Below are 127,976 nucleotides of genomic sequence, written 5' to 3'. Positions count from 1 at the left end.
GTTGCATATGGTCTCTTTAATGTATGGCCGCACCCCTAGGTTACCTGTTGACTTAATGTTTGAAAGTGTGCTGCTGGACGGGGATGCAGTGGACATTGACACCTATGTTTCATCCTTGGGGAGGGACCTACGGGAGGCCATGGCCGTAGCCCAGTCTAACACTGAGAAGCAGCAACGCAGGCAGTCTGAGCTTTATACAACCCCTGGCATAAATTATCCAGTTGTTTAATTTTTTAGAAAAAAGCCAGATCACAGACATGACACAAAACTAAGTTCATTTCAAATGGCAACTTTCTGGCTATAGGAAACATTAAAGGAAATCAAGAAAAAAAAATAATTAATCAGTAACAGTTGCTTGTTTTAGACCAACCAGAGGGGGAAAAAATATGGAATCACTCAATTTCAAGGAAAAAATTATGGAATCATGAAAAACAAATTGTCAAAAGAACACTTCAACGCACCACTAGTACTTTGTTGCACCACCTCTGGCTTTTGTAACAGCTTACAGTCTCTGAGGCATGGACTTAATGAGTGACAAACAGTACTCTTCATCAATCTGGCTCCAACTTTCTCTGATACCAGTTGCCAGATCAGTTTTGCAGGTTGGAGCCTTGGGATGCACCATTTTCTTCAAATTCTACTACAGATTTGATGAACTGGATTCCATAATTTATGCCAGGGGTTGTAATAGGAGAGCTAAAGGGCAACCGGTCACTGTGGGTGACAGGGTACTGCTTGCCAACAAAGGAGAATGGGGAAAGAAGAAACTGGCAGATAGGTGGGAGGGGACAATTTACACTGTTTTGTCTGTGAATACCACCACACACACCTTTAAAATTAGGAGTCCAGCAGGCAATGTGAAAACTGTACACAGAAACCTGATCATGCCAGTGAATTTCTTGCCGCTCCCTGAAGCTGATGAGGATGATGACCATCTGTCATGTTCTGGTGGCAGTCTTAGTGAGGCTGGCAACTCACAGTCCAGTGGGGATAACACCACTGTTGACAGGACGGTTAGGTGGGTTGCTGGTCTATCAGGTAGCTCTGACACACACCGTAGTGACATAGGAGATTTTGGGTCAGTGACGGTAGAGGGAGGGGATGAAATAGTCCCAGACTCGGCTGGGGTAGGATCAGTGGGTACCTCTGTATCTTCAGCCGGTGAGAGCCCTCTGTGCACTGTGTCGGACAATGGTGTTGATTCTCTGTCGGTTGACCCCCACCCAACTGTTGATTCTCTGTTGGTTGACCCCCACCCAACTATTCATTCTTCTGTCCACACTGGTGTAACTGAGTCATGTGTCTCACCTCCTTGTCATAAAGGTGGCCGGCGCACAAGGCGTGGCATGCTAATTAAACCTGTGAATAGGCTCATACAGATTATGTCGGCGCAGTGGGTGCGGAGTCTTTTCTAGAGGAGCTCACTAGAGATTATTCACATGTTTCCACTTGGACGATGTATATATTGTGTATTTTTGAGTTTTCTTTTATAAAGAGTGTATTTTTGTTTTTGTTTTTAAGTCTCTCCCCTCCAAACGGAATTATTGCAGTCTATTGCATTGGACTGTGCTGCGGGTTAGAGTGTATCCTTTGCTAATGGGGTGTATATGGCACCTTTTTCTATGGTTGGGTTACCCTCCTAGTCCGTTACTGGACAACTGTCATTGCTGATGGACCGGTGATCCTAATAACGGGATGCACTACCTGCAATTTTTTTTCAATGAGTGCTGTTTTCTTTTTATTTCTATATTGTATTGATCCGGGGTGATGTGAACTTTTCTGATTTGTTTTTATTGGTTTTTGGTGACAATTCAGTGAAGTCAGTGGTGGTGAGTGTAGCAGAGTTGCTTCTCTGAATTTCCCCACTTTTCCCTGCATATTCTGCGCAGATTTGCAGTTTCCCACGCCTCTGGGGTACAGCAGGTAGCAGGGGGGTGTGGCATGGGTGTGGCTTGGGTGTGGCAGAAGTAGATTCCCGCCCTGGAGACCCCTTTAAGGTTCCATGTAGCCCCCTCCTCTGCCTCTATAGAGCTCCCCAGTCCCGCCCCTCCTCCGAGAGAGGTGCTTGTCCGGAAGTAAAATTCTCATTCATTTCTCCCATTGACTTCTGGAAAAATTCGGATATAAAGAGTTTTAGACCATGCCTTAGGCTAACCAGCTACGATGTGACTCATAAGCATATAACTTATAATTTCGAGTGAAAAAATGAACAGAAAATGTAAAAAAAGCGAAAGGTACAAGACTGTGTACATATCTTAAATTCCGAGATAGAGAACTCAAATCCCAGGATGCTTTGCAAACGTACACACATTTCCAACATTTGCAGCCTAAAGATAGTTTAACATGGTTCCATATTAATCTGAGAAAAGAAGATGATTACTTCCTACCGTTTCCATTGAGTAAATTCAACCTTCAAGATGAGAAAACCGTTATTTTTCGGAAGACCACACATCGGTCCTGATCAGCCCTGCAGCCATTTTAAGTTTTGAAATTCCAGCGAGACGAAGCTGGACGATAGGCGCGGGAAAAGCTGAGTACAGTTTGTTTGGCATTGCCATGGCAACGGCGATCTCTACCAATCAAAGGCTCTGCTTTCACCAGTTTTACACGTTAGGGTGTCGGGTAGTGTAGTACTCTCTCGTTAAATCGTGAATAAAGCATTGTTTTCTCAAAACAAGGTTGATGCCCCCATTAACTTTTGACATCTATATGAGCAGGTATAATCGCTTAGTCACATCGTAGCTGGTTTTAAGTCTACCATGGACGGTTACGATGTTATGGCTTATTCTCCAATTGTCAATGGAGAAATTGTATTGGATTTTTACTTCCGGACTAGGCTGTGGGCGGGACTGGGGAGCTCTATTGCAACTGTCCTGAGGCAGAGGTATGTTTCTTATTGAAGTGTGCTTTGTCTTTTGTTTTATGATTGTTTCTCATGCAGTGTGATAACTATCATTGTGCACTATACATGAGACATGAGATGTCATGTGTTTAAACTTTTAATGCATTCCGACCGTGCACACTTTGCAATGTTTTACATTTTTCCTTTCGCTGCAGCCGGTTAGCGGTCTGCAGGTGTAGTAGGCTGGTTAGCGTGCTATTACACATGTGGTGTAATGCATGGTTTACCTGATTTGTTTGGCAGGAGCTGTGATGCGCCTGGCTCGCTCCATGCCTTGATTATTTTCTTGTTTTTCCCGATCTCAGCAATAAAGCAACAAAAGTTATATCCGGTTGTGGCATCCATCAATAAATACACAACGCAGAGTGATCGAGGGAGGGGAGAGACGACATCTGTTACACCTACACCTGTACATATATGGCAAGAGGTTCGACCTCGTAACAGATCATAAGGCCCTGGAGGTGATCTATAGTCCCAGATCAAAGCCAGGCGCCCGGATTGAGTGTTGGGTGCGCCGCCTCCAACCTTATGACTTTCAAGTAACACACATAGCTGGAAAGTACAACATTGCTGATCCTCTGTCTCGTCTCCTGGGGGGCACTGCTAGGAAGACGATACACAAACACGGAGCAGAGGAATAGGTCCGATTCCTGGCGGTGCAGGCGACGCCCAGGGCGCTGACTACGAGGGAGGTAGAGAGAGCCTCCGCAGAGGATGAAGAACTGTCTGAGGTGAGAAAAGCGATACAGACGGGCCGATTTGAAAAGTGTTTAGCTTATGCCCGTATCGCAAATGAACTGTGTACCATTGGGCTAGTGTTAAGAGGGACACGGATTGTCCTACCCCATACCCTACAGAACAGAGCTTTAGCCTTAGCTCATAAAGGACACTTAGGCATTGTAGGGACAAAAAAACATTTGAGGGGAAAGGTGTGGTGGCCGGGAATGTACGGGGCGACAGAAAAATATGTTAAGTCATGTCACGGGTGCCAACTATTGGCGTGGCCCGATGTACCAGAGCCATTGCGACCCACAGCTCTCCCTGATGGACCGTGGCAGGACATTGCCACAGACTTGTTAGGTCCACTACCAACAGGACATTCTATCCTGGTAGTTGTAGACTATTACAAGTTATTATGAGTACGAGATCATGCGATCCACCACGACAGACAAAGTGATAGACTGTTTAGAGAACATCTTCAGCCGGCTGTGGGCCACAGTTCTTGTCATCACAGTTCCAGGACGTCTGTCAAGAGAACGGCATACAACACGTGAAGACAACACCTACGTAGATCGGCACAAGCGAATGGAGAAGTTGAGAGGCAAAACGCGTCGATCATGAAACGGATTCTCATCGCACAGGCGGAGGGACTGGACTGGCAGAAGGAGCTGCGGAAATACGTCACCATCTACAGATCCATTGACCCCTCCACCACGGGCAGGAGCCCCGCCGAGCTCTTGTTCAATCGAAAGCTCAGAGGAAAGCTGCCAGACATCAGTACACCGAGGAGTGACCTCGAGGCCCGGGACACTGATGCTGAGCGCAAAGGCAAATCCAAAGTGTACGCTGACGAGCGGCGCGTAGCCAAAGAGTCCCCAGTGCAGGTGGGAGATGAGGTGCTCTTGAAACAAGACAAGACAGACAAGTTCACAACAACATTTAACCAGACACCTCACACGGTGGTCAGTAAGAACGGTAACAATGTGGTAGTCAAGTCACCCGCAGGAGCCCTGTACTCCAGAAACACCACACATGTCAAAGTGTACACACCAGCTGAGCAGATGGAACACAGACAGTGAATGACACAGAAAACAGACACGTTGATCATGCTGTGAGGTCCACACCAGAGACGCTCACCCAGGGGTCATCTCCATGTCGACCTCTTACAGTACAGGCAGAGCGACCTCGCAGAGAAGTGAAAATGCCCCAGAGATTCACAAGCTTTGTTATGAAATGAATGAAATTAATAGGAATGCATATGTTCATGTGTATGTTCTAAAAACATGCATGCACAGTGTTAGGAGGCATAAATGTTTTATTTGAAAACAATGTTTTATTCTGACAGAGAATGTTTTGATGATGATTTGATTCATTAAGGTTATTGTTCAAGTAGCCTAACTGATGGTTAAAGGAGCATTTCACCCATTTACATTAAGCTTTTTATTGTTAGAAACCCAGTCATATTTTCGAATGGTCGTGCATCATTCCCTCATTTTCCCCTGAGATGGGAGAAAAAAGCCGAAAATGTGTTTTAGGGCCATGTGGATGAAATCCAACAACTCCCAGAATTCCCTGCCTTTCACTGCCTTACCAGCACCCACCAGGAAGTAGACAAGACTACACAGAAGGACTCATTAATGTAACATTTTGGCATTAATAACGATTCTAAAATTAAAACGATCATTGTTTTATGTTGTACTCAATCTTGTGGCCATATCAATGTTGCTGGTCGTCAAAAGGAATTAGCGAAAAAATCGCGAAAAAAAACAAAACGTTAATTAACATATTTCCATGTCAAATGTCCCGAAAATTGACAGCATATGCTAGAATACCCGATCTTTAACAAGTATTAGTATCGCTAATACTATTTGTGCAATAACTTGTGAATCACATTAGGATAACTGACCTTGTGAGAGCTAGTTCATTCTAGCTTGAGCTAGCCCAGGCAAAGGCTAATCAACAGCCAATGATCTTAATCGACGTACAGGCTTGCTGCAGGCCTTGATGGAGGCCTTGATGTTCTGTGCTGTATTACAGCTCGTACAGGTCATCTCGTGCATCAAATTCACATACCAGATCTTCAGAATTCCCATTTGCCATATCAGTTTCAATATCAGCATTTAATGAATTAGTATTTAATATTAAATCGTAGTTACTTATCAGCTTTCTCCGGGACCGGGAGCCTAGCTTCCAAAAAAGATGGCGGCTATATATTTAGTTTCTGCAAGTGAAGTCCCACCGCTAGCGCCCCCTCTTGGAAAAATTAGGAAAGTGTTTGTAGTTTCATCTACTCGACAAAGATATAGGACTTCCTGCTTTCAATGATGTAAAATGACGATTTTTACATCATTGAAAGCAGAAAGTCCAACATTGAAAACCGTATTTCTCCCGTCTCAAGGCAAACTGAGGGAATGTTGCACGGCCATTCAAAAACATGACAGGTTTTCTAAAGATACAAAGCTTAATGCTAATCGGTGAAGTGTCCCTTTAATGTAAAGGGTATATTGGAGTTTTAATTCAAGTAAGGGGGGAATGTCATATACTGATGACGTCAGTAGCCCACGTTGTAATGTAGGTTCTGAACGGAGACACCATGAAGTAAAGTTGAGTGAAACTTACCTCTCAGTGTGTGTGTGATTTAATTCGTTTACTAATGCATAACATGCAGTTAAAAGTGAACCTTACCAACTATGCACAGTAGGCTATCCCATTAGCTGCACGCCATCAGGCTATCTACAATTTTCTATATTAAGTAAAGTTAGTCAACATGTTATCTTTAATTAACTTTTAACTTAATGCAGAGCTCTATTCATGCACACACATTTTGTTTGAGCAGGAGAGGTTAGCATGCAGGCGCGCAACTAGGATACTTGTTTTCTTTTACTCGGCTATCGTTATCAGCACAATGGCCCTCATTTATCAACCGAGCGTAGAAACCAGCGTATATCTGAGCGCAGAAACCATCTTACGACGAGGCTCACGTGTGATTCATCAAACTTTCGTATAACTCCAATTCTAGCGTAAGAATAAATGTGTGTTGATGGCGGCTGGAAACAAGCGTAATTTAAATATCACGCCCCTATGCTCGTTTTAATGGCCTCGCCCCTAGAATTTACGACATGAAGGTGCATTAAGGCCCGATCACATTACAGGCAGCATGCGCTATGAAACCCATTCATTTCAATGGGTTGAGAGCGCAAAAACGGGTCTGCCGCTGTGCTCAGCCAAGCGCAGCGCCGGCGGCATTTTGCCGCTTTGCCGCTGTTGCGCAAAGCGGTAACCATAGAAATAGGAGCAGTAACAGCAGCAAAAATCGTAGAACGTTATCTCAACCAAGAGCAACCTAGCGGTGAGCGCAGCGCATGCCGTCTATAATGTGATCGGGCCTATACGTCCAAAAGAGATCATTAGTGATCTCGAGCCACAATGACGTCCAGCTGAACCTTGTTAATTTTGACAGCTAGAAGCTGTCATCAAGGAAGGCGGGAAACTAGACCGATTTATGTTATTATGATTATGTCAAAATTGAACGTGTTAGGAAAAAACCTCTGGCGCCTAAAGTGTTAAAATACATTGTCACATTTTTTGTGCATAATCCTCATAGAACATTATTTAACATTTTATGTTATGAGCCTAGGATAATAGGACATTTTTGCGTAACTAATCCACATAAATAAATACAAATAAATTAATAAATAGCTATACTTTGGGTCAGTTATGGCATCACTGTGGGTCAGTTATGGCGTCTTTTTGGCAAAGTTTTGAGGATTTTGCCCACTCTTTGGGATACTTCTGGCTACATTTTGGTATTCCACAATAGGTTTTGGCAGGGTTTTGGCATGCTTTTGTTTTTCTTTTGGCACGCCTAACTTGGGCCAAATTTGGGCCGTACATCATTCCAAAGCTTTGCCAAAATGGCATGCCAGTTTTGGCCCAAATTTGGGCCATAATGATTTTGCTATCTGCTTTGAAAGTAATTACCATGACCATTACAGCATATTTAAAGGAACACTTCACCGTTTTTTCATATTAAACTATGTTATTCCCTTAACTAAGACGAGTTGATAGGCCTACATACCTCTCACGTTTCAATGCGTGCATTCACTGGCTCTGTTGCGCGGCGCTACGGTGATAGCACTTAGCTAGCCCAATGCATTCATTAGGATCCAAACAGAGATGAAGTTAGAAGCAACCAAACACTTCCATGTTTTCCCTATTAAAATACAGTTACACGAGTAGTCACACGACGAAGTATGGTGAGACAAAATAAAAAGTGGTGCATTTCAAAGCAGGCAAGAGGGATAACTATTTTGTGTGGCGCAGTAAAATCCTCACTCTTGCACTTTCGATTTCACTTTGGAGTGAGGATATTACTGCGCTGAGTCTAAGTGCTCCCAATGTTATTCCGCCACATACTCGTTTTAGGTAAGGGAATAGCATAGTTTACTATGAAAAAAAACGGTGAAGTGTTGCTTAGGCCTATAGCTGTTGGACAGATTATTAACAACAAAAACATAAAAGAAATGATTTTGGACACAAAAAATAATTTATCAGATTAAAGGGCCGTTCACACCAAGAACGATAACGATAACGATAACTATAAATAAATATCGCTCTCGTTAATATGAATGACAACGTTCACACATAAACTATAACGATAACGACATGAAGAACGATATCGTTGCTGATCACTTTCAGAGCGATTTTGAGAACGATAAAAAGCTAACAGCCAATCAGAACCCAAAATATTCTAGCCATCACATTCATTAACACAAGGAGAGACTTTTCTTATCGTTGGCCAGTGTGGACGCTTTTATCGTTATGGTTATAGTTATCGTTATCGTTATCGTTCTTGGTGTGAACGGGCCTTAAGAACCCTTCATCATTACTCAGCCATCAAAGACAACAATTTAAGTGAAAAATAAAGTGTAAGCTCAACTCTAAATGGTAAACTCTCGTGGGACACATAAAATGATTTGGCAGGCCGCACTCAGAGTTTGACATGTGCTCTAGGCCAGCTACATTTGACTTTGACTTGAAATGGGCATTGCATCTTTCTTATGATGCATATAGGCTACTTAATCATTATTGTAGTAGGCTAAAAACAAACTTAGGCCTACTACCTTTCAAGACATATCAGCAAATGTGCTTCTAGAAAGACTTAGCAGTGCTTAGCAGTGGGATGACATAAAAAGGGGGCACAAGAAACATTTAGATTTCTTAAATACAAATTTATCAAAGTACCTTTAGCCCGATTATTCACATTTGCCCCCTTCTTCTAATTTATGTTGATTTTGCATAATTGTGACACAATCCCATCTGTCAGAGACAGTGCGGAAGCCGGAAGTGAGGGTGAAATGACGAGAAAAAGTGGGAGTGAGCGATATTGTGAAGCCAAACACTTCTGAACGGTAAGCGTTTTACGGCGATTTCAGAGCAATTGTGTTGAATTTTAACTTCACTGTGCCTTTTACCATGCGCCCTCAGTATCCACTATAGGGTAACAGATTAAAGGATTAACTATGCGAGCAAATACTCCCTTAAGCTCCGACTAAGAAGGTCATGTCATGCCACAAGCTAACGTTAGTTTGAGCAAACCAACGTAACGTTATCCGTTTATTCAGAAGCTAAGTTAACGCTTCATTTAAAAAAAATCATACATATACCACCTTTACTAAATTGTTAAAGATGGAGTGGGCAAGTCAGTTATGCGTGAGTAAATACTACCGATACTGTTATACACTTGTGTTTTGAAATGGATCTGGTATTGAGGCTTCTCTGGTAATGTCGGCTAACGATATCATTAGCAAGCTAATGTGTGCTAGTAAACTTTACCGTTAATGTCATTTGACTCTCTTAGATGGCAATTTAAGATTTACATTGTTAAGATACTTCTACCCGTCAGATAACATCGTTCAGTAAACTGAGTAAAGGTTATATTTCACGCACATCAAGTATGTGATTATCACTATTTGGCTAACGTTACTTACCCGAGGTTACCTTATGGAAACTTCTCTTTGACCGTGTACCATTGAATGTTCATTTAGCCAGCTAACTTTATGATAAATCAACATTTACTATACGTTTTAATTATCTTGAGTTAACGTTAGCGATTGATGTCATTTGTTCGTTATTAGTTTGAGGTTCATTGTCAATTCCTGTAGCTACGAGCCTCAAGAAACATTCACGTTAACATCTAACGTTAGTTTACGTCCCAGATACGTCGATTTGTGGAATCCGGAAAGAATAAAAGGATCTCGTTAAGTTGGTGATTAACATGTTTTCCCTGAGGCATTGTATCAAAACGCTAGCTAAGTGTCATTTCTTGTGGGTTTGTTAAACAAAACTAAAAACAGTTATCTGGTAGCTAAATTGCTTGTTAGCCTCCTGTGTGTAACGTTAGGCTCCGCAAACCCACTATCGAGCCAGGCCGAGTAGCAGTATAGGTTATTCGAGTTCACAGGTGATAATGAACAGGTACCCAGGGGGCAAAGGGGGTTTACCAGACATGGGCTGCTGTAAAAGGTTGTCATACAAAAATGAAATCTATGATGTCTGAGGATCACAACCTGGGTGGCCAACCCGGGCAACAAGCTGCTGGAAACTTACAACAATGCTACCTCAATTCTGCTTTAAGCCTTTAAAATATGGCAAAACTAATGTGTTGCTGCTCCTGACTAGCATCACAAGATACAGTAGATTGTGTAGGATACCAATGGTTATTAAACATGTAAATTAATTCACTGTCCCTCAACTGCTCCATGCTCGAAGAGTCTAAATGTCACATCCATTCTAGAACTGCTTTTCTTTCATCATCATCATCATCTTGACAGCAGAAGCTGTATCTGAGTAAGCCACACTATACCTATTCAAGCAGGCTATGATAAGACCATGCTATGGTATACTATGACCATGTTCTGTAGCCATGAAGTCCGTTGGACAGCAGTCACAAAATGTAGAGGAAACACAGAACCCTCTTTGGCTTGTGTTTTGTCAGGAAATCTGATTCTTCAGTTAACAGTGCTGCAGTATTGTCACATAACAGGAAATAGAAACTGCTGTGGTATGCACAGCAAAATGGGAAGAGTTGTCAGTGTGTGTGGAATGGTTCTGATTAAGTTGGGCAAGAACATCCCTTTGAAAACATTTTGTCACTGGTACTTTTCCTTAGATGGATAGACGATAGATAGATTTACAGTATGTACAGTATTAATCCCCAGGGCATAATGCTACAGCAAAAATTCCTATAAATCCCATAAAAACACATAACTTGCACAAAAGACTTAAGCAGGCAGAGAATACCTCAAATAGACAAACTACTAGACCTGTCTTAAACTCTCTAAATGTGCGATACAAGTGTACAATTTCCATTGATCAGAAGATAATTCCTCCTGTGCCTTTTGGGATTCGTTGCAGTGGACAGAAAAGACTTCCTGTTGCTGTCATTATTGCTGAGTTGGAGTAGCCTCTAACTGAAAATGTCTGACCAGTAGGCTGAACTCAGGCTGTTCTTTTGAAAAACCTGACAGTCTTACTTGCCTATATTTCACAGAGCCATGTAAGGAAATATCTAAATATTCCTCTCTTTTGCAGGAGAACAGACACATTGGATCCAAGATGACCGACTCAAAGTACTTCACTACTACCAAAAAAGGTCTTGTTTTCTCTTATTTTATATTGACAGTGCACAGTAATTTGGTACTAATAGGCCTAGTTTTAATGGAACATTCACAAGGTCAGAACTGAGAGGAATTGATATTGTTTCAGTGTTTTCCCTACAATATATTCAGCAGCGGTGCAGCTTTCAGCGCTACTGCACATGATCAGTAGCCGTCAACAGCTAATGTCAGCGTTGAAATTGTTTTCTGAAAGTCGTGACTAAGTTACGTGAATCAAAGTGCACTGGCGTATGCTATAGCCCCAAATCACAAATGAAGAGGTTTGTTTTCAACCAAAGTACCTTTCTTGGCACGGTTAACTGGTCCTCTAGTTTGTTTTTTGCTTCTTCACCGGTGTGCAGAGTTGGTCGGGTAGTGCAAGTATATGACCCCACATATTGCACAGTGTAATTGCAGCCTTTGCGGTTAGAAAATCGTGTTTGATCATATCGCGATATCATCGCAAATGCAATTGCTTGTTCATCCCTAATGGTTTGTCTGTGTGTCTATATTTCCATAGGTGAAATTTTTGAGCTGAAAGCGGAGCTTAATAGTGATAAGAAGGAAAAGAAGAAGGAGGCAGTGAAAAAGGTGATCGCCTCTATGACTGTGGGAAAAGATGTCAGGTAAAGTGATAATTTTTCTGTGCATTTGCATACATTGTCTTAATGGTTGGTCATATAATTTCAAGACGATGGCAAATGGACAAATCTTTTCAGTCCAAAAGCAATGACCAAAAGCAATATTCTATCAAGTGTCTGGCAAAAACTGGCAGTAATATTTGAAATATATTGTTTACTTTTGACTATAATGTAGGGATTCATTCCCATAGATTACCTGTTGTTAATCTTCATAACACATCTAAGGATGATTCTTCATATGTACGGTAGTATTGATATGTATGACAATAACTCAAACATTTTATATGTAATAAAAACGGTCTTAATTCCTCTCAACAGTGCCCTCTTTCCTGATGTAGTGAACTGCATGCAAACTGACAATCTTGAACTGAAGAAATTAGTTTACTTGTACCTGATGAACTATGCCAAGAGTCAGCCGGACATGGCCATCATGGCTGTCAACACGTTTGTGAAGGTATTACACAGATCTTTAGAGGACTGTTTTATGGTCATTTTCATGTTATTAGCAGAATTTGTTGTTTAGATGGTTTTTGTTTATTATTATTATTGCTTTCTGCCATTGCATTTTTCAGTGCTCTATGTGGTTGACCAACCTTTTGTGAATTTGTCCCTATATCCCTTTGATTTGCCCAGTTTGGTACCAATCCAAGACATTTTTTAAATGATTATTTGAACGATTGAATATTCTCACACACTGCACTAATGGGATTAAAAATCCATCCAGCATCGCCCTAGTAATTATATTTTTCTATGAGAAGGTCAGTTTTATGAGAAGCATTTTATTTCTTTACGAATCCTTTATTGGCAGATTTCCTTTTCCTCTGACTGGCAATACTTATCACTCAGTCTTATGATTGTACATCTGGGAAGGACTGCTTATGTATTTTTCCAACATTTTAGCTTTTAAATCATCCAGGTTCAGAGTGCAAATGTTTTAATTGTGTTCTACATTTTTATTGTGACGAGCATGACTGGCCACTGTAATATTCTGGGTTCTATTTCCCATTTGGAGTTTAACTTCTAGCAATTTGGATCGTGACTCTGTGCTCCTCCTAGGGTTTTTAGATCAACAGAGAATGCTTTCTTGAACTAATTCTGTTCATTATCTTTTAAACATTGGTGCTATCCAGCAAACCAACCTGCATTTCCACCAGTTTTAAATGGAACCAATGCATCATCAACAATTAGTGTTGCATGAATAGAAGTTTATTAGGTTTGATGTAGATTTTGTGTTTCATCACTTTGCCCATGAAATCACATTATAATACACTCAGGTCTATAGGTAATGATATTTTTATCTCCTGTGGTTAACACTAGAAGCGCCAAGCGCCGGTCATTTGACCGCTGACGCGTATTCCTAGAAGCGCCGTCTGGGTTTGACCTAGATATACCTAGAACTGCCGGGCTGCGGTCATTTGACCGCAGCGATTACAAAAAAAAAAAAATCTTTTCACTCGATTAAATTCCAGGACCCTACGTTCACGACTTTTCCTAAATACGCGTGTTTTGTCACCCAGACTTTTTACATGATCGAAAGCACACCGGTACAAGCTAGTTTAGAGCTATTTTGCGCTCATTATGTGACAACACTATGTTGTCTCGCGTTCGGCCATGTTTGTCCAGGCTGCTATTCTCTTTTCTCACAGCAGATGTCGCAAGGGTTTCCTGACAGTCGGGCATGAGAATAATATTTTACCATAAAACATAGTTTATATATGTGCAATATGTATTATATGTGATTTATTTTAATAACTATTTTTCATTTACATGGCATAGTCTATGGAGGCGATTTACAGTGGTAAAATGCGAGTTTGTTTTGAAAACGTTGCGACGTTCTATTAGGCAGGCCTACATGTGTAAAACATATTTTCAGCTGAAATTCGTCCATCGTAGCCTATTTATGTACGTAGGGCGCGTATGCCTACGTACATTCATAGTTGTATATCTTATCTTCTATTTGTATGGAGTGAGATAGCTGTCAATATATTCGTGTCATAGATTTGATGCACGTTCGTATTTGTCTGTAGTCGTGCATAAAATAAATATTTGTGAGTTCTCAAATGAGTCCAGTCGTGCATAAAATATATTGTGTGTATTTTATCCATCAGAATACGGATGGGAAAAAAATACGAATTCAAAAATTACAAGTAGGCTACGAAATCAAACTTTACAGGTAGGCTTTCATTTCTGAGTAGCCTACGACTTCGCACAAGTGACTGAACTGTCAAAATCGCCACACAACCACTCTCATTGTCGTTGGTGGATGTAAAGAGCAACACCAGCACGGCCCTCTATTCCAGATTTTGCTGAGAGCATGACTGAGACATTACTTGTTTGCTAGAGTGATTGAGTTACGTTACAGTGCAATGAAAACGGCAAGTGGCGCAGCGTTAACTTCCCTGACTGCGACGCTGGAGACCCGTGTTCACATCCTGGCAGAAACGTAATATTATAGTTCATTAACTGAATTCACTCACCGTCTTTGAACGTCGACGAACAATTATTTTTTGTTAATGTTTTTTAATAACAAGCTCTCTGAAATTTGTTTACCATTAACGAAAAATAATTTCGCCAGCCAATAATTTTCTAAGCCAAATTGAGCCGCCATCTGACAAACTTTGGCTAAGCCAGTTAGACTTTTTGCATCTAAAAATAATTATATCAGAGACACACGCGAAAAATAAACGCGAGCCTATAAACGATTCCCACTGGATACACTATCAGTATTGTGCTCGTTGCTACGATAGGCTACACAGGACTCAGTTGCATGTTCTGTAGACATGAAGTGGCAACTAAAGCCATCATCAGCCATGAAAACTTCAGCCAGCCGTTATTCTCAAAGCAAATGGCTTCGGGGTCTATAGGCTACATAACACACTGTCCATTGCAAACATAGCCCATTTGAAACCGATCATTCCCCCTCCCCCATACACGTCTAACCAGTTCACTGAGGGGGTGGGGGTCGTTTTGCTACGTGTGGACATGGTCTAGGCTACAGACATCACTGTGCCATTGACAAATGCCTCCCCACCCCCACTGCATGGCTGTAGGCTGGCTGTTTGTTGTTTACATGCAACTCGTGGAAGAATGCGCAATCATGTTTCATCGCGCATTTTAGAATGTTCGAATTCGCCAGCGTGCGTGTAGGCCTAGTTGTGTGAAAAGAAAAGAATAGAATATACTTTATTGATGCCTTGCTCAAAAGTACTTCTACCATAGCCTACCCAGGTCGGGGATCGAACCAGCAACTCTTTGATGTAAGGGCTGAAGCTTTAACCAGTGGGCTACGGTTTTGTCCCTCTGTAAAGTTAATGTGTGTTAATGGGCCTATAGCTGTTTTTCAGCAGACATCGAAACATAGCCTACACATTCGCAAAACGGAGAATATCTTTTTCACTCATCATTTTTAACTAGCCTAGGCTACTTCTCGCGCATATGCCTGCTCAGCATTTCTGCTCTCTCTATCTCCCTCCCTCCGAGGTAGCTAGACCCTAGATGCTTCTCCCTAAATGAATGAACATTGTCTTATAAAGTAGCCGCGGTAGCCTGTAAAATGCGGCATGAAATCCTGGCTACTGTGTAATTGAAACTAGGTTAGGCTCTTTGTTCGGTCTGGTCATTTTCGGCGGCGCGAACATAGCTACCTATTAAATGAATAGAAGTGTATTTGGGGAGTGAATTAGAACTAGCCACCCATTCATTTTAGAGCTTAGATTATCTGCCCAAACCCGAACTGCGGGTTACGGATCTCGAGATCCAACAACACCGGTGTTGGGTCGACATTTTTCATCCTTCCCCTCCTGTCGGGTCAGGCTCCTAATTACAGAACGCGTAGGCTATGCCTCCGTTTTAAAATAGCCAAGATTTCTAAGTAGGCTAGCATACAAAATGTAAAAACGAAATATAAAAAATGAAATACTATGAAAAAGTTGAAAGTCAAGTTTGCTCAAGGTTTGTTCAAGAACTCCTCCAGAGTTTTTTCCTCAAACAACACAAATCAACACAAATAAATGAACAGATAACTCAAACGTGCTGTAGGCCTATGTCATAATGAAACAACCACAGACAACACAGTCTGACAAATGTATTCAAACGATTTGATTCGTGCACGAAGCGCCATCTAGCTGTCATTATGTGTAAGTAACAGCCTCCCAGTCTAAGGACTCAGCGGTCTTTTGACCGCCTCGCCGCGCTTTAAGTAGTTCACAACAGCACGGCGCTTCTAGTAGGTCGTCAAAGCGGTCAAATGACCGGGGCGCAGCGCTTCTAGGTATAAGTGGGTCAGAGGGGCGCTGCGCTTCTAGTGTTAAATAATGAAGTTTGTGTGTGTCTGTGTGTGTGTATGTTAAGTTTGATTAGTTTTTAGTTCTTAATAGATCATACAAATATTCTTTTCTTTTAGATATATATATATATATATATTAAAAATAAAAAGAATAGTATTCAATCAGTCTGTCAGTTTGATTGCTCTTTTCTTCCCCTTCATCAGGACTGTGAAGATCCCAATCCCCTGATTCGTGCTTTGGCTGTACGCACCATGGGATGTATTCGTGTTGATAAGATCACAGAGTACTTGTGTGAGCCTTTAAGGAAGTGCTTGAAAGATGAGGACCCATATGTGAGGAAGACTGCTGCTGTCTGTGTTGCTAAACTTCATGACATTAATGCCCAGCTGGTGGAAGACCAAGGGTTTTTGGACACTCTGAAGGACCTCATCTCTGACTCCAATCCCATGGTAACTACATTTGTATCAATTGTTGAAATTTGTAAAGAAACATTTCACTCTTGACACTTTTACCTGTATGAAGGCCACAGGCCGTCTCTCCATCTCTTGTTAGCCTACGGTGCATTGTTTTCCTTTCTGCTGAGTTATAACTAAAGTATGTCTATATATCTAATCTTTGTTTCCGATCAAAGCCTCATTGTGCTTAAATGTTTAAATTCTTTATTGTGGTTGTCGTCATCGTCTTGGGGCATCAGCGGCACCTGCCTGGGTTTCAAGCTGCGCACATCCCTCAACCAATTCAACCAATGACAGGGATGCATTTTGATAGACAGACAAGCACACAATTGGGGGAAAATATCATGCATTTTGAATGTCCAATAGTACACATTTTAGTCCCGTCTCGTCAACGAAAACGAAACCTACATTTCGTCTAGTTTTTATTATCAAAGGTCTATTTTTAGCTTGTCAAAGTTTCGTCTTAGTAGGGCTGGGCGATAATTCAATCTCAAATTTTTTTTTTAACGATTTCGATAATATGCTTGGGACATATAATTCGATATGAATTTTTAATAATCAACGTTCGGAAAGCTGCACCGAGCGACAGTGTTTGAGGCGGACCCTTTTCAATGCTGGGCTTCTAAACACACGCAGGTGAAAGTTAACAGTAAAGTTGCACCAGAGCCCGTATACGGAGAGCCTTGCCACTCGTTATTAAGTCCCATTGTAACGACTTTTGATTGCAGTTCCACCAGAATTCCACTGGGGGCGGTCTCCTGAGTGCAGAATGAATGGGAGTCTATGGAGCTAGACGGCTAAATTTGGCTCTTTAACCCAATTGTCGTTGAGAGATCTCAGATTTGATTGTAGTTTTTGCAAGTTCAACATGGGTTATAGGTCAAAAGTTGAATGAACGAGTACTTATGTCCAGAGAATGTCTAATAAGGGGAGAACGACCACTCGCTGAATACTTCCGCATGGTACTGCAACTAGAGGGCAGTCCCGAGCAAGTGGAGAATGAATGGAGGTGAATGGAGTTTCTCCTAAAATCCACTTTTCTCTGGATATCATTTTTTGTGTAGAAATCGGAATATTGCATGTGAAAGGAGGGTCAAGGAAAATACACACGGCTGAGTATTAGATTTTTTAAGTCCCTTTATTGCTCTAAAAAGCCTTTCAAACGTGTCAATGACGTCATTCATTAGCAGGGTGCTAGTGTGTTATGGGCAACAACGACCAAGCCTGTGAGAAACCAAAGGGCCATAAGTAATTGTTCATTCAACTTTCGACCTATAACCCATATTGAGCTTGCAGAAACTAAAATCCAATCTTCGATTTTTTAATGACAATCAGGTGAAACAGACCAATTTAGCCGTCTAGCCCCATAGACCCCCATTGTTTGATCACTTGCTCGTGATCGCCCCTAGTGGAACTGCAACCGGAACTGCAGGTACAATGCAGGTACAATGGAGTTAATAGCGAGTGGACCGGCTCTCCATAAATGGGCTCTGTTATGTCCTTCCGATTTCTTACAGGTTAAGTTGTTGTTGCCCATACCACGCTAGCATTCTGCTAATGAAGCTTGAGTGTATGACGTCAATTACATTTTAAAAGGCGTTTTAAAGCAAATAAGTGACTTAAAAAAATCCAACACCACGCAATACGGAATTTCTTTGCATCCCCTTTAGAAAACAACATTAAAATTAATTGACAAAAAATTATATTTTGAGAAAAGTGGATTTTGAGGGGTATTGCTCCATAGACCTCCATGCATTCTGTACTCCGCACACAATGTGAGCGCCTCGAATGGAACCAGCGTGGAACTGCAACCATTTCAAAACCGGAAGTATAACGACAGTGGCAGTTCTCCCCTTATTAGACATTCTCTGGTTGCACGAAACACCTGGATGTTTTTCCCTTTCAGTATGACGTTTAAGGCTTAATGTTTACTTTGATAACGGATTTATTGATGGCTGTATGCACATAATACCTTAAATGGTTTCCTTAGTTAAAGAAAAACGTTTCGGGACTTACTGTATTGAAAGTTATTTTCCGGTAGCCTACAGAAAAGATTGTTCTGGTGAACAGCTGTAACTAGCTGGCTAGTAGACGATGTTGGTAGTTAAAAACCCACCGAACACAGTAAAGCTTAATGATCTTATCATCCATCTTACCTTAATAATATTCGCTGAAATTATCCAGGTAGCAAGTAAAGCAATTATTAGCTGGCAGTGACATGATCCTGACTCTCATCAGTGCACTTACGTTTTGCCTAGCGAACCGAATCGAAGCTGTGTAGGCTAACAAGACATCCACGTGAATTCTGTTAACGTTAGCCCACTACTAATGCTATAATATGTAAACCACACAATAACAATACAGCATGTTTCTGATAGGCCTATTTTGACAGAGTAAGCATTATCAGAGAATTTCATATTGTTAAAAGTAGTCAAGCCCATGCAAATAGTCTCTTAACCCTTTAGGCGCCAAAGTCGCCACATGCGACATCACGCATTACTGAATAAAACAGCGGTTTTCTCCGAGTAGAGTGCTAAATCTCATATACACTCCCCACCACTAGTTGGCAGACATCCCATACTTCGACCCGAGAGCACAATGACGTCATGTTTCAATGCAAAATATTCGAGGAAATCCAACTCAAACTTGTTGATGAAAAACCGGAGATAGTTAGCCACGGAGCTAGTTAGCTGAAGCGGTATTACTGGATTTAGCACGATTTTAAACGAGATGACAAGCAAAAAGTTTACATTTACTGACGTGATAGGGCTCCTTTTCGCTGATTCTGAGTCTGGAGGATATAATCTGACTTTGGGAGATGACGGTCGGTCGTTTAGCAAGCCTGATAACCACTTGTAATTTACTAGGCAAAGACAACCTGTGGAGATGCTGGGCAAAGCGAGGAAAATGCCCAAACACAGACACACACACATACACACACGACCCTTTGCCCAACATAGATGAGAGTATTCATGGATGTGTTAGACGTGCAGGAGTGGTGAGAATAGCGCAGGGACCATGTTAGTGTTCACTCGTTCTAAGCTTCCATTCCGGCCACAGTGCCTCCATGCGCGGCAGTGTTTACTAAGCACAGCACACACACGAGTTCATCTCTGCTCCCAGCTCTAGTACTGATCACATGGGAGACGTGGGCAAAGTGTTTCGCTGATTCTGAAGGAGAATATTTGACTTTGGGAGATGACGGTCGGTCGTTTAGCAAGCCTGATAGCCACGTTGCGTCTTTGCCTATCTAAAGACGCAGCGTGGAGATGCTTGGCCAAGCGAGGAAAATGCACAAGCACAAACACAGACACACACACACACGCACACGACCCTTTGCCCAACATAGATGAGAGTATTCATGGATGTGTTAGACGTGGCAGGAGTGGTGAGAATAGCGCAGGGACCCGTGTTAGTGTTCACTCGTTTTACCACGCCGGCCACAGTGCCTCCATGCGCGGCAGTGTTTACGAAGCATAACACACACGAGTTCATCTCCGCTCCCAGCTCTAGTGGTGATCACAGGGGGAGACGTGGGCGAAGCGTTTCGCCGATTCTGATTCTGAAGGAGAATATCTGACTTTGGGAGATGACGGTCGGTCGTTTAGGAAGCCTGATAGCCACGTTGCGCAACGTGGAGATGCTAGGCAACGCGAGGCAAATGCACAAGCACAAACACAGACACTGGCCACGTTTACATGATGTTTTTAATTCTGAATTAGTTTATTCAGAATTAAATAGATCGGAATTAAAATATTCTCCTTCAAGTTTACATGGAAATAATAATTCCGAATTGGCGTTTACATGGAACATACGTTAATTACGCTTTATTGTATTCCGCTGAACGTCTGAGGGTCGGGAAGGGTTCCGATTGGACAGGTGGCGCATGAACGTAGCCTAATAAGGCCTACCGGAAGAAAACAAACTTTAGCTGGCTAGCAACTTTTTTGTCATCTCGGGTTAACGTTACAGCATGGACAATAACATAATGAAAACGGGTTTCACAGTAATTCTGATAATAGGCCTACTATTTAACCGGCAGCTCGAAAATATTGTCAAGCTTCACGTTTGCTAGCTGAGGGGGAGAAGACTGTCGGAGAAGGGGGGAAGAAGACGGAGCCGAATTAGCAATGAAACGAGCATGCGCGTCTTCTTCCTCCTTCTACGAGCATGCGCCAAACAAACGGAATAAACTTTTAATCGGAATAAAGGTTTACATGATCAAGGAGGGGAGTTAATTCCGCTTTAACATCGGAATAAACCAACCACTTAAATCGGAATTAAGTTTGATTCCGAATAATCATTTTCAAGCGGAATAAGCGTTTACATGGTCTCTTTTAAAGCGGAATTAACTTTTATTCAGAATTAACTTGGTTTTATTCGGAATTAAAGCTGTCATGTAAACGCAGCAACTGACGCACAAACACACACACACACACACACGACTTTTTGCCCAACATAGATGAGAGTATTCATGGATGTTAGACGTGGCAGGAGTGGTAAGAATAGCGCAGGGATCAGCGTTAGTGTTCACTCGTTTTACCACGCCGGTCACAGTGCCTCCGTGCCCGGCAGTGTTTACCAAAGCACAACACACACACGAGTTCATCTCTGCTCCCAGAGTCTTTCAACCCGTTGGTAAATGTAAGCGGAGGCAGAGGCAGAGACACTCGCGGTCACGGTGTCAATTCATGGGTTTCATCAGGTCCCTTTCCACAGGTGTATAAAATCAAGCATTGATTATCAATGCAGACTGCATGGTGCTTGATTACTACACCTGTGGAAAGGGACCTGATGAAACCCATGAATAGGAGAGGTGGGCGTGGGAGAGGCTTGATGTGTATGTGTAAGTGTAAGTGATGTGTAGGAACAAATTTGAAATCATTCTTTCTTTGCCTATAATGATGACTCTGTCGAGAGGGGCCAGCCAGGTTATGATAGGCTGTTCAAGGTGCGCCCAATCATTGACCTGTTTTACTGTTTACATGAGTTTTGCAGTTTGGCAATAGTTCTGAGGGCACCTCAATATTGCTCTTATTGTCTCTGTGCTTTGCTTTGCAATTACATGTTGCACACTCTATACTACAAATGTTTATGTGGATAGATGGGCACTGATTAGGCCTCTGCAGCTAAAAAACAGTTACTGTTATTATTATTATCATATTATAATGACTATAATTATTATAATGATAATAGTAGTGAAGAAGAGAAGAAAAAAGAAAAGAAAAATGTCCTCCAATAGATGGGGTGGTGGTGGAGACAGAGAGAGAAAAAAGACTTCTTTTTCCGTTTTTGTGTTTGAGTGTTGTGGTATAGTAATAGTTCTAGTTTACCACTGTTGGCTTACAATTTACTTTTTCCTGTTCATTTCATACAGTATGTGGACAGCATAACAAATAGATGGAGAGGTTGAATTTGATGAAATAAGTTCAACTCTCTTTCAAAATATCAGGTATTTCCTGAAAATTACAAAATCCAACATGGCCGCCGCCATATGACGTCATAATATGCAAATTAGATGAGCAAATTTATTCTCAACATAAACTTTAGGTTATTCCTAACATTTGTCTCATTTACACTTTTTCTCCATCTCTAACCACTTTCCAGCCAGAGCATTCTGAAATTTAGATATCAAAATCTAGTATTTTTCAAAATATAACCCGGCGCCCAAAGGGTTAACTAAGTCACACTTTATATTTCCTTTTTAGATTTACTTGAAAACTGTAATGTACGGCTACCTGAGCTTGAACTTGAACCAAAGTATAATTATTGCAAGTTGGTATTGCAAGTATAGTTTATAAAATATGTTTGAGAAATTTGCACAGTAAAAGATCTGTATTTTGACTGCAATTGTCTATGCATTCTGATTCCTCACTTAATTAGAATCATGAGTCCCTCTTCTTTGTAAACAGCATCATTTTTGGGGCCATATAAACCTTTATTACTATTAGTGTGGAATTATTCTACAATATTCACTCATCATTACCAGTGTTGGTAGTAACGGCGTTTAAGTATAACGGCGTTACTAACGGCGTTAATTTGTCAGTAACGAAGTAATCTAATTAATTACTTTTCTCATCGTTGCAACGCCGTTATCGTTACTGAGAATTTAAAGCGTCGCGTTACTACAATTTGGCTGAATGAAGCGCGTTCACTGGATAGGATCATATAGGATGGAATACCCTCCCCTGCGCTAATAAATAAATGCATATTAGCCTAATCACCCTTGACAGACTAGGCATAGCTACCAAGATACTGTACATCAGAGTGGAATCTGGAAATAATTTCATTATAGGCCCACCTCCAACTTCAGGAGCGAACTTGCCACGATAGCTTAGGCATAAATGGATTTCTCACAGGGCTACTTCACTGAAACTGAACGTTATCTTCAAAGGAGGACCCTATACATTTTAAAGATAGCCTATTTTATTTTTGAGGGATTTTGATATCGGGGGTTACCTTACAGTAAAATTAATTTTTAGCCTATTACACGTCTCTGCTGCATAGCCTACATTTCGTCAGGGCCGTTGTTCATTTACTCCTGTAGATTGCAAATATAGACTTGGTTGCGACTTCCGAACAGTTTTGTGAGTGCTACTTTGTTAATATTTGGGAAACTGCGAGTAAGTGGCCGCGACCGCACAGCCCTGGCTGCTGAAGTGCCGCGAGAGCGCAGCAAATCGTCAGAAACAATATATTTAAGCTCACAATAAGACCGGCCCAAAACGTTAACGGCCCACCAGGAATCCTCCCGCATCTCCCGGGCCTGGGCTGGGTGGGCGGATCCCATGCGCACGTTCTGACTTCCACCCACTAATAACAGTTTTTATTCTTCAATCAGTTAGGCTATAATAAATATGTTTGACGTTAAAGATGTTATACGTATAGCCTAATAGCGTTTTAGAACATAAAAAATCACGTCAGTTACTTTGCTGAGTAACTAATTACTTTTACAGTGTGGTAACTGAGTTACTAACTCAATTACTTTTTGGCAGAAGTAATTTATAACGGTAACTAATTACTTTTTTAAAGTAAGATGACCAACACTGATCATTACAGTAATAGACCATCCTAAATCCCTTCTGCAGTAATTCCTTGCTCATCCAGCAGAAAATGCTGAGAACACCTGATTATGCATGGAAAAGTCATAGGCCTATTGTTAAACCGTTTTGAAAAATACAGTGATATACATTTTTGGTCATACTTCAGGATGTCCCTCACATTAGCATCATCTGCAAAACGTTATTGTGCTAAGAATCGAGAATCGATCAATATGGAAAAACATATGGTGATAAAAAAAATTCCATATCGCCTACATCTTAGTCTCGAAAAAACGGTCGTTGACAAACATTTTTCATCATAGTTTTCGTTAAAGGAATATTTCGGTATTTTACACTTTAAGCCCGTTTTCTGTATTGCCTAGCATGAAAACGATTTTGGCAGTTTTAGCCAAATATAACACACATATAACACAGCAGAAATAGCTCTAAACTAGCTTGTACCAGTGTGCTTTTGATCATGCAAAAATGTTGGGTGATAAAACACGCGTATTTAGGAAAAGTCGTCCTGGAATGTAATCGAGTGAAAATATTTTTTTTTTGTAATCACTGCGGTCAAAAGACCGCAGCCCAGCAGTTCTAGGTATATCTAGATCAAACCTACACGGCACTTCTAGTAATACGCGTCAGCGGTCAAATGACCGGCGCTTGGCGCTTCTAGTGTTAAGGGGAACTGGTTTCAGAACCTCAACTGTGCCACTTGTGCGTTGGATGCTCTGCCCACCAGCTCCCTCAAATTTCCTTCACCTTCTAGGGAGAGACTTGCTTCACATTATAAATGTCGGATTTGGCTTACTAAATTGGAGCTCCTCTTCGATAGGAATGCAACTGCTTGGGGCGCTGGTTTTCACTTTCCCTCCCTATAGCCAATGGACCTTTCCCATGCTTTACCCTGACAAGTTGCTTCTTATTGTCTATTTGCTATTCTGCACCAGTGGGGTATCTTACGAAGCAAATTAGACATATCTAGGCTATCTAGACATATCAAGGCTACACAAAGCCTCAACATGGGTATTAAGTTTAGTGATCCTATAGTGTCGCTATATCACCATGGTATCTTATGCTCGCAACTAAACCTGGTCGGGAGCAGGTTATGTGCTAAGTTATAGCTCAAATCGTGAAAAACTACCACCCTCTGACCACTGACCAATCAATTATCTTGAAAAACTAAGTTATCTCGTGTGAGATTCTGTCATACATCTTACAGGTGCAGCTCCGCCTTTCAAACATTTTGAAACTCGAAGGCGCTTTTAACTACTGTAGATATATCACTACTATGGACGTGCATACCATACGATATCTGATGACCATCGATTTTTTTGATGTTATAGGTTAGACACTAAAAATGACCACCATAGATTACACTGCCGCTCATAAATGCGGAAGTAATCTTTTTTTTAAATATAGGCGGTCTTGGCCAAAGTCACCCAAACCCCGAGAACGCGCACAGATCTGAGCTGAAAGCCTAGTTTGACAAATTCACCCGTGAGTGAGTTTCATGTTACCACTCAACTCTGATTGCAACTTTCATATTTGTCGATCCAGGTTATCCAAAGAAACCCTGGGTATGTTCAGAGAGATTCGTAGTATACCCCACTGTTCAACTAAAGACGTTTTTCTTCAAAAATGTTCATAAGTGCATACATTATTGACATTAAAATGGTGATTGTTGGTGATTGGAAGTAATTGTTTTGTAGCTGTTGAAGTTGTTTATTTTACATTGCTGTTTATATATTTCTTAGTGTTTTAAGTAGTAAGCTTTATTTAATTTGTCATACATAAAGTGTAAAGCATAAAAATAAACTTAAACTTGAACTTTCATTTGTTTAGGTTGTGGCAAATGCTGTGGCAGCACTCTCTGAGATTGCCGAATCCCACCCTAACAGCAACCTGCTTGACCTCAATCCCCAGTCTATCAACAAGCTGTTGACTGCTCTGAATGAGTGCACTGAATGGGGACAGATCTTTATCTTGGATTGCCTTGCAAACTACACACCCAGAGATGACCGTGAGTCTCAGAGGTGAGATTATCCACAAGCCCTTAAAGGTTGGGTATGGAATTCGCAAAACGGCCGGCAGATTTTGAAAAATCACAACCCAAATGGTTCCTCCCTCCGAACAACATGGACGTGCATTCATGCACGTCTGTACAGCACTGGTCTCCATACAATCGCTCACATCAACTTCCCCAAGCAGGTTACTTAGCCAACTAGTTTTACATTCTTTATTCACCTCCAAAGGGTTGTAGGTAGGCTAATGGTTCCACAAATCCCCGAAGGCAGATGATTTTATACATTATCGTAAAAGCACCAAATAGGCTATCGCCCCTTTCGTTCGGAATTCGTTCGGGGGGGGGATGAGGAGGAAGACCGTTAGATTGACGAACGAGCTGTGAAATTATGGTAGGGGGTCAAGAATGTCAGGGCCGCCTGCAGAATTAAATTTCAAGGTACGCACAGACATCGGAGACCCCCCCCCCCCCCCCCCCCCCCCCAAAAAAAAAAACAAAAAAACTGAAAGCTTCATTCGAATTCCGTGATTCGAAGTAGGCTATAGGCTACCCTGTCTCCCCAACACGTAAAATAAGCGCACAACATAAGCGCTAACACATTTGAACTGTAACTGATTGCTTGAACTGATTGAACTGATTAAACCAAACGCAGTTGCATTAATAAAATGGTTATGAAAAACTGTGTAATAAGCCTAGCCTATTTAAAGTTAATTCTCCTTCTGCCGGTTGCATCGAATTGTTTCAGGACTTCTTCGGTGTCAATTGTAAATTCCCAATGAATGTTTAAGAGGGCAAGGCCGGTGAGTCTAACGTTCGTCATTGTATTGCGCAAGTCTTGAGACGCCTCAATGTACTGAATGACCGCTCAGCACTGGCCGTAGATACTGGCATTGTCAGCAAGACTTTCAAGATCGAATGAATATTTGTGTAAAAATGTGCCGATTTCCCCAATACCTGGCATATGTCATTGCTTTTTGGCTGTAACTCATTGAGCTGTCTCCACAGCTCTAGCTCCGTGTTGGCACCGTTTACATCAGGCATGAGTTGTTCAAACTCCTGTTTGATTTCCTGCCATAATGTGTCGGTCAAGGAGGACAGTTTGTCTGGCAGCAAATACTGGCCCTTCAAGCGCGGCAGTGCGATGCAGACTCGGTCTCTGATTTCGGTTGTAAGGTGGTCAATGAATGGAATAAAAATGTTCAGTCGCCAATAGTCATATGGAGTTGATGTGGGTGTGTTCGACCGTTTTGTCTGGACTGCCACAATGCGGGGGACAGAGGGGTCAACTTCAATTGTGGCTGCCAACGCGCAGCCCTGCTCCCATAATTTGGCAAACGCTGTATCTCGTTTGCGTTGAAGCAGTGTCACTAAGGCGGTGGCATTAGTTGCTCAGCTGTTGGTCAGCTGCTCAGCTGTTGGTAGATCGCATTCAGGATTTTGCAAACTGTTGCTGAGTGGCGTAAGGTACTGAAGCAAACCCTGAATCACAGTGATGCTTATAATGAAATCAAATTATTCCATTGATTTGGATAGGGAGGACGCCGCACAGCTTTTAGAGTCCCCCTCTGTCTGTAGCCTCGCCATTGTCACGAATATGCGCTCATAATTTTGAATCACAGTGGCAATGCATGCATCGTGTTGGGACCAGCGAGTGTCAGAGAATTTTTGCAAACGTTGGTTACTTTGGTCACCTAAGAATATATGTAGGCGTTTGGGGGAAGCAGATATGAAACTCACAATGTCTTGGACGATGTTCAGTGAATTTCTAACCAGTGGGATTCGTGTGGAATGCACTATGGCCAGGTTCAGTGCATGATTTCGGCAATGCACATAGGTAGCAGCAGGATACAGCTGTCTGATGCAGGCTTGCACCCCTCGCACCTTGCCACTGACATTGCCTGCGCCGTCATAGCCCTGTCCGACCATGTTTTTTGGGTCTAATTTTAATTCATTTAACTGGTCAAGCACAATCTTTGTTAATGCCTCACCTGTTGTCTCAGCAGTGGAGATGAAGCACAAGAAGTCCTCTCTCAAGGAATAGTTTCCTGCGTCAGAATGAACGTAACGCACGGACAATGACACTTGCTCAGAATTGCTGATATCAGCACTTTCATCTAGAATGACGGAAAACCATTTGGCAGATTTACATTTGTGAAGAATTGTATATTGAATCTGTTTCCCACACAGTTCAATTATTTCATTCTGAGTTTGGTGGCCACAATAAGTTGCGTTGGCAGGCGCCTGCTGTAAATACTGCTTTAGGGTGGTATCACCCTTTGCACGGTACTGTAAAAAAGCCTGGAAATTGCTTCGCTCGTCGGTATGGCCTCTGAGAGCTACATTTTGCTGACCACACATATTGATCAGGTCTATGATTGCTGCATGCCTGTTGCGCTCTGTTGTTTCTTGATGAGAGCGATCCAATGATGCGCAAATGGACGCCTTCTACCTGTGCATATATTGACAAATTCTGAAGCTCACAACTGGGCATCCTGGTGTGCTTGAGTGGCTATGTGTTTCGCAACTATTTTTTTTGGCATTGCTCCAATCTCGGAGTGGCTTAGTCCTGAGAATCAACTCACTGGACGAGAACAGTATGCATGCAACACAAAGCAAGCTATCCTGACACAGACTGTAGCGCAAGGTTGGATAATTCGACTCATTGAAAAATTCTTCTGGCACTTTTCTCTGTTTGCCGAAAATCAGTGTCGAAGGAGCTATCCACCCTCTGGATGGTTTGAATCTGGTTTGCAAGACATGGAGGTTGACGGAGTCAGATGCAAATTTAAGAGTATTTGCCTCCAGTTTGCCAATGTCTGATAAATCTGATGCTAATGTTAGTGGGCTACTAACTACCCGGGGACTAGCACAAGCAGAGCTAGGGGATAGATCATCTGTCTGGAAAGTTGAGGATGAACTGCTAGCATTTGCCATTGACGTGGAGGGAAAACAGGGAAAAGGAGATGAGGTGGGATTGAATTGAGAGGATGCTGAGTTAGATTGTGAACTTTCAGTGACAACTGCCGTCTCAGCCAGCTCCTGCAAGGGGTCTGGACAGTTAGCACCGGGTATTGCATTACTGCTCAGGGGTGCGGCTTGAGGAGTGGAGGACTGTGGCTCAGCCTGGCCGCTAGCCGTTTCAGATGTTAACGGAGACGGAGACGGCTGGCAAGCAGAGGACCCCTGTGCATCATTGCCTTTAGGCTTTTTTGAAAATGTTTGAAATAAACTCATTTGTTTGAAACTTCGTTTACTCATTTCTATGCTGGTAATCACACACTGTGTAGGCTATAGAATTGCAGACTGACTGACTGTCGCTCGCTGTTCTTCGATTTGGAGGGAATCGACACTGATGATGACACGTACTTCAAGAGGGAAAAAGATACAATTTATTTTTTTATCTGTCCAATAACCAATCAGTTTTCATGATCACTCACAAATCCCGCCCCGTATAACTCTCATTCGCACATTCCTTTCCCGATTCCCCGCCCCCGCTCAAACTTTTCGAGTCTCTCTCGAGCTTGTGCACAGTGCTTACGGCCGTACGGCTGCAGGCGCCACTGAAGAATGTGATTGGCTGAAGTTTTTCAAGCCCTGCCCGTTCCACAGATGATTGACGTGTTTAATTTCCATTTCACTGCTTCCAACTCAGTGGCTATAAGTGGGTTAGGAATAGGATTTCAAATGATTTCGCCAAAATGGCCAAAAAAGCGAATTCCATACCGTACCTTTAATGATTTTTTTTTTATTATTACAAATGATGGTGACCCTGCAAGGTTTTGTGAAAGATCTTTAATGTTACATACATGATGGTTTGGTGTTGGAAATGTATTCCTCATTTGACTAGTGCGTGCATACGAATAATATATATAGCACAATGCACATAAATGGAACAAAGAAACAGAAAATGTCTCACATCCATGTATTGCGACTGCAAGATTCTACCTTACCTTGATTAGCAGTAGGGGTGGGAGAAAATTATCGATTCTTAGATGCATCACGAGTTGTTTACAAAGTTTAAGTGGTCACAAAATGGCTACAATGTCTAGCAACAAAAATGGATACGATCTACACTGGCTACTTTAAAAGCTGCTGTATGACAGCATTTTTGATTCTATGAGGTCGAGGGGAAGCTGGACCTGACCTACACCGTGTATAATGTAGAAAATCAAGCCCTACCCTACCCTGCCCATGCACGTTTGTCCGAGCCCTGACACATCAACTGTAATTTTGAGCCCTATTTAACCCGACAATTTTTAATTCCTAGGCCGTTATAACTGACGATCTCAACTACAAGTAAGAGTTGTTTGAACTACAGAAATAGCCTATGCTTAGAGTATTCTTATTTAATAATCCAACACGGACAGAGCATGTAATCTGCGTGGTTTGTTTATTCAGAATGGAATGGATTGCAAATGAAACATAATGCCACTTACAACTTAAAATGGTTTTACATCCCCATGTCCCTGCAGCCAAAGAGGAAGCTTGTAGCAGCCGATAATGTAATAACATCCAATAACTTAATAACAACCAATAACGTAATATAGTTATTGTAATAAAGGCAATAATGTAAAAATTAGCCAATATAGTCCATGCACGGATCAAAACTAAAAACAATGGTTCCATACTATCCTTGCGGGGCTAAGTTTCATGCACCTCGACCTTTCAGTGTCCCGGGAATCCTTGACAGAAAATTAATCATGCTTTGCTGCGCGGCGGTCATAATAATAGAAACACTATGGGTGCCTTTGCCTCTTGGCCTCCACTACGGTGATTATGACATTATTGGCTGCGGTTATTACATTCTACTTTTTTTTTTTAAACCCACCCGATAATGTAATAACCAGCCAATAATGTAATAACTTTTTTGTAGGGCTGGGCAACGATTAAAAATTTTAATCACGATTAATCGCATGATTTCCCTGATTAATCATGATTAATCGCATTATTATACACAAAACTCAATAATGAATTCAAAAGTAATATCACATTTCTATTTTGAATGTGCTGCCATATGAACGCAAGTGCCATAGCATTTTTTTGCAAACATTTAGCATTTTGTTTACAGTAGCAGTTAAATAAATGATTTAGTGTAAATCTCAACTTACACAATGTACTGTAATCAAAACAAATACAAATTTAAAGCTGATTGTACACACACTTTTTTGGTGAAACCTGTGCGTGTGCGTGTAGTCAGATATTTCCATAATACTTGTTGTAATATAAGCCTAGCCTGGTATAATGTCAATTTTTTTTATTTAGGCCTATAGGGGTGGGTGATATGGGCAAAAAATAATATCTTGATATTTTTTGTGATTTTGACTATAACAATCAATTACCAACCCGTGACTTTTTAACCAAATCAACCAATGCATTGTCACTTCTGCCCCCACTTGTGTGTGATAAAGTCTAACCAGCTACATTAGAATAGATGGATATAGGGCTAACCAATTTCCCAAGGGAAACTCTGATGCTGAAATTCTTTTCAAACTTTTACTGTAAAACTAAGCAGAACAACAGAGTACATTTCAGTTATTTCCTTCAATGTTTTGTTAGAGTGCAGTCACATAGGCTATCACTCCAAGTTACAGAATAGAAACGAATGCGTTAGCTTATGGCTAATGTCTATGAGAAATCCCATTGAAATGCTAACGGTTAGCATAATCAATAAAATTAGATATTTAGCGCGAACATCAGTTTATTTACAGCTTGGGCTACATAGGAAGATGTCTTTGTTTACAACTGAATATTAAAATACTCAAGGCTAATGTTTTCTTTCCATACAACAACGTTACCATGTAGGAAAAATGTCTGTTTAACTTATCAATGCCACTTGAACAAAGTAGCCGCAAAACCAGTGCAAAACATAAACATTAGGCGTGCGTGTGACAATGTGCACTGTGAACATGTGACTTGCTCTTGCACTGCTGCAGCCAGTGGCTTCTCTCACTTTCGTGAATGTAGGCTATGGAATTTCAATGTGTGATGAGACGCCTGTGACCAGCCTGTGAGCAACAGACTCCGACTTTCCTCCAAAGTTGCTCAAAGTTATTTATCCTGTTTTTATCGTTTTATTTACATCTTCAGGCTCCATGACACGGGTTGCATTTTGTAACTTAGCCTAACATTATAGGCTACACATTTGTTACTTAGGTCTATTTTGCTATATAACTTTTCTGATTATAGCATTCTCCCCACCCAATTAGGCTAGTGATGACTATGATGATGATGATGATTAATAATAATAGTTATTGTTGTTGTTGTTGTTGTTATAATATATAAAGCTGTATTGCAGACACAGCTCCATATCACATTACACATACATAATAAATAGTATGAAAGGAGATGCAAAATGCATAAGAAATCACATATTAGCCTATAGGACATACAGACAATTGCACCAATGCCTTCTTAGCCTAGAAGTGAATCTATAGCAGCTTTTCAGAGGGTTGACCAAGGCTTCTATAATTTGGTTCTCTGACTTGTCCAGGCGACACATAAAGCCTTAAGAATGCCTTACAGGTAGGCACTCTGGTGGACACACATAATTGGCTGGCACTATGCCAACTAGGAACACAAAGTAGCAACCTCATTGCATCATTGTATGCTACCTTAAGCCTCTGCAATACTTTTTTTTCTTATAGCTTCACCCAATTGAGCAGTATATAATGGTGTTATGTAGGTTCTGAATAAAGAGAAAGAGCACTTCAGAGTCAGAGCACATAGAAAACTTCCTTATAAGCATGTTAGATTGAGAATAAATTTTACAGTGCTGCCTGTAGAGGTCTTTGTCATCTGTCCAGTCATCAGATATGACATGACCTAGGTATTTATAGAGGGCTGTCTGACAAGTAAAAGGTTAGCAGTGGTGTGAGGGTATCAATGCAAATAAGTAACAAAGATGTAATTGTTCTCATGACTATGAGAAATGGGTAAACTAAATCTGTATTTTGACAAATATCTAAAATATCCTAATTTCCTCCCTTTTAAGTATCTGTGAGCGGGTCACCCCTCGCCTATCACATGCCAACTCTGCAGTGGTGTTGTCGGCAGTGAAGGTGCTAATGAAGTTCATGGAAATGCTGCCCAAGGATTTAGACTACTATGGCACACTGCTGAAAAAGCTGGCCCCACCACTGGTCACCCTGTTGTCGGCTGAACCTGAGCTACAGTATGTAGCCTTGCGCAACATCAACCTCATTGTGCAGAAACGGTAGGTGGTACATTTTTGGAGCGCCAAAGTGTGAAGCAGGGGACCTTTTTTTTCCACAAATATAAATAAAGAATGAACAGATTTAGATAATCATGCACACTAACCATATCTCTTGTTCTATCCCCTGTAGCCCTGAAATTCTCAAGCATGAGATGAAAGTGTTTTTTGTGAAATATAATGACCCTATTTATGTCAAACTGGAGAAGCTGGATATCATGATCAGGTTGGCATCCCAGGCCAACATTGCACAGGTGATTCAATGACTTTAACTGGAAGAGTTCAGTATAACGGTGGAAAACATCCACTGTTTGTGTTTTTACTTAGTTTTGGCCCTCATGTATCAAACGAGCGTACGACCAAAAACAGGCGTAAAACAGGCGTACGCTTGTTTCCACGCAAAGTATGGCATTTATCAATGTGAACGTGATCGGTGGCTACGCTCAAATCTCACGTCTAGTCTCAACTCGTGTACGCAAGTTTTGCAGGCGGCACAGCATCGCGCAGCAGTAAATCGGCGGTGCATTAGAAAGTTGAATAGTTGAATTGATGGACTATCTCGGACATAACACCTTTCCTGAACATGTGCAGCCTATTTACTGTAATGCATCATATTATATTGACACATTTCATGGCTTAGAATAGCCATAGGCGATGATTACTTTCTCTTTGGCAAACGCAACATTCATGAATTAGGCCTAGGCATATATATTTTAAATTATTTTCAAAGGGCAAATTTCAGTGTCGTACGGTTTTGTAATTAATGTATTTATAGTATGATGCGTTCTCTCTGCGAAAATAAAGTCTGTTGCGCTCAAATCGCTCTAGTTTCCCGCCTTCCTTGATGACAGCTTCTAGCTGTCAAAATTAACAAGGTTCAGCTGGACGTCACTGTGGCTCGAGATCACTAATGATCTTTTTTGGATGTATAATGCACCTTCATGTCGTAAATTCTAGGGGCGAGGCCATTAAAATGAGCATAATATAGGGGCGTGATATTTAAATCACGCTTGTTTCCAGCCGCCACATTTATCAACAAACGTTCATTCTTACGCTGGAATTGGAGTGATACGAAAGTTTGATGAATCACACGTGGGCCCCGTCGTAAGATGATTTCTGCGCTCAAATATACGCTGGTTTCTACGCTCTGTTGATAAATGAGGGCCAATGAACACAGTGAGGTGAAGCACATAATAACCCGGAGCAGTGAGCTGCCTTGCTGTAGGGCACTTCAGCTGTGGATGTGGGAGAGCAGTGCTCAACCACTCCCCCTGCCCACATTTTTCCTACTGGTCACATTTTCTTATTTTATTATTTTCTTTTTGGGGGGATGTGATTTGTTAGATGTGTATAACTTTTATGTTTGGTTTACATACAGGTTCTGGCTGAGTTAAAGGAGTATGCCACAGAGGTTGATGTGGACTTTGTGCGGAAAGCAGTGAGAGCCATTGGTCGCTGTGCAATTAAAGTGGAGGTAATTGAGAGGGAGTTGTCGCACTGCAGAACACTCATTTTGAAAGACTTTCAAGAAAGATCTGGAACATCTTGCAGAATTCAAATCTAAGCTAAATCTAAAGCTAAATTTAAAGATTGCTGGACGATTGACAATGGAGATTCAGAAAGAATGAAGACTGTGTCTGAGACTGACTGACAATTAATTGAGGTTAGGTGCAAATAGTTTAGTGATGTCCATTACTTAGCACATTTAAGTCAACATGCTTGAGCCAATGTGCTTTACGAATTATAAAGTAACAGTGCAATAATCTGAAGAAACAAAGACTACATGTGATGATGAGGAAGAAAGAAGGTCAGTGTTGCGAAACAACGTGAAATTGGTAGTAGTATTAGTCTGTGTCTAAAAATACATTTTTGTTAGATTTTTGCAGTTTATAACAATATCAATACGTTTTTGCCTTTATTAAGATAGGATAGTGACAGGGAAAAACCCAGAACGATCTAATAAAGGTCACTACCAAACTTTTCTCAATTGATTCTATAGTACTTTTCCGTGTAGAATCCATTTCTGCTTGGGACATTTTTATATCACGCATAGTTAATGAGATAATTTGCATATTTGAATACATTAGGGCAATTCCATTTCAGTTGGAACAGGTCCGACACCATGGTCCTCAGTTTTTCCTGATTTTTGGTCCAAATGTTCCTCCATGTCTCATTAGAAAACCAACATTTTAGCTGGGTATCTTGTTTAGTTTCTGAGATATGGCTCTTCAAATGTGGTTAGACGTGTCCTAAAAAAAAGGCTGAAAATTCCTGTATTTAATGAGCACCACTTTTTTTAAACCCCTCTCCTCTCTTAAGGCTACCATATTATTTTCTAAAAATTTGAACACTGGGGCAGTACCCTGTGTTGTTGTCCAAAATCACAAAGGAATTACAGTCCTTTCCACCATTGGAGACTTATTCATCGAAACAAACCCATATTTTTTTTGAAAGCAATGAAAAAAAAAAACTGTTTTTGTTCTCTTATGGTCATGAATGCCTAGCACTCACATTTTTAAAACTCTACATATATATAGTCCATGAGTAAGAAAACATGTTGACAAAAAACTGAGATGTTTTTTTTTTCTTATTTCGAGGCTATGAGCCTTCAAAGTTGGCCAAAATGGCGTTTTTTCCTAAAAATGCCACTTTTATTGCCTTTTTCCAAGGACAAGATGAAATGCAAATCCAACATTTATTTTTTTCTGCAATAGTGTGGCACTTTGTAGACCATGTGAATGTGGTAGATCCGACCTGTCCATTCTAATATCCCCACAGCACATGTCTGAAGTTAGAAAAAATGAAAAATAGTCTTGGCTGAAGGAGGTGTTGGTTTGATTTGTATGAACCTCTTAGAAGGACAATATGGGGTGTAAACCCATTTTTTCTATTTGAGGGATCAGAATGCCATCTTGTAAATAGGATAAAAATGTTGTATCCCATTTCTACTCTTTAGTGATCCCTTAAAATATGTCCAAAAGTTGTCAAAAATGGAAAAAAAGGCGACTAAATTGAGGGGCTTAAATGGCCAAGTGGATCAAGTCACAAGGCTAAAAATGAAATATAAGACAGAAGAGATACTGAGGGAGAACACTGTTAAATGTATAATCCCTGCTATGGTGGCCTTTGAACCCACTGTGTCCCTAACTGAGGTTCATTCTCATTAAACAAATTTCTTCTGCATGAAGCATATTGTCTCCTGGTTGCTGTTGGAGTTACCGTTGGATGCAGCATGCATTGTGATTTGTTCTAATGGTATCCCTGGACAGTTAACCCGAGATCCACTTAGATAAACATAACCCTAGGACCAGTGAAAATCCTACACTTTTTGGTCATCCATATCCATCCATAAGTTAAACCCTAAGGGGGGATTTTTTTTATGTCACACAAAGTGGGTACCGATCAACTCCAAATGGTCTGAAACATACTCTTACACAATATCTCAAACCATGATTTTGGCCTCAACACTTTCAGTTTTTTGTTTTTTTCCCATTCATTTCAATGGGAAATAGTTTTTTGCGAACAACTATTGAACAGAAGGTCGTAGACTCAATCTGATTTGCTCCATCTGACATAATTCGACCATGAGGAACAAGCAAGAAGTGAATGTTTATTTCTATGACCTTCCGTTCTCTAGATATAGCCTTTTTAAAGTTTATTTCCTGTTTTCAACCAACTTCCGGTTATAACAGGACATTAGGGACACAGTGGGTTCAAAGGCCATCGTAACAGGGTTAAACATTTCACAGTGTTCTCCCTCAGTATCTCATTTGTCTTATATTACATTTTTAACCTTGTGTGACTTGATCCAATTGGCCATTTAAGCCCCTCAATTTAGTTGCCTTTTTCATTTTTGACAACTTTTGGACATATTTTAAGGGATCACTAAAGAGTAGAAATGGGATACAACATTTTTATCCTATTTACAAGATGGCATTCTGATCCCTCAAACAGAAAAAATGGGTTTACACCCCATATTGTCCTTCTAAGAGGTTCATACAAATCAAACCAACACCTCCTTCAGCCAAGACTATTTTTCATTTTTTCTAACTTCAGACATGTGCTGTGGGGATATTAGAATGGATAGGTCGGATCTACCACATTCACATGGTCTACAAAGTGCCACACTATTGCAGAAAAAAATAAATGTTGGATTTGCATTTCATCTTGTCCTTGGAAAAAGGCAATAAAAGTGGCATTTTTAGGAAAAAACACCATTTTGGCCAACTTTGAAGGCTCATAGCCTCGAAATAAGAAAAAAAAACATCTCAGTTTTTTGTCAACATGTTTTCTTACTCATGGACTATATATATGTAGAGTTTTAAAAATGTGAGTGCTAGGCATTCATGACCATAAGAGAACAAAAACAGGTTTTTTTTCATTGCTTTCAAAAAAAATATGGGTTTGTTTCAATGAATAAGTCTCCAATGGTGGAAAGGACTGTAATTCCTTTGTGATTTTGGACAACAACACAGTGGTGCTCATTAAATACAGGAATTTTCAGCCTTTTTTTAGGACACGTCTAACCACATTTGAAGAGCCATATCTCAGAAACTAAACAAGATACCCAGCTAAAATATTGGTTTTCTTCTAATGAGACATGGAGGAACATTTGGACCAAAAATCAGGAAAAACTGAGGACCATGGTGTCGGACCTGTTCCAACTGATATGGAATTGCCCTAATGTATTCAAATATGCAAATTATCTCATTAACTATGCGTGATATAAAAATGTCCCAAGCAGAAATGGATTCTACGCGGAAAAGTAATATAGAATCAATTGAGAAAAGTTTGGTAGTGACCTTTATTAGATCGTTCTGGGTTTTTCCCTGTCTAAGACAGACAGGAAGTGAGTGAGTGAGAGAGAATCAGATCAGGAAATGACCTGGGCACCTGGACTCAAATATGGTGTGGGCGCTGTAGCCAGTCATGCCAAAGCTCCCCAGATTTCAAACTTTTGAATAGCTGTTGCTATTTTCATCTTACTTTGTCCTCAGAAACTCTCTTTTTTTTTGCAGCAATCAGCAGAACGTTGTGTCAGCACACTGTTGGACCTCATCCAAACCAAAGTCAACTATGTGGTACAAGAAGCCATTGTGGTCATTAAGGATATCTTCCGCAAGTATCCTAACAAGTAAGTTCTTTTGGTTAATCTGTCAGAAGCATTTATGAAGACAATGTTGTAGATCCAAAGGCCTGGATCTTGGTGAACCTGGTTTTGTTTTTGTTTTTTCTTTGGGTCATTCCACCTCAATTCAATGGATTTTAGAGAAAAGTTCTGCTTGACCATCTCAGATTTGCTTCAAACTTTTACCATCTAAAGAGTAACCATTTAAACTAACTTAGCCAAAATATTAGATTGGTATACCTAATACATCCAGAGAAAAACATTTTTGAACATGGTACCCCCCTTCTGATTTTTGGCACATTGGCGCCCTCATCTAAATCTGCAGCAAAGTTCAGATGTCATTATCTCAAAAAGTTTTCAAGCTAAAGACTTCAAATTTTCTGTGAATAATGATTGCCACGTATAGATTCAACATATTCATTCGTAAGCTGTATGTGTTGACACTGACTGTGTTTCAATCTTGTGAAATTAGAAGAAAAATTGCAGATTTTTTTCACATCCCCACATTGGGTGCCCCATTACACAATTTATAAACAAAATGTTTGGCAAATGGTTATGTCTCTCTACAGAAGTGTTTAAGCTGTTTTTGAAAAAGTAATTAAGAGGTGTCTATATTGCTTTTTTGTTGGAAGTATTGTAACACAAAACTGAAAAATAATCCATTTTGATGATATTGTATCTCCCCATTACAGAGGTATGACAAACTATACCAATGAATTGAACACATCTCCAGAAAGAGTATGGAATGGGCTTTCAGACTGTGAAATTTCAAGATGGTATTATGACTATGGTTATTGAAATGTTATTTTTGAAATATTGGTCTACTATAACAACACATTGCTGATATCACTAAATAGGGACGTCTAGTGGCATTAAATAGTGGCAGCAGCTATTTATTTAGGAAATACAGGAAATATTTAATTAGTTCATCACCCAGCAAGTAAATGAAAAAATAAAATGTTTAACAGAATAAGACATAAACATCTGATACTTAGGAATAAGACAAGGATTATGAAATCATGAAATAATAGCACAAAAAACAACGCTAATTGTTGTAATAGACCAATATTTAAAAAATAAAACTTAAATAACTGCAGCCCTAATACCATCTTGAAATTTCACAGTCTGAAAGCCCATTTCATACTCTTTCTGGAGATGTGTTCAATTCATTGGTATAGCTTGTCATACCTCTGTAATGGGGAGATACAATATCATCCAAATTGATTATTTTTCAGTTTTGTGTTACAATACTTCCAACAAAAAAGCTATATAGACACCTCTTAATTACTTTTTCAAAGACAGCTTAAACACTTCTGTAGAGAGACATAACCATTTGCCAAACATTTTGTTTATAAATTGTGTAATGGTGCACCCAATGTGGGGGTTTGAAAAAGATCTGCAATATTTCTTCTGATTTCACAAGATTGAAACACAGTCAGTATCAACACATACGGCCTATGAATGAATATGTGGCATCTATAGGTAGCAATCATTATTCACAGAACATTTGAAGTCTTTAGCTTGAAAACTTTTTGAGATAATGACATCTGAACTTTGCTGCAGATTTAGATGAGGGCGCCAATGTGCCAAAAATCAGAAGGGGGGTACCATGTTCAGAAATGTTTTTCTCTGGATGTATTAGGTATACCAATCTAATATTTTGGCTAAGTTAGTTTAAATGGTTACTCTTTAGGTGGTAAAATTTTGAAGGAAATCTGAGATGGTCAAGCAGAAGGCATTTGTTGAATTGAGGTGGAATGACCCCTTTGCTGTTTCTTGTTGCCTTGGTGTTACTCAAAGAATAAGGAGTGTGCCCGGTGATATCCATGATGCAATTCTCTATATTCAGCTCTAAAGTTGACCTGATTAGTTATTCAGACAGTGTGTCATGCAAAAACCACTATCACACAACAAATTGTATTTTAGTACATTTTATTTGAGTTGATTTGCATTTGATATTAGTAGTCTCCTTAAAACTAGAGATATTGTTTTCATGATTGTGCCACATAATGTAGGGCTGTAGGGGTTAAAGCAACACTATGCAAGTTGTGATGTATTGATATGTTACTCAGCTGTTGTATATTGCAAACTTCTCGAGACTTATTCCCCTTGTACAAAATTAAAATGCTTTTATTGTGGAGGTGAAGGATTAACAGTAGGCAAAAACAATCTCCAAAGAGACACTGTCTCAAGCAAGTTTATTTGTTATCTGATTTGTTCCAACAAATATGCATACGTTACCATAACTTAGTAGACTATGGTAATAAGTGTACATAAGGCCTGTGACCTCTCAAAAAATGCCTGATAATTCAGGCACAGTATAAAAATAATTAAGGCCTACCATTTTATATTACCCCACAGTCACATTATCTACAAGAGACAGCAACAGGCTGTCATTCATTTTCAATTGGAGTGAACGCTTGCCAGCGACAAGCTACAGTACGAACTTGTTGCTGCCGCGAGCATGGCGGGGCAAGAATAGACAAGAAGTCTATTTTAGGCAAATGTTGAGCAAAGCGACTGCCAATCGGAGTGAAGGCAGCGTTGCTTTCCTTGTTTGAAAGTAAAGTCGAAAATATTATCCAACGGTGGAGCTAACTAATCGAAGGCAGTATTTCTGTTCTAACAAGTAAGTTCAGGGTTTGTTGCCTTATATTTTGCTACGTCTAGCGAGAAATATGAACTTTTAAGTTCAAAAAGCTAGGTTTTGTAACCAAAAAATATATATTTGAAGTTATGTACGAGCTATCTGTCAGCCAACTAGCACGTAGAAATCGTTATCAATTACCCGCAAAGCAACTCCCCGCTCAGTGGCAAATTGATCATTTGTACATTGGCCCAGGTGACAATAGCAATACATTTGACTACAAATGATAATAATAATTTCGACTACAAATAATGTAGTCAAAATTATAACCTTGTTGGCCATCATTATGAGAGAACAGAATGAAAACAATAAATCTTACTCAAAGCTGAGTTTGAGTAGTATTAAACTATATTTCATCTACATCTCCTCTGTGACGCCTATTATTTAGAATACTGGAAAATACTGCGCAGACTGGCTCATGCCTCAAGTGCTGGTGCTGTGGTAGTGTCGCACCTGGTGCATGTAGTGACCAATGAGTCAGTTATAACAGCCATTAGCCTTTTCCTGTTATTGTTGTTGTTGTTATTATTAGTAGTATTAGTATTATTATATATATGTTTTTATCCTGAAAAGAAAACTGAGCTATTGTATTTATAGTCTTAACACCTTAACTGCATCAATGTGTTGCTTTTGTACATTTGTAACTTTTATATGTGTGTTTTGTTATCAGATATGAGAGCGTTATTGCCACATTGTGCGAGAACTTGGATTCTCTGGATGAACCCGAGGCACGGGCAGCCATGATCTGGATCGTTGGCGAGTATGCTGAGCGGATTGATAATGCAGATGAGCTACTGGAGAGCTTTCTCGAGGGTTTCCATGATGAGAGCACTCAGGTACCAACCAACCAACTAGATGTTTGATTTGAATCATTTGTGCACTTCATTTGTGGACTAAGGGTTAAATTGAAGTTTATTTTTAATTTTCTATTTAAAAAAGAAAAACAATTCTAAAATGATGGGGTCTTGATAGACTTGATAGGAAACATACTTTCTTAAATGCATGTTTTTTGGTTTGGCAAGTTCTTGATTTAATGTTGTTCATTTTTGTTGGTACATCAAAAAATGGAAAACTACAAAATGTGTAATGACTACAAAATGATCCTGTGGTATTTAGGTGTTATAATGTTTAAAGGTTGGGTACGGAATTCACAAAACGGCCGGCAGATTTTGAACATATACAACCTCAAGTCCCGCCCTCCATGCACGCACATTCATGCACGAACGAGAATTCAGATGCAGAGGCTAAATGAAATGCCAGCCTGGCGTCTACAGCACTATGAGCTCTAGTCTCCATACAATCGCTCACATCAACTTCCCCAATTACATTCTTTATTCACCTCCAAAGGGTTGTAGGTAATAGTTCCACAAATCAGACAAGGTAGATGATTTTATAGCCTACATTATGGTAAAAGCACCTTAGTCTACCAGCCCTTTCGTTCGGAAATTCTAAAACAACGATGCATTTTAATACACCAAAATAACATTTGATATACCTTACATTTCAGTAGCCATAGGTGTGTATATTTGAACAGAATCTGGTTTGGTTCTTACCGGGCCGTTTATCTCCTGAAATATCCAAGTTTAGTGCTGGCCCGTTGGTTCGCCTATTCCACTGTAGCTCCAAGCGGTTAAGTTTCGGTTTCATGTTTGCAACACTCTTCGAGTCACGGTAAAATGTAATTTTTGCTACATAGCTTATTTATTGTGTGGGTGATTGAGTTTCCGTAGGTATCCGCTGCCTTAGTTTGTATAGAAATAAAGTGACACATACAACTAGAGGGGAACATTATGGGACGTGCAGCAGGCCTAATTAGTTTCGTTTCAGCACTGCCTCGCGGTCAACAGCTTTTGTATATGTGCACCATAGACATGATGTGCACGAAAGAGTCGCGCGCGCGAGGGGGAGGAGGAGGAGGAGGAGGAGGAGGAGGAAGAGGAAGACCGTTAGATTGACGAATGAGCTGTGAAATTATGGTATGGGGTTTAGAATTCTATTGGCTGGAGTTTTTCGAGCCCTGCCCGTTCCGCAGATGATTGACGTGTTTAATTTCCATTTCAGTGCTTCCAACTCAGTGGCTGTAAGTGGGTTAGGAATAGGATTTCAAGTGATTTTGCAAAAATGGCCAAAAAAGCTAATTCCATACCCTACCTTTAAGTGTTGCATTCATTCTCTATTACAGGTGCAGCTGCAGCTCCTGACAGCCATTGTGAAACTCTTCCTAAAGAAGCCTACTGAGACACAGGAACTTGTGCAGCAGGTGCTAAGTCTGGCCACTCAGGTGAGTTATACCTCTTGTTGCACAGATACAACTTTCAGATTTGTAATACATTGCAAATTCCTGATGAAAACAACCCAGAAGAGCAGGCACTGAATTAGTGTAGATAGAGGTTTATTACTTATTTAAATTATACTACCCCCTGTTTTGAACTACCACACCTTCTCACCCAGATATAGAACAATAATTTGCAGGGTATCTCAAGACTTCAAGCTATTGTTAGATACTGAACCACAGTATATTTTGTGAAGTAGTCTTCAGGATTACTACTGTTGACCGCAGTTTTCTCATTAAATGCATTGCATTTCTTCAGTTATATTAAATTGTCTTCTTATTCTCTCGACAGGACTCGGACAACCCTGACCTGCGTGATCGTGGATACATCTATTGGCGCCTGCTCTCTACTGACCCTGTGGCAGCCAAGGAGGTTGTGCTTGCAGAAAAGCCTCTGATATCAGAAGAGACCGATTTGATTGAGCCAACCCTGCTTGAAGAGCTTATATGCCACATCGGCACTCTTGCTTCTGTCTACCACAAACCACCCAGTGCCTTTGTTGAGGGTAGCCGTGGTGTGCAGCACAAAAGGCTCCCTGCACGTGCTGGCTCGTGAGTCACTCAATACACTTTTCACACATGAAAATACTGTATATATCAAGTGTTGATTATCTAAGATATGTCTGGATGCTGTTTGAATTTGATAAACCAGTAGTTCTTGTTAAGAGATGCACCGATTGGCCGATTTTCACATGATCAGCGACTGGCCGGTCAGTCTGAGATACGATAAACGATGATTTCTGCGGTGTCTCTCACATCCACTATTTCTTGCGATTGCAACTTAGATTTGGAAAAATGTTTGAAAGTCTCAGGCACTCACATCAAGACAAGTCATCAGGTTTTTAAGACTAGTTATATTTGTTATATTTGATATATATATATATATATTGTGTACATGTACTATTTTTATCTATGATACATCTATTAATGAGGGAGAAAGGATATCATACTATCACAAGGACTTTTCTGTTTTCTGTAATGCTCAACATTCACTCAATTTTGTGTTTACAAACACACCATCCTGCACATATGGTGTACATGTATCTCTCTTTCTGAGGACTTTTTTTCTTTTGCTCTCAACTTTTTGTCTTTACCAGAGGTGAGAGCTCTGAGAGCCCAGATGTTGGTCAGCCCGGTGGAGCGGTGCCTGACACTCCTCCTGCGGTCATCCCCTCTCAAGGCGACTTACTTGGCGACTTACTAAACCTTGATCTGGCCCCACCGGCCTCTTCTGCTCCCACTGTGACCCCGTCCATGCAAATGGGTGCCATGGACCTTCTTGGGGGTGGCCTAGACAGTCTGGTACGCCATGTTTTAACTTTTGATGGTTGATTGATATTGAAAAATATTGAATAGATGTTGATCCAAACCAACCCGCACAAGATGACGCAAGATAGCAGTTTGAATATAAACCTTTGCCTCCACCAAAGTAAAGTTCATATTATTTTCCAAAGTAAGCATAAGAAGAGAAACAAGATGGATGAGCCTTCAGTCTAATGACTTTTCTGATCGTCCAATGCTTGTCTTGTCAACTCAGTGACTGACTTCACTGTAAAGGCGTCCCAGTATTTCTCAGTGTTTCCAAGTGTGGTTGCTTTAAGTCTACTTCCACTGATTTTGACTTGTTTTCAGCTTGATCTTTCTTCTCTCCTCTTGATCTTTTCTTGTGCATTCCGTATCTGTAGATGGGGGATGAATCAGAAACGGTAATTACTGACAGGAGAAAAAAAATCCAACTGATTGACATCATAGCACTTCATTTGGGATAGTCAGAAACCTTATCTGAGGGCTGTGAGAGTGTTTTAGCTGAGAAACTAGGCTAGCATTTTTCTACTTCTAGCCTACAAAGAACAGTTTACAAAATCAAAAGTACATATTTTCCACATGCAATTTGTCCTACCATTGTGCCATCAAAGGTAAATCAGTGACTCGGACTGCAACATTGTACAGGTCAATACATATCAACTTAGCTACAGTCTCCCAGGTCATATCATGGATTCTCATTGAAAAAGATGGACACACAAGTCTATTCACTCATCTAGGTGTGTGAAATGTGTTAACAGTTTTTGTCATACATATTTCAAGCTGAAGAAATGCTGCTTGTAAAGCTGGAACAGCCTGTAACAAAATCTGTATATAACATGCCATCAGCCCAGAAGCTAAAGGCTGTAAAGTGTGCATGTAAGTCAGAACAGCAAGCATCTCGCAGCTTTGAGTGATCTGCTTGGAATCCAATCCAATCCACTTTATTTATATAGCACAATTTAAGCAAGCACAGGGTTTCCAAAGTGCTGTACAACACAACAATAATGACAACAGTAGAATGAATGTGATAAATAAAAGTAAAACAGTAAAAGTAATACAAAAATATTAGTAGGATAAAAGTAATAAAATAAAATAACATTAAATGATAAAATAAGATAAAATAAAACAAGTAAAATCAAATCAGATAAATAAGTAATTAGATAGGACCACTGCCTACACAACACATTTACATACATCACATCAATAAACACGCTACCTGGTGTCAAAAGCCAGTGAAAAAAGGTGGGGTTTTAGTAGTGATTTAAAGAGACAGTGAGGGGGGGCTTGTCTGATGTGGAGTGGCAATACATTCCACAGTTTTGGAGCTGCAACAGCAAAAGCTTGTTGAGTTTTAGCCTGGTTTTAGGCACAGTCAAGAGTAGCTGGTCAGCTGACCTGAGAGAGCGGCTGGGAATGCAGGGGTGTAGCAGCTCGGAGAGGTACGGTGGGGCAAGGCCATTCAAGGCTTTAAATGCAAGCAAAAATAATTTTAAAATAAATCCTAAAATGAATAGGCAACCAATGAAGTGAGGCTAAAATAGGTGATATGTGCTCATACTTTCTAGTGTTAGTTAGAAGACGAGCAGCAGCATTTTGGACAAGTTGCAGACGGGCAATGGAGGACCCACTAACCCCCATATAAGTGCATTGCGGTAATCCAGCCGAGTGGTCACAAAGGCGTGGATTACTGTTTCAAAATCCTGTCTCTGAAGGACTGGTTTAATTTTTGCCAGCTGCCTTAATTGAAAAAAGCTGGACTTCACCACAGCTTTAATCTGGGTGTCAAATTTAAGGTCAGTGTCCACCTTTACCCCCAGGTTGGAAGAGAGGGTGTAACTTGTACTTTGACCTTTGTTGCAGACTTGTGTGAACATTTTGTGAAATTTACATTTATAAGGAGAAATGCCTTTCAAGAATCATTGTAGTAAGCGTATGTAAGAGTTGTAAGAGTTGTGAATTACCAGGGTAGGCAGGAGTAAGGGATGGAGAGAAGTATCATTTTCATGCAGCATCATGTGGTGGTAATATTATATACTGCTATGCCGTACATACATAAAATATCCAAGCTAGTCAGTCAGTTTTCTAAAATGTGTTTATATGACATGGAATTGCCTAACTGGCTGCAATATGATAGTCTTCTGACAGAATTTTTTTTCTTTGGCTTTCACAATATTACTGAAATATTACTCTTGACCTGATTTAAATCTTTGTATACCCTGGGCATGTATGCTCTGCAGTATTTTGCAGATGGTAGTTTGTGTTGATGTTTTTTATATATTTAGAAGTAGGGCTGTCAAGTGATTTAATGTCAAATTAATTCATTAAAATTAATCACATACATCCATTTTTGCTATGAATTTTAAAAAAAAATATTTCAATATTTTAGTTAGGCTACATGTAGCAGCAGAAAACTCACACAGGCTCTCCTTGTCCAGAAAACACATTTGTTTTCATCAGTACCATTTGTTGTTTTCCTGTCCTTGTCCCATGATATGACCAGTGAGGCTCTAGGTGAGTTGCCATGGTATGACTTGAATGCAAATTCATCAGCAAATCAATTTTTTTTTTCTAAATACAAAAAGATGGTTCTGAATGAAGGAATGAAGTTTAAAAGCTTTTGGGATATTGGTTTGTTCAGCATACGATGATGTAAACCTACCAACAACAATATGACATTTGGTGATAGTGCCCGTTTGTGGGTGGTAAACCATAAAATATTTTCAGTATCAAGTTCAGTTCGAGGAAGATTATGTTTACCCACATACTGTCTTTTTTATTATTATTATTACCGGTATAGGTTTTTTAACTTTTGTAGCCATATTATAGATTTTTTTCTCCAAATCTAGCAGCCCTAGTCCTGACGGTAGCAAATTTTGACTAGTTTAGAATTTGTAGACAATAGTTGTTTTACACATTCTTGCTAATCCATTCATTTTATGCATGTTTTCATCCCATCATCAGCCTCACGTTCCATCTCGGATGGAGACTCAGTCACCGCAGTCACCCTCAGAATATAGTCAGCCTGAGGTCTGTGGAGGGTTAAAGCTTACAACAGATGCTTTTTCAGACAATGTAAATGAAGAGGGCCCTTAACATCATCACTTTTAACTTAGTTGCCTGTCCTATCCATTTTGTCAGCCATCCCTATTTGTATATAGTCTAGTCTTGTGACATTGTGTTGTAGGAGTTCAACTCTTTAAGAGGTAGCAACAAATCATCCTCACAATTTACCACATCCTCCCATTCCTAACATCTGTAGTTGCAGTGCCTGTTATATTCAGACTTGGGGGTGTCACAATATTCTACTTTTGTAGTGGGAGTGTTTTTTCAAAATACATATGCTAATACTATAAAAGCCCAGTGCCAATAACTCTCTGGTTCTTGTTCTTTTGTACTTTGTTTGTATATTTATGGTTAGAGACTACAGCTTACTACACTTGCATTTGCCATGAAAGAGACAATATAACGATGGACTAATATAACGATGAACTAATATAACGATGAATTTGACTGATGGCATTGTATTTTTTAATTTCTTAAATAACATGATCTCCTCAATATGAGGGTTTTTTTTGGCCTGTTGAAAATCTTGCGTTGTGACGACCCTATGTCAGACCTTATATGCTGTATCTCCCATAGTTATGTTCGCCATCTGTAACCCTGTTGTACGTGTTTACAAACCTTTTTATTCTCCCTTGTGAAGTGAGAATTCTACCCTCTTCTCATTCTGTTTTACTCATCTGAATGGTGAGCTAGTAAATTGACTGCTATACTTATTAATTGTTTTATCTTATTTGTGACAGCTTGGCGGAGATATTGCTGGGAGTCCTGCGGTGAGTTTCAGACTTCTATTCATCCTCTAATTTAATCCTTGGAATTATGATCTAATGATGTGGTCACAGATTAATACATGAATGGTTTTTTTGCGTCCCTTTTGCCACCATACTTTGATCCATACTTTTCTCCAACCTGAGTTTTAAGTCTTACATTATTGATTAAAGTAGTAGTGTGATAATGATCCTTAGTGATCACCACTACTTTATTGATTTAAATATGTAAGTAGTTGCGCTTTCCCCACTACAGATGGGAGCAGGTCTGGCATCAGCACCTGCTGTAATGCCAGCATCTCTTGGTGCTCCTGTGAGCAGCGGACTGGATGATCTTTTTGACTTGGGAGGAGGTGTTGGTATGCCAACAGGAGCTTTTGTAGTTCCAAAAACCGTAAGTTCTGCAAAATTGGTTTAAACTAATCTAATCTAAGTGCCCAGCTTTTGTTTTTGGCATCTTGAGTCTTAATAAATTGACTACTTCCCCAGCCAAGATTCATAGACTGGATATTAAATATGAAAAATTGGATTAAGTACCTAAAATCACACTAGTTCATACGATGGCCATAGAAAATCTCTATCTGTCTTAAAGGAACACTTCACCGTTTTTTCATATTAAACTACATTATTCCCCTCATTAAGACGAGTTGATACATACCTCTCACGTTTCAATGCGTGCACTCACTGGCTCTGGCGCGCGGCGCAACTTTGATAGCACTCCCAATGCATTCATTAGGATCCAAACAGAGATGAAGTTAGAAGCGACCAAACACCTCCATGTTTTCCCTATTAAAATACAGTTACACGAGTAAGTATGGTGAGACAAAATAAAACGTGGTGCATTTCTAAGCAGTTAAGAGGGATAACTATATTGTGTGGTGCAGTAATATCCTCATGCTTACACTTTCAGTTTCACTTTGGAGTGAGGATATTACTGCGCAGAGTCTAAGTGCTCCCAATATTATTCCGCCACACAACATAGTTATCCCTTTTACCTGCTTAGAAATGCACCACGTTTTATTTTGTCTCACCATACTTAGCCGTGTGACTACTCCTGTAACTGTATTATAAAAGGGAAAACGTGTTTGGTCACTTCTAACTTCATCTCTGTTTGGATCCTAATTAATGCATTGGGCTAGCTAAGTGCTATCAAAGTTGCGCCTTGCGCCAGAGCTAGTGAGTGCACGCATTGAAACGTGAGAGGTATGTATCAACTCGTCTTAATTAAGCGAATAACATAGTTTAATATGAAAAAACGGTGAAGTGTTCCTTTAAGATCCTTCTCTGAATATTATTGTGGAGCTAAATGAGATCCTACAACTGCTGTTTGTGGTTAGATGTTATGTAATTATATCATCTCAGTTAAATATCTCTCTCATATCAAGGTATGGCTTCCTGCAATGAAGGCAAAGGGTCTTGAGATTTCAGGCACATTTGCTCGTCGTGCTGGAGTCATGCAAATGGAGGTCTCCCTCACCAACAAGGCCATGAGTGTCATGACCGATTTTGCTATCCAGTTCAACAGGAATAGGTATTGCATGACTTCGTTTGGTTGATTTATATGACCGTGAGAAACATTTTTGCACAATAGCAAACATCATCGTTAGAACTGTTTTCTGAAAGTCTTGACTAAGTTAATTGCATAAAATCCTGGCTTAGGCTGCAGCAACCCATACGATCTGAAGTAGCCTAGGTAGTAGGCTTGGCTAACATTACAGCTACAGCCTAGCATCATCCCATCCATCGGATAGCCAAACAATTCGCTTTACTGTGCCCCAGTAAAATCTTTAGTCCAAGTTCAACTAGCCCATGTTTCTTGTGGAGTAGCCTATTCGTAACACACAGCATATCACATAGATTAGTGAAATCTAACCTTTCTAATGGAATTAGTGCCAAGTTGCATATGAATAACATTTAACTCCCATGACATTAAAGCTGTCGTCGGCAGCATTTTTTGAGTCATATTAGCTTGAACTGTCATTGGATTCTGGAAGTAGAATATTAAATAGGCTGTTTAGGAAAAATCCTGAATTCTCTAGCTCCCTCTAAAGCCTGTAATCGTGCTTGCAAAAATCGAGTGCTCCCTGTTTTGTTTAAGCAATGACGTTAGGGGGAAGGAATCGCCACCTGTCTATCACAGCTTGTGCACTCGCTGCTATGGAGCCGCTGCATACTCTGCTCACATGCACAACCTCGTCTCCAGAGAGGGAGGGCTTTTGGGGGCGGTTTGGTGCTTGGTAGAGGTTGGGGGAGGGACCTGAAAGTTGTATCAGTTTGAATTTTCCGACTTTAGACTCGGAATTTTGAAGACTTGCCGACGGCAGATTTAATCCTAACCGTGTATCAACAGCATCAATAAACAGCAGGCCTTACAGAATATGAGGATGTACAATTAGCGGTTCCTGAGTAATCCAGTTTTGAAATTGCAACACATAAAGTCTCCAATTCAGGGCTGAAATTATAAGGTATTCTAAAGTAAAAGTAAAGCATTATTTCCTCAAACATTTTTTGTAAATTTCTTCGCCATAGATTATCCCACTATCATGGTTCTTATATGGCCAGATTACAGAAAGTTCCACTTACACAGATATGTATATATTTCTACTGGGATGCTTGACATTAATTCAATAATGATAAAAAAAGACATTATTTCTTGATATTAAGCCTGATATAAGACAAATGCAAATATAATCATAACATACTTTCCCAGATATGGGTAGCCCTGAAATAGAAAGATATCGCATCCATAGACCTTAGTCATGACATCACACTTAGATTAAACATCAGGCACCACTTCTGCATAAGTTCTTTAAGTTCTGAAATGAAGCCTACACTTTTTTTTGACTATTTTATATAGTCAAAAATATTATGCTATATTGATTGTGAAACGACTTATTGCAGTGTCATCAAAACTATTCCACCTGTGTAGTTAAAATTCTGAAGTGCAAAATAGTTTTGTCTGCAGCAGAAATATTTTCATAGATAGATAAACATAAGTCTAATGTCTGAGTTTTCGTAATGCATGCAGACTGCAGATTTCAACTTTGCTCAACATAGGCTTGATTACAACTTCCGGCACATAACAGCACCACTGCTGGAAAAAATTCTAATTCTGCACATATTTATATTTAATTTATACTACTGCAAACCACATTCTGTAACCAACTGTATACTACTGTCTACACGGCACTATACATCCTGTCCTGTCTATGCACTATTCTGGTTAGACACAAACTGCATTTCATTGTCTTTGTACTTGTACTTTGCAAAATGACCGTAAAGTTGAATCTAATCAACAAATCGAATCTATACTGTCCCTAATTTATTACTCTCCTCTTATATTTCTATTTTTATTACATGTTCTTTTTATTTGTCCTAGTTTTGGATTAGCCCCTGCTGGGCCTCTTCAGGTCCTCACTCCCCTTAGCCCAAATCAGACCACTGAGGTCAGCCTTCCCCTCAGCAACGTTGGACCTGTTATGAAGATGGAACCCCTCAACAACTTGCAGGTACATTTTCAGAGATCTGGGGCTTCATTTGTAAAAATTGGTGTAAGATTCCTTCAAAATTGCATATATCCAAACCTCAGTATGTGTGTTTGTTCAAAGATACAGAGCCCGACCGATATGGGATTTTGAAGGCAATAACGATTTAGATATTTTAACACTTTCAAAAACCGATAACCGATATGTCAGCTGATAGTAATTGCACAATGTCCAATTTTTTTTCTCTCTCATAACAAAGTTCTGATCAAGGTGGGACATTATGTAATCAAATAGGCCTAACTATCTGGTTTTCTAATGAAGGTTTCCTAGTATATTTGTATGTAATTATAAACTACGGATTGTGATATGTGAAGACCAAGTCGAATGTGGAAATACTGTAGGCTACTCAAAAAAGTTTATTTAGAGGAAAGTGCAGCTGCACAGTTGTCGGAACTCCTGTAAAAGCAGCACAATTTCCATGGTTCAAATGAAGCGCGCAGCCGGAACCGGCGTGCACTTCCACACTCGCTAGGCTGTTCCATTGCATGTGATCTTGACGGCTGGGGAGGGTACGGGGAGGGTACTGGGAAGGTGTGTAGTCTTGTCTCTCTAGCACCCGACTCAAAAGAAAGCATTCTATCAAGGATGCGCTCTTGACTTTGAGAAACACCGTCTGTCATCCATGTCTTTATGGACCTTGCTTTGTGCATTGTTGCGCAGTCATGTTGGAACAGAAAGGGACCATCCCCGAGCTGGGCTTGGCCCCTTAGTTCCAGAGAAAGGAACTCCGAATGCTTCAGCATTAACCAAGAGATTTTGGACAAATCCATGCTCCCAACTTTGTGGTGCATAAGTGCACAAAGCAAGGTCCATAGACATGCTCCTGACCTCAACCCAACAGAACACCTTTGGGATGAATTAGAGCGGAGACTGAGAGTCAGTTGCCTCATCCAACATCAGTGTGTGACCTCACAAATGCCCTTCTGATAGAACAGTCAAAAATTCCCAGATACACACTCTTAAACCTTGTGGAAAGCTTTCCCAGAAGAGTTGAAGCTGTGATAGCTGCAAAGGGTGGACCGACGTATTAAGAATAGGATGTCACTTAAGTGCATGTGGGAGTCAAGGCAGGTGACCCAATACTTTTGGCGGTATATATTTCATGTGAAAATTATTCTACCATGGATACACACAAGCTAGCGTCGTTCGTTCGTTCGTTCGTTCGTTCCTTCGTTCGTTCCTTCGTTCGTTCGTTCCTTCGTTCGTTCGTTCGCTCGTTCGTTCGCTCGCTCGTTCTAGGAAGTGAAGTGGAGCCAAGTCAAGCATGTGTGTCTTGCAGAAAGACGCTGCACCATCTGCTGGACAAACCACATAACCACTGTAGGTCCGTGTGTATGTTATTGTGTGTTTCGATTATGAGGGAGTCCTTGGAAGATGTTCTGCCCTAGGCTGGGAAAACTGATGCAGTTCATTGTAGCAGCATTATGCAATGTCATTTTTATTTCTGTCCAGAACTAAGATTTATTTTTTGATCTCACCATTCACTTGCAACTTTTCTGAATAGAACTTTTCTATAAATCCCAACTGTGTCCATTAGTCATTATTTCAACCAGAAGTATTAATTTGTAGTGTTTCTATTAAAAATCATTGTGCTCATTTCACAGAAATAATCCCTTGTCATTTCACTGACTCGTAGGACAAAGATGCATAGTGCACCAAAGCTTGTGATTGTTTTTTGTGTGCAGTGACACACAGAAAACTGTTGTAATATAGACTTTGCATTACTATTCCTATAAAACGTTTTTTTGTTAACTTGAAATGAGTTTAAAGGTTTTGAAATGCTGCTTCTCTCTGTATGACAGGTGGCTGTGAAGAACAACATTGATGTCTTTTACTTCAGCTGCCAGTACCCCATCAGCACCCTTTTTGTGGAGGACGGGAAGATGGGTGAGTTTGTAGCCTCACATGCTCTGATGGAACCTTTTTCATGTCTTCTTGATAGATATTTTCTGAAAAGAACATAATGCATTTGGGATACCCTGAGGGAATGCTTTAAGACAGGGCTCTTCAATTAGCGGCCCGCGGGCCGGATCCGGCCCCCGAGATACTTTGTAGTGGCCCTTGAAGTGTTGGCTGATGTTATAAGCAAATCCATATTCGGTAGAGACGTAAAAAGCTGGTGGAAAACACAACGAGGTACAGCGATAGGCTACACTGCGCCTATAAATAATGTTCTGTGTGGTGCGTTGCCGTTGTAGGCTGTGTTTCTGGGTATTATTCAAAGACGTTACTTGTACCTTGCTTCGTTTTTACGCAGCGTCACCAACATGTTGACGTGCGCCAAATCCAAGTTGTTTTCCTCAAAGCATGAAGCATTTTTGGTGCATGAAATCTCACCGGTATAGTGTGCCTCTCCAGTTCAAGCATATCCTCGCGAAAGCATTCGCCACTCGTAATGTAGCTATTGAGGCAAATAGGAGTCGGTTTAAAAGTTTAACTTTGGTGGCATCAGTAGGCTACTGTTTCATGCGCTCACTCGCTCGGAAGTCCTGCAGCCACTGCACCTCAGCCAATTGCACGTAATGTTTAGAACGAGTTGAATATAAGTTCCATTTTAGCTTAGTTTCAAGGTAAATTGCCACTACGTTGGAGTATATAAGCTACAAACATTTTAACGGGTTTGACCACGCAAATATTCAGTGTGAATCTGTGAAACTAATACACATCCATCGCCTTGATGTCAAGTCCACTGTAAGTAACATTGATTTGTGAACACGTTCATCCAATTTAAATGGTGGGAACGTTAAATGTACACGTATGTTGAGAAGAGTTAAATATGCGACCGATTACGCACATTCATTTCTTTTGAGCACCGTTTGAAACCTGTTTGTACCCATTGGAAATTGTATGGACTTAGCAGTTACTGCGCAAAGCTCAGATATCATTGCTGTTAATGTTATCACAGATTTCATATTAGCCATATTAGCAATGTACTGTAGATCCAGTGTCACCTTCCCAATGCTGGTAGTGGCCTGTGGCAGAAATATTCCCAAAACACAAATACAACAAAATAACCACCAAAAAAACTAGATTATTATTTTACAAAATGCAACATATTAGCAATATAGATCCAGTGTCACCTTCCCAATGTTGACCTACCACTGTGGTAGTCTGGGCCTGTGGCAGAAATATTCCCAAAACACAAATAGAACAAATAACCACCAAAAAACGCTATTATGCTTTTACAAAATGCAAGTATAGATATATGCAGTATAGATCCAGTGTCACCTTCCCAATGTTGGCCAACCACTGTGGTAGGCTGGGCCTGTGGCAGAAATATTCCCAAAACACAAATAACCAACAAAAAACGATATTATGCATTTACAAAATGCAACATTTGAACACCCATGTGCTGTTGTAGTTTATTGTATCATTTGTACGTGATTACTCATATTTCAAGCGGTATTTCTCCGGCCCCTCAGTTGTGATACTTTTCATGAACTGGCCCCTATTACAAACTAATTGAATAGCCCTGCTTTAAGAGATCTAATATGTCCTAATTGCATCTGTTATGCATGTGCTAGAAGGAGAATGAATTCATGGAAATTAAACCCCATTCATCAATGCAGAGGTTTTCATTGGTGCAGTGCTTTTTTTTTTTTAAATGCCTGACTACATTATTGCTAAGGCATAGCACCATAGCACCTATGACCTGTCACATGTCAGTTGCTGGGGTGCTCGATCGCAATCAGTTTGTCACATGGAAAAAATGTAAGTCTCTGCTGCTCACTGCTTCACTGTGTATCTTCTACTTATAACAGAGCGTCAGGTGTTTCTTGCAACCTGGAAGGACATACCCAATGACAATGAAACTCAGTACCAGATAAAAGACTGCCATCTCAACTCAGGTTAGTAATTACAAGGAAATCAAGTTCAAGTTCAAGTTTATTATAGCCATTTCAACAGTATGAAAATACAATTGATAGGAATGTGTTTTGGTATGCTCACATATAAGACACATAATGACAACACAATAGCACAGGGGTAACAACACTTAATATACAGAAAAAGTGCAACAAAGTGCAAGGATCACAGAAAGCAGCAGTTCAGTACAGTTGTACAAGTGCAAAGAGAGGTAGCCTGGTATGTAATCCATAAGTGCTTAGTGCATGTTCAGGTGGCGAATAGCTTGTGGATAGGTACTATCCCTGAAGCGTGATGTTTTGCATGTGATGCTCCTGAACCTTCTCCCTGATGGTAGGGGTGTGAATAGATGGTGTGTGAAATCACATGCAAATGTACATGCAAAGCAATGCACTGTACTGTTATTCATAGACTTCTTATTACTGTTATACTGTTGTTCTTAGGCTTCTTAAGGCCTGAACACACCAACCCGATAATCGGCTGTCGGGCAGTCCGGGGCGGTCGGGGACTCGAGTCTGTTTGGTGTGTCCCGTGCCGTCACCAGTCGGCGTCGGCGTCGGGGCTAATTCTGGCCAGATTTGGCCGACTTGACATGTAGAGTCGACCAGTGGCCGTCGGTCTCAATTACCAATCTGATTGGTTCCTAACCCCTTGTAACATCTAGGTAGCAGAGGACTTTGTTTTTAAACTAACCATTAGCCCTACATTCAGCGATGTAAGTTTCGGACCCATTTTGATAGACCTTCCTAACATACTTTTGCTAAAACAAAGTTTCTGAATGTGTGTTATTTCAGGTGATTTCCCATTCACTTTTTGTTTACTGTGCTAATATTAGCTAGCAAGCTAGATAGGTTAACGGGCGAAAAGTTATTTATTCCATGCCCAAGAGAGTGTTTCGTTGGCCTCACATACAAGCAATGGCAATAAAATAATACACACTATATAATTAGATTTTTATTCTCTTATTGCTTAATCAGAGAAGTCCGAAAACTAGTGCCAATTAGTTCCGTGAATCCTGCATGATATCTACTCGGCTTGGCTGACTCTGAAGCCTGCAGTTATGGGTATTGTATCAGAGTTCACGCATGCGCAGAACGTACAGTCGGCGTCGCTTCGGTGTGTTCAGTGGCACTTTTTTGACCGACCAGGGGAGACGAGAGCCCGACTGATAGTCCGACTGCTTTTCTGCCGCCGGTCGGCCGGTCGGGTTGGTGTGTTCAGGCCTTTAGGCTTCACCAACACAAAACATACCCCCTCCCCACACACACACACCATATCCCTCATACAGTGCCTATAGAAAGTCATCATACCCTTTTGAAATAGTTACTTTTTTTTGTCTTACAGCCTGAAATCAAAACCCATTTTAAAAACAATCTTTTTCAGTTTTATTCACAAATTTAGCTGTACAACATCAAAATAATGAAAAGAAAGTCAACAGTTCTGAAAATTTATAAAAAATTAAAAACTAGAATAACAGGGTTGGAAAAGTCATCATACCTAGTGTGAAGCATGGTTGGGGCAACATTATGTTGTGGGGATGTCTCTCTTCAGCAGGGACTGGGCAATTGGTCAGGATAGAAGGGAAAATGGATGCTGCCAAGTACACCCAAATTCTTGAGGAAAACCTGCGTCCCTCTGCTAGACAGCTAAAGATGGGCAGGTCATTCGCCTTCCAACACGACAATGATCCTAAACATACTGCCAGAGAACAAAGCAGTGGCTTAAGTATAGGATGGTGACTAGCCTTGAGTGGCAAAGTCAGAGCCCTGACTTAAATCCTATAGAAAATCTGTGGATTGACTTGAAGAGAGCAGTCCATCGCCGTTCCTTACAGAATTTGACTGGATTTTAACAATTCTGCACGGAAGTTTTGGCAAATATTCCCCAATCTAGGGGTGCAAAGCTATAATAGATATATCCAAACAGATTGATGGCTGTAATGAAAGCAACAGGAAGCTCTACAAAGTATTAAGTCAGGGGTATGATCACTTTTCCAACCCTGTTATTCTAGTTTTTAATTTTTTTATTAATTTTCAGAACGGTTGACTTTTTTTCATTATTTTGATGTTGTGCAGCTAAATTTGTAAATGAAACTGGAAAAGATTGTTTTTAAAATGGGTTTTGATTTCAGGCTGTAAGACAAAAAAAGTAACTATTTCAAAAGGGTATGATGACTTTCTATAGGCACTGTATACTCACACAATGTACCTTTTCTAGTAACTATTAATAATTCATTCATTCTCTACATTTTAGCTGGCTCTTGAGCAAAATATTTTCATTACTTATAATTCCATAGTTCATGACAACACTACTTGATCTTCTTGTTGTGTCAATGTGTAAAGAGCACCTGTGCAATGTCTTATTTTTTTTGTCTTTTTGTGGCTGCTGTCCTAAATCAGATGCTGCAACCACTCGACTACAGAGCAGCAACATTTTCACCATCGCCAAACGGACAGTGGAGGGGCAGGACATGCTGTACCAGTCCATCAAGCTGACCAATGGTATCTGGGTGCTTGTTGAACTCAGAGTGCAGACTGGTAGTCCCACTTATATGGTAAGTGATAAGAAATTAAGGTCAAAGGTCTTTAATTGTTCCCCAATGGGGCAATTTACATCAAGGTCAAGGTCAAGGTTAAATTTATTGCCATAGTGAAGATACACAATAGGAATGTTTTACAGCCAATTCACGTATGAATATGGTTGACCGCAACAGACATAAAATAGACATAGACATGACGATAGAAGCTGAGGTATTAATGTTGAAAGTGCTGATGATTTGCAGGCAGAGAGCAGTTAAGTAAATCAAGTAAAAAGGTTGCCTACCTTTCAGGCAAAGTTAAGAAAAAAAAAACAATAAAAACAGTAAACAGTCAATAAATATTAGTCAATTAAAAAAAAAGGGGGGGGGGGGGGGCTCATCATATCCAAAAGTATGAGTGGGGGCGAGTTATCTGTGGTTCTACATTTGGAGTTTAAAGCATGATCCAGATAACCTGACTCTCGCCAGATCCTTTTAGTTCCGCCATGCTTCACCAGAGGTGTTTTGCTGAGCTTCACACAAGGATCTGGGACCGAGGGCAATGTAAACTCCTTCAAGGGAGCAAAAGATAATGAACCAATCTGGATCGCCGGGCGGGATTTCATAGATGTGACGTAGCGCTGAAGCGACGGTTTGATTCAAACAACAATGGCGGTACGCAGTAAGGAGTCGTGTGCTGACATTGATTCTGCTATTTCAACTGTTTTGTCGAATCTATCGAATATTCATTCTTTAAAAGATGAACAGAGAACTGTTTTGAAGGCATTTATTGGTGCCAAGGATGTTTTCGCTCTTCTTCCGACCGGGTTTGGCAAGAGCTTGAAAGAATTTGCTACAACTGCTGAGAGAAAACCATCTAGTGCAGTAGAAAAATGCGCATTAACAGGGCTCTGATGACATCATTTTGATTCGCTAGAAATGTTCTTTTTAATGGAAAACCGTTTTGGCGCTTCTTATGTCGCTAAAAGATAATTCGCTTTAAGAGTTAATGCGCTTGAAAATCTGATGGAAAAAGGACGTTCATTTAAACTTCACAATGAGTTTGCCAAATGAATACTCGAGTGTGATATGGCCAATACAGTGGATCTGGTTCATTCATTGGTGTGCAAATAAAATACGGTTAATGCACCCTCTAGAACGCAGGACCAGGGAAATGCGCAGGGAATTCAACCAAGCATTAAAAATATGAAGTGTCATTCTCTTTAAAGGAGAATTCCGGTGTGAAATTGAGCTTAACTGTACCGAAACATGTTAAGGTGTACTCACACGTGTTGTAAGACGCACTTTCGTTCACCCCCAGCATTCCGAACTCCTCCGTTTTCAGCCTAGCTTGCAGTAGGCTTGAATCTGTTAGATTAGGCATCACGTAGCCTATGCAGCTAAATCGCTATTTTTAAACCATTAAAAAGGTTCAAAGTAACTCCACACTGCATTAGTAGACTGCTGAGGGTCCTGACATTTAAAAGGAGATACTTAGAACTTTGGAAATGCACAGGAAGTTTATTAAAAAAGACTGTTTACAAGCAGTGCCTTCAAAGAATCTCTCCGCTGGGCGCCATCTTGTGGTGAAGTCGCGATAAGCCGACTGACGAGCACGAACAAACAGGAAGGACAGGGGAACATATTGCTAAAGTAATTCCATAGGAAATATATAGTTATACTGTCTACATGAGCATGATGAGTAATAAAGCTCAAAATGTTTGCAATATGTCCCCCTGTCTTTCCTGTTCGTTTGTGCTCGTCAGTCGACTTATCGCGACTTCACCACAAGATGGCGCCCAGCGGAGAGATTCTATGAAGGCACTGCTTGTAAACAGTCTTTTTTAATAAACTTCCTGTGCATTTCCAAAGTTCTCAGTATCTCGTTTTAAATGTCAGGACCCTCAGAAGTCTACCAATGCAGTGTGGAGTTACTTGCAACCTTTTTAATGGTTTAAAAATAGCGATTTAGCTGCATAGGCTACGTGATGCCTAATCTAATACATTCAAGCCTACTGCAAGCTAGGCTGAAAACGGAGGAGTTCGGAATGCTGCGGGTGAGCGAAGGTGCGTCTTACAACACGTGTGAGTACACCTTAACATGTTTCGGTACAGTTAAGCTCAATTTCACACCGGAATTCTCCTTTAAGAGTCAAGGATGTTTTGACATTGATTTTTGATAAAGTTTGTTGATTTTTGTTAAGTCAAGCTCAAAAAACATACCTTTTCTTTCTCTTTATTTCTTTCTTAGCTCTCAGTGAAATGCAGAGCACCTGAAGTGGCACAGCTTGTGTACCAGTGTTATGAAATGGTGCTGAAGAACTGAACCAGTTGTAAGATTGATCAAAAATGACCTCACCATTCAGCATGCAAAGAAAATTACTTGGCCCATCCCTGCATAAATGTTTTCTCTATGTTGCAGTGTACTCTGGCTTTTCAAACATTTTAATCTCTTGATCACGTTGTGTTCTTTAAAACAAATCAGGTTGTTCTTATGATTTTTAGACTTTTTTTTCTCTGACCATGATATGCTAGTTTGAATATGCAATTCCTTTGTATTGTTTTTCACAACCATCAAAATCAGTGTTTCATTTTTCCCTGTTTCCCCATTTTAAGTTTGACATAGTCAGTTGATACATATAGGATCCCACATATTCCTCAACACTTAGACAATTTGGTATTTATGTTGTGCTCAAGTTTAACTCAAGTAAGTTGTTATTGTGCATGTTTTGTCAGCCTTAGTATCGCTAGGGCCCCATTTCCATTTGAGCCTTTAGCTCTAATTCAGTAGTAGGGAAAATCCTTAGGGTTTTACTTTTAAAGGGACTGGTTTCCTTTTGGCCTTGTGAGAAACACTAATAACTATTAAATATTGTTTTTCATATTATATTTCCTTCTTGACCATTTTGCAATTTCCCACATGTAACTGAAGTGTTTGTGTGCACTTACTTGCCATTATCAGTTTCTCATTTTTGGATATTTGGATACCAGACCTCCCCACCTCCTCACCTCTCCCTTTTGAGTCATTCCAATTTGTATCCCTTAGTTTATGTTCATATCAGATATGATGTGACTACAGTATATTGGAATTCCTGGGACAGGCCCTTCCATTCCTGTTCTTGTGAAGACAAGGCACTACCTTTTTCACAAACTGTGTAGTAGGCTAAAAAGCACCAATAGGCAACAAAGCATCAATGGAATACAGCTCTTGACCTATCAGTCATATTACAGAGACAGCCAGTGAAACGAAGAAGGAAACACATACAACATTTTCCATTTCCTTTGGTTGTTTAGGTTCAAAGTAGATGAGATAATACAAAACTTTTGGATTTCAATATAGGAATCCAAAGTAAAGGAAATATTGCTGTCTGGAAATCCTCAATAGATAATGTGGTCTGAAATGTCCATTATTTTCATGTTCTTTATCTGTTGTGTGTAATAAAGTATGAAATTAAGTTGATGGGTTGTGTTTCAAGTCTTTCCGCCCCCAGAACTCTTCCCTTATAGTCCGGCAGCCAAATGCCATAATTTAGGTGAACCTGGTTTTGTCTATTTAATTTGTTCATTTAATTGCATCATACCTAATTTGCACATGCAAACATAACATTTCAGAAAACTTGTAATACATTTATTTTTCATATTGATTTAAGTAATCAACTGGTGAAGTTTCATAATGATATCTGCTTGTTAATTTTTTTTTACCCTATTCACCTGTAGTATATTGCCTTACTGTAGATTCAGATTCAGATTTTATTTGTCACATACATAAAATGCAGTGAAATGTTACAGTCGGCTCCATGCTAGGTAAAAAGAGGCATACAAACTAACATAGAACAGAAACAGTAACAACAACAACAAAAACAACAAAACAACAATACATTCAAGATGTCGGGGGGGGGGGGGGGGGCTATTGCAGGTAGAGTAGAAAGTGCTATATGCAGTCAGTTCCATTTAAGTGCCTGTATATTCAACACATTGGACAAGAAAGGCTTAATACACGAAATTGCCAAAGGGATATCACCGGGCACCCTCTTAAATCTTAAAGAGGTACCCCTAGTCTACTAGATTCTGCAAAAAAAAAAAAAAAAAAGCTTTAACCGTCAAAACCATGTCTGACCCCATGGCGGCCTGACTATTAGAATTTAATGCAAGTCTTGCAAACTCACAGCCTTTGTAAATGCTTTCTGGCATGCAAACACATACTCACACACACACACATGCATGCATACATAATGCATACAACCATGCTGTCGTTGTCTCATAGAATTGAATCAGACCTTCTTCAGAGATTACTCAATATTGTGGTGTATAGTTTTGCTTTTTAAACCCGAGCCCTTAATGCCCTATTTTTAGGTAATTTTGATCATGGACAAAAAACACATTAATCTTGGGGTCCACTGGTCCAGGTAATATCTCGATCCCACCCCATCTCTCTCCCACTTCCTGTTACTCTCTTTGCTATGGTATCCGATTAAAGGCATAAAAGTCCAAAACGATAGGCTACTTAAGAAATACAATGAACTGGCTACTACTATGCTGGAGGCAATGTCAAACACACACATAGCCTATGTAGGAATCCAGTCCATATTGGCTGACATTTGTAATAGCAAGTTGAGCTTTGTCGATGGCAAAAATATATATACTTTGATGGTAGCCAACTGCTCCCTTATTGCATTGCCGGTATTATAGCCAGCTAGCTAGTTTAATACTGAACAGAGTTTGGAAATGTTTTTCTCTAATAAAAGCATTCTTCAGTAATTTTCTGTCAAGGATTCTCGGGACACTTAAAGACCGGGGGGCACCAAACTTGATGGGCATAGCCCCACAAGGATGACATGGAACCGTTGTTATTTGTTTTGATCCGATTGAGCTCAGTTGTGTAGGAGAAACAGATTTGACAAAGAGATCATATTTCCTTCCACCTGATTACAATATGGGCAAGAATTGTGAGTTGAGTGACATAACTGGTATAAATTGAAAAATATAGCATTCTTCTAGTTCTACCACCACTGTTACCATCTGAAAGAAGCAGTACTTCCCAAGGATTTGGTAAGAGTTGAATGTACCAGGAGGTTTACGGTTTCATTTGGTAGGCTCAGTTCTCAATTCAACCCCAAAGAAAAGTCAGATAAGATAAAAAAATATCATTGATTTTGGATGGTTGAATTTTTTGTCAAAAAAAGGACAGTATAGGGCAAGCTATATATGGTCATGTGAGGTGTTAACTAGGTAGATAATAAGATTGAGCTGATAGCTGAAATAATAATAATCATTTTAATAAATTTACTTAGGCTAATAATAAGCATGTCTACAGCGGTATTTTGAAACTTAACATAAGCTGAAATTGCTGGTTTTAAGATCAGATTACTTATAAATATAATTTTTACATCCCCAAAATAAGTAAGATATACTAATATAAGCATAAAATGCTGGTTGTAAAATGAGGTTACTTAAATGTAAACTTTTTTCAGCCTCTGATTATATACCTTTTTTTGCAAGTATATTATCTGGACTTTTTGCCTTTATTCAGATATAAGATAGACAGGAAGCAAGTGGGCAAGTGAAGGATTGGGATATGACCACAGGTGGGATTTGAACCGGGTCCCCATGGGTACTTGGACGAGTACATGATACTAATGTTGTAACCAGTTGGGCCACAGTGCCACAGCTCGTGACAAATCTAGATTACGAATATTTAAAGTTGTTACAGCCTTGTAGCACCGCATTATGTAATAACACCGCATTATGTAATAATGTAATAAATGTGCACGCCATTATGTAATAATTGCCGCATTCTGTAATAATCTGCCGCATTATGTAATAAACTTCTTGAACGCAATATGTAACACATTTTGCTGCATTATGTAATAAGTTATTACATATTGCGGTTGCTACTACATAATGCGGGTGTTGCGTTTTTTTTTTTTTGCCAAATGTAACAATTGGTGCATTATGTAATAACCAACCGAAATCGACATTTTCATTGAATAAAAACAGCCTAATAATGTGTTTTTTACTCAAAATTAATGCTTACAAATAAGTATTAATTTAACGATGCAATTAAGTATTAAGCAACTAAATGAAAAACAATTCAGCTGCAACATACAGCCTAACACACTGATCACACAATGGAACTGCAGAATGATAAGTGAATTTTAACAATGTTCTTTACCTACAGTAAAACAGGCCATGACTCACATTTCACACACATATAGCCAAACTATCAGTATATAGAGGGAACTGCTGAAGCGGCTGCACCGTAGGTGCAAGGCCTCATTGTTTTTGCTCAGATTAAATTTCTTCCGGGCCACGTTTTGCCTTTTTTTCACCAACTTGGCATGCTCTGAAACTTTTGAAATTTGGCAGCTATGTGTGGAATTGGTAACACTACTAAGTGACAGAGCTCTGGCCAAGGATGTGGCTCAGGGACTCTATAGCGCCACCTAACGTGTTGTCTGTTGTGGTAGACACATACTGTACATTCACGGAAATGGCCCAGATTTGGTGGATATGTGTGATCTATTAAATTCAATTTTACATTTAAACTTAATAGTGAATCTTTGAAGAAGAATTTGAGTTATGATTATGATTTTTGCACATCACATATTTTGAAACACTCCCCTAGACCTAGACAGTTTATCGAAATCATGTCATATAAGCTCTAAAATGATCTTGAGCGGTTTCTCAAGAGGAATTGCGACCAGATTTTTTAATTTTGGAAGTAAATATTGAAATGGCGAAATTTAGAATTATGGCGTCTTATTAACAAACAGGAAGTTGGTGTTATAGGCAGAAAAAAGGTTTTGAATTGGATGTAACCTGGCAGCTATATGTGGAATTGCTTCTGCTAGTCAGAGACTCTCTGGCCTAAGGTGTGGCTTCGGGTCTCTATAGCGCCACCCAGCAGCACGTTATCTGTTGTGGTTGACACAAACATTCACGAAAATGAACCAAATTTGGTGGGCACATGTGTTATTGCTATCGCTACTCAGAGACAGAGCTCTAGCCTAGGGTGTGGCTTAGGGACTTTATAACGCCACCTAGCGTGTTGTCTGTTGTGGTTGACATATACATTCACAAAATCAACCAAATTTGGTGGGCTTGTGTATTATTGCTGCCGCTAGTCAAAGACAGAACTCCGGCCTCGGGTGTGGCTTAGGGACTCTATAGCGCCACCTAGCGCATTGTCTGTTGTGGTTGACACATACATTCACGAAAATGAACCAAATTTGGTGGGCATGTGTTTTGCTATAGCTATTCAGAGACAGAGCTCTGGCCTAGGGTGTGGCAGGGACTCTCTAGCGCCACCTAATATGTTACCTGTTGTGGTTGACACATACATTCACGAAAATGAATCAAATTTGGTGAGCTTGTGTGTTATTGCTGCCGCTAGTCAGAGACAGAGCTCTGGCCTAGGGTGTGGCTTAGGGACTCTATATCGCCACCTAGCGCATTGTCTGTTGTGGTTGATACATTTACGAAAATGAGCCACAATTGGTGGGCATGTGTGTTATTGCTACAGCTAGCCAGGGATAGAGCTCTGGCCTAGGGTGTGGCTTAGGGACTCTATAGCGCCACCTAGCACATTGTCTATTATGGTTGACACATTAATTCACGACAATTAGGTTGGCTTGTGTGTTATTGCTGCAGTTAGGCTTAGTTCACACTGGCAGTCGAAATCCGATGTCTTGCATATCCGATCAGAATCTGATCTTTCTGACTGACTGTTCTCATGGCCTGGCGCACACGCTGAATCAATCAATTAATCACTTCCGTCACTCAGAATTACTTTGCAATTGTTTGTCGCAGTGCAAATGACGAAAGGGATATGTTGAAATCCTATTCAAGTGGTTCGACTGTTCAGATTGAGTCATATCCGATAGTAAGTGATACTGAAACCACCTTCGTATGTGGTGCGAATCAGCATTGTAAAAATCGCATTTCATGCGGTTTTGTGCAGTTCAGACTACCCAAAATTCAAGCTATATACAATCCAGATAAGCAAAAAATCGGATTTCGACTGCCAGTGTGAACTAAGCCTTAGTCAGAGACAGAGCTCTGGCCTAGGCTGTGGCTTAGGGACTCTATAACGCCACCTAGCCTGTTGTCTGTTGTGGTTGACACATACATTGATGAAAATTAACCAAATTTGGTGGGCATGTGTGTTGCTAATGCACATGCCCACCAACAAGTACGTATTTCTTTTATACAGTAGATTCCGAAATGTCCTGGCCCGCCATCACCGCTTGCGGCTATATTTATTATTATTAATTTTGTTTTGTTGTACTACAAACTAAGCAGGATTTAGACTGAGATACTGTGTCCTCAATGAACTTGAAAAGAAAACCTTAACCTTTTATGATAATATGTGTTAGCTTAGCTTATGGTTGGCTATGTCATAGCTCTAACTTAGCCAATAATATAATAATATCTGACAACAGAAAACAGAATGCATAGCACACCCATCTTGCCTACAGAATTGCTGTCATTCATCATCCAGTTGACAATAAATTGGTTAACTATCAGAAGCACTTAACCTCCAAACTTGATCTCATGACTAATATGACTGCAAATATTAATTGAAAAGAACCCCTTGTGCGTTTAAATGAGCACAACCAAAGTTAAAAGGTGGATTGTTACAATGTAAGCTGAGCAATAGTTGACATACTGTCCTCTTACTTAGCATTTTTGAGCAAAATACACATTATCATGCTGTTTTTAATCAACGAAAATGTAAATTTTGGTTGGTTACTACATAATGCACCAATTGTTACATTCGGCAAAAAAAAAAAAAACGCAACCCCCGCATTATGTAGTAACAACTGCAATATGTAATAACTTATTACATAATGCAGCAAAATGTATTACATATTGCGTTCAAGAAGTTTATTACATAATGCGGCAGATATTACAAAATGCGGCAATTATTACAGAATGGCGTGCACATTTATTACATTATTACATAATACGGTGTTATTACATAATGCGGTGCTACAAGCCTCAGAATAAGTTAAATATAAATATAAGCATAAACTGCTGTTTTTAAGATATCTTCAATCTGTCTTCTTAATGTCTTCTTAAATTAAGTCAAATTTTCTTGTTACTGAATCTTAAAACAAGCTTTATTTTGATGAGAATTTGAGGGAGAGATGTAAAAGATCTCATTTTAACAGTATTTACCTCATTTTAAGATTTCATGCCTATTTGAGACAAAAAAAGATATGGTTGTGCTTGATTTAAGATGGTGTAAAGTTGAACAATTAAAAGTAAAAAATTCACTCTGAAAACAATATAAATTAAATTGATTTTTTTTTATCTTGATAAGAATCAAATATGTTGCAGTGTACCCTTAAATTATGTATATGAATTGATTTGAATTTCATTGAATTTCAATTCTACTTCACTTAATTCAAATTCGAATTGTAATTCTGCATCCTGTTTTTGACCTCAATTCAAATTCAATTCAAACTCAAGAATTGAATTGGAATTTAGGAGTCATTCTCAATTCAATTCTGAATTTTGCACAAGCCTGATTATCATCTTTGACATAAATGTCATTAAATAAAATGAACATGTAGCTTAAGGCTGAACATCATTGCAACGTTGCTCCGGTTATGCCCCGGGAAGTAACTGAACCTTTGCAACTTGTCCACTCGAGGCCAGAAAATAAACAATGACTAATCGATTATAGCACGTTGCCACATCGATGCTGAATCGTGCATGCCTCACATTGCGATGCATTGCCGAATCCATTATTGTTGACACCACTAATAGTGATGCCCTTCTTTTGTGTGCATAGTCACACCCTCCATTAGCCTACAGTAGGTTAGCATAGCTCTTTACAGGAACATGCCATCATTTTATGAAATTGGTTATTCACAGTCTCCCCTAGAGTTAAGTGAGAAAAAGCTTTTTTGTCTTTGTGCATGTGTGGCATTGTGGTGCTTTGCAATCGACTACGCCACCCCAGGTATTAGAGGGAAACCAGAGTCGTTGGTTGAACAGGCAGAGACGTGGTTTCCCCTTTACCAAAATATATATATATTTATTAAATAACAGCTACAAAGACAACATGTACACAGACACAGAAGTCAGGACACTAATCAGGCTGTGACTTGGCAGGTAACCCTGCTAACGGGTGCTGCACCCCAAAAGAGGGCAATCAAAAGTGCTCCACACAGGCACCACAAATGGTGGAGTAAGTGCAAGTGAAGTTGGTTCGGGTGGCTCCAGCTTCTTCTTTTTTGGCCCTGCTGTCTTCTGCTGGTGGCATTGTGTGTCTGAATAGGTGTGTGTGTGTCAGTGCAGGTTTGTTTTTTGTTAGGTGTTTGTGTAGTACTTTGATTTGTGTCCTTGTATTTGTGGTAATTTTTTTCAATTACAGTTATTTCATGTATCCAGGACACTATGCACCCTGATAAAGTCCCATTGGCCATTGGAATTAAAATAACCCCACATCAACACATACCCTTCACCATACCAAGAGATTCGCATGGTTTTATTTCAGTTAGCCTATTAGCTGGTTTCCAATACTTATGACACCTGTATTTTAAGGAAAACATTTATTTACAATGCATTATTCATTCATAAAGAAAATTGGTGTCCTTAAAGGTTGGATATTTCCTCATTTTTTAATTTAAGGTTTAAGATCAATTTCCAAAAGATTATTTATATAGTCAACTTCTCATTCAGGTGAAGCACTGGATTTGCAGTTGGTAGCCTACTTCTGTAGGCCTAAATAGCAGTAGCTTCTTGGTTCTTCGCCTGGGTATGCCCATGCTGCCTTGTGTGCAATTTCATTCGTGCTACCCAATATTTGTCTCAGCAAAGGATCTAATCACAGAACGATGGCAGCGTTTTTGTAGGCGAACTTCAGAGGTCTACTGACAAAGCCTGATGCTTCATTCTGGTAAGTATCTGTGGTTAAACGTGCACTTATGTCAGTGTAAAATTGAGGCGTATCCTATATCATGAATTTGTATTAGAAATTGCTGTGGATATGCCATGAAATACACCATGGACATGAAACATGTGCAATACATGTCAAAACGTGTGAATTGCATGATGTGTGTGTGTGTGTGTGTGTGTGTGTGTGTGTGTGTGTGTGTGTGTTTGTGTGTGTGTGTGTGTGTGTGTGTGTGTATTATAGCCTATATATGAGCCATTTGCCCACTTTTTCATTTTGAAAGGGTTTCACCCCAGGGTAGGCTATGTAACTTGCCAAATGGGTCACAATCATGTGAAATGTATGCCTATTTTCATTCATTCAGTCATTCATTCATTCATTCATTCATTCAACTAAAGGCTAGTCCTCATTTCCAGTGACACCGAGAACAGCCTATGAAATAACAATTGTTATCATAAGGCCTAATTGTTATTATTGTAATTTAAAAGCATATTGTAGGCCTACATTTATGTGTGAATCATGAGCTGTCTAACATATGCATACCCCACATAGTTTACATCTGTCCTACTTTATCTGTGAAGGTTAGGCTACTTGTAAGATAGCCTACAAGTTTAAAAACGCGTGTTTTTGAACTACCGGCATTCCATAGGCCAGAGCCAAGTTACCCTCTGCCTCGGTTTCGCCAGAGGTGCGACTACGCATGCGACACAGTAACGCGAGTTGAGAACGCTTGTTATTTAGAAACTAGTGGTTACAATAACGTTAGAGGAAGCAATTTATTTTCATACATCTGCACATCATAATTTTCGGACACGCAGCAATCAGTTCTGTTGATCTTGTTACAGGCTTAGAACTCTGACATCACACAAAATGTCAGTAAATCTGAGTAAAAACGGCCCTGCCCTTACAGCAGCATATAAAGAAGTGGTGGATGAGAAATCTAAAACAGACTGGTAAGTCCGATTGCTTTTCCAACAGCTAGGTCATTAACTAGCTAGGTTTTCAATTACTATTAACGTAACATACTGTGTTTGAACAACACAAATCACAAAAGCATAGATCCAGTTAACGAATGTAGCAGTAACCATATCCTGGTTCTTGCCGTTTAAGATCGCTATCGCTAAGTTGGATAGACTTTACGTTGGCAAAACCAATTTGGATCTTAGTTTAAACCATTCCTTATTAAAAGGTTACTGTAAGGTATGTCTGTGTGATTATTAACTGAAAGCCGAATTTAGTTTGTTTGGCAGGCTGCACACTTCCTGTTTAATGTTATTGTAGTTAACGGTTTCGCTGGGTTCTGATACTGATGACACTGAGAGACAACATCTTCCGCTTACTGTAATCTAGCTAGTTGCAAATGCATGCATTACTTCCTCATTGGTTAGCCTGTGTAACGTTACAGTTTTTAGGGGTCACGTTTGACTGTTGGTCCTATTTTTGAGCTTGAACCGCCATTAACACTATCGTCGAGATGGTATTCGTGAGGAACCTTTTATTTCTTCACTTTTTGCATACAGACATTTTTCATGTAGATGTATCTTTCATCTTTGCAAATCTGCAAAGAAAAGGGCACAGATATGATATTCTACCAGGCCTATAATGAAATACCAATGCATCTCAGTCATATGGAGGTAATCTTACACCATGAGGATGACCCAATTGTCCCTATATGTTTTTTATTCTTGAATAAAATGCATTTTTAAAAATAACTAATAGGAACTAGGCTATTTGTCAGGCCCTTTCACGCCCCATCAATGAATTGGGCTGTGATAAGGCTGTGACGAGGCCTGCCTGACGGTCAGTCAATAATGGTTGTCTGCCTCTGTAAATGCTACTATCAAAACTGTTGCATGTCAGCAGGGGTTAGTGACCTTTTCAGACATATTTCAGACAACAATTATTTTCTAGCATATTTGAGTGTGACAAGGCCTGATCCTTTATATTGTACCCATGACAACAGTTTAAAAACAGTTTGAAATGAAAAGAATTTAGCTAATACAAAAGCGCCTCCTTGCACATTTTTATGTTAGGGTTGCAAAGGGGCGGAACATTTCCAGTAAATTTCTGGAAACTCTCAGCAAATTTTCCATGGGATATAAGCTAGAATTGTGGAAATATTCCAAATTGGAAATGTTAATGGAATTAAAGGACATTATGGGAATTACTTGGGAATTTTGGGTCATTCATACGAACGGCTTCATATACAAGCATAAATCAACATTTTGTTTTACAATAATCAATATGATTCATTTTGTGTTATTATTATTTAGCGAGCTAATATTAAGCTAGCTAGCATGCTACCAGGAATGACTATCACTGTGTCTCAAATGGCGCTTCTGCACTTAAAATACTTAATTTGAGTGTGTGAGGGCGTTCACACTGAAACTTCGAACGATACTAAGGGCACTGCAAGTCCCCGGATGGTGCACTCATAACGGTCAAAAAGTTGAGTGTGGAACGATCATAGACCTAAAAGAAATGGACAGACTCCGTTGTTCTCAATGGGGAGGGGGCTGAAACAAAATTCTGTTTACTTTCCATCGTACTGCGCAGACTCGTACTCACTTTGTGACGTTAGCCATCCTGCACATTGCTGTAACTCGTCTGATAGATGGGATTATTATTATGTTTACTTGCCTAGGTAATACTTTACCCTATCATGGTTATGGTTATGGTTATGGTTATTTAGCAGACGCCTTTGTCCAAAGCGACATACAAATAAATAACAATACAAATTAAATTAACAGTGAACAATTACAAAATAGGGAGAATAGCAATATTATCAATAAAACAATCATTTTAAGCACTAACCTAATGAGAAATAAAACAGTGAAATGAGAATAGCAATCAAATAAGTCACTCAATTAATTATATAATAACAATAACTATAGCATGGTATGGCTAAATTTAAGGACAATAGCAAAAAGTGTCAAATGATATCAATGGACAAACTATAACAAAACAACACTATTATACAAACCATAACACATAACAAACGCTTAAAAAACTAAGTGCATATTAAACAAATATGTCTTAAGACCCCTCTTAAAAGATCCAAAACTGTTGCTGGAACGGAGAGCACTGGGCAACTCATTCCACCAACACGGAACCACTGAAGAATAGGATCTACAATTTGACCTAGCATGTATGGTTGGTCGACATAACAGACGCTCCTCAGAAGATCGCAATGGGCGGTTGGGAATGTACATCTTGACCAAAGAACTGAAGTAGCTGGGAGCAGATCCAGTCAGTGTCCTATAGGCCAGAGTGAGAGATTTAAATTTAATTCTGGCTACTATAGGGAGCCAGTGGAGATCATACAGTAGGCTACCGTAGGCTACAAGCTTTTTCACTGATCTTGCGAATGACTTTTTGTCATGGTTTTCGTACAGGCTGGACTGAGCTCTAACAGAGCTTCTTATCCAAACATTACGGGAAATGCAACGTTGAACGTTAGCTTCCCTCCAACCGACATGCTAACTACACCTCTTTACGGGAAACCAACGTACGGGGAAGACGTGAATTAGTTTTGCCTTCGATACCCTATATAGAATATGCAGAAGCTATAAGGGCGACCCAGGGCACATGTTACATGAAGTTATCGCAAAAAAATCTGCAATCTATGGCCGTCCATGGGAGTTAGCAGAGGGTTGATCACCAGATCAATAGAGATCGCTAAGACATGTGACCAACTTTATCAAAACACAAAGAGTTATAGGTATGTTTGGCTCGCCTGATGCCAGCCCATGTAAACTAGTGTTCTGGGTCTATGATCTGGCATGATAATAATGAAAACTAAGCGTGAAAAAATTGTGTGAAAAACAGAACATAATCTTGCGCTTCCTTACTGATGTCCATGCCATTCCTCGCCTTTTTGTCACCTCTGAAACATGGCGTGTAGGTACTATTATTTTTCCACGCTGGAAAACGATAAAAGATAAGCTTCATGTTACTCTATTGAAACACAGCAGGTAAACGGCATTTTGACAACTGCACTTCGTTGTTCCCGCACGTCAGTAAAACAAGTTTTGGGCCACCGATTCCCAAAATGCGTTGCGTTTTACGTCACGTTCTCAATCTCTATTCGTGTTTCTACTTCCGGGAATATTCCCCCGGTAAGCACACAGTGCACATAGGGTCAGAGAATGTCTAATAAGGGGAGAACTGCCACTGTCGTTATACTTCCGGTTTTGAAATGGTTGCAGTTCCACGCTGGTTCCATTAGAGGCGCTACATTTGGAGTGCAGAATGCATGGCGGTCAATGGAGCAATACCCCTCAAAATCCGCTTTTCTCAAAATATAATTTTTTGTCAATGAATTTGAATGTTGTTTTCGAAAGGGGATGCAAAGAAATTACGTATTGCGTGGTGTTTGATTTTTTTGAGTCACTTGTTTGCTTTAAAACGTCTTTTAAAATGTAAATGACGTCATACACTCAAGCTTCATTAGCAGAATGCTAGCGTGGTATGGGCAACAACAACTCAACCTGTAAGAAATCGGAAGGACATAAGTACTCGTTCATTCAACTTTTGACCTATAACCTATGTTGAACTTGCAAAAACTACAATCAAATCTGAGATCTCTCAACGACAATTGGGTGAAAGAGCCAACTTTAGCCGTCTAGCTCCATAGGCTCCCATTCATTCTGCACTCAGGCGACCGCCCCCAGTGGAATTTTGGTGGAACTGCAACCAAAAGTCGTTACAATGGGACTTAATAGCGAGTGGCAAGGCTCTCCGTAGACGGGCTCTGATAGGGTGCTGCACGAAAGTGTACTCACGGAAGTAGTCGGTTTGAGACGGAGTGTATAGCTTCTCAACATGCCTCCTCGATCCTCGATCCTCGAGGGGCGTTCCCACTGATCTATAACTAACACCGGATAGACTGTCCCATTGTTTTCGCCCCATCATTCTTTATGTAAATCAGTGAGGATCGAGGTCCAAGGAGCGAGGGAGTACGTATAAAAGCCCAAATGAGAGGCACCCATTCTCTAGCATGCTTAGCTAACCGTCGTCAGAGCTGTTTATTGTTTCCTATTTTTTACTAGGAGCTAATGTTAGCTAGCCAAGACTGCTATGAACACTGACTGAATTCGACTTGTTACAAAAATGTTTATTGAACTTATTTTAATCCTCGGTTGGCCAGCCAAAGCAAATCGCTAGCAGCAATCTATCGATACAGAAACCACTGAACTGCCCAAGGTACGCCACACCATTCAACAACAAAATCTGATTGGAACATTGACTGACAATCGCTTTGTAATGATCATTGCACATCACCTCAAACCTCATACATTATGACCTAATCAAACCAATAATATGACCATATGGTTATTAACCATCCCATTAGATCTCATGCCAAATTATGTTTTCCCATTTGAATGAGGATCAAAGTTGACGACAAGCCCAGAACAGTTTCCCACCATTCCCACATGAGATAATGTTCAGAATGACGTTTCCACTGGGAAAAATGTTTTTTCCCATATGCATGAAAGCACAATAGGTTTTCTATGTAGTAGTCTATGCTGATTGCAGTGTGCATGTGATTGGCGTATAGTGCAGGGTAGAAATTCAACTGAATTTGCATTAAATCAGGTTGTTTTAACTACATGTAATACTATGTTTTAAGATGTTTTTTCAACTACATTTAGGTCTCTGTTATATACTAACTTGCCAGATTGAAGGAACACTTCACCGTTTTTTCATATTAAACTACATTATTCCCTTAATTAAGACGAGTTGATACATACCTCTCACGTTTCAATGCATGCACTCACTGGCTCTGGCGCACGGCGCTACTTTGATAGCATTTAGCTAGCCCAGTTCATTCATTAGGATCCAAACAGAGATGAATTTAGAAACGGCCAAACATTTCCATGTTTTCCCGCAGTGCAGTTACGCGAGTAACTGTACACAATATTTAATAATTTACACAATACTTGTAGTAAATTATATTTTTAAATACTGTTTAATGGCAAATTAACCAACTTTATTTGACATTTAAGTGACACCTGTAGTCCTCCATAGTTTTAAGTTAACTATAAATTATATTTCATGTTTGGCATTTCCTTGGCATTTCTAGTTTATTTTTCTTTGTACAACACTTGTGAGTGAATGCTGTGTTTAAATGTGTGTAATAAAAATTGTTTCATGGTGGTTAAATAAAAATAGAAATATAATCATGTACTGTACCATATCGTTTTTACATTTAGTTGTTCAGAACTACTTTGAAAACTACTGGCAACATGTTGAGTGGTAGCAGGTCCAGATGTGCTGTTAATGGTTATTTATGAAGACAGATTATTGGCATATAATAATGTATGGTTTTTGTTTTTACAGGGCATTGTTCACCTATGAAGGAAATACCAATGACATCCGGCTTGCAGAAAAGGGAGGTGAGAGAGTCATTTCTTCAATTTTAGTAGATTTAGTTAATTAATCCTTTTGGCTAGGCTGCTATCAGTTGAAGTGGCAGAAAGTTGCTAGCTGCATGGATGCTAAATGAATGCTTTGGGGAATTGCATGATATTTGCACTTGCCATCAGACTTGATGTCGATGTCAAGACACTTGAGTGCTTGCAATGCACAGTGCAACTGCCAGAAAATATGCCTGCGTCTCCACCATTTACCATTATCTGTGCATTAACAGATAATTCACAGATCATACCCGTAATACACTACGGTAAGACGATTCTCCAGATTTTCCCATTTTAAATGCAATGAATGTAGTGCCCCCTGCTGGTTAAAGCAAACAAACTTAGATGTTCCATCAAAGTCTTTTTAAAGCAAGTCACGTCACTCGTCGGCAGCCATATTGGCCATGGGGTTGGGCAGCGACTTTGACTGTAAAGGGGCATTCACATACGTCGCTACTCGCACATCGCTCCTCGCTTCGGTTAACTGTCAATCATCTCTCTTCTACATTCTGATTTGGTACTCGCTTCACTCGCTTCACTCGCATCGCTGGAAGTTAAAATTATTTTAACTTTGTACCCGCCCACATCACATCGCTAGTCCTCGCATCGCCTGTCCTGGCCACATTCAGCTAGAACACATTCACTTTACATTGACAGTTCTCGCTCAGAGATGGGCGAGTAGCGACGTATGTGAATGCAGCTTAACAAGACTAGGGCCCTATCTAAATGAATGGGGAGAGAGCTGGATGTCCATTCCGAGGTGTAAGGGACATAAAAATCACATTTGAAATCATGATGAAAATCAGACTAAAATCGCTGAAAAGGTTTGGTGGTTTTGGATCAAATTAACGCTTAAAAACCTTATAAGTGTGTCTGGTTACATCTCACCATCCCTCCCATATCAGGCTAAAATTCTGTGTGCTAGCACTGAGGTTGTAGGGACCCCTTGACAATTAAAGCTACGCAGCATACCTGTGTCATAATGCAACCAAGCGAAAGGGCAGCCGACAAATGAAGTAATTGATGAAGCCATGATTTACAGGAGGAGCTGACTTTTAAAGAAGAAAAACTCCTCCCCTTCCAAATCATTAACTACTTAAAAACAGTGTTTCCTGCAGCGCTTTACAGCGTAGGTGACCATACAGTATGCAACACATGCCTCCCGCCTTAATTACGTTGTCCAAAATAATAATAAATAATAATTTCAGCATTTCATAGCTCTGTCATTGTAGAGCTATTTGCACCACCAGGCAGCTTTTTTCTTGCCATAATACAAATTCTAACAGTCTATTCAGTAGGACTATCAGCTGTGTATCACCCCTGACTTCTGCACAACACAACTGATTCCCAACCCCATTTATAAGGTAATAAATCACACTTATTAAACCTGACAGGGCACACATGTGAAGTGAAAACCATTTCAGGTGACAACCTCTTGAAGCTCATCCAGAGAATGCAGAGTGTGTGCAAAGCAGTAATCAGAGCAAAGGTGGCTACTTTGAAGAAACTAGAATATAAGGCATATTTTCAGTTGTTTTACACTTTTTTGTTAAGTACATATTTCCACATGTGTTAATTCATAGTGTGATGCCTTCAGTGTGAGTCTACAATGTCAATAGTCATGAAAATAAAGGAAACTCATTGAATGAGAAGGTGTGTCCAAACTTTTGGCCTGTACTGTATATACTGTTGCGGTCTGCTTCCATTAAATCATTCTCCGGATTTTGCAACAACACGCCAACATAGATAGGCTATGCAGTGGCTATTCAAAACGGCATAAAAATGTTTGGACTGTCTATGGACTTTTGGTCTTTTGGTCCCACATTTAAAGGCGGCTTCAGAATACCACGCATGAAAAGCATGACCATCTATAGACAGCAATTGGCACACAGAGCATGCGGTCACTTATAGGCTACCAGAGACTGATATGATGATGCACCATCCATCCATCCATCCATCCCTCCCTCCCTCAGAGGTTCATTTAGGGCAGCCCTCATTTTCAATGAAGCTGAGATAAATAAATCCACTAAATGTTTTGTCTTCTCCATCATCAAGTGATTCAATTAGGCCAGAGGTGTCAAGTTTAAGGCCCAGGGGCCAGATCAGGCTCATCAGCAGGTTTCAGTTTTAGGTAGGAAGGGAAAACTAGAAATGTGCGTCTCCGTGGAGGAGCTGCAAGAGTGGGCTTGCTCACCAGGGGGCAGTGATGTAAACGCCTGAATAGTCCCCCATTCATTTCAATGGGGAAATGCCTCTTGTGGAGCATGGCGGAACTACAAGGGTCTAAAAACGACATTAATAAGCAACCTACACCGGATCGGGCCTGATTTTTTAGTGTTTGAACCGCGTCGATAGCTCAAACGCTCTAGGAGAAGAGGCGTTCTCAAAAAACGGGCAAAGAAGAACAATAGATGGGCTTGCCTCGAAAGAAAAGATATTTGGTGATATAAGGTGTGACAGTACACAAAAATCTCAATTCAGTGTGTACGTCAGCCTTGGAGTCACAGTTTGGTTAATTTTTGGTATGGTAACCCTGTACTGTAGGTTTAGGTGTTGCTGATGCACAATGGGGGGAGTAATCTAAAAAGGTGTCATGTTTTTTGACGTTAATTAACTTAACTGACATATGGTCTGCCACTTAATGGCCCTCATTTATGAAATGTGCGTACGACCAAAAACAGGCGTAAAACAGGCGTATACTTATTTCCATGCAAAGTATGCCATTTATCAATGTGAATGTGATCGGTGCTATACACTCAAATCTCACGTCTAGTCTGAACCATGGAGGTATTATAAGAACTGGAGAGAGGGACTAAGTCCCGCCCCCATTCATTTCAATGGCCGATGCTAGGCTAGCTACTTCAGCCAAAAAAGTTTGAAATTGGCCGCAGCCATCTTTGAGAAAATGGCGTTCCATGGGTGTCCATTTCCGTCACCAGCTAGAATGAGCCAATTAGGTTCCACGTTACAACGAGACAACATAGGTACATGGTTGATGAAGATTGGAGAGTGAGAGAAGGTGTTCGTGAACGCGCTCCTATCGTTACAGGCGCAAATGTATTCCATTATTTGAGTTGGGATGGTGGTGGAGAAGTTTGCCCCTTGTCTCGAAATCCTATAATGTGATATTCATATGTCATGATATAATAAACATGGCGAGTCAATATTGAGCAAGAATTCACTTACATAAATATGATCCCCACAGTAAATGCTTTGAACTGACTGTAGCCGTTATGTGCGCAATAGGCTGTCTACCCGACGAAAATGACTCTTAATAAGTAGACATGGGATGCAAGAAACGTGTGGATACCAGATATGCTATTTGTGCTGCACCCAGTGTGAATTTGCAGTTTAAACCTACATTTGTAGACAGACGAAATGAAGCCAACGCATATTATAGGCTTACCGGTAGAAGCGCGCATCCATGTGTTATGTTTCGAGCAGCATGCATAGTCTGCTGTCACTGTCGGAAACTTTTGCCGTTATCTACTGTAGGCTGTGACCCCCAACGCTGCGTTGTTATGAACTAGGCTACAGGTCTGCAGCTGAGCGTTTTAAAATAGTTTTCATAGCCTAGCCTACACGACAGCGAGTAGGTTAATAATTGGGTTTAGTTAGAGAATTTCTTCGCATTTCCTAGAATGTCTTATCATACCTTGCCAACTCATACATAGTCTAATGCAAATAATAGTAACCTATTAGAACGACATTTGCTTTTTCTTTTATTCACAAAGCCTGGTATAATGATAATCCACAGGCATCAAGTATCGGTAACTTAATCCTAGTCGTCAGTCATTTTATTTATGTCTTCTAGAATGCGTTATCAATATGGACGCGCGAGGACGCTCGTGCCGAAATCGAAACTCGTGCATGAGCTGAGACAACTCGTGCATGAGCTGTCTAGTGCATGCGCTGGTGCCGGATATGGTACAACCATGGAACGCCATTTTTTCAAATATGTCGGCGGCCAAATGACATGCTAACTGGCTGAAGCTAACCCTCCAAATCCTGACCCCCTGGTCTGAACTTAAGTATGCAAGTTTTTCAGGCGGCATAGCACGGTGCAGAAGTAAATCGGCGGTGGATTAGAAAGTTGATGAGTTGAATTTATGGACTATCTCGGACATAACACCTTTCCTGTACATGTGCAGCCTATTTGCTGTAATGTAGCATATTATATTGACACATTTGATGGCTTAGGATAGCCATATAGGAGATGATTACTTTCTCTTTGGCAAATGCAACATTCATGAATTATATATTTTCAATTATTTTCAAAGGGCAAATTGCAGTGTTGTATGGTTTTGTAATGAATTATAGTATGATGCGTTCTCTCTGCGAAAATAGACCCTTTTCACGCTAACGTCAGACACTTTCCGCTTTGAAGCTTTGCTGGGTATCAGTTCATCCGGCGTAAGCAAAAGCTATGGTGATACGGTTACAGTTCTTGAGGCAAGAATAATATTTCACGTGTATTTATTATCTTCATTTTCCTTGTAATTGTTGCCAATCATTGCCGTCACGTAGCTGCCTTGATTTGAGAGTAAAGTCAGTAGCCTAATCCTTAATATATAGCAGCAACTTCAGCTAGCTTCAAGTTGGTTTGATATTGGATATTCGGATACTCAATGAAAGGCCGTTCTTTATTTTGAATCTCTGTCGAATATCCACTATCAAACCAACTTGCTAACATGTTAGCTAGCTGAAGTTGCTGCTATGTATAGCACGGGTCTCCTAAACGTTAGGACTAACGTTATGTTCAGTTATCGTTTGCAATCATTGCTCTCGTAGCTGCATTGATTTGAGAGTAAAGTTAAATGACGTTATGACTGTATATTACTGCTACCGGACGAACTGATACCCAGCTGGTGACATCACGTGAAAAGGGTCTATAAAGTCTGTTGCGCTTAAATCGCTCTAGTTTCCCGCCTTCCTTGATGACAGCTTCTTGCTGTCAAAATTAACAAGGTTCAGCTGGATGTCACTGTGGCTCGAGATCACTAATGATCTTTTTTGGACGTATAATGCACCCTCATGTCGTAAATTCTAGGGGCGAGGCCATCAAAACAAGCATATATAGGGGCGTGATATTTAAATTACGCTTGTTTCCAGCCGCCACATTTATCAACATACGTTCATTCTTACGCTGGAATTGGAGTGATACGAAAGTTTGATGAATCACACGTGAGCCCCGTCGTAAGATGATTTCTGCGCTCAGATGTACGTTGGTTTCTACGCTCGGTTGATAAATGAGGGCCATTGTGTTTATGTGGGAACTCAAATGTGAAACATGATCCACATGCAAAAGAAGCATACTGTTGATTACTGTAAGACTGCATTTGGCAGATTCGATACACATTTGTGTTGAACCTACAGTAACGTCCTGTACCTAAACGGCTCTGTATAAATACATACAACAGTTTTGTGCAACAATGCATCTTGCGTTTGGCAAACTTATTGCCCCATCCAGATAGCAATTTTGAACTGGACCTAAATGTGCTTAAACAATATGCTTCGAACCATGCATTTAAGATCCTCTCAATATAGAGCCTAGTTTGGCTATCACCATACTAATCTCAATCTTTTAAGGCCACACAGGTGAACACACCAACCCGATAATCGGCCGTCGGGTAGTCAGAAGCGGTTGGGAACTCGAATTGGTTTGGTGTGTCCCGTGCTGTCGGGAGTCGGCGTCGGGGCTAATTTTGGCCAGTTTTGGCCGACCTGACATGTAGAGTCGGCCAGTGTCCATCGGCTTCAATTACCAATCTGATTGGTTGAGTCTACCCTTTGAAACATCTAGGTAGCAGAGGACTTTGTTTAAACTAACCATTAGCCATACATTCAGCAATGTAAGTTTCAAACTCGCTCAGAACGCTCAGAACGTACAATCGGTGTCGGCATCGCTTCGGTGTGTGCAGTGGCACTTTTTTGACCGACCAGGGGAGACGAGAGCCCAACTGATAGTGCGACTGCTTTTCTGCCGACGGTCGGCCGGTCGGGTTGGTGTGTTCAGGCCTTCAAGATTTAATATTAGTCTGGGGAGTCTGCGCTTTATTTGTACTGCACAAGAGGCGTATTAAATAGGCATAAGCTAGTCTGTAGTCTAGCAAAGCTGTAAGATACAGTAATATGAGAAGTGGAGGGGAGTAAGTACAGGTGCTGGTCATATAATTGGAATATCATCAGTTTTGGCCCCAGCTGTGGCGCAACTGGCTGGGGCACCTGCACCGTACGTGGCGACCCGGGTTCGATTCCCGCCCCGTGGTCCTTTCCGGATCCCACCCCTGCTCTCTCTCCCATTCACTTCCTGTCGATTCTCTACTGTCTCTATCATTAAAGGCATAAAAAGCCCAAAAAATATACTTAAAAAAAAAAAGAATATCATCAGTTGATTTATGTTAGTGAAGCCACTCAAAAAGTGGAACTTGTATATTCTGGAAGAAAAAAAAAAGTAATAAAGCAACACTGATAAATGCTCCCGGTTTAATGAAAAAAGTGCAACGTTTCGACCCTACTGGGTCTTCATCAGGCAAATGGTGAACACATTTGTGAAAGGGTCATATAAAGGTCCAACAATCACCTGACCCACAATGTTACCTCCCTGTTTCACTAGGCCTGGTAGCCCCACTAATCACTCAATCAGAGTTACAAGTATCCAGTTTAAACAGATTTGTCAGAAAGGGCTTACAGCCTTGAGGGATAGATAGCATTGCATAAAGGTATAATTAATTACATAATAATAAAGAATAAAATGAAGAAAAAACAAAGAAACAAATGAAAAAAATTCAATTTTTAGAAAATACAATTTTTAGAGAAGGACTGTCCAAAATGTCCAAAAAGCCCCAAACAAATTAAGAAAAAAGAAAAAAACATTACATCACACAGTACATACAAATCCTACAGGAATGGTTTAATGGTTTTTCAGTGTTGCGGACATTACTTTTTCTTCCATAAGTACTCTCCATTTGTCCTGCACCTGCAAGGTGGGATGTGCACACAGCTATTCTCCTTGAACTTGTATATTCTGTCATTACACACAGACTGATATATTTCAAATGTTTATTTTAATTTGGATGATTTTATGGACAACAAAGGAAAATCCCAAATCCAGTATCTCAGAAAATGATGAGCATGTACAGCACTCAATACTTAGTTGAGGCTTAGAATTACTGCAGCAATGCGGCATGGCATGGAGTCGATCAGTCTGTGGCACTACTCAGGTGTTAGGAGAGCCCAGGTTGCTCTGATAGTGGCCCTCAGCTCTTCTGCATTGTTGGGTCTGGCGTAACGCATCTTCTTCTTCACAATACCCCATAGATTTTCTATGGGGTTAAGGTCAGGCGAGTTTGCTGGCCAATCAAAAACAGGGATACCATGGTCCGTAAACAGGAACTGTTAGCTTTGGCACTGTGTGCAGGTGCCAAGTCTTGTTGGAACCAGCAGATGACATGGCACCCCAAACCATCACTGACTGTGGACACTTAAGTATACTCGACGCACCCGACCTGTCGCGCGACAATGTGACGTCAAAATGACGTAATTTCCTGTGTCGCAAGCCACATTTCAGCCGCGCGCCGACCTGCCGCGCACCGAACATTTTATATCAGCCGCGCGCGCCAACCTCGCACGACAACTAGGAAGAGATTGAAGCCAAGCTCACGGAGCCAGTGTCCTTCTACAGTCATCAACCACATAAACCACATTCAGGCATTATCATATAGCCTATCCAACATCTTAAATAAGCCCATTCATTTTCAAAACGACTGTAGTCATGAAGTTTGAATAATAGTACGTTTGAGAAGTGGGAAGTTAACTTGGCTAGGCTGCAGCGAGAGTTGCCTGGATGACTGATTTGTTTACAGTCGTGAACTACGTTGGACAAATTAACGAAGTTACCAGTGAGTTGCAACAGGAGGAATTAGGGGGAAATGACTAGGACCGAGGCACAGAAGCATTCCAGCAAAAGGTAACGAAGAGATTTATTTTCAACCAAAGGATATCTGCTAGACCTAAAAAAAAAAATCTCTTTCCATTTAGGGAGATTACACAAACTCATGTCATAAACGAGATGGTAGGCTAATCCTTCAGTTGTGCAAGCTAAGTCTGAAATATCAGCAAAGAAGCTAGTTGCTACTGCCATTAACTTCAATGGATACGTGCCTCTGTTCAGTAGAATACTGCATATTGTGTCGCGACTACCACGCGCAAGTATACATGGTTACAACGTTCCCCGTGACGTCAACATGTCGCACGACAAGTCGGGTGCGTGGACTGTACCGGGGCCTTTACACTGGACTTCAAGCAACATGGATTCTATGCCTCTCCTCTCTTCCTCCAGACTCTGGGACCTTGATTTCTAAAGGAAATGCAAAATTTACTTTCATATACATAAAATAACATGGACCGTTAGCAGCAGTCCAGTCCTTTTTGTCTTTAGCCCAGGCGAGATGCTTCTGATGCTGTCTCTTGTTCAAGAGTGGCTTGACACAAGGAACGCCACAGCTGAAACCCATTTCTTGCACACATCTGTGCGTCTGGTTCTTTAAGCACTGACTCCAGCTGCAGCCACTCTTTGTGAATATCCTTCACATTTTTTAATGGGTTTTGTTTACTATTACTTGTACACTTTTTTCTACATCTTTTCCTTCCCTTCGCCTCTCTATTAATTTGCTTGGACACAGAGCTCTGTGAACAGCCAGCCTCTTTAGCAGTGACCTTTTGTGTCTTGCCCTCATTGTACAAGGTGTCTTTTGTCAAGTCAGCAGTCTTCCCCATGATTGTGTAACCTACAGAACTAGACTGAGGCTGTGTTCGAACTGCGTGCTAAATACTAGTCACATACCGATAATGACGTGAAGTAGCAAATAGTATGCAGTGTTTGGAAAATGTAATATTACCAGTACACAAAAGTTTCCCGGATGTTATACTGATGGGATACTGCATCCCATAATGCATAGCGATTGTTTCCAGCTTCAGAAAATTTCAGTAACAATGGCGGACAGCGAAGGGACAAGTATGGCAAAAACCGGAGATGAAGAGCACAAATGTGAGTATTAGTTGGGTGTTTTGGTATGGAATGTTTCGTGGCTTCTGTTATTGTGGAAGTTTTATTACTGTAGAGCTGTATTTGTGTATGTGCAAGTGAATAAATAGCCCAACTTAACCAAAGCTAACGTAAACTAACTGGCTCTCAATGGAAATGAATGGTAGAAACCTGTTAGCTTGCTAAGTCGCTAAATAGCATGACGATTTTCTAGCCTCTAGGTAACGTCGTCATTCACATTAACGAGAGCAATGTTTATTTATAGCCTAGTTATCGTTATGGTTATCATTCTTGGTGTGAACGGCCCTTATCTCCTAAGTATTCTGTCAGTTATAACTGACAGAACTCTATTCGTACTTTTAAAAAATAAGTTTAATTTACAAAAGTGTAATGTGAAAATCTTTGATAGCTAAGTTGCTTTGGTATCTACTGAGAAATGAGCACCTGGTTCAAAACAGTTCCCAGTTTAAGCCTACTGCTCTTTGATAAGTGATATCATAGCCGGATTTGGGTATAACCAGAGAATGTCTAGGGCTCTGGTATAGCCTAATGATGGAAAATAAAATGGTAATGGCAGAAAATAATTTTCTCCTTACTAATATTTGATTTTAAATGAGTGTTTATAAGAAAGTGTCTAAGATGGTAAAAGATGTAACCTCTATCTCTAGGACTGGCACAACGTCATGCACAGTGGTCTTGGGAACATCGAAGGCTTCTGCAACAACCCTGTAGGAGGTGGCACTGGATAACCAATACTGAATGATGACAACCTCCAGTCTCTCCCCCAGCCTCCATCACAGTCCACTTCAAGTGTGTCCACAAGGGCATTGACAGAAGTCGTTCTTCAGATCCACATCTCCAAAGAGGAGACGGACAATAGATAGAATAGTGTTGCCATTCAGTTAGCAATATTGTCCCCTGGGGTCATTCTGAGAGAATGTGCACTTGTTGTTTTTCTTGATGTTAAAGTTCAGACATTTTAATCAATTGAAAGTATTTTGTTCAATGTTTAGTGTCATTTGTAAGGTAACTGTCATACAGTGGTCATTATGGGATTATCAATTGTCAGTGTAGCACAGTTACATTTACTTAATTTCACATTTCACTTAGTTGCAAACCCAAGTCTTGCCAATAATGACACCTTTTTGATCCATTAACCATGGTTGCATACGCCTTCATAAGAAAAGACAACTGTGGGCTACAATATTGTTAGTTTCTCTAGGCATATTGGTCTAATCACTCTGAATTCCTGCTGAAGAATGAGATTAAAGACCATCAGTATTGCAGACCTTCTTCTCCTTGCTTGTTTGTTGGCTCTCACCACAGAGAGGTAGCCTAAGACATATCAAAACGGTAGGACACACAGAAGTGCTACTCTCTCCACTGATCAACACTAGAGAAATGTTTTATGAACATTGTTGGCACTCTGATGGCAGCACAACAATAATTTTATAACACTGCACTTACCTGATTTCACAGCTTGTGCATCCTCTTAGCCTAACTCTTATAACTTTTGTGTCAATTCATAGTATTCTTTTCTGTTATTTAAATTCCATTATATCCTAATAAGCTTAGGTGATTTTATTTATCCATAAACATATTATATATGAAACATCACACAGAGATTCTTCATGGGTAGGCTATGCTTTCTCCAGATGTCCAGACTCCAGTGTAGCCCAAAAGCTGGCTGATTTGATAAGTAAACAGAACAATCCTCCTGCCATGTCAAGTTTATTTATAGGCTATAGCCCATTTCATGCAACGTGCTTTACATAAACAAAAGCAAACTTGTGATGTTCTAAATTTCCAAGAACGCTAGAATTGAAATGCAATGATTAATGCATTTCAGCTTAACTCGTTTCCCACTGCAGTCTTATACAAATGAATGAGGTAGTTCGACTAATTGCCAATACGTTTTTCTTGCAAGTAGACGGTGCGTGCTTTAGGCTGTAGATGCATCACTGTATAAAATGCCTATATCTGGACACAACTAGACTGGAGGAACATACTCCACATTTAGATTCGCTTCGTTTAGCAACGAACACAAATCATTATAGCCTGAGCATGTGTCACTAACGGGATAAACGTGAAGAATTCCCCAAAATATCAGACGTTGCGCTCACTTTAAATTGATTAGTTTAGACAGTTTCTTCAAGTCTACCTCTAAATAGGCTACTCGGAACAGAACCTTTTACTGTCTATGAACAGAACACATAGCCTAACTATAACATGGTATTGATTAAAATCTACGTTGAGCTCTCTAGAATGCATTGCGGTATTGCGTTAAAATGACCAACGTCACCGTAAGCTTGCTCACTTGATTTTACTAATCCATCAGCTGTTTTCCACAGGTGCATCAGATACGCTAGCGATGGTAAAGGTCACAGACTAGTCGACCAAAAATGCTGACAAAGTTGGTATGGCTAAACGCTTTGTTGCGGTGCTGACTAAACTTATGAATAGAGTTCTGACAGTTATACAGAACACTAAGGAGAGGGTCGTTCACACCAAGAACGATAACTAATAATTAAGCGAACACTGGTAAATGTTAATAACGACGTTAACAAGAGCTAGACAAGCTTGATGCTTACGACTTAGCTTTCTAATATCATTCATTTCCATTGAACGCCAGCTAGTTCATGTTAACTTTGGATAAGCTGGGCTATTTCACTTGCACATGAACACAAGTAGCCTAGGCTACTCAAACTTCCACAATAACAGAAGCCACGAAACGTTCCATACCAAAACACCCAAACAATAATCACATTTGTATTCTTCGCCTCCGGTTTGCCATAGGCTTGTCCTTTCGCTGTCTGCCAGCGTTGTTGATTTTTTCTGAAACTGGAAATAATCGCTATGCATTATGGGATGCAGTATCTGAGTAGTGAGCATCATTGGTACACTGGGGATTTTGCCACCATTAGTACAACATCCTGGGAACTTTTGCATACTGGTAAAATCTAATTTTTCACACACTGCATACTGCTCGCTAGGTTCACGTCAGTATCAGTATGCGACTAGTACTTACCACCCATTTCAAACAGTGATTTAGTACGCTGTGCTGCTGGTGACGGCTACTGCGTACTGGGGTGGGGGGCGTAGTGTGCAGTACACAGTGTATACTTGACCAGTATGCAGTATGTAGTACTTAGCACAAAATTTCGAACACAGCCTGAGAGACCATTTAAAGGCCTTTGCAGGTGTTTTGAGTTAATTAGCTGATTAGAGTGTGGCACCAGGTGTCTTCAATATTGAACCTTTTCACAATATTCAAATTTTCTGAGATACTGAATTTGGGGTTTTCATTAGTTGTTAGTTATTGAAATCAAAAGCAATAAACACTTGAAATATATCAGTCTGTGTGGAATGAATGTATATATTATAAAAGTTTCACCTTTTGAATGGAATCACTGCGATAAATAAACGTTTTCATGATATTCTAATTATTTATCTCCCTCAACAATGGAATTCTCTTCTCTGATTGGCTGATGGGGTGGCCATTAACTTCGTATAACCTGCTACCTTTGAAGTAGTTCCCGTAACACACTTGAATATTAATTCGCCAAACTCGTTGCGAAGTTTAAATGAACTGTCACGTAGCATCCAAGCTGAAATACAGACGTGCAGAACCATAGTAACATTGTAGCATACGACGGAGGTGGATTGTAGCTAGTTGGATGCCATGTAGGCTATAAAAGTAGCGATTTTTCAAAGTTAAAGTTAATCAGAATCCTGGGATATGGCCGCTTGACAACGGGAGAGATAGAACTAACGACTGGCTTTTGGCCGTAGCAACTAGCCATTTAGAACTAACGACTGGCCTTTGGCCATGGCAACCATCCATTTTAGAACTAGTAACGGCAGTTTTGTCCTGCAAGTAGAAAGTTGATATGTGGCGGAAAGTAGTCCCACAGTCAAGACAGTTTTAGCGATGTTAACGGACGCAACGGTGGAATAAAACTATGTTCTAAATATACAGGTTATGAATACAAACGGGAGATAAGCGGGATAACGGCCTTCGAGGTCGACCGGTTCGATGGAAATAATGGCACGGCGGAGGTAACTCCGTCTCCGTGCTTCGCACGTCGCCGGAGTTCTAGACCTCCACCTAGCCATTATTTCCATCGAACCGGTCACCTCGTCGGCCGTTATCCCTTACATGACCAGCACCTGTAAGGAGTTAACCATGGATCTGTAACCATGGATATCTCTAGTGCAGTGCAGTAGATAAAACCGACTGGCGACACTCCCATAGACCTCCATAGGAAAAAATGGCAGCTCTTTTTCAAGGCTATTGCTGCGTTCGATGGCAATGGGCCGTGGGACTTATCCTACCTGAAGTGTACTAGCTCCTACTTTAAAGCGTTCCGGGTAATTGAAGTGGAATGTAAACAAAAAGCATGGATGCACTGGGTAACATTGGTTGACACATAGCGGCCTTCTACTAAAACATCTTCACCAACTGTTCTGGAGCCATAAAAGCGCTGCATATTGCTATGTAGGGTAACTGGGTATAATTTTACCCATATGTTTTGATTCTAACAGGTAATAATGGCAACATTTCACGCCATAATATGAAAAAAATAAGTTGTGTTAAAATTGCATTGTTTAAAACAACCCCATACGTAGAGAAATAACGTTTATAGCCTATTCTTTGAAGTTTTATCTCTCACGATGAGTGACTCCATGGGCGCCGCCATTAACCTCCGATTTAATTTGGTGAGGTCGGTAGGTAGGTAGGTCGAGCTCCCCCGACTTCGCCAGTTGGAGGTTCCACTTTGACAGGCATTCCAGTGCACTTTTCTTAGTTAGAGGTAGGATAAGTCCCACGTCCCATATGCCGTCGAACGCAACATAAGTCCTCGTTATGGGACTTTTGGAACTATTTACAGCCAATCTCTTGGTCAGTAGTCAATGAGTTAATTGATTACACCTTCCAGCATCCAGAAGTACATCCCACCCTCCTGGGATTCAGCCATTTAGCACAGTTTTTTTTTACTTTTGATCGTGTGGCGGCAACATCAAAGAGTGTCGCAACTCTCTCTTTCTATGGCTCTGCTCTAGTGGTTCCACTTGCTGCACCAGGCAAACGACATGGTATTCCGCTTATTTTTTTTGCTTTAGTGTTATGGTGGTAACGCCTTTTATTTTTATAAGATGAGACAAGAGTTAGTGACAAAAGACTGAATGATAACTCTGAATGCTTAGGTTTTCTGTGCCTGTTCTCTCACAGACAGGTTTCTGGCCTACAGCTGTTGCAAATTTGTGGCAAGGTCATATTTTCACATGCAAATTAGGTTTCTGACAAATAGTTGTGGTTAACTTTTGGTATGTTGCAGCAAATTTGCAGCAATGTCACATGCAAATTAGATTTGTCACCACCAGAAGTTCTCTGGAAGTTTGCCATTATTGGCCAAGTATGGTAGCAAATCACTGGCGAACACATTCTGGTGGCATACTTCTTGAAGTGAACTTATGAACCAGGAAGTGTTAAAATGCTCATGCTAAACTACAAGCTTCGGGTTCCTTCTCCGATCTATTGCACCATTAACTGAATTATTTTTTCCAGATGGTGGCTTGGAAGAACTCGTAGAAGAGTTGAACAGTGGTAAAGTGATGTATGGGTTCTGCCGTGTTCAAGACCCAAACTCTGGCCTACCCAAGTATGTTCTGATCAACTGGGTGAGTTACCTGTCCTCTTTCACTCTCTTTTAAGATGTGTAGATTAGGGATGTCATGATAAACCGGTTTCACTATTACCCACAGTGTGAAATTTCATGAAATAAATCGTGAAGGCTCTCCTAAACCGCCTTTTCGTCAACATTCAGAAAAATATTAGAACATTCATTTTCTCATGGTGTGTTAAATTGTCAGGAGAGATACTACAGCTTTTGACTATAGTTTACTAAGCAGAATGATTAATTCATTATTACTATATGTAGTGTATTACTGTGAAAAACATTTAAGGATCAAAACCTCTAAAGAATGTCTTTGTGTGATTTTACACATTAGTGCAGTTGTCAACTAGCCTGACGAGCCAGACCCACATCAAGATGTAGGGTCTGGGAACTCACCGTAGTCAGGGCTCCATCGGAGGGGTGGGACAAACAGTTGTCTTTCAAATTCCATCTCCGCAATAGGATAATGCTAAACGAATCATCTTCTTGTTTTCAAGTAGCAGGCTGCGTAACCTTCCCTCTCCACGCAATAGGATAACGCTAAACGAATCATCTTGTTTTCAAATAGTAGGATGCGTTACCGTTGCAACTTCTGGTTGCATGTCAGTCACCATTATGTTAAGCCCGCCCACCGACTTTATACACGCTTCACACATCAGATCAGCTTGTAGGCAATTGGCAATATGTTGTATAGGTTAAAGGCATATCACCTGCCATAGACCTTCTCACTTGGCCTTGACAGACAATAGATAGATGCGAAATTCCAGACACTTAGGCTATTCAACAAAGGAAATCTTCCCCCGGAGTGCCCATAATTTGTGCCCAAAGTGAGGTGACTATTCCATTCCAATGTTTGCTCAATACTGTAGGCTGATATAAATTAAAAGACCGACTCCCCTGTTGGGCTCATCTTGCGACTTTTGTTGCCTTGCATTAATTTACGAGTTGGTTTGTGTTTTGGTGGGCTACTATTATGGTATTTAGTTTACAAACCCTTACCTCAAGCACACCGGTCATTAGTACAGCGGCTAAAGCAGATGGCTTATCATCGTATCGTTGCAGGTTCTAATCCCGTATGCATCAAACATGCTTTTGTTTCTGACTACAGTGAAACGTGGAAATAACCCTACTAAGTAATGCCGTGGAGCTATTATTTAAACTGATGTCGTGTTCCTGGGCACTCGATGTAAAGTAATTAAATATATTTAGGGTCTAACCTATATTGTTGGGTGTGGTATGCCTGCTCTTACTCAAAAGTGACATGGAGAGGTAAGATGCGAACCTTGGCCGTGCACGCAATGTACTGACGCGCAACAGCTGAACCATTATTCACCTTATTCCTTAACCCGGAAATACAGTGCCCTCCACAATTATTGCCACCCCTGGTTAAGATGTGCTCTTTAGCTTCTAATAAATTCATTTTTTTTCCAAATAATATAGGACCACAATGAAAAAAAGCGTAAAATCCAACATACAATTTATTTAGAAGGAAAAAAATCCCACATTAAGAAATAATTATTTTACATCAAATCATGTGTGCCACAATTATTGGCACCCCTGATGTTAATGCTTTGTACAACCCCCTTTTGCTAATAAAACAGCACCTAAGCTTGTCTTATAATGTTTCACAAGATTAGAGAAAACAGAAAGAGGGATCTTCGACCATTCCTCTTTGCACAAAGTCTCCAAATCATCCAACGACCTGGGTTCTCTCCTCTTCAGCTCACCCCGCAGGTTTTCAACGGGGTTGAGGTCTGGGAACTGAGATGGCCATGGTAGGAGCTTGATACGGTGTCTGGTGAACCATTTCTGTGTAGACTTGGCCATATGTTTAGGGTCATTATCTTGCTGAAAGACCCAATGACGACCCATCTTCAGCTTTCGGGCAGAGGCCACCAGATTTTGATTTAAAATGTCCTGGTATTTCAAAGCATTCATGATGCCATGCACCCTAACAAGGTTCCCAGGCCCTTTGGAAGAGAAACAGGCCCACGGCATCACCGATCCTCCCCCATACTTCACAGTGGGCATGAGGTGCTGTTCTGCATACTCATCTTTTGGTTACGCCAGACCCACTTAGAGTGTTTGTTGCCAAAAAGCTCTAACTTTGTCTCATCTGACCAAAGCACACGGTCCCAGTTGAAGGCCCAGTACCGCTCCAGACGTTTGTGCTTATGATTTTGAGTGAGAATGCCGTGCATGCCTCCCAAACAACTTGTTGGCATGTAGATAGGGCATGATGGTTGTTTTGGAGACTTTGTGACCCCAAGATGCAACCATTTGATGCAATTCTGTAACAGTGAGTTTTGGAGATTTTTTTATTTCTCTTACCATCCTCCTCACTGTGTGTGGTGGCAAAATAAACATGTGTCCTCTTCCAGGCTTGTTTACCACTGTTCCAGTTGTTTTAAACTTCTTAATGATTCCTCTGACCATATGGGCAGGTATGCAAGTGGCTATTTTCTTGTAGCCATGGCCTTACTTGTGAAGGTCGACACAACTGCCTTACTTGAACAGTGTGTTCCTTTGTCTTTCCCATGTTGAAGAGAAATGGCCTCTGTGTGACGTCATATTTACAGCCCAGGGAAACAGGATGTTAAGAATTACTAATTAAATGTTCCTACATACTCTGATTGACTTTGTAAACTACTGTAGAAGTAACAGAAATGACAGAAATACTTTAATTACATTTATTTCCTAGGAATTGTTAGGGGTGCCAATAATTGTGGAACAGGTGATTTTATGAAGAATAATTATTTCTCAGTCAGGGATTTTTTTTCCCACCCTAAAATTCACTTGAGTTGAAGGTTACATTTTACTACAATTTTCAGTGTGATAGGATGCTTCTACAATAAAAAATGTATTTATTTTAAGGCTTTTAACGCATCTTAACCAGGGGTGCCAATAATTGTGGAGGGCGCTGTATGTATCGTTCCGATACTGTTTTCAATTTCCGTTCATTGTTTACATGTGCGTTCTCGGTAGCTAACTAGAATATGCTTCAACTTAGATTTCTTTCGAAATGTTGACAATTCTGCCCTCAGCATGGATATACTACATCATATATAACCGATATAAATGGGCGACCCCCATTGTTGGCTACGGAATATCGTGAATACGCCTGTCCGATATTGAAGCCGGTGCATTTTGGCGATTTGGGAAAATAAAAGCCCTGGCTATTATTTGGAGTTTTACTGTAGGCAAGATGTTTGTGGTGCGTCGGAAAACGGGACATTTAATTTTTTAATTGTTTCCCGCATTTAGAATCAAGAATAACATTTGTGAACCATTTTGTTCTGTTGCCAGCATAAAAACAAGTGTACCATCGGCCTATCTGCAAATTTGGAATAAAAGGTATACATATATTGAGCCAAAAACGACAACACAAGTGGCACTTCGGACATAGGCCTAATTATGCTTTTAAATGGAAGTTTGACACTGGCCTCGTGACCACATGAAACTATTAGTGACAGCAAAACAAACCTAAACGAAACAGCAGATGCCTCTTCATAAAATAACAAAGACACCTTCATAAACAATAACTAGAAAAGTACTCAGAGAGCGCAGACCTCCGCCTGTATTGTTCTTCCTAGGTTGTCATACATTTCAACCTAAACTATTGACCTAAAGTATGACAGACAGACAGCGGTCCCCGATGAAAACATAGCCTCCTTATCGGAGGTAACAAGTTTAATCGCGAGACTACTTATCGTTTGGAGCAGCGTATCAGTACATGATATTAAAAGTATTAAAAGCAGAAAAGATGTTCAGCTTGCTTCGGGATTTAATTCACTTTTGGATTGCTGGATTGGATTGTTGGATTGGATTGCTAGTGGTAAATGCCGACATTCCTAACCCTGCTCACAAGTGCCACCTGGTGGTTGTTTGGGTTATTTTAGCTTCACTTGGGAAAAATAAATGAAATACACGTGATTCACACGTGAGGTCTCTTGAGGATCTCACGTGAAGCCGGCTAATTGAATCCAACACCCACTGTACATTCCACAGATCTTCTGCATTCTTGGGTTTTGTATCAAAAACAGAAATTCTCGGATTGAGGTCCGGGGTTTGGGCTGGCCACTTCATTCAGGATGTTGCCCGCTTGCAGGTGTGTTGTCCTGCTGAAACACCCATTTTAAGGGCATTTCTTCCTCAGCAAAAGGCAACATAACCCCTTCCAGTATTTCAACATGACCCTTCAACTTGACCCTATTTTTCCAGTATTCTTCCAGTACTGAAACTGGTCCATGGTGCCAATCATGCAATAAATGGGCCCCATTCCAAGTTTGAGAAACATCCCTAAACCATTATGCTCGCCCCTCCATGTTTTACAGTCTTCACAGTGTACTGTGGCTTGTATTAAGTGTTTGGGAGTCATCTCACAAACTATCTGTGGCCTTTAGACCCAATAGGAATAGTCTTGTGCTCATCTGTCCATAGAACATTGCGTCACTTCTCTTTCGGCCAAGTAATGTGTCCTTTGGCAAACTGTAACCTTTTCAATACATGTCTTTTTCCAGCAGTTGTACTTTATGAAGGTTTCTTGCAAATAGTTTGGCTTCACATAGGCGTCTTCTGATTGTTGAAGTACAGGTAAATGGAGATCCTCTTTGATCTCTCTGGAGCTGATCATTGGATGCGTCTTTGCCATTCTTCTTATTCTACGACCTACGCTGATGGTAGTATTCCTTTTTCTACCACGTCTTTCGGGTTTTCTTTGCCATTTCAAAGTATTGGAGATTTAGCAGAGCAACCAATTATTGTTTGCACTATGTTTTCCCCTCTCCAATCAACTTTTTTGATCAAAGTTCTTTCTCGTTCCGTGCAATGTCTAGAACGACCCATTTTACTCACTGAGCAAGGGCTAAGAACAGCAGGTACAACATCTGCTGCCTTCCTTCTTTAAATAAGGACCATTATTGACACCCATTTCTTCACAGACTGCATGATCTCTCTAACCCTCTGGAGTCTAAATCCCCCCCTGGGGATTTGAAAAACTGTTCCAAACACACATCTCAATCTTTGCTACTTTTTGTCCTAGAAACATATAAGTTGACACCATTAGAAACCTTTAATCAATTAGTTTCCAAATATATATGTTTTAAAAGAGAATGTATGGCACTTTGTAAAAACAATAAAAGAAAATCCTAGGATTTCAGTCCTTTCACCTGCAGCAGGCCCCTTCAAAAGGCCCATTCAACTTAATTTGCATTTGAAAGAGACACTCACTAAGGTGCTGTTTACACGACAACGTTTTTTTCAAAAACTGTGTTTTTTTTCATCAGTTAGGCCTTTCGTTTACACGACGACGCCGTTTTGGCGGCTGAAAACGATGGTTTTTAAAAACTGCTTCTAGGGTGGAGGTTTTTGAGAACCCCGTTTTCGTTTTGCCGTGTAAAGGCACATCTGGGGTTTTTATGACGACATAGCCCCACCTCGAACCTCTAGTCCAGCCCCCGCGCTTGACCTCACCTGACTATAGACACTTGGCAGAACAACAACAATGCTGGAGCCGTGTGCTGCTACAATTCTGCATGATTTCGACGACCAGCAACAACGCATTAACAATAACCTGCGCCAAAATAGTCTCTAGGCTACTTTTAAATCAACCACCTTCCCTGCTAGACTGCTAGAGTTGATGAACACGTAGCCGTAATTACTGGCTAATGCAGAGCCTACGAGCACACATTTTGTTTGCGCAGGAGGGTTACATGCTGCCACTCAGACATGCCACCACTACGACATGCTTCCATTTAGACATGCCTCTATTTCGACATGCTGCTATTTAGACATGCTGCCAGTCCGACACATTTTAGTACCCCCATTCCGACAGTTTACAAATCCTATTTTTTTCCAAGTGAATTTAACGGACCCGACGGACGCAAAGCGCGTCAAAAAACACACCCATTCTTCTCTGGTACATTGCTCCGCTATTATTAGTCACAGCGAGATGAGACCTATATTGCATGAAAGAGCAGAACCGGGGCTTTCCAACGAGACTAGACATAAAATAAAATCATTAATTTAAATCAAAGTATATCATATTTACAGTCTATATTGCTCTGCGTTCACCCACGCAGCCACTCTCACTTGAATTACTCCGGGACCAGGCATCGCATAGACATGACACGCATATCAAATGAAAGAGGAGAAATAGAGCTTTCCATTGATACCAAACACATCGATCCTTTATCGTTATAAAACAGACGAAGTGACAAACAAATAAGAATGTCATATAGCTTCGGCTACCGCTACTTTCGTTTGATTTAGCCTACTCGTGAAACCGTGGTCAAAAAATATGGCTTGCATGTCAGATAAAAGAGGAGAGCTAGAGCTATCCACAGATACCAAATACAACCTTCTAGGCCATAAAACAGACGAAGTGACAGCAAAATAATAACTTAATTTAGCTCCACTTAGTCCGCGAATAATGCTGGCCTCCTTTACATTTCAGTAAATAATGTAGGCAAATGTCCGTCGCCTATTATTAACCGTGCATGCGAAATACAGGGTTGCTTCAGGTGTTTGGCGGCGGGCAGTTCTGATAGACATTCGATATTATTCTAGGGGGGCATATACAATAACATTACAAGACAGAAATTGAAAAGCAATCCTGTGTATTAGCTCTCAATGGTTGTGCAAACATCCACGATGTGCTTGACATAAAGGGCTGCCAAGTTTCATAACATGGCAAGCGTGAGAGTCCATCCGGCGAAAGTTTTGTGACACTTGACAGCTCCGATTAGAGTCGCTTTTTTTGAGCGCGCTCATTGAATGACGAGGAAAGGTATTTGCATAGCTACTGTTGGGAACACCCACTGGCATGCTTCTTCTGGGCAACTTGGCGTTTTCACCTCTGTGTGTAAACGCAAATGTTTTTTTGACCGGTATCGTTAAAGGTGTGAAAGCGGTGAAGACAAAAACACCCTGCGTCGTCATGTAAACGGGGTCTAAGTGGCACATTTAGGCCATGTCCACACGTAGCAAAACGAACTTCCCCCCTCCGTTTTACCTGGCAGCGTTTCAAGAGTATTTGCGTCCAAACGGATCCATCTCAATCGATCTCAATTACGGCTCAGCATGCTACTTCATATTCCAGGCCTTTGCGTGGCGCTGTTTCAGTTCACCAAATCACCAAAAACGGAGAGGAAGAAGAAGTTCTAGCTTTAAAAAGACGAGGTGAAAACTATTCTTACATGAGTGGAAGGCTAGAGCACCTGCCAAAAACTCCCGTTTCCCCCTTGTTTCTCTCCTATCTTAAGGTCATCTCCTGGCGCCCTCCCGTTTTGTTGTTTCTCCCGAAAAACTCTCGTAATTTGCATGACCATCATACTTCATTCGAAAATCACTGATCCATTCATTTTCTGACAACAGCTTGCCATACACCCGACACATATAGCCTACGGCCCTACGCAATCACTTACTTTCAATTTATTTCAACCGTTCTGTCAACGTAAACCCAATAAGGAAACCGGTGCAGTTCACAGCCGAGTCTCGCAAGCAAGCGGGCTAGTTGTTAGCCTAGGCTACTCCAGAATTAGCTGTTATGAAATGGTTGGAAATTGAATCGATTAACACATCACAAACTGTTCTTGAGTGTAGCCTAACTTGTGTCCTCGAAACAAAATCTGACAGCAGCTTTGGAGTTTTGGAAGTAGGCTGCAGGCAGCAGTTGGATAGGCTGCATAGGATCTAGGTAAGGTAAAAAACAACGACCGAAATGTAGTAACGTTATCCCGTTATTTTGAAAGCTAAATGTTGACAGGTATTTGCTAGGGGTCGAGGAGTGTGGCGATGACATCATCGAAATGCAGGTATATGCGTCTTCCCCCGTCCAAACGAACGCTAGAGGGATGCGTATTCGAACTTATGCACTCTGGGACCCGGTTTCAGATCGATTCGTTTTAGGGCTATGCGTTTGCAGTATTCGTTTGGACGAACGGCCTAAACGAAGCAAAACAGCTGCGTTTCACCCAAAACTCGTCTCCGTCTGGACAAGGCCTCTTAGTCTGAGTTTTTTCCAATTTGTAGTAAAACTACATAACATTTTTTAATGTTCTTTTTACTTATACAGAGCCAACACCGTTGTTTTCAAGGTTCAAACTTCAAAAGTCTTAGCTCGATATATTTATAGTGTGTTTTTTACCTTTTGAACTTTGACCTTTGAAAATCGTTTTTTAAATAGTTGTGTTTACACTGAATTATAATCAAAAGTAATTTCATTACATCCACTTTACTCACATATACTTATTGTGGAGGACCTCTAGAATACAACCATATGTGCCATCTCTGCATAGACATTTTTAGTTAGATGAAAAACTTAAAAATCTCAAGGTATAGCTGACTGCCTCAAAGTGCCTGAAAAGGCCTGGACCTCCAAGTGCTAATTGATCTCCACACTGCTATTAATAAGAGCACACTCCTTTTGTTAAATTACTCAATTACCCCCAATGAGCAGCTTGCATGTCATGTCTGTTAAGTCATTGGCCATTGCTCTGCTGCACCTACAGTAGTCATGAATTTGTTCCCATGTTGTATCATCATTTCTGCCAAAACCAGTACTTAAACATATTAGTGATGTTTGACTGCTATTATTTTGCACATAACTATATACTGTATTAGAAGAGTTACTGTAGTTCACAATTTGTTCTGATTGTTTGCTGTTGTTCATTGTTTCATTTCTCTTTTAGACAGGTGAAGGGGTAAAGGATGCCAGAAAAGGAATCTGTGCCAATCATGTTAGCTCCATCGCTAATTTTCTCAAGGTAACTGCAAATTCCTATGATGCCCATTATTTAGTACTGTATGCCCATAAATCATTTTTGATTTGGTGATGTGATAAATGTGTATGAGTCCAAAGTTAAGTGATCATGGCATTCATTATGCTATCAATGCAGCCTGCCATGGCAAAATGAATGCCGCCATGGTATCAGAATTAGGCCAGACGCACAATGTTGGTGTTTCCCTAGAATTTTTTCCAGCAGCGGTGCTACGAGCCATCAAGAAGTGGTCATCTGTGTTGTTCAACTAGTTACTCTAATTGTAATGTAATTGTCATAATCTATCTATGGCTACCCGTATCTCGGAAAATATGATATGATTATACAGTCATGGCTGAAATTGTTGGCACCCCATGTTAAAGTTGACTAAAAAAAGGAATATAAAATCATCGTTTGGAAATTGTAATATGGCTTAAGTAATACAATGGCTAAGTATGGCTTAAGTAATACAATGAGGAAAAATCCAATATTTTAGGACACCAATTTTCTCTTATGAATGAATAATATATCATAAATAAAAAAAAATATTCCCAAAATACTGGGGTCATAAGTATTGGCACCCCTATGTAACCCTATGGGAATTTAACACATAGGGGCAGGCAGTTTTTTAAGTTTAAAGGTCACTTATTTCATGGATCCAGGATACTATGCATTCTGATAAAGTTCCCTTGGTCTTTAGAACTAAAATTTCCCCACATCATCACACACCCTTCACCATACCTAGAGATTGGCATGGTGTTGTAGCCTGGAAAACCAGCGCCAACTGCTGGACGGCAAAATGTTTTGCCTGCATTTGGGTCTGGCCTCGGACCATTGAACATTTTGAAAACACTGCCCTGAATCTGGCAGATGGCAACTAAACCAATCACAACGCAGAGATGTGTTTTGAATCAACGCGGGCGGGGCAGAGGGCTCTGGGGCGGGGTTTTGAGGGAGCGTTGGCCTATAGGCACAGACACGGTTTGAAAGACAACGGGTTGTGCTCATCAACAATGTTCCGTTGTATCCATTGATCGAGGCCAGACTAAATTAGACATCCAATCCATTTAGGCTGGTTTATCAGGCTAATGGTGTTGTTCAGTTTTGTTCAGTTAGCCTATTAGCCTGTTTGATGCTCATTGAGCTCAATGCAAATCAAACCAGCTAATAGGTTAACTGGCGGCGCTGCGCCACTGCTGAATACATTCTAGGGGAACACAGAGCGCAGCCTTCCGCACCTCCTGGATCCAGGCAGTGATCCGGATCACTCCCAAAATGTAATGGTTTCTTCCTTGGGTCATTTAAATCCTTTCCTGAAAATGTCATTGAAATCCATCCATAACATTTGGAATCATCTTGCTAACAAACAGACAAACAAACCCCACCTCCTGGATCCAGATGGTGACCAGGATCTCTCTCAAACAAACAAACAGATAAACCCAGATGAAAACATAACCTCCTCCACATATTGTGCTGAACTTTCTTCTGTAGTGTTTCCTCTTTGGAGCGGTGGCCACTGCTTCAGATTTAGGACCATGGGTTAGAGAGCGTGTCTTTTGCTGCCATTTGTTTCATTTTCACGCGGAGTACACTCGTAATGTAAACTTGGAATCATTTCTGGAGTGGTGCGTGGCCAGCAACAGCTCATTTGATTTCAAATCTACAGACCCCAGAAACAGCCTAGGAGGGGACCGAAGCTGGCAAGAATGTGTAATCTTGTGATTTTGCACAAACAGCTTCAGGGACATGTTTTGTGCAACATGCCTATTTTGAAGTATAAAATAGTTAACCATCTATAAAACTTAGATGGTTAACTCTCATTCCCAAAACAGTGACTTTAAATCTTGCGAATTGGCAACTTAATAAACTATACCATAGACCTCTGAAGTAGGTGAAGATGGCACACTTTGATCTTTGCTACCCCAGAGCTAACTTACAATGCAACTTGCCATACGCAGTTAGCTTCAATTAACACCCGGAGATCCTTATATGGGCAAAGATGGCAGCTTTGGATCCTATTTGTAGGCGAACTTCAGAGGTCTATAAAACATGTAGTGAAATGGCATGTAGTCCGTCCCCTAATGTGTGTATGTGAGGGCACATAGACTATATCTGTACTAATGAAACTTTGTTTCCTCAGGGGGCCCATGTGACCATCAATGCACGTGCAGAGGAGGATGTCGAACCTGAGATCATTATGCAGAAAGTGGCAAAGGCTTCTGGTGCTAATTACAGTTTCCATAAAGAGTCTAACCGCTTTAAAGATGATGGACCTCAAGGTCCTGTGGTAAGTCATACTCCAGTGTTTACTTACACCACTTGTGGGATATCTCAATAATAATATCAATCATTTTGATAATAATCAGTAAAAGGATTTTAGGTACTGAAGTTACATACATTAATATTGTTTGTAGTCTTGTATTTCCTCATGTATCTAATCTGGCTACAATTAGATAAATGAGACACCCTCAATGACGTGGTACTTTGAATGATTTCCGGGGCACGAGCCCGAGAGGACTGAGCACTGAGGAGAGAAGCCGCATGCAAATAGAGCTTTTAGAGCTCAAAATGTTGGTCTCAAAGTGCAATCTCAACCCTTCAAACCACTCATTTTTGGTATAGCGTCACCTAGTTAAAAATGAAAAAGCAAAACAATCGCAGGTATTTTTGACTGACATGTTCAGAGCTGCACGAAGTGTAGGGTCATTATGGCTGAGCTTGTAACCAAAGGGTTGCCAGTTCAATCCTCAACCAGTAGGAAAGACAGTGGGGTCTTAGATGAAAGGTCAGTGTTTGGCTTTGCTTTACTTCACCTCCATAAATGATATTTGATGTCAGTTGATAAAAATGAAGTTTGGTTCAGAAGGTTTCAAATTCTTGTAATACAACCGGCTTGTTTAATTCATACGTTTTTTACAGGGCTCAGTGTATCAGAAGACCAATGCCATGTCAGAAATAAAGAAAATCAACAAAGACAATTTCTGGGCTCAAGCTGAGGTAACACCATATCATTTGCTTGTTCAAGAGAACTATTTATTCCAGACAAGTGATAATGACACTATTATTGATCACTATTAACTTATATATTACCTTAAATTAGCCAATTATAGTCCATTTTATTGTTTTCCTCCCCAACAATGTCCCCCCTTTTTTAAGTCTCACCTACAGTTTTGTCACACACACAATTTGCTTTTTTTTGCCTCAGAGAGATGAGGAAAAGAGACGTCAAGAAGAGCGGCGTAAAACAGAAGAAGAGCGGCAGCTGCTAGAACAAGAGAGAAAAGATCGGGAGGCAAAGGAAGCCATGTTGAGGGACAAAAGGGACAAGGAGAGAGCATCTCAAATTAATGACCAGAAGTAAGTGATGGAGAGAGAGGCCCCGTTCAAACATACACGGGTATCTTGAAAAACAGAGACTTTTCCCTTCATTTGTGCCTTTCGTTGATACTGTACACAAACGGCAATTTCGCCTCTGAATATGATTCTTCAAACTCCTGCAAAAGTGGATATTTAGGAAAATTCTCGTTTTGCATAGGAATGTGAACTGAGGAAAGCGAACAAGAGTTTTAGGCAATCAACGGGCTAAAAGCGACTTTCTAGGCAGCCAACGTCACAATATGTGGCAGTACTTGCGTCTGCGCAAAAAGTTTGACCAATGTTTACATTTTCATTTAGCTGTGGTGATCATGGATGCATTCAGAGTAGCAGTCGCAAAATGTTGGTGCCAACCCTTTTGGTTTTTTTGCATTTGCAAATACAGTTGAAATGAAAGAGAGGAAGTGCTTAGTTGATTTTCGGGATTCTGATTGGCTAACGCGGGTTCGAGCTTCTTCTTACACTACTACCTACAGGTTTGGCATGCTCTTGACAGCATATACTCTATATATAGTGCCAATGAAAACTTTTCTGAAAAGTGACTGAAGTGTGCACAATGGGGTTTTTTTTAAAACAGAGGAAATACTGTATTTGTTTATCGAAATACCCGTATATGTGTGAACGTAACCAGAGAGAGAGAAACGTGGGCACACCGCCTGTAGATGGTGCTAGTTTACAGCTCTGAAACAAATCATATATATATATATACTGTATGGTGGGTTAAACTTCACTTGACTCTAATGACTGTGTATATAAAATGAATGGCAACATATAAAATACAAAAACTGTATAGTGATGTGATATTCACACATGTTTACAAAGCTTTTCCTCAGTCTCACTGTTCTGACCATCAGGCATCAGTACCATTTCCTTATCTGTTGCATATCATTTTTTTTTACTTCTATTGGTGTGTTCAGCTGACCTGACCAACATCTGCAGGCCTGATAGTCTTGTTGCATTATGATCCCATATGAAGTCATTATATGTCCTGTTACAACACTTTTTATCTATTAAGACTAGTTGAAGGAAGCCAAACTGAGCTTTGCTTTTCCACAGGAAATACCAGCAGCAACAGGAAGTTGATAAGAGCACAAATGAGAGACAGCAGTCGGTAAGTCCTCCCCCATTTGCCAGTTTAAGCAACCCTATATATTCTATTTATAATTCTGTATTAATTCTTGCGCTTCTGAAAAAAAATGTGACGCAACTGGCCACAGTGCCCATAGCACATTTGGGTTCACATACCCACTGGGACCTGGGTTCCAGTCACCCCATCTCCCTCCCACTTGCTTCCTGTCACGTGATAATAATATAATAGTCACATTACATTTTCGTACCATATGGTCATGGATTAAACCTAGTCTTAGTGTATGGTGATATCTAAATCACTCATCAGCCTAAAAAAATGACTTGTCACATGTCATAAAAAATCCGGGAACCTGGTGACTATATTATTGTTACTTATGTCTGGCCATATTGTTGTTGTTGTTGATGTTATTATAAAAATGTGTCTAAATTACTATACTATAGTGCATCAGCAACACCAGAGAGATGTTCAAACAGAGGGAGAGGGGCATCACTCCTGGTAATGTTGACACCACTGCATCTTGTCCACAGCCAGGTAATTCAGCATCCACTCCTGTTCAATACAACTGCAGTTCTAAACAAGAGTACGCTGACCACTGTAGTTTTCTGAGAATACTTCCAATACATTCAGTCTGGTAGACTTAACACATTTGAAATAGTGAAGGGTGGTCATGTAACCATGGCATCTCAAACAGCCAGCATACGTTTCTGAATTACTATATTAGATCATATATTTTATGGTACTACCTGCTATTTGTAAGCGTTTACAAGTTGTTGGAGGATTTTTCACATAATGTAAATACTAAGGGTGTCATGATTTCTATTTTAAATCGAGATCGATCGAAATTACATCTCAATCTCGAACTTCAAACTCAAAGGTAGAATCAACGGCAGCCACACCCCCAAAGTCACGTCCAGCATGTAGCCTATGCCAAGACCTGCGGCGTCAACACTCCTCTCAGCCAATTAAAAAATACACATCAACTGACAAAAATCAAAGCCCCTCTTGTTACTCTGAAATCATGGGTGTGAAAGTATTTTGTCATTCATTCACGTCAATTAGTCTAACACTAATTTAGCCTACTCAACTTAGCAAGTAAAAAGATGATGTAGTTAGCATACAGTCCAAAATACTTAAAGGCTTAAAATGCACATTAATAAGTACTTATTCCATGAACACTAAGTAACATTGGGTCTCTTCTGAGTGTGCACAAACATTCAAATTCTCATTCTGTGTTGTTTCATTTCAAAAGTCCCCCGAAACAGAATAGAATAAGATAAGGAATGCATTAGTAGTAATATTAATAGAAAACCGAATGGAATCGTGACTTAATCTATCGAAAATTAAATTGAATCGAGGATTTGGAGAATCGTGACACCCCTAGTAAATACACAATTAAGGGATGAAGTTGATAAATGTGTCATGGTATCAAACTTATATAACATATATAACAGCAAAGGAATACTTACCTGCATACAGTCCAACTGCATTCTGTTCTATTTCGTCATCTTACCTGCATGCAATAAATAACTGTCATCTGTCCTCTCTGTCTTTTCTACACTGTCTGTTCTAAGGCCTTAAAATGATTCATTTACGCTACGCCTACATCATTGTGTATTCCGTTTTGTAATCGATCCCATAATCAAATTTGATCTGCGTCCACAGTAAGAGGAAATCGAAATGTATCTGTATCGCCTATGTCTACCCTTTGTCAAGTCCTACATTCATGTTACAGGGGACACCTATGGGTATGGTGGAAGAAATAGCCACCACATACAATACAATCAGACACTTTCAGATGTTTCTGCATTCAATTGTCCACACTAATTCGCAAAGCCTGTGTCTTCAAATGAACACAGGGTTGCCAGCAGATTCTAATCTTTGTGTTTCAGGAGCTTGAATCGAATGGGGTATTCGACAGGGAAGCGTAAAGAGGGTCTGTCTGATTCAAAGGAATCCACAATAATGTAGACGTGGCCTTAGTCAGTGGTCTTGTCTGCAACCTCTGTGCTTGCTGCTACTTTTTATGGACATCTGTCCCATTCTGTGTCTATGCTTCAGGGCGATTGCAAAGCCCTTTTCTATCTAAGCTGCAATGTGAGCCAGATAGGCCACCATCATCCTTTCGCCAACCAATCCTGATGCCTGCCACATCTGTCACATCTGTACCTGACACAGGTACACAGTGTGTTTGTCTCTGTTCTCTCTTCACTACTTCAGTGCATTTACATTTACCCATGAATATGGTCAGACCCTTTCCAACACTGCCTAGTAATTCTGTACAAGCTTCAATGCTAGTGGGTTACTACTAGGTACCACTTCAAGTAAAAAAAAAAAGCAATTGTTGTGTTTTCATGCATTTATAATGTAAATGTGGATGAAATGTTAGTGAGTAATGTTTGGGTCAATGAATGCCAGTGGGGATCATTCAGCAGGTGACCTCATGATCATGATCTGTTATCTAAGGATAGTAAATAAATAGCTAACTAACCAACCATTTAGTAATTATACCTTGTCAATGGTTTACTCTCACATGTTATTATAAACTGTTGTATAACAATTGATTTGAGGCAACAGGTAAGAGGGCCAAAGGGTGCCATTGGTGATGCCTTGTAATAAGGTGTGTGTTTACAAATGATGACAAACAATTTGTATGTATATAGTCCACATAAGCAAAATATATAGTCTACAGTCTCGTCTCGACAAATAAACAGACACAAAAAGGAAGTTTAAAGTCATGCTGCCAGAAACCCGGATGGATGAAGTGCTTGTGTGTGTGGGGCACACTGGGATGGGAGAAGTGGTTCTGGTGGTTGCATGAGGAACGTCATTGTGTGTGAAGAGCATGGACACACCCCCTGAAGAAGAGGGTAGTGTGACAGAGTGCCTTCACTACATTTGAGTATGCACTCTGATTGCCATACCAATGAGCCTGGCTCTTGTCAAGTCAAGTCAAGTCATGTTTATTTATAAAGCACTTTAAAAAACAACAAATACAGCTGACCAAAGTGCTGAACAAAACAGGCTAATATGACTAGATTAGACAAACACATAGGACATCAAAAAGATAGACATAAATGAACAAACAGAAAGGTCAACAAAAGTGACCAAGACAAAAGAATGCAGATCAATAAAATAAAACATTCATATTGAATTGAAAGGCCGGGTGGGGTCACTGCTCTCTCTCTTCACAACACCTTTCCATTTCTCTTTCTCTTTCAATCTCTGTTTTGTGTGTTTATCTCTTTATATGTTAATAAAGTGGCGTACGGCAGTTTAACTATGTAGTTAACACAGAGGGTGCTTAAGTCACCACTAGCACTTGTGCCATTGTCGCCAACTTCAGTTTTGCTCTGCTGCTCGACATATTCACTGGACTTCGCTTTTTAATACTTCCCTTTTAGAGCCTTGTTTGCAACATCCATCTTGCTTTCTTTGCCATCACAACTTAGCTTGTCAACCACTTGCTAATACTCCCAATTAAACAGTAACAGTTAAACTAACCTTCACTTAAGTGACCATGTGGTTGAGGATTTTCGATACAGTATATTTTGGATATATTCCAAAGTGATTATTTCTTCTTTACAAAAACAATTACCACTAGAGGGAGTCACTTATCACCAGTGGTACGCATACCACAGTAAGATAACCACTGTGTTAAATTAATTAATTATGCTAAAATATACCTGTGGGAATGAATGGATGTTTCCTTTTTTTGTTCAGATTACATTCTTTTGTTGTCTTTTTTGTTTATTAATGTATTTAGAGCTGAATGTGAAGGATGAACCCAACCACGAAAGTAATGTTGTCACCATTAAGGCAGAAAGTGAAGGTAGGATTACCGACTTATAAATGCGCGCACACACACACACACACACACACACACAGCAGTGGTGGATGCAGCTATTTGAAACGGGGGAAGCTGTAATCAAATGAATATTAAGGTACTAGATTGTTCATTGAGGGTTAAAATTGTCCCAAAAAACATTTTAGACCAAACACGAGGGCTGAGAACCAAAGGGGCGTAAGTGACATTTTGGTCAAAATTTAGTTATATATATCACCTGAAAGCTCTTGATGAGCTCTCTTAGCTCATATTTATGAATATATATTTATTGAACAAAAAACAAAGGTCTTTAACTGTGAACATATAGAAGCAGTTAGATTTGTTTTGCCTCTCCTGTAAAGTTGGTGAAATGTCACTTATGCCCCTTTGGTTCTAAGCCCTCGATTAGCTACATTTTGCTCACAGCACCACGAGACAGGCGAGTTGGCGACAATGGACAACCATGTCTTGTCCTAAACTGCCTTCAGAGTGTGCCACATAGAAGGCTAGCAGTTATGAACACAAACTGACAACCTAGCACATGTTGAATACTGACTCTAGCTGTGGTGGGCATACTTACCAGTAAACAACACAGAGCAAGCAGAGTCCTGTCAAGATCTTGGTGTCTCCGCTGTCTTCGTGGGGTGAAATTTTGATTTTGATTTGAAACGGCAGATTTAAATTACAGTATATTTCTAAAGACAGTTTACTGAAAATTATTGTTTTTCCTTACATTTTTAAACACTTCAGTAGCATTTTTTAAAAATATCACGTTTAATAACTTGTCCTCTAAAATGCCTACAGGGTTGAATTTATGACCTTGTCCAACATTTGCATCATCTAACTGCCACTTTACGCAGCTATATGGGGTGCTAGCTGACTGCAACCTAGCTTAAATATGCAACTGAAAGAAGATCTACCCTATATTCATGATTTTATTTACTGACTGTTTTGCTGACCAACATGTGAGAATTTGACCCGGCAACATTCTGCGAAACCTGGACTGACCTTGAAACTCCCTCTTGGATTATGACAAACACTGTCAATCAAAAAGTGTCCCTCCAATCATCATAGGCTTGGCGTCCGGGCCATCCTACTGCCCCATTAACTTCCTTAGACACCGGGCTTCCCTGGAAATTGCTATTATGGAGCATTTGTGCAATAAACCTCTAGCTTTGTTGCACTGTGAAAAGTAAACCGCTCACAAAAAGTAAGGAAACTTGACTTTGGCCCATTATATCTCCCCTTTAGTAATACCAACCAGTAAAGTGTTTCATATCATTTTTATCGTTGATTTGTCACCTTTACAATGAGGTATAGCTTGTAAGCATAGGGCTATCATGGAATGAGCAACACAAGCAAACGTGTAAGTAGTGCCAACGAAAAATGTGCCAAAATGGCCTGTTATGCTATTGGAATTCACCTTTGTTACTTCAAGCATTGACGATTGCACTCTCCCACAGAAATGAGGAAAACAAAACATGTTAGGCATACATTTGTTCATTTTATACTCAGTGTCAGGGTCCTCAGTAGCGTGTAGAGGATCCATATGCAGCCACAACAGCTTGGCACCTTCTTCTCATGCAGGTCACCAACCTGGCTACATTCTGCTGTGGGGTGACATCTCCCTAACTCGAAAGACAGACCTTGTTATCATTAAAGGCAATCATCTCATGCAGTGAGATACCGGGATGAGATTCTGGAGCCAGTGGCAATTCCATATCTCCAGAATATGGGACCAATTGCCATCCTCCAGGATGACAACGCTCTCCCCCATAGAGCTGGGATCATCAGAGAGTACCTCCAGAATTTGGGAGTGGAGAGGATCTAATGGCCTGCCGTGAACACTTGTGGGATCAGCTTGGGCATGCTGTACGTGCCAGAGTCACCAACAAAACCAGGTTGGCTGACTTACAACAGATCCTTATCGAGGAATGGAATGCCATCCCACAGCAGAATGTAGCCAGGTTGGTGACCAGCATGAGAAGAAGGTGCCAAGCTGTTGTGGCTGCATATGGATCCTCTACACACTACTGAGGACCCTGACACTGAGTATAAAATGAACAAATGTATGCCTAACATGTTTTGTTTTCCTCATTTCTGTGGGAGAGTGCAATCGTCAATGCTTGAAGTAACAAAGGTGAATTCCAACAGCATAACAGGCCATTTTGGCACATTTTTTGTTGGCACTACTTACACGTTTGCTTGTGTTGCTCATTCCATGATTGCCCTATGCTTACAAGCTATACCTCATTGTAAAGGTGACAAATCAACGATAAAAATGATATGAAACACTTTACTGGTTGATATTACTAAAAGGGAGATATAATGGGCCAAAGTCAAGTTTCCTTACTTTTTGTGAGCAGTTTACATTCTGAAGTGCGATTGAAAATCCAGTGAAGTTGAGCGCCGAGGGGTTTTTAATTGGATCATGTTGTCACAGCAATGTATGAGAGAAAATCACGATAGATGACCGGCAAAAATGTGGACCAACTATGTCATGAAGTCGAACATGTTGTAGTATGCTGTAGTTTGAATAGTAATATAAATATAGTAACATCTGACAAACTTTTCTGTGATATTTTAGAGGAGGTAGTCTAAGAGCAGTCGCCTCTGACACATGCACACAAAGGAAAGGGTGATGGAATGGCCAATAGGGGTTATAAAGTTTGATGGTAGAACAGAGTAGAGCTGTGCCCCTCCCAAAATGTGCCTTCTATTTTCTATATTTCCATATTAAATGTTAATACAAGAGAAGCGTAGGCTACTGGATTTGCACATAGTTTAAGCCTACTTGAACTGATGAAGTTGACCGAATTGACCATGGTGTCCATAGACCCACAGTGCTTCAGTTGGTGCAGCTCGCATTTGAAAAGGACCCGAAAGTGCACTAGTGAAAAGAACCGGTCCTGATTAGGCTACAGTACAAGGCTTCATGGCACGCACACTGTGTGTGTCATTGAGAGACGGTTACAGAGAAATGTGGCTTCTACGTATGCAGTGTGTGTGTGCGTGCAAGCGTGTGTGTGTGTGTGTGTGTGTGTGTGCGTGCGCATCAGAGAGAGACTTCAAGCCAAAACCGTTTCTCCTTACGAGTCCCTTGTCAGTGGAAACTATCATGCTTTCACACAGACAGTGTGTGATGATGGATGGTTCATGATGTGAGTCAGATGAGGGGCCCTGAATGCTTTTAGGCCTACTCTTTCTGTCTCAAACTGCTTGAAAAAAGGGGCCACTAGAACTGTGAAAAATTCCCTGGGGGAAAAACCCACAGACCCTTGAGGTTATAATGCAATTTCATGCTGTTAATCGCAATTACATGAGTATCTACAAACTATGGTTATGGTTATGGTTATGGTTATGGTTATTTAGCAGACGCCTTTGTCCAAAGCGACATACAAATAAATAACAATACAAATTAAATAACAGTGAACAATTACAAAAAGGGAGAATAGCAATATTATCAATAAAACAATCAATTAAGCACTAACCTAATGAGAAATAAAACAATGAAATGAGAATAGCAATCAAATAAGTCACTCAGTTAATTATATAATAACAATAACTATAGCATGGTAAGGCTAAATTTAAGGACAATAGCAGAATAAATGTCAAATTCTAACAATGGACAAATTATAACAAAACAATACTATTATACAAACCATAACTAACTAAAATGTATCTTAACAAGCTAGCAAACTAGCAAATTTAAAACTAAGATGTCCGACACACAATTTACCCAAACTTGCAATCAAGCTATCAGTCAACTGGTGTAACCAACTACTGGTTCTTAGAAGGTGGCTGAATGGGCAATGAGTGAAAACAATGAATGAAGTGAATTCACATGCATACAGTACATCTACACACAAGAAGGCCTGACTATTTACAGTAATGTTTTGTAATGCAATCGAATCAGCAAAGCAGTTGCAGTCATAGTTAGGTACTGTAGGAAACCAGGCATGAAACAAAATAGTCAAATTCATGTCTTGAAATGTTCAAACACTGAAATCTTTCAATTGTGTGCACAATTGAGTAAGTTAGTAGTGAGGTGTATGGCTGCAAAAATAATCATATATTCAAATAGTTGTTGACAATGAATTGTCAACTTTGGTAATCGTTTGTATCATGTTTTAGGGAAACTACCTCAAAATTGTCTGATTTTTACATCTGTAAATGTCAATATTTTCTGCTTTACATGACCGTTAATTTAACATGTTAGCATATGAATTTGAAAGTAAGAATTTCCAGGCCTGAAAAAAATGAATATACGCAGAAAAGTAATGGAAATTTCGGGCCTGATGTACGTAGCAGTCATGTCTGTGGCTATATGCAGAACATTTAATCAATTTTTCTACTACTCAATTAATCAAGAAAATAGTCAACAGATTAATCAACTATTGTTAGCTACCACCCTATTAAGATGTGGATCATGGAAAGAAGCAATATGATCCATTTCACATGACTTACAAAACCTCAGTAGCTGTAAACACAGTGATTCATTCACTCTTCTTAATGTTTCTACAGTTATTACAAAGCAGTATAAAGAGCCTGAAGAGAAACCTTGTGAGCCAGAGCCAGAGGAGCATGAGGAGCCAGCCCAGGTAATATTTGTTACGTACAGGACATATTCTCATATTGATCTGCCACTAGATTGAAACAAAAACCTTTTCCGTGGAGCTCTCACACATATTTGTAGCACTGTATGCTCTGCTCCAAAATGTCCGCTTTACATTTTGTTTTCCAAATAATTTTAAGTGGAACTGTTCATGTTCATGTAATTGGTTGTTATTATTTAATTTATCTTTACTCAATCAAAGCAATACAATTGCACTTTTATTGGTATGTCTGAAATACAGAATTAAATAACCCAAAACATATTGTTTGGATAAATTGGATTTATAGCATTTTGGGAAAACAGCTCTTCCAAAAATGTGATATACTGTATATGTCATGTGAATTTATTGTTACTAATTATTTACTATTAATATGTACTATTACTGCTTTCTCCTCTTTCTACCACTGTCTCTCTTAAATTTACACTATCTTAGTTTTGACTTGACTCCTCCTCACTATTGTCTTAGTTATCTTGTTTGTTGCTTTTTTGTCTCAGATATCTTTTTCTGCACTATAGCTTGAATGCTGTGTGTCATTTGTAAGTCAGCTAGATTAATACATGTAAATTGAAGGAGTATAATAAACCTTCATTGAAAATTATGTCAATCCCAGGTGCAAGAGCAAAGCAGTTATGAAGATGCAGACAGGGGCATTTGTGCACGGGCACTTTATGACTACCAAGCAGGTAAGCCCTTTAAAAAAAAAAAAGATCATTCCAACTATTTTGCTCCATGGAGGGTCCAGTGAAGGGTGCAAGTTGCATAAAGGTGACGAGATTGATATTAATAGAAATTAACAGGATATGCACATGTTATTTGGATCAGTTGTCACAAGACTGATGGGGTGCTTATAGTTGTGAAGGGTAAAAGAGATACTATTTGTTTTTCAACTTTGATAAAGCTTCAGTTTCATAGACCCATTAACGCCATTTTGAAGAGCGAGCCAATACGTTGGACCCATGAAAGAATTATTAGCCCTTTTTTAGGGGAAAGCGAGCTAGAATCATATCATTGATTCCAATGTGTAAGACTGGTAGCAATCAATCTAATTATTAATGCACAGGATATTCTATCATTTGAGAGAAAAACAAATATGTACAGTACTTCGCATAAGTGAATACACCCATGTTAAAGTTGACTAAAATGAGGAATTTGACAAGAAAGAGGAAATTGATTGCCTTTACTAATCCTATGCATCCTGATAAAGGCCGAATTCCCTTGGCCTTTGGATTTCAAAATAAAAATCTGCCTGCCTCTATGAGAATTTAACAGTGGGAACATGATTTACGATATATTATTCTTTCAGCAAGACAATTGTTGTCCTTAAAGTTCTCTTTAGGTTGGATTTTCCCTCAGTTTTTAGTTTCCAAAAGATCATCTTTATTCCTCTTTTTAGTCAACTTTACCATGGGTGTATGCACTTATGTTGAGCACTGTACATGTAGCTGACTCATGCTGAAATTATGTACATATCCGACCTAATTCACTTCCAATACCCCAGTGTTTTCATTCCTACTTTCCATCCATGTTATTTCTATCAAATGTAGACAGACAGGTTGGTGTGTAACTAGTGTTTAGTCCTAATTAACTTGATAAAATATGTGGCACTTATCATTTGATCAGAGGGGGGAATTGATTGTGTGAACCATTTCATGTTTTTTCCCTAGCTGATGACACAGAGGTCTCCTTTGACCCCGATGACATCATCACTGGCATCGAGATGATTGATGAAGGCTGGTGGCGGGGATTTGCTCCAGATGGCCACTTTGGAATGTTTCCAGCGAATTATGTTGAACTCCTCTAATACAGTAATCCAGACAATTGGCACAATACCAATTGACCACAGGACTAACAGTCACAGAATCCCTTGAAAGGAACCAGCAATGAAAGACCCCTTTTCTATCGGAGGCACCTGCACTGCAACTATGAGTATACTTCATGAACAACAGTCATGTACAGTAATGTGAGATTAGTTTCCATTTTATGGCTCACTGCTGGTGCATAATTATTGTTGTGTGTGTGTGTGTGTGTGTGTGTGTGTGTGTCTGTGTGTGTGTTTTTGTTTGTTTTATTTGTTTGTTTTTTGAGTGTTCACATTTAACAGGTATGCAACAGAAGTGAGTACACGCCCATCCATTATCACACATGTGTCAAGTAATTAATCGATCAACCTGGGTTTGCGTCTGTGTCACTTGTCAAAATTGGCTGCTAATTATCAGTTTAACTTTAACTCAGTTTAACTTTAATTCAAGTTTGTATCACCATAGTTACATTATTTGGAAGTTTAACATTAGAATCTGTGCTCTTATGTAAAACTGGAGGTGTATTTCCTAAAGGAAATACCTGTGCATGCGAAGTGTTGATCGCTAGGTAGACATCACGGCAATGGTTCGTGTTTTGCTTGGACAGAGAGAATGGGAGTCTTTGTGGAGACACAGTAGTCAGCAGAACAGCAAAAATATATTACATGTCTTCCTTTATTGTTGATGACAGTCAGTCCTTAGCATAAAGGATTACAGCGTTACACAACTTTCTGGAGAGATGTACTAACAGTCTTCAGCAACAATGTAACTTAGCTGCGCGTTGATGTGGTGTTTGTGTTGCCTTCGAGGCTTCAAGGTAGATGACATACTTAGCCAGGTCATAGCTATTTAATTTTTTCCTCTTCAGAAACATAGTTATAACATTTTCTTCTTCAGAAACTCTTTTCTTTTGTAGAAAGTCCTATTCTGCCAAACGTCTTGAGACTGGACCAAACAATCAATTTATCAGTCAATCAATTTGGTATATTATTGTGCAATATCATCATGAAGCATAGTCCTAATACAATTTACACATTCACAAGAAAATACAATACAACCACTGAATAAGTATAAAAGTATAATTGATGTAATCTTGTCGGGCAGTATTGTGGTGTATTCATTGGAATTCATGGTCCCATCTGTAAGGACACTTCAACACCATATCACATTCCCACTTTTAACCTTGTGCTTTTTGTCACTGTGACCATGGTTGTAGTCCTGGCCAGGTTTGCACCAAAATGTGCTTCCAATATTCATTATGATGCATCCTTTGCACTCTCATTGGTCATACATTTTTGTTTTCCGAGTTGTACTGTGCTGTGCAAGTGATGCACACTCCGTGGTGTCCTTTTCGTTTTACAGCCACTGTGACTCTTATTGGTAGTGCTATGGCACAATGTATACCTCCTCGTTTTTGCTGTGATAGTGTCCTTGTATCCTTTACTATCTTTGTGAAGGCTTGCAGATTTTAGATCATATTTGCATGGTAATTCCATGGATATTATTTCATGGTATTATGGGCAGATACAGATACAGCCCATATGTTCAAAATTCAGAAACTTCAGGTGGTATAGCAGAGTAAATAACATTATATGTCAGCAATCACAGGTGTATTCACTCTTGTTGCACTGAGTTTGTACTTTCCGATCTGTATTTTTAATATATGGCTTTTAAAGCACTTGTTTTTGTTTGTTCATAAGAGGAAAAACTGTACTTGTCAACTTGAAAATAATGCAATTATTGAGAGGCAATACCATTTTTAACCATTTTACATTTAAATGATATTACATGGGGGTTTACTCACTTCTGTGGTATACTGATTATAATTTGAATACTAGCCAACTCCCTGTTAAGACTTTGAATTCCTATTCTTTTTTAGTTTTTTTTCTTTGTTGTTTCTTAGTTTGTTTTCCCAAAGAAATTACTGTTTAATTATTGTTTTTCAAATCAGTTTTAAATCGGTAATTTAATCAGGTAACTTGCTACATTCCTCAATTATGCAGTACCCCTATTTTGTAAATCTGACAGACATAGCTATTGCTCTTTATTGTGCACCCTGTAAATTATTTGGCTAACATCTGGTATTGGTCTAGATTGTTTTTAAGGGGAAGAGTTCATGAAGTAATTATGTTGCAGTGATGCTGCTGTGGCATTTGATATGAAAATGTAATCCACCATCAAATCATGGTGAAGTATTTGTTTCCCACTGTATTGCAGGCAGGATACATAAGGATAATATTGTTTTATTTTAGTAATGTCATTATAAGAAATGTTCTACTTGACTTCTGTTTCCTTAGCATTATGAAGTCTCTCACTATACATTCCTATATCAGCATTTCAATTACTATCCAGACATCTACAGCTATTAAGAGAGTATGTAGATTCACAAACAGATATTGACATCATCTGTGATTCCAGTGTAAAACTATTTTAAAAAAATAATAAGTATATGTTCGGGGCTTTGTGATCTTGAAAATCTGATGACACATGAATACATTTTCTGAATTGTCTGTTTGGTTCAGAAATAAAGGAATCTAAATACCTTCCAACAGTTTGAGTTATGTGACACCCAAAGCCATATTTAAGTTGATAAGCAGCACCACTTGTGGGTAGCTGAATGGTAGTTTTCTGATTTATGAACACCTCATCAAAATTATAATGAAGGGTTATTGTGATTATTGATCATTATATTAACATAAGCTTATTGATGCTTCAATAAGATCAATGGCCTAACTAAAACCTTTAAAAATACAAGATTAAAATCAGTATTTATTGATTTACTGATTTTAATGTCTAGTGCAGTGTTTTTCAACCTTTTTTGAGCCAAGGCACACTTTTTTCATTGAAAAAATCCTGAGGCACACCACCAGCTGAAAATGTTTAATAAAATGAAATTTTATGGAAAATTAAATTAAACTAGAAATGCAATTCCAAGGAATTACCAGTGCATGAAAATGCAAAAATAGATAGATAATGTAGATATGGTTACTAAGGTGTAGCTAGGGTAAACATGGTGGTTGCATAGTTTACAGAGAGTTGATAGTGTGAAGGTAGACAGTTTAAAGATGAAACGTTCCAGTTCTAACTTAACTAATGATTTCTATTCATGTTAAAATGTTGATTAGCTAACTTAGCTAATGATTTCTAACAGTTACGCTAAGAATGCTTATTATGCTAGCAATGCTAACTTTACTAACAATGCTAACCAGGTTGATTAGCTAACTTAACCGATGATTTCTAGCAGTAATGATAAAAATGCTAACTATGCTAACAATGCTAAATTTGCTAACAATGCTAACCAGGTTGATTAGCTAACTTAACCGATGATTTCTAGCAGTAATGATAAAAATGCTAACTATGCTAAAAATGCTAACTATGCTAACAATGCTAACTATGCTAACCATGCTTACTAGCTAACTTGCTAGTGAGGACTTTTATTTTGAAACATTTGTTGCTAGGGTATCCATGGTGGCCACTATCAGGAAACAAGAAGTTACTGCAGTATAATCATGTTGGTTGCTATGGAAACGGTCATAAACACTTAACTTTAATAGTTGCTATGTTGGTTGCTAGGTACATGGAGGTTTCATGTAGTTGACTGGAGGCATAGTGGATGATAACTGACAGTTAGAATGGTTGAACAGTTCAATAGTTGAGTAGTTTCAGTGGTTAAATGATTTAATAGTGTATTATTGCAGTGAGGACCTTTATTTTGAAACAGTTGTGGACAGAGGAAGTAGTGAAACAGGATCTGTAGTCTTAATGAGATTTTATGCTTAAAGCCTGAGACAGAAGGTGCCTCTCATATATAGCGTTTACGCGTCCTCTCTCGCTCCTCACTGATCTACATAAAGAATGATGGAGCGGCAACAATGGGATAGTCTAGCACTTCTTCTATCTTTCTTTATGTAGATCATTGAGGATCGAGGAGCGAGGGAGGACATATAAACGCTGCTTGAGAGGGACCCACAGTAAATACTTTAAAAGTTGTATGTATATAGTCTAATTAATGTTGATAGACAGAATGTTTAATGGATGTTGATAGGCAGATTGTTTAATAGATATTGATTGACAGTTTAATGGGTGGATGAGTGAATGGTCTGAAGAAGATGAATGGATAGAAGGTTGGATGGAATGTGCCTTATATTCTTGTTAAGAGAGACACTGATACAGCTCTCTGAGAGTAGTTGACACAGGTGTAATCAATTTAACTGGTTAGTCAGTGTACTCTTAAAGCCTGAGACAGAGTAAATAATTTAAAAGTTGAATGTAGATAGTCTAATTAATGTTGATAGACAGAGAGTTTAATGGATGTTGATAAGACAGATTGTTTAATAGATGTTGATAGACAGTTTAATGGGTGGATGAGTGAATGGTCTGAAGAAGATGAATGGATAGAATGTTGGATGGAATGTGCCTTATATTCTTGTAGAATGGAGAGACAGCTCTCTACTCAGAGTAGTGGATACAGATACAGGTGTAATCAATTTAACTGGCTAGTCTTAAGAGAGCCAGCCTGAGACAGAGTAGATTGTTTAAAAGTTGAATGTAGAGCATCTAATTGATGTTGATAGGCAGACTGTTTAGAATGGGTGGATGAGTGAATGGTTTGAAGAAGATGAATGGATATAAAGTTGAATGGAATTAGGAGGACTTATTTTGATACTGTTGTGTGCAGAGGATACAGGGGAACAGAATATGTAGTCTTCAGAGAGATTGTAAAGCCTGAGAGAAACTGACAGTTGGTGCCCAGGTGGCTGACCAGCTGGGGTAACATTCTAATTGCTGCCGTGATGTCATAATGAGCCATGTTAAGTCTATGGGGGAAATTGTAATAGTTTTTAACTAATAGTTTAAAAAGTATAAAAGTTACAAAGTTGAAAAATACAAAGCCCACATCGCGTAAGTAAGACCCAGACTGTTTAGAATGGGTGGATGAGTGAATGGTTTGAAGAAGATGAATGGATATAAAGTTGAATGGAATTAGGAGGACTTATTTTGATACTGTTGTGCGCAGAGGATACAGGGGAACAGAATATGTAGTCTTCAGAGAGATTGTAAAGCCTGAGAGAAACTGACAGTTGGTGCCCAGGTGGCTGACCAGCTGGGGTAACATTCTAATTGCTGCCGTGATGTCATAATGAGCCATGTTAAGTCTATGGGGGAAATTGTAATAGTTTTTAACTAATAGTTTAAAAAGTATAAAAGTTACAAAGTTGAAAAATACAAAGCCCACATCGCGTAAGTAAGACCTACGCGTCAAAATTTGAATGGAGTTTCTACGTTAAGCGGTTGAAGCTGAATTGCGTGCGTTAGAAGAAGAACTAGAAATGCAATTCCAAGGAATTACCAGTGCATGAAAATGCAAAAATAGATAGATAATGTAGATATGGTTACTAAGGTGTAGCTAGGGTAAACATGGTGGTTGCATAGTTTACAGAGAGTTGATAGTGTGAAGGTAGACAGTTTAAAGATGAAACATTCCAGTTCTAACTTAACTAATGCTTTCTATTCATGTTAAAATGTTGATTAGCTAACTTAGCTAATGATTTCTAGCAGTTATGCTAAAAATGCTTATTATGCTAGCAATGCTAACTTTACTAATAATGCTAACCAGGTTGATTAGCTAACTTAACCGATGATTTCTAGCAGTAATGTTAAAAATGCTAACTATGCTAACAATGCTAACCAGGTTGATTAGCTAACTTAGTTGATGATTTTTTGCAGTTATGCTAAAAATGCTAACTATGCTAACAATGCTAACTATGCTAACCATGCTAACTAGCTAACTTGCTAGTGAGGACTTTTATTTTGAAACATTTGTTGCTAGGGTATCCATGGTGGCCACTATCAGGAAACAATAAGTTACTGCAGTATAATCATGTTGGTTGCTATGGAAACGGTCATAAACACTTAATTTTAATGGTTGCTATGTTGGTTGCTAGGTACATGGAGGTTTCATGTAGTTGACTGGAGGCATAGTGGATGATAACTGACAGTTGGAATGGTTGAACAGTTCAATAGTTGAGTAGTTTCAGTGGTATTATTGCAGTGAGGACCTTTATTTTGAAACAGTTGTGGACAGAGGAAGTAGTGAAACAGGATCTGTAGTCTTAATGAGATTGTATGCTTAAAGCCTGAGACAGAAGGTGCCCCTCATATAGCGTTTATGCGTCCTCTCTCGCTCCTCACTGATCTACATAAAGAATGATGGAGCGGCAACAATGGGATAGTCTAGCCCTTCTTCTATCTTTCTTTATGTAGATCATTGAGGATCGAGGAGCGAGGGAGGACATATAAACGCTGCTTGAGAGGGACCCACAGTACTGTAAATACTTTAAAAGTTGTATGTAGATAGTCTAATTAATGTTGATAGACAGAATGTTTAATGGATGTTGATAGGCAGATTGTTTAATAGATATTGATTGACAGTTTAATGGGTGGATGAGTGAATGGTCTGAAGAAGATGAATGGATAGAAGGTTGGATGGAATGTGCCTTATATTCTTGTTAAGAGAGACACTGATACAGCTCTCTGAGAGTAGTTGATACAGGTGTAATCAATTTAACTGGCTAGTCTTAAGAGAGACAGAGTGTAGCCTACTCTTAAAGCCTGAGACAGAGTAAATAATTTAAAAGTTGAATGTAGATAGTCTAATTAATGTTGATAGACAGAGAGTTTAATGGATGTTGATAGACAGATTGTTTAATAGATGTTGATAGACAGTTTAATGGGTGGATGAGTGAATGGTCTGAAGAAGATGAATGGATAGAATGTTTGATGGAATGTGCCTTATATTCTTGTAGAATGGAGAGACACAGCTCTCTACTGAGAGTAGTGGATACAGATACAGGTGTAATCAATTTAACTGGCTAGTCTTAAGAGAGCCAGCCTGAGACAGAGTAGATTGTTTAAAAGTTGAATGTAGAGCGTCTTATTGATGTTGATAGGCAGACTGTTTAGAATGGGTGGATGAGTGAATGGTTTGAAGAAGATGAATGGATATAAAGTTGGATGGAATTAGGAGGACTTATTTTGATACTGTTGTGCGCAGAGGATACAGGGGAACATAATATGTAGTCTTCAGAGAGATTGTATGGTAGAGAAACTGACAGTTGGTGCCCAGGTGGCCGGCCACCTGGCCTAAGATTCTAATTGCTGCCGTGATGTCACAATGAGCAATGTTAAGTCTATGGGGAAATAGCTCAATGTTAAATCTATGGGGAAATCGTTTTTTAATTCATAGTTTAAAAAGTATGAAAGTTACAAAGTTGAAAAATACAAAGCACACATGGCATAAGCGAGACCTACGCAACAAAGTTTGAATGAAGTTTCTACGTTAAACGGTTCAAGCTGAATTGCGTGCGTTAGAAGAAGATTAATAACTAGAAATGCAATTCCAAGGAATTACCAGTGCATGAAAATGCAAAAATAGATAGATAATGTAGATATGGTTACTAAGGTGTAGCTAGGGTAAACATGGTGGTTGCATAGTTTACAGAGAGTTGATAGTGTGAAGGTAGACAGTTTAAAGATGAAACATTCCAGTTCTAACTTAACTAATGATTTCTATTCATGTTAAAATGTTGATTAGCTAACTTAGCTAATGATTTCTAGCAGTTACGCTAAAAATGCTTATTATGCTAGCAATGTTAACTTTACTAACAATGCTAACCAGGTTGATTAGCTAACTTAACCGATGATTTCTAGCAGTTATGCTAAAAATGCTAACTATGTTAACAATGCTAACTATGCTAACTAGCTAACTTGCTAGTGAGGACTTTTATTTTTAAACATTTGTTGCTAGGGTATCCATGGTGGCCACTATCAGGAAACAAGAAGTTACTGCAGTATAATCATGTTGGTTGCTATGGAAACGGTCATAAACGCTTAATTTTAATGGTTGCTATGTTGGTTGCTAGGTACATGGAGGTTTCATGTAGTTGACTGGAGGCATAGTGGATGATAACTGACAGTTGGAATGGTTGAACAGTTCAATAGTTGAGTAGTTTCAATGGTTAAATGATTTAATAGTGTATTATTGCAGTGAGGACCTTTATTTTGAAACAGTTGTGGACAGAGGAAGTAGTGAAACAGGATCTGTAGTCTTAATGAGATTGTATGCTTAAAGCCTGAGACAGAAGGTGCCTCTCATCGCGTTTACGCGTCCTCTCTCGCTCCTCACTGATCTACATAAAGAATGATGGAGCGGCAACAATGGGATAGTCTAGCCCTTCTTCTATCTTTCTTTATGTAGATCATTGAGGATCGAGGAGCGAGGGAGGACATATAAACGCTGCTTGAGAGGGACCCACAGTAAATACTTTAAAAGTTGTATGTAGATAGTCTAATTAATGTTGATAGATAGAATGTTTAATGGATGTTGATAGGCAGATTGTTTTATATTGATTGACAGTTTAATGGGTGGATGAGTGAATGGTCTGAAGAAGATGAATGGATAGAAGGTTGGATGGAATGTGCCTTATATTCTTGTTAAGAGAGACACTGATACAGCTCTCTGAGAGTAGTTGACACAGGTGTAATCAATTTAACTGGCTAGTCTTAAGAGAGCCAGAGTACTCTTAAAGCCTGAGACAGAGTAAATAATTTAAAAGTTGAATGTAGATAGTCTAATTAATGTTGATAGACAGAGAGTTTAATGGATGTTGATAGACAGATTGTTTAATAGATGTTGATAGACAGTTTAATGGGTGGATGAGTGAATGGTCTGAAGAAGATGAATGGATAGAATGTTGGATGGAATGTGCCTTATATTCTTGTAGAATGGAGAGACACAGCTCTCTACTGAGAGTAGTGGATACAGATACAGGTGTAATCAATTTAACTGGCTAGTCTTAAGAGAGCCAGCCTGAGACAGAGTAGATTGTTTAAAAGTTCAATGTAGAGCGTCTAATTGATGTTGTTGATAGGCAGACTGTTTAGAATGGGTGGATGAGTGAATGGTTTGAAGAAGATGAATGGATATAAAGTTGGATGGAATTAGGAGGACTTATTTTGATACTGTTGTGCACAGAGGATACAGGGGAACAGAATATGTAGTCTTCAGAGAGGAGCCTGAGAGAAACTGACAGTTGGTGCCCAGGTGGCTGACCAGCTGGGGTAACATTCTAATTGCTGCCGTGATGTCATAATGAGCAATGTTAAGTCTATGGGGGAAATGGTGATAGTTTTTAACTAATAGTTTAAAAAGTATAAAAGTTACAAAGTTGAAAAATACAAAGCACATATGGCATAAGCAAGACCTACGCAACAAAGTTTGAATGAAGTTTCTACGTTAAACGGTTGAAGCTGAATTGCGAGCGTTAGAAGAAGAAGTTTAACTAGAAATGCAATTCCAAGGAATTACCAGTGCATGAAAATGCAAAAATATATAGATAGATAATGTAGATATGGTTACTAAGGTGTAGCTAGGGTAAACATGGTGGTTGCATAGTTTAAAGACAGTTGATGTGTGAAGTTAGACAGTTTAAAGCTTAAACATTCCAGTTGTAACTTAATGATTTCTAAAAGGTATGTTAAAATGTTATCTAACTATGTTAACAATGATAACCAGGTTGATTGGTTTACTTAGCTAATGATTTATAACAGTTATGGTAAAAATGCTAACAATAATAACAATGTTAACTATGTTAACAATGTTAACCAGGTTGATTAGCTAACCTAGCTAATGATTTCTATTAGTTATGCTAAAAATGCTAACTATGCAAACCAGGTTGATTAGCTAACTTAGCTAATCATTTCTAACAGTTATGCTAACAATGCTAACTATGAAAACAATGCTAACTATGTTAACAATGCTAACTAGGTTGATTAGCTAACTTAGCTAATCATTTCTAGCAGCTATGCTAAAAATTCTAACTATGCTAACAATGCTAACAATGCTAACTATGCTAACCATGCTAACTAGGTTGATTAGCTAACTTAGCTAATCATTTCTAGCAGCTATGTTAAAAATGCTAAATATGCTAACAATGCTAACTATGCTAACCATGCTAACTAGCTAACTTGCTACTGAGGACTGCTATTTTGAAACATTTGTTGATAGGGTATCCATGGCTGCCACTATCAGGAATAAATAAGTTACTGTAGTAAAATCATGTTGGTTGCTATGGAAACGGTCATAAACGCTTGATTTTAATGGTTGCTATGTTGGTTGCTAGGTACATGGAGGTCTCATGTAGTTGACTGGAGGCATAGTTGATGATAACTGACAGTTGGAATGGTTGAACAGTTAAATAGTTGAGTAGTTTCAATGGTTAAATGATTTCATAGTGTTTTATTGCAGTGAGGACTTTTATTTTGAAACAGTTGTGGACAGAGGAAGTAGTGAAACAGGATCTGTAGTCTTAATGAGATTGTATGCTTAAAGCCTGAAACAGAAGGTGCCTCTCATATATAGCGTTTACGCGTCCTCTCTCGCTCCTCACTGATCTACATAAAGAATGATGGAGCGGCAACAATGGGATAGTCTAGCCCTTCTTCTATCTTTCTTTATGTAGATCATTGAGGATCGAGGAGCGAGGGAGGACATATAAACGCTGCTTGAGAGGGACCCACAGTAAATACTTTAAAAGTTGTATATAGTCTAATTAATGTTGATAGACAGAATGTTTAATGGATGTTGATAGGCAGATTGTTTAATGGATGTTGATAGGCAGATTGTTTAATAGATATTGATTGACAGTTTAATGGGTGGATGAGTGAATGGTCTGAAGAAGATGAATGGATAGAAGGTTGGATGGAATGTGCCTTATATTCTTGTAGAATGGAGAGACACAGCTCTCTACTGAGAGTAGTGGATACAGATACAGGTGTAATCAATTTAACTGGCTAGTCTTAAGAGCCAGCCTGAGACAGAGTAGATTGTTTAAAAGTTGAATGTAGAGCGTCTAATTACAGTGCATGAAAATGCACTGTACTGTTCTTCCTAGGCTTCTTATTATTATAGTGCATGAAAATGCACTATATTGTTCTTCCTAGGTTTCTTATTATTACAGTGCATGAAAATGCACTGTACTGTTCTTCCTATTCTTCTTATTATTACAGTGCATGAAAATGCACTGTACTGTTCTTCCTATTCTTCTTATTATTACAGTGCATGAAAATGCACTGTACTGTTCTTCCTAGGCTTTTTCTTATTATAGTGCATGAAAATGCACTATACTGTTATTCCAAGTCTTCTTATTACAGTGCATGAAAATGCACTGTACTGTTCTTCCTATTCTTCTTATTATTACAGTGCATGAAAATGCACTGTACTGTTCTTCCTAGGCTTCTTATTATTATAGTGCATGAAAATGCACTATACTGTTCTTCCAAGTCTTCTTCCGCAACTTCTTATTATTCTTCTTCTAACGCACGCAATTCAGCTTGAACCATTTAACATAGAAACTTCATTCAAACGTTGTTGCGTAGGTCTTGCTTATGCCATGTGTGCTTTGTATTTTTCAACTTTGTAACTTTTTTACTTTTTAAACTATTAGTTAAAAACTATTACAATTTCCCCCATAGACTTAACATTGCTCATTATGACATCACGGCAGCAATTAGAATCTTAAGCCAGGTGGCCGGCCACCTGGGCACCAACTGTCAGTTTCTCTGGCTTTAAGCATACAGTCTCTCAGAAGACTACACATATCCTGTTAAACTGTTTCCTCTGTCCACAACTGTTTCAAAATAAAAGTCCTCACTGCAATAATACACTATTAACTCATTTAACCATTGAAACTACTCAACTATTTAACTGTTCAACCATTCCAACTGTCAGTTATCATCCACTATGCCTCCAGTCAACTACATGAAACCTCCATGTACCTAGCAACCAACATAGCAACCATTAAAATTAAGTGTTTATGACCGTTTCCATAGCAACCAACATGATTATACTGCAGTAACTTATTGTTTATTGATAGTGGCCACCATGGATACCCTAGCAACAAATGTTTCAAAATAAAAGTCCTCACTAGCAAGTTAGCTAGTTAACATGGTTAGCATAGTTAGCATTGTTAGCATAGTTAGCATTTTTAGCATAACTGCAAAAAAGCATCAACTAAGTTAGCTAATCAGCCTGGTTAGCATTATTAGCAAATTTAGCATTGTTAGCATAGTTAGCATTTTTAGCATTACTGCTAGAAATCATCGGTTAAGTTAGCTAATCAACCTGGTTAGCATTGTTAGTAAAATTAGCATTGCTAGCATAGTTAGCATTTTTAGCGTAACTGCTAGAAATCATTACCTAAGTTAGCTAATCAACATTTTAACATGGATAGAAATCATTAGTTAAGTTAGAGCTGGAATGTTTCATCTTTAAACTGTCTACCTTCACACTATCAACTCTCTGTAAACTATGCAACCACCATGTTTACCCTAGCTACACCTTAGTAACCATATCTACATTATCTATCTATTTTTGCATTTTCATGCACTGGTAATTCCTTGGAATTGCATTTCTAGTTAAACTTCTTCTTCTAACGCTCGCAATTCAGCTTCAACCGTTTAACGTAGAAACTTCATTCAAACTTTGTTGCGTAGGTCTTGCTTATGCCATATGTGCTTTGTATTTTTCAACTTTGTAACTTTTATACTTTTTAAACTATTAGTTAAAAACTATCCCCATTTCCCCCATAGACTTAACATTGCTCATTATGACATCACGGCAGCAATTAGAATGTTACCCCAGCTGGTCAGCCACCTGGGCACCAACTGTCAGTTTCTCTCAGGCTCCTCTCTGAAGACTACATATTCTGTTCCCCTGTATCCTCTGTGCACAACAGTATCAAAATAAGTCCTCCTAATTCCATCCAACTTTATATCCATTCATCTTCTTCAAACCATTCACTCATCCACCCATTCTAAACAGTCTGCCTATCAACAACATCAATTAGACGCTCTACATTGAACTTTTAAACAATCTACTCTGTCTCAGGCTGGCTCTCTTAAGACTAGCCAGTTAAATTGATTACACCTGTATCTGTATCCACTACTCTCAGTAGAGAGCTGTGTCTCTCCATTCTACAAGAATATAAGGCACATTCCATCCAACATTCTATCCATTCATCTTCTTCAGACCATTCACTCATCCACCCATTAAACTGTCTATCAACATCTATTAAACAATCTGTCTATCAACATCCATTAAACTCTCTGTCTATCAACATTAATTAGACTATCTACATTCAACTTTTAAATTATTTACTCTGTCTCAGGCTTTAAGAGTACTCTGGCTCTCTTAAGACTAGCCAGTTAAATTGATTACACCTGTGTCAACTACTCTCAGAGAGCTGTATCAGTGTCTCTCTTAACAAGAATATAAGGCACATTCCATCCAACCTTCTATCCATTCATCTTCTTCAGACCATTCACTCATCCACCCATTAAACTGTCAATCAATATAAAACAATCTGCCTATCAACATCCATTAAACATTCTATCTATCAACATTAATTAGACTATCTACATACAACTTTTAAAGTATTTACTGTGGGTCCCTCTCAAGCAGCGTTTATATGTCCTCCCTCGCTCCTCGATCCTCAATGATCTACATAAAGAAAGATAGAAGAAGGGCTAGACTATCCCATTGTTGCCGCTCCATCATTCTTTATGTAGATCAGTGAGGAGCGAGAGAGGACGCGTAAACGCTATGAGAGGCACCTTCTGTCTCAGGCTTTAAGCATACAATCTCATTAAGACTACAGATCCTGTTTCACTACTTCCTCTGTCCACAACTGTTTCAAAATAAAGGTCCTCACTGCAATAATACACTATTAAATCATTTAACCATTGAAACTACTCAACTATTGAACTGTTCAACCATTCCAACTGTCAGTTATCATCCACTATGCCTCCAGTCAACTACATGAAACCTCCATGTACCTAGCAACCAACATAGCAACCATTAAAATTAAGCGTTTATGACCGTTTCCATAGCAACCAACATGATTATACTGCAGTAACTTCTTGTTTCCTGATAGTGGCCACCATGGATACCCTAGCAACAAATGTTTCAAAATAAAAGTCCTCACTAGCAAGTTAGCTAGTTAGCATAGTTAGCATTGTTAACATAGTTAGCATTTTTAGCATAACTGCTAGAAATCATCGGTTAAGTTAGCTAATCAACCTGGTTAGCATTGTTAGTAAAGTTAGCATTGCTAGCATAATAAGCATTTTTAGCGTAACTGCTAGAAATCATTAGCTAAGTTAGCTAATCAACATTTTAACATGAATAGAAATCATTAGTTAAGTTAGAACTGGAATGTTTCATCTTTAAACTGTCTACCTTCACACTATCAACTCTCTGTAAACTATGCAACCACCATGTTTACCCTAGCTACACCTTAG

The 127,976-nt window shown here is 39.7% G+C and overlaps 2 protein-coding genes across 6 annotated transcripts; both read left to right on the top strand.

Annotated features, from left to right (window-relative positions):
- Nucleotides 1-8,949: 8,949 nt before the first annotated feature.
- On the top strand, nt 8,950-61,562 carry ap1b1 (adaptor related protein complex 1 subunit beta 1). Of its 2 annotated transcripts, none has more exons than XM_062543744.1 (22): nt 8,950-9,033; nt 11,216-11,276; nt 11,801-11,906; nt 12,240-12,375; nt 16,411-16,656; nt 25,551-25,741; nt 32,723-32,944; nt 33,075-33,195; nt 34,320-34,415; nt 37,960-38,075; nt 41,387-41,552; nt 42,899-42,997; nt 43,341-43,600; nt 44,146-44,350; nt 48,157-48,186; nt 48,437-48,574; nt 49,566-49,711; nt 51,560-51,689; nt 53,528-53,612; nt 55,487-55,573; nt 57,989-58,143; nt 60,359-61,562. In XM_062543744.1, exons 2-22 carry the CDS (start codon nt 11,240-11,242, stop codon nt 60,431-60,433), a joined length of 2,847 nt encoding a protein of 948 aa, XP_062399728.1. In that variant the 5' UTR covers nt 8,950-9,033; nt 11,216-11,239; the 3' UTR covers nt 60,434-61,562. The 2 variants fall into 2 exon arrangements, with proteins under 2 accessions (XP_062399728.1, XP_062399727.1); XM_062543743.1 differs by lacking the exon at nt 8,950-9,033 and adding an exon at nt 9,250-9,334.
- An 8,145-nt stretch (nt 61,563-69,707) lies between these two features.
- dbnlb (drebrin-like b) lies at nt 69,708-116,167 on the top strand. 4 transcript variants are annotated; one of them, XM_062543739.1, is made up of 14 exons: nt 69,708-69,966; nt 75,356-75,411; nt 90,048-90,160; nt 98,847-98,921; nt 101,056-101,202; nt 101,835-101,912; nt 102,121-102,272; nt 103,347-103,401; nt 103,821-103,911; nt 105,439-105,555; nt 107,144-107,209; nt 111,728-111,804; nt 112,430-112,502; nt 113,484-116,167. In XM_062543739.1, the coding sequence occupies exons 1-14, from the start codon at nt 69,884-69,886 to the stop codon at nt 113,618-113,620; spliced, it is 1,320 nt and encodes a 439-aa protein (XP_062399723.1). In that variant the 5' UTR covers nt 69,708-69,883; the 3' UTR covers nt 113,621-116,167. The 4 variants fall into 4 exon arrangements, with proteins under 4 accessions (XP_062399723.1, XP_062399725.1, XP_062399724.1 ...); XM_062543741.1 differs by lacking the exon at nt 105,439-105,555; XM_062543740.1 differs by lacking the exon at nt 107,144-107,209.
- Nucleotides 116,168-127,976: the final 11,809 nt, after the last annotated feature.

This window comes from Sardina pilchardus, chromosome 8, assembly GCF_963854185.1.
Source record: "Sardina pilchardus chromosome 8, fSarPil1.1, whole genome shotgun sequence".
NCBI lineage: Eukaryota > Metazoa > Chordata > Actinopteri > Clupeiformes > Clupeidae > Sardina > Sardina pilchardus.
Note: the sequence above shows the minus strand (reverse complement) of the source record. Positions and strands in the feature narration are given on the sequence as shown.

Coding starts and splice junctions, on each gene's coding strand:
- ap1b1 (XM_062543743.1), top strand. CDS start 9,311: ATGGAGTGGGCAAGTCAGTTATGC. Junction 25,742..32,722: donor GATGACCGTGAGTCTCAGAG/GTGAGATTATCC, acceptor CTCCCTTTTAAG/TATCTGTGAGCGGGTCACCC. Junction 58,144..60,358: donor CTGGTAGTCCCACTTATATG/GTAAGTGATAAG, acceptor TTTCTTTCTTAG/CTCTCAGTGAAATGCAGAGC.
- dbnlb (XM_062543739.1), top strand. CDS start 69,884: ATGTCAGTAAATCTGAGTAAAAACGGCCCTGCCCTTACAGCAGCATAT. Junction 98,922..101,055: donor CCATCGCTAATTTTCTCAAG/GTAACTGCAAAT, acceptor TTGTTTCCTCAG/GGGGCCCATGTGACCATCAA. Junction 103,402..103,820: donor CAAATGAGAGACAGCAGTCG/GTAAGTCCTCCC, acceptor ACTATACTATAG/TGCATCAGCAACACCAGAGA.